The 122,016-nt window shown below is 43.9% G+C and overlaps 1 protein-coding gene across 2 annotated transcripts; it reads left to right on the forward strand.

Moving 5' to 3' along the window:
- Positions 1-49,387: 49,387 nt before the first annotated feature.
- On the forward strand, positions 49,388-121,061 carry LOC309401182 (vasoactive intestinal polypeptide receptor-like). Of its 2 annotated transcripts, none has more exons than XM_081970238.1 (4): positions 49,388-49,709; positions 94,348-94,444; positions 113,032-113,139; positions 120,918-121,061. In XM_081970238.1, the coding sequence occupies exons 1-4, from the start codon at positions 49,647-49,649 to the stop codon at positions 121,052-121,054; spliced, it is 405 nt and encodes a 134-aa protein (XP_081826364.1). In that variant the 5' UTR covers positions 49,388-49,646; the 3' UTR covers positions 121,055-121,061. The 2 variants fall into 2 exon arrangements, with proteins under 2 accessions (XP_081826364.1, XP_081826365.1); XM_081970239.1 differs by lacking the exon at positions 49,388-49,709 and adding an exon at positions 83,884-83,980.
- The last annotated feature ends 955 nt before the right edge of the window (positions 121,062-122,016 follow it).

Here is a 122,016-nt window from a genome sequence, read left to right on the forward strand (position 1 = left end):
CTGGGATTTGAACCTGGGCTGTATTATATATTAGGCAGGAGTCTTAGCCACTAAGCCACAGGCTCTCCTCCTTATCAGTTGAGCCAGGGAAATAGGTATGTATTTGTGTTACAACCCCTCGTATGCCTAAATATGGGAGGAAGCTCACTACTCCCTCTTTCTGTCCTTCGGCTCATCACAGAAGACCATGCATTTGTACTGATAAATAAATAAAGGGGGAGTAGTATAGATCTATTTCGAGCTAATTAGTTTTCAGGTGGCAACATTATTTTTATATTTATAAGTTTTATATATATATATATCAGTGATGCACAGTCAGGTGAGGCAAGTGAGGCATAGCCTCACCACTCTCATCATAAAAAAAAAAGTAAAAGGAAAAAGCTGAGCTAGTTGCTGCCTCACCGTGGATGACTCTGCTTAACCTCACTGGTGCTCTCCCTCCCCAAGTGTAGTGACTTCCTCCCCAGGCCCCCATTCATTTCTCTCTCTCTCACACACACAGCTGGATAAAACTATATAAAAATCTAGCCCAGCTTCACTGATTGCAAGTTTGAAAAGGCAACGTGGCTCCACCTGCAATCAAACTACACTTGGGGAGGGAGAGCACAAGCGAGCACTGAGGAGACCACAGGAGGGGGCAGGAAGCCAGGCAAAGAGCCATGCTGTAGTACACACACTTCCCCCCAGCCTCTTTCTTTTGGAAGGCTCGGCTCGGCTCCCCTCCGGCTTCTTTGCCTCTCCTCTCACCCCAGCCTGCCAGCAGGAGGTGGTGGGTGGGCTTTATTGTGTTCCAGGCATTTCCCACCCAGACAGCAGGCTGCATTTGCAATGGTGGAGGTGTTTGGGAAAGGCAGCAGGGGAATGGGGGGGGATGGCAGAGGAGCTGCTTTCAAGCCACTGGAAAAGATATCCAATCCAACTTTTGTTTGTGTGGGGGTTTGTTTGAGAGTGAGTGAGAGAGGGCAGGGGTAGGAGAGATAGTCCAATCCAACTTCTGTGTGTGTGTGTGTGTGTGTGTTTGAGAGAGGGGGAGGAAGGGAGAGAGGGAGGAAGGAGGGGAAGGAGAAGAAAAAGAAAAAGAAAGAAGGAGCAAAGGAGAAAAACAAATGCTGTTGCTTTAAATTGGAACTGAGATTGCCTGGCTGTGGAATTCTGGGAGTTGAAGTCCACAAGTCTAAAAATATTTGAAACCCAGCACTGTGTCAGTGCCTCACCAGTCATAAACCTCACCGCACGTCACTGATATATATATATATATATATATATATATATATATATATATATATATATGTATGTATGTATGTATGTATGTATGTATGTATGTATGTATGTATGTATGTACGTGTGTGTGTGTGTGTGTGTGTGTGCCTGGGCCAGTCTTTTCTACATAACAAAGATCTACCCCATTTCATCGTCCCTCATTGTACCACCCACCAAGTTTCAACCCAACTTAGCACACATACAACCTACAAAGCTAGCTGTGACCTCTGACTGCAACCAATCAGGATACTCTTCCTGTGCCCCAGGGAGTTCAAAGCCTAGAGAGGGCATAAAACCCAGGGACTCTCAGCATCTCTCCCCTTTTCTCTTCAGGAGCTCAAGCCATGTGATCCTGTCCACCATTAAACCATCTTTCCGAGCAGCCTCCGTGTTTCCAGTGTCTTTTTTCCCCACTTGGAACTGAACCCAGAAGGACATTTCTTCCAACAGGGTCATGTAGGGGTCATAGCTGGCTCTATGGTCAAAAGAGAAAATGCAAATCTTAGTTGTTTGTCTGAGCTAATCTGGTTTAGCTCTGCTTAATTGTTTATCTGAGTTTCTGTCTTGACCCAGTCTTTCTGAATGCGTTACCAAATCTGCATTTCTAAAAGCTGGCCTCCTCAGTTTCTGCTTGGGGCATGGAAACTGGGGCTGGTTTCTGTCTTTTAAAAAAAACATGTTTCTCCATTTCTCATCTAGGGAAATATAATATGCTGCCTTTTTTAATCTTCCCCAAAATATTTCATTTTTTAGAGGGGTAGGTGCTAACTTTCTACTGGGTGAACATACGTAATAGTCCTTCCTCCTACCCCACAACAACAACTCTGCGAGGTGGGTTGGGCTGAGGGAGAGGAACTGGAACAAAAATCCTCCAGCTGTTCCATTATGCCTAAGTGGAACTAGAATTCACAGTCACCTGGTAATTGGCCAAGGAATACCCAACTGGCTTTTGAGCTTAAGTTAGGACTAGAACTCACAGTCTCCTGGTGATCGATCCAAAGGCATCATGCCTAAGGTGGGACTAGAACTCACCGTCCTTATGAGTGGCCCAAAATCACGCACCTGGCTTTCAGGTTTAAGACAGAACTAAAATTCCTCATCTGCTGGTGATTCTACCAAAGTCATCCAGCTAACTTTTGTGCCTAAGGCAGGACTAGAATTCTCCGTCTCCGGGTGATTGGCATGTCTAAGGCAGGACTAGACCTCACTGACACTGAATGGTCCTAAGTGTAAAAAAAAAAACGGTCACAAGTTCCTTTTTTCAGTGCTGTTGTAACTTTGAACTCTCTAAATCGATCACTAAACCAACGGCCGTAAATGTAAGTCAAGTCATACTTGACTTATCATGGCTAATCTGATTGCCTGCTATATATTCTTCTACCTCTTTCCTTGCTTTAAAGAATCAAAGGTGACATTTCTTTCATTCAGGTGTACACCAGCGCACACAAACACGTACAAACACACACAGACAAAGGTAGACACTTTTACCCACAGCGGCTGGGTGAGAAAACGTTGTTTTTGTAATTTGGATCCCGTTTCCAAGGTAGCACTTGAAGAGTTTCGGTGGCTAAATGCTGTTGTGGGGGAATTTGCTTCTTGCTATTCTCTTTTCTTTTTTAGGTTCACCAGCATTGATGAGAGCCAAGGGATACATTAAAGACGGTGTCCTTGCAAACAATGATTGATGGGTGATAATTGACCCCCTGGAGCTGAAAGGTTGCATGTAGAAGAGAAAGCACTTTTTTTGTATTTTAGCATGGATACCTGCAGAGAATCAAACAGTGTTTCTCACCCAGCCAGCATGCTTTAAGATGGGTGGATTTCAACTCCCAGAATTCCCCAGCCAATAAAGCTTTAAGTGGACTTCAACTCCCAGAATTCCCTAGCCAATAAGCTTTAGGTGGACTTCAACTCCCAGAATTCCCCAGCCAATAAAGCTTTAAGTGGACTTCAACTCCCAGAATTCCCCAGCCAATAAAGCTTTAAGTGGACTTCAACTCCCAGAATTCCCCAGCCAATAAAGCTTTAAGTGGACTTCAACTCCCAGAATTCCCTAGCCAATAAGCTTTAGGTGGACTTCAACTCCCAGAATTCCCCAGCCAATAAAGCTTTAAGTGGACTTCAACTCCCAGAATTCTCCAGCCAATAAGCTTTAAGTGGACTTCAACTCCCAGAATTCCCCAGCCAATAAAGCTTTAAGTGGACTTCAACTCCCAGAATTCCCTAGCCAATAAAGCTTTAAGTGGACTTCAACTCCCAGAATTCCCTAGCCAATAAGCTTTAGGTGGACTTCAACTCCCAGAATTCCCCAGCCAATAAAGCTTTAAGTGGACTTCAACTCCCAGAATTCTCCAGCCAATAAGCTTTAAGTGGACTTCAACTCCCAGAATTCCCCAGCCATCATGCTTGAAGAGGGAAGGACTTCCACTCCCAATATCGAATACCTAGAAATTAAATAAATATAATGAATCAGAGGGTCCTGTAATTTCCAGGGTATCTACTTCACCCAGCCAGCTTTTGTGCCTTTAATCACATGGCCACGGGGATTCTGCAACAATCTTAAGTGCAAAAAATGGCCACAGGTCCCCTTCCCCCCCCCCAGTGACATTATAACTTTGAATGGTTACTAAATGGATTGTTGTAAGTCGAGGACTGCCTGTGCATTGAGTGAACCAGCATTGTTTTGTGCTTATGTTTGTTCAGTTCTTTGCATGAAACCCAAAGACAAGTTCCCTGAGAAAGCGACAGAAGGGGGCTGCGAAAACGCAACCACAACTTGTTATTCCTCAGACAATGACTAAGCCGACTCGTTAAAAATTACACCATGACAACAAACTACACAATCGCTCGGGGAAATGTGACAACGGTGGGCCTTAAGAGTTGACGCAAAACAACAAAATTACACTTACAGGAATCATCTATCCAAAGAGGTGTGTGTGTGTTTGTGTTTGTGTGTGTGTGTGTTATATTTTGTTACTCAGGCACAGCTAAAATGTTCTTTAGAAACTTTCCCCCCACAATTTATGCAGGTAGTTCTCGACTTAAAACCATTTGTTTAGTCACTGTTCAAAGTTATGATGGCACTGAAAAAAGTGACATAGGAGAATTTTGTTGTGGTCATTGAAGGTGGCAGCAGATTCGGACAGTGAGGAGGTTGGGGAGGGACATGGGCCAGTCCTGGAGTCTGGGGAAGGGTCTGAGGAGGGCTCTGTGTTGGAGGCAGATAAGGGGCCAGGGCCGTATGCCAGTTATCAGCTGCCTTCGGAGTCAGACGTCAGTGGGCCAGAAGAACAGCTGGAGCCTGTTCCCAGTGTGCGCATGCTCAGAGCGAAGGGAACAGCTAAAGAACAGGGGTGGACTTGGGAGTAAAGCCACAGGTGGGTGATGAATGGCCCCTCCCAGAGGAAATAAAAGAGGAGCAAAAGGGGAGTGGAGTTTGCAGGAGACAATCAGTTCGCTTCATTGGTTGGTGACTCTTTGAGGCTCCTTGCCAAGTTTTGCAGAGATTGGCCTGGCACCTCTCCAAGCCAGAGAAGGTCTGTGACTGTAAATCCTCCCTTGAAAGACTTTGCTGGAGGTAAAGGAGCAGAATTCAGTCAATTAATAAAAGGGGTTTTGTCAGGACAAGGAGTTTGCTTCAGGCTTTCGGGAAGCCTCAGTCAGAACACGTTTTTCCTACTTATGAATGTCACATCCTCCTCCAGGTTATGTGATCAAAATTCAGCCACTTGGCAACCAGGGTGCACAGGTAAATCTTGATTCACAACAGTTCATTTAGTGACCGTTCAAAGTGACTTGTGGCCATTTTTCACACGACCGATGCAGCATCCCCAAAGTCATGTGATCAAAATTCAGTCGCTTGAAAACGGGCTCATATTTTTTATGACAGTTGTAGTGTCCCCATGGTCGTGTGATCCCCTTTTACGACCTTCTGAAATGCAAAGTCGATAGGGAAGCCAGACTCATGTGTTACTAATTTAACCGTGTTACTAATTTAACAACCGTAGTGATTCACTTAACAACTGTGACAAGAAAGGTCGTAAGCTGGAGCAAAACTCAGTTGACTCCTGACTGGCTTAGCAATGGAAATTTTGGGCGTAAGTCAAGGACCACCCATCCTTCAGTCTGCGAAGAAAATTATAGAAGGGCTGAACGTGCCCATCCAAGAAGGGTTTATTTCAGAAACCTCGTTTCTCCTTTTCCATTAAAAAAAAAAAAGATATTTTATCATGCCAACAGTCCAATTAAGGATCCAATTGGGAGAAACTTTCACGTACTGTATTCTGATGCACAATCTTGTTTGATTCATAAACATCCTCATTACCTATGCGGGTCTAATTGGAAACCTTCATTAACATCTGCAATAAAATAATTGAACAGGTTTTGTCTCCTTTTTTATTACATTATACCAGGTTGCTCTTATATGGGGTGGCTTTTTTCTTTCTTTTGGCAAATCTCCTGTTATTATTCTGAGGAATGAAATATACATATGTATATATATATGAGTCATCTCGTGTGAAGTCTTGGAATAAATTACTTTTATGTTCAGAAATAATAGCAAACTAGGCATTTATTGCTGATCTTTGGGTCCCGCAAGGGATTCATATCAAAGACCATAATCTACGAATAGAGAAATGGGGGATCTTTGCCTAAACTTTTCGTGGTGGAAGTGCCTTCATACCACTTAGTCTAAACCAGGGTTTTTCAATGTAGTGTACTGGCTTGGGAATTATGGGAGTTGAAGTCCACACTTCTTAAAATAATTGGCTAGAGGATGCTGGGAGTTGAAGTATTTACAGTATACTCACTAAGGAATTCTGGGAGTTGAAGTCCATACTTCTTAAGGTTGAAAAAGATGTGGTTCGTTTAAATTAGCAAGTATTAATTAGATTTTATCCAAAGAAATTCCCTTCTACAAATTCCCAGAAATCTCCTGAGAAGTAAAGAAGAGGGAGTCAAGCTATTCTCCAAGGCACCTGAGGGTAGAACAAGAAGCAATGGGTGGAAACTAATCAAGGAGAGAAGCAACTTAGAACTGAGGAGAAATTTCCTGACAGTGAGAATAATTAATCAGTGGAACAGAAGTTGCCTCCAGAAGTTGTGAATGCCCCAACACTGGAAGTCTTTAAGAAGATGTTGGATAGCCATTTGTCTGGAATGGTATAGGGTTTCCTGCCTAGGCAGGGGGTTGGACTAGAAGACCTCCAAGGTCCCTTCCAACTCTGCTATTGTATTGTATTGTATTATTGGTAGCAAAAGTGGTAGTCAGCAGGTTCTGGCCAGTTCTGGAGAACTGGTAGCGGAAATGTTGAGTAGTTTGGAGAACCAGTAAATACTACCTCTGGCTGGCCATGCCCCCATCTATTCTCTGCCTCCCGAGTCCCAGCTGATTGGGAGGGAATGGAGATTTTGCAGAAAACCTTCCCCTGCCACGCCCACCAAGCCACACCCACAGAACCGGTAGCAAAAAAATTTGAATCCTATCACTGATAGCCAAATAACACACACACACACACACACACACACACACACACACACACACACACACACAAATAGGTCTTTCTGCTATGTGCTTTATTGTCCTAAATCCATAAGATTTGGCAGCATTTTCCCTGCATCGAATAAAAGAGGACACTGGGACTTTTCAAATGGACAGTTTTTATGGTCATATTAGCAGGTAATCCTCAACTTACAATCACAACTGAGCCCAAAATTTATGTTGCTAAGAAATTTATTAAATGAGTGTTGCCCCATTTTATGACCCTTTCTTGCCGCAGTTGTTGAGTTCAGTTGCAAAGCAGATCTGGGCTTCCCCGTGGACTTTGCTAGTCAGAAGGTCGCAAAAGTTGATCAGGTGTCCCCAGGACCCTGCAACCGTCATAAATCCGAGTCGGTTGCCAAGCGTCTGAATTTTGATCACGTGACCTTGGGGATGTTGCGATGGTCGTAAGTGTGAAAAATGGTCATAAGTCACTTTCTGAACGCCATGTTTAACTTTGAATGATCACTAAATGAACTAAGTTGAGAACTACTTGTAACAGAGTTGGAAGGGACCTTGGAGGTCTTCTAGTCCAACCCGCTGCTCAAGCAGGAAACTCTGTATTATTTCAGGCAAATGAATGTCCAATCTTTTCTTTAAAACCTCAAGTGTTGGAGAACCCACAATTATTCACTTCTTTAATCAAAGCAATCATTTTAGCCATCTCTGCTAACTCTACCAACTCTTGCAGCCATGTATCCGTTGTAGGGATCAAAAATGAATGGGTGACAAAATTTTCAGGCTGGAGAAATAGTTCACTTCGTTGACTTCTTTCTATGGAACAGTTTTGTTAGCTAGCTAAAGTTTTCTAAAACACTCCGTGTTTAATGCATTCTCCATTCTCTGGAGACCCTGCCAGCAGGTTTCCATTTATTAAAATCCCTGGCAGCAGATAATTAACAACAAATAAAAATATTGCACAAATAAGCACTGTTTCGTCAACTTGACTCATAAGATGGCAGCAATTAGAGGCAGAAAGTCACATTATCCCCCCATAAAAAAGATTTTCGTTACAGATGAAAATTTATACAGGTAGTCCTCGACTTACAATAATGTCACTTAGTGTCCGTTTAAAGTTACAAAGGCATTGAAAAAAATGACTTACAAATTTAGGACATGATAATGAAGAAAAGGGAATAGGAAAGGATAAACATAAAATTATAACGTGGTTTGCGGGAACACCATCCTGAAAATACACCCGTTCAGAGTTGAAAAGAGATTATCACAATAATAGAAAAGGAAAAGAGGAGAGGAGAAGAGAGGAAAAGGGAGAGAAGGAAGAAAGAGGAAAGGAGAAGAAGGAGGGAAGGGATAGAAAGAGAAGGAGAGAGGGTAGGAAGGGGAAGAGGAAGAGAGGAGTAGGGGAGAGGCAAGGGAAGAAGGAAAGGGAAAGGAGAGGAGGAAGGAAGTAGAGAAGGGCGAAAAGAAAGGAAAAATAGGGTGGTGAATACATAAATAGGTATATGGAATGGTAAGGAAAGTAACCCAGAATGTCTATTTTAACCTTTTATATGAAAAAACAAATATGTAAAAGTGATAGTTAAATAAGAATAATCTATGTGAATGTATACCTGAAACTATATATAAGAGAATAAAAAATAAAATAAAAACTTTTAAGAAGAAAAAAAAAACCAACTGTTTTTCACAACCATTGTAACATTTTGATCATGGTCACATGATCAAAATTCAGACACATGGCAACTGACTCGGACTTAATAACGGTTGCAATGTCTTGGAGTCACGTGATCCTCTTTTGCGACCCTTTTAACAGGCAAGGTTAATGATTCACTTAACAACCTTGTGACTAACTGAACAATTGCAGTGACTCCCTTAACATCTGTTGCAAGAAAGGTCGTAAAATGGAGCAAAACTCATTTAAGATATGTCTCCCTTAGCAACAGAAATTTGGAGCTCAGTTGTGGTCATAAGTCAAAGACCTACCTGTAAGGGAGATGTATGTGATATCCTGGCTGGGACAAATCAGGGGGAATTTTTTGTTGTTGTTGTTTATGTTTGCAACTTAGATATACGTCTGCAATCTTCCTGTTAAGATTTCAGATTTTATAGTCTATGTTTTGTATTCTACCCTTGGGTTTCCTTTTACTGAAATATGATGTGAATGGGCTGTACGATAAATAAAATAAAGACATTTCATTATAAAACTCAGTTAGAAGATTTCCAAACCACCAAGGAATTTGGTTTCTATTTTCTTCTTCTTTCCAGAAAACAATCGTCTTGTTTCATTTTCCAAATCTTACTTTATCCCGTTCCGATTTTTATGGTTCTCTCATCATCACTGACAATTTTATGGTCTATACAGGTAGTCCTCGACTTATAACGGTTCGTTTATTCCCCTTTCACAGTTACAACAGCACTGGAAGAAATCACATGATCCCCTTTTGCGACCTTCTAACAAGCAAAGTTATAAAAGAATCCAGATTCACTTAACAGCAATGTGACTTAACAACTGCAGGGATTCGCTTAACAACGGTGGCAAGAAAGGTTGTAAAATGGAGCAAAACTCACTGAACAAATATCTCACATAACAATGAAAATTTTGGGCTCGATCATGTTCGTATGTTGAGAACCAGGTATAGATTTAAATTCATGGATTTCTTTTCTTTACTTTTCTGATGGCCTCTGGTACTTTTTGACTCACAGTTGGCTAAAACAACTGTGGACAACTATTTAAATAGGAGCCAGCCGTGTGCAGCAGCTGCCCAAAAAGCCAACACTGTTCTAGGCTGCGTCAACAGAGGGATAGAATCAAGATCACGTGAAGTGTTGATACCACTTTATAATATAACTTGGAATACGGCATCCAATTTTGGTCATCATGATATAAAAGAGATATTGATATTTCAGAAAGAGTGCAGGGAAGAGCAATAAAGAGGATTAGGGGACTGGAGACTAAAACATATGAGGAACGGTTGCAGGAACTGGGCATGTCTAAGTTTAATAGAAAGAAGGACCAGGAGAGACATGATAGCAGCCTTCCAATATCTCAGGGGTTGCCACAAAGAAGAGGAAATCAAAGTATTCTCCAGGGCACCTGAGGGTAGAACAAGAAGCAATGGGTGGAAACTAATCAAGGAGAGAAGCAACCTAGAACTGAGGAGAAACTTCCTGACAGTGAGAACAAGAATTTAAATCCGATACAGTATATGGAACAGTTTTGTTAGCTGGCTAAAATTCTCTAAAACAGAGTGTGTTTATAATACATTCTCTGGAGACTCTTTGCCAGGCGGAATTGTTTGCATTTATTAAAATCCCTGGCAGCAGACAATTAACAACTAATAAAAAGGTGCACAAATATATTTCATCGGCTCGACCTGCGAGATGGCACCAATTAGCATCAGAGAATCACCTAATTCCCCGTGTAAAGAGGATTTTCATTATAGATGAAAATATGTACAGGTAGTCCTCGACTTACAACAGTTCCATTCAGTGACCGCTCAGAGTTTCAACGGCACTGAAAAAAAGTTACTTCTTACTGTTTCTCACACTTACAGCCCCATTGCAGAATGCTGATGGCCATGTGATCAAAATCCTGGCGCTTATCAATTTTTGACTTTAGGGCCCAAAAACAATCCATTGCTTAATAACAGAGGATTCAAACAGACCCTAGACAGGTAGTCCTCGACTTACAACAGTTTGTTTAGTTGCAACAAACTGAAAAAAAGTTACAACGGCACTGAAAAAGTGACCTGTCCACTTTTCACAGATACGACTTGCCAGGATCCCGGCGGTCATTTGATCAAAACACGGACGCTTGACAAATTTTGCCAGCCATATAGGCTGCCCTCAACTTACGGAATAAGAGAGTTGGAAGGGACCTTGGAGGTCTTCTAATCCAACCCTCTGTTCAGGCAGGGGACCATTTCAGACAAGTGACTGTCCTGTCTCTTCTTGAAAACCTCCAGTGGTGAAGCACCCAAAACTTCTGAATGCAAGCTGTTACCCTGGTTAATTTTCCTCACTCAGTTTCTCCTTCATTCTAGTTTGCTTCCCTCCTTGATTAGTTTCCACCAATTGCTTCTTGTCCTGCCTTCAGGTGCCTTAGAGGATAGTTTGACTCCCTCTTCTTTGTGGCAACCCCTGAGATATTGGGAGACTGCTATCATGTCTCCCCTAGTCCTTCTTTTCATTAAACTAGACATATCCAGTTCCTGAAACCATCCCCTAATCATCTTTGTTGTTCTTCTCTGCATTCTTTCTAGAGACTCCACATCTTTTTTACATCATGGAGACTAAAACTGGATGCAAATATTCCAAGTGTGGCCTTACCAAGGCCTTATAAAGTGGTATTAACCCTTCACGTGATCTTGATTCTATCCCTCTGTTTATGCAGCCTAGAACTGTGTTGGGTTTTTTGATAGCTGCAGCATGATTGAACCCAAAATTATGACCACAATTGAGTCAAAATTTCCATTGCTAAATGAGACAATTGTTGAAGTGGGTTTTGTCCCATTTTAAGACTAGACTAGACTAGACTAGACTGGAGTAGAGTAGAGTAGAGTAGAGCAGAGCAGAGCAGAGCAGAGCAGAGCAGAGCAGAGCAGAGCAGAGCAGAGCAGAACAGAACAGAACAGAACAGAACAGAATAGAATAGAATAGAATAGAATAGAATAGAATAAACCTAGTGTGATTGGAAACACAAGGAATTTGTCTTTGGTGCAGATGCTCTCAGTGTACATTTAAAAGGCAAGATATATTTGTCAAGAATCATAAGATACAACACTTAATAAAAGGGTACAAATAAGCAATAAGGAATAATCAATATAGATAAAAATCGTAAGGATGCAAGCAATAAAGTTACAGTCCTGCAGTCATAAGTGGGAGGAGATGGGTGATAGGAACAATGAGAAGATTAATAGTAATAATGCAGCCTTAGTGAATAGTTTGACAGTGGGGAGGGAATTATTTGTTTAGCAGAGTGAGGGCATTCGGGGAAAAATTGTCCTTGTGTCTAGTTGTCTTGGTGTGCAGAGCCCTATAGCGTCGTTTTGAGGGTAGGAGTTGAAACAATTTGTGTCCAGGATGCGAGGGGTCTGTAGATATTTTCACAGCCCTATTTTTGACTCATGCAGTGTATAAATCCTCAATGGAAGTCAGGTTGGCAGCCATTGTTTTTTCTGCAGTTCTGATTATCCTCTGAAGTCCGTATCTGACTTGTTGGGATGCAGAGCCAAACCAGACAGTTATGGAGGTGCAGAGGACAGACTCAATCCTTCCTCTGTAGAACAGAATCAGCAGCTCCTTGGGCAGTTTGAGCTTCCTGAGTTGGCACAGAAAGAACAATCTTTGTGGTGCTTTTTAGATGACGTTTTTGATGTTAGGTGTCCATTTTAGGTCTTGGGATATGATGGAACCCAAAAAGTTCAACAGTCTCTACTGCTGATGCTGTGTTGCCTAGTATTGCAAGAGGTGGTAGTATGGGAGGGTTTCTCCTAAAATCCACCACCATTTCTACGGTTTTGAGTGTGTTCAGTTCCAGATTGTCCCGGTCGCACCACGAGGCTGGTTGTTCAACCTCCCATCTGTATGCAGATTCATCGTTGCCTCGAATGAGACCAATCACTGTTTCTTCATCTGCAGACTTCAGTAGTTTTAACAGATGGATCGTTTGAGATGCAGTCATTGGTATAGAGAGAGAAGAGAAGTGGAGAGAGCACACAGCCCTGGGGGGGCTCCTGTGCCAATTGAACAGGTACATGCACCTCATGTGATTTTGACTAGCTCCACCTGCTGCTTCCTGTCTGCTAGGACCTTTCTGGCCGCAGTTGTTAAGTGAATCACTGCAATTGTTAAGTGAATCAGGCTTCCTCGTTGACTTTGCTTGTCAGAAGTTTGCAAAAGGGGCTCACAAAACTCTGGGACAGTGCAACGGTCATAAATATGAGTCAACTGCCAAGCATCTCAATTCTGATCTCATGACCGCTGCTGTGATGGTCATAAGTGTGAAAAACAATCATAGGTCACTTTTTTCAATGTTGTTCCAACCTCACTCATTAAACGAATGGTTCGTAAGGTGAGGACTACCTGTATATGGGCTTTAAGCAGCTCACCAAAATGTGTTTTTCAGACAAATGATACTATCCAATGGGCTCGGAGAACATCAATTTGGAAAACAGATTTTTTTTTCCTCCGAACAATTTTGCTGACTCCCTGCTTTCCCAAAACCCCATTTTGCAAGTCTTGTCTTATTGAGTCAGTTGTTTTTCCCAGCTTATGGTGGAAAGAACAATTTCGTTCCAAAGCGCACGCTTTGATAGATTTTTGCAAAGATATAAAATTCGATTTGCTAGGCTGAGAGACAGAAGCCCAATAACTGCACTTAATAGCATAACTCATGTCTAAGACACTGGGGTGGGTGTGTATTATTCTTCGTTTAGAAAGAAGCCCAGTGATGCCTGGGAGGGAGCCAGGAGGAGTGGGGGGGGAGGCATCTTCAGACAGACACAGAAACAACTTAAAATTCTTCTCCTATAGAAGAGACTACTTGAACTCCTTGGTTCTCTCTGATCTTGATGGTTTTCAGCTTCCAGACATTTCATAGCCCTACTAGGTAACATCATCGGGGTTAATGAGAGGGGGGTTGTGAAGAAGAGTGGGATGAGGAGGAGGAAGGAAAAGATGTGGAGCTCTTCGTTCTCTCTGAACTTGGTTGTTTCACAACCCAGCTGGGGAACATCATCAGTGCTAGAAGGGAGTGGAGATTGGGGAGAGGAGGAGAATTGTGGGCTCCTGGCTGCTCTGTGAGCTTGGTGGCTTTTCTTGCAGACGTCTCATGGCCCAACTAGGTAACGTCATCAGTGCTGGAAGGCAATGGGGTTCTAGTTTCTAATTACATCCCATTTTTGCCACAATTCTTAAGCAAACCACTGCAGTCTCTAAGCGAATTGTACTGTTGTTCAGCGAATCCGGCTTCTCCTATTGAATCTGGCTTCTCCGCTTGTAAGAGGCCATCCTGGAAGGTCACGAATAAGGATCACATGCGGGACATTGCAACCATCATAAATATGAGTCAGTTGCCAAACACCTGGATTTCAACCATGTGACCTTAAGGGATGCTGCAATGATTGTAAGTATGAAAGCTGATCATGTCACTTTTTTCAGTGCTGTTCTAACTTCAAATGGTCATTAAATGAATGGTTATAAGCCAAGGTCTTACCTCTGTTTTTATCACTGGTGGTATTCCATTTTTTTTACTACCGGTTCTGTGGGCGTGGCTTGGTGGGCGTGGCAGGGGAAGGATATGCCGAAATCCCCATTCCCTCCCCACTCTGGTGCTAGCCAAAGGTGGCATTTGCCAGCTCTCTGAACTACTCCTGAACTGAAATTTCCACTACCAGTTCTCCAGAACCGGCTGAATTTCACCCCTGATTTTTATGCTTGCATGTTTTTGGGGTATCCAGGAATGTAATAGTTATCCAAGCTGTCCTAAACTGCTAAGATCGTATTTACTTTAAAAGCAGACCTCAAAATCCCGGACAAGATCAGCCACAGGAATTAGATAGCATGGTGAAATCCACATTTATTCTGAAAGCATTGATTGTATTTGCAACTCCTGAATTCATTTCCAAACTTCAATTTACACATTTTTCTCATTTTCACACAGGGGAAAACGTTCCGGAGCAGCTCTGCAAAACAAAAGATTGGCTCCGAAAAGCCCGTGAAATCACCAGATTGAGGGAAAACGGTTTGCAATATTTATGATGACTGCATTAGGAAAACGTACACACACAAAACGGCATCGTATTTTCGCAGACGGCCAAGAAAACAAACCAATGTATCATTCAACAAAACACAACTTTTGAATTGTGAGGATCCCAGAGTCATTTGCTGAGATGGGTGACAGAAAGGAAGGAAGGGAGAAAGGGAGGGAGGGAGGGAGGAAAGAAGGGAATGAATAAGGGATTGAGAGAATGAGGGAGGAGGAAGGGAGGGAGGGGGGAATTAGTGAGGAATGAAGGAAGGAAAGAAGGAAGGAAGGAAGGAAGGAAGGAAGGAAGGAAGGAAGGAAAGCAAGAAGGAAGGAGAGGAATGAAGGAGGGAGAGATGGGGAAGGGAGGGAGGGATGAGGGAGGGAAGGAGGAAGCTAGAAAGGAAGAAAAGGAAGGAAGGAATGTGGGGAAGGGAGGAAAGGAGGAAGGAAGGAGGTGGGAGGGAGAGAGGGAAGAAAGGAAAGAAATGAGGGAGGGAGGGAGGGAGGGAGGGAGGGAAGAAGGAAGGAAGGAAGCAGGGGAATGAGGGAGGGAGTGAGCAAGGGAGTGAGGAAGGAGGGAGGGGAGGGAGGGGTGGGGAAGGAGGGGTGGGAGGGAGGGATGAGGGAGGGAAGGAGGAAGCTAGAAAGGAAGGGAAGGAAGGAAGGAACGTGAGGAAGGGCGGAAAGGAGGAAGGAGGTGGGAGGGAGGGAAGGAAAGAAATGAGAGTGGCAGGGAGGAAGGGAGGAAGGGAGGAAGGAAGGAGGGGAATGAGTGAGTGTGTGAGTGAGTGAGGGAGGGAGGAAGGAAGGAAGGAAGGAAGGAAGGAGGAGAATGAGTGAGTGTGTGAGTGAGTGAGGGAGGGAGGAAGGGAGGGAGGAAGGAAGGAGGGAAGGGAGGGAAGGAAAGAAATGAGAGTGGGAGGAAGGAGGGGAGGGAGGGAGGGAGGGAGGAAGGGAGGGAGGTAATTGAGTCCAAAATTACTAAGTGAGACAGCCCTTAAGCGTGTTTTGCCTCAATTTACAACCTTTCTTGCTACAGTTGTTAATTGAATCTCTGCAGTTTTTAAGTTAAGTGAATCTTAACTTAAGTGAATCTGACATCCCCATTGACTTTGCTTGTCAGAAGGTCATAAAAAGTGATCACCTGACTTTGGGACACTGCAAACTGCCATAAATGTGAGTCGGCTGCCACACATCTGAATTTCGACCGTGTAACCATGGGGACCCTGCAATGGTCGTAATGTGAAAAAGGGTCGTAAGTGACTTTTTCAAGTGGTGTGTTGTAACTTCAAATGGTCACTAAATGAATGCTTGTCAGTCGAGGACTAGGTGCCTTGGGGTGGGAATCAGAGGGTGGGGTCGGCACCCCGGGGGGGTCAACTGAGGACAGGCGTATTTCTATGAATCTCCTCCATCTCTTTCTCCTTCTCCTCCTTAGAAACGTCTTTAAAAACTGGTTCAGAAACCTCTTCCTTTCTCCCACCCTCCCTCCCTCTTTCTCTCTCTCTCTCTCTTCTCTCTCCCTCCTTTTCTCCTTCCACCTTTCACCTTCCTCGTACCTCTTTCTTCCCTCTCTCTTTTTCCTCTCCCTCCTTCCCCCTCCTGTCTTCTTCTTCCTCCATCCCTGCTTTTCCTTCCTTCCTCCCTCCCATCCACCCACCTCCTACTTCCTCCCTCCCTCTTTCTCTCTCTCTTTCTTCTCTCTCCCTCCTTTTTTCCTTCTTTCCTCCCTCTCTCCTTCTTCCTCTATCCTTGCTTTCCCTTTCTTCTTCCTTCCCTTCCACCTTCTTCCTTCCTCGTACCTCCTCCCTCCTTCTTTCCTCTCCCTCTTTCCTCTCCCTTATTCCTCCCTGTCTTCCTGTCTTCCTCTTCCCCATCCCTGCTTTTCCTTCCTTCCTTCCTCCCTCCCTCACTTCTTCTTCCTCCACTCTTGCTTTCCCTTCCTTCTTCCCTTCTTTCCTTTCCTTCTACCTTCTTCCTTCCTTATACCTCTTTTCTTCCTACCTCTCTCCTTCTCCCTCACTCCTTCCTCCCTCTCTGTCTTCTTCTTCCATCCCTGCTTTTTCTTCCTTCCTTCCTCCCTTCCTCCCTCCCTCCCTTCTTCTTCCTCACCCCTTGATTTCCTTCACTCCCTTCCCTTGCCCCTTCTGCCTTCCTGGTACCTCTTTCCTCCCTCGCTCTTCTTCCTCCATCCCTGCTTTTCCTTCCTTCCTTCCTCCCTCCCTCCCTCCTTCTTCCTCCATCCCTGCTTTTCCTTCCTTCCTTCCTCCCTCCCTCCTTCTTCCTCCATCCCTGCTTTTCCTTCCTTCCTTCCTTCCTTCCTTCCTTCCTTCCTTCCTTCCTTCCTTCCTCCCTCCCTCCCTCCCTCCCTCCTTCTTCCTCCATCCCTGCTTTTCCTTCCTCCCTCCCTCCCTCCCTTCCCTTCTCCCTTCTGTCTTCCTTGAACCTTTTTCCTCCCTCCCTCCCTCCCTCCTCCTCCCTCCTTCCCTCCTCCCTCCCTGTTTTCTTCTTCCTCCGTCTCTGCTTTTCCTTCCTTCCTCCCTCCCTCCCTCCCTCCTTCCCCTCCCTCCCTCACAGTTCTATCCCATCAGACGTCTACACGCAAATCCGATTTCAAATAAACAGAGAAGGCCTCATTTACATTTTGTTTTTCTTTCCCGAATAATAGCTACATAAGCAGGAGATAATCAAGTTGTCTGGAGCGCACGGAGATCCATTTCGCCTTCCATCACAACTTGGAAACAGAGGGGGCCCCCTTAATTGAGAATTGATTGAGTTGCAACCGCTGCCTCTTTATATGCTTCTGTCTCCAGTTACACAACGTTTCTCAGCACCTGGTGGGTGGTAGGTTTTCATACTCGGGAGGACTTGAGGGCCACAAACTCGGCTAAATTCTTGATCGACGAAAGTAAAATCAGCTACCCAGATAGGCCCATGGTGAGGCTCTAGGCAACCATCAAATTCAGATAGATCTCCTTGTGGCCTACTTTTCTCCAGGTTACTGGCCTTCTCTAAGGATTACACCAGTCTGGGTGGCAGATAGGGGTGGAGATCCCTGTACGATTTAAATGTTCAATCACCTGAGCAGCTAAATAGAGGTAGTCCTTCAATTACGACCACAGCTGAGCCCAACATTTCTGTCGTTAAGCGAGACAGTGGTTTTTGCCCCATTTGGCGACCTATCTCCACAGTTGTTAAATGTGTCCCTGCAGTTGTTGAGCGAATCTGGGCTTCCCCATTGATTTTGCTTCACAGAAGGCCACCAAAGGGGATCGTGTGACTCAGGGACACGGCAACGGTCATAAGTGTGAGCCAGTAACCAAGAGTCTGAATTTTGATCGTGTGACTATGAGGCTGCTGCAACGGGTTGTTAAGTGTGAAAAACGGACATAAGCCACTTTTTTTCAGTGCCGTTGTAACATTGAACGCTCACTAAACAAACTGTTGTAAGTAGAGGACTAACCTGTAAGCAAATAAATGACTTTCACTTAAAAAAGTAGGTGGCAGGGAGAAGGCCTATTTTCTTTTCTTTTATTTTTATCCTGGTCTTTTCTCTATTTCTCTTGATCTCCTTGTTCCATTTTTATTTTATAAATTAGATTTGTACCCCATCTTATTGTACAAGTAACTCCAGGTGGCAAACATACCCAACTCTCCTTCCTCTTCCAGTTTCCCCCCCCAAAAAAGAACCCCGTGAAGTGGGATGGGCTAAGAGAACGAGAGTGACACAAATTCACACAGCTGGCTTTTGTACCCAAAGTGGGACTAGAACTCCTGGTGATTGGCCCAAATTCACACAGCTGGCTTTCATGCCTAAGGTAGGACTAGAACTCACCGTCTCCTGGTGATTGGCCCAAAGCCATCCAGCTAGCTTTCATGTGTAAAGCGGGACTAGAACTCACCATCTCCTGGTGATTGGCCCAAAGTCACACAGCTGGCTTTCATGCCTGAGGTAGGACTAGAACTCACCGTCTCCTGGTGATTGGCCCAAAGCCATCCAGCTAGCTTTCATGTGTAAAGCGGGACTAGAACTCACCATCTCCTGGTGATTGGCCCAAAGTCACACAGCTGGCTTTCATGCCTAAGGTAGGACTAGAACTCACCGTCTCCTGGTGATTGGCCCAAAGCCATCCAGCTAGCTTTCATGTGTAAAGCGGGACTAGAACTCACCATCTCCTGGTGATTGGCCCAAAGTCACACAGCTGGCTTTCATGCCTAAGGTAGGACTAGAACTCACCGTCTCCTGGTGATTGGCCCAAAGCCATCCAGCTAGCTTTCATGTGTAAAGCGGGACTAGAACTCACCATCTCCTGGTGATTGGCCCAAAGTCACACAGCTGGCTTTCATGTCTAAAGCAGGACTAGAACTCACCATCTCCTGGTGATTGGCCCAAAGCCATCCAGCTGGCTTTCATGTGTAAAGCGGGACTAGAAGTCATTGTCTCCTAGTGATTGCCCAGAGTCACCCATCTAGCTTCCATGCCTAAGCCAGAACTAGAACTCACCCTCTCCTGGCGATTGGCGCAAAATCACCCAGCTAGCTTTGATACCTAAGGCAGAACTAGAACTCACCCACTCCTGGTGATTGGCTCAAAGTGATTGCACAGAAATGTACCTTTGGTAATATCTCGGGAAAATCCATTGTAGTTCTGACTTGAACCTTTGGTAACTGGGGGGTGGAAAGAGCATTAAATTAATGGATTGTCCCTCTCCATGGTGCTGAAGGTTTTAACCCCCCCCCCAACCCCCTTGAACCTCTTTCTCAGCCTCTCCCTACAGTGTCTGATGGGTTGAATTGCAGCAAAGAGTTACTGGATTGGCTGCTTCGTCAATCTAACATCAAGATCCGTGAACATCTGAAGTGGTTTAACTCGATGATATTCTGCTTCGTAGACGATTATTCCGAGGGAGGATTTTTATGTGGTTTTGAAGAGGGTTTCAAAAGTCAGGATAGTGCCAATTGATCAAAATATTTTGTCTAATTCGGTATTAGTCAACTACGGCAAGTTTAAGATAGGTGGACTTCAACTCCCAGAATTCCCCAGCCGGCTGGGGAATTCTGGGAATTGAAGTCCATTAATCTGATTGACTAGCGCTGAACTATTAACTGAATTAAACCTGGTTTCATGCCAAGCCAAAAAGCTGGATTTGCACAATGCTTTAAGTCCCACTAAACAAACCACGATTAAAATTAGCCAAACCTAGCATGATGTACACAGTAAACATTAGGACCTAGAGCTAATAAAATGTATGTTGCAGACCCAATAGAGATAAAACAATTTATTTATCCCAGTTCATAATTGTAAAACTGTCTGTACAAATAATCCTCGACTTATAACAGTTCATTTAGTGACCGTTCAAAGTTACCACGGCACTGAAGCAAATGATTCATGACTGCTGAAGTGATCAAAATCCAGAAACTTGGCAACTGGCATGTACTTAACGACGGTTGCAGTGTCCTGGGGTCACCTGGTCCTCTTTTGCGACCTTACGACAAGCAAAATCAATGGGAAAGCAAACCGTGCTACTAGGTTAACAACTGCAGTGATCCACTTAACAACCGTGGCGAGAAAAGTCATCAAAAGGAGCGAAACTCACTAAACAAATGCCTTCTGCTGCTTAGCCACAGAAATGAAGGGCTCAATGGTGGTCGCGAGTCAAAGACTTATGCACAAATTATGACTATCAAGGAAATTATCACCGCCCCTTTCTGCGTTTAATTTCCTGGTATCATGTTTTACAACCCATGTCTCCAGTCATCCATTTGCAATGCTCCTCTCGGCTGCCACAGGTCGTAAAAAGCGAGACTATAATCAACATTTTAATTGCTGATAATGATGCCAGCCTCGCAGTATTTTTAGGGCATGTTGACGTATCCTCACGAAATGTATTCGGGTGCTTATTTCTCATTTTTTAATATATAAGCGGTATAAACTTCTTGTTCTGACACAGTTCCCCAAATATGACAAACAAGTCAACTCAAAGATTCCTTTATGATGATTGACAGGCGCTTTGGTGAAAAGTCTCTCTCTCAACGCAGGCTAATATATCTGTCCGGCAGGGAGATGAACAGTTGTCTGTCACATCTATTCATATCCGCCTCCGCTTTTTATCCCCAGAGGTAGGGTGGAGCTTTACCAGCAGTGTTGGCTCTTCTGTCCCGAAGACCAGCCCATAGATTTCCACTGTTCTCCTCTCCCCTCTGTCTTCTGCACACCTATTCATCTCCGCCCCCTGCCTTTTATCTCCAAAGCTAGGGTGGGGCTTCGCTAGAAGAGGTGGCTCTTCCATCCCGAGGACCGGCCCATAGATTTCCACTGCTCTCCTCTCCTCTGCCTTCTGTGCATCCGTGCCTCAGGCATTGGACCCAGCTGTTCAGTGGTGGGTTCCCGATCCTGTTGCAACTGGTACAGTGCAACAGGGATGGGCGTCCAGCACATGAATTTGTGCAGTGGGGGCTGACAGACAGCCCGGGCTCCGTCTCCGACTCTCTCCCTCTCTGCCAGCTCCATTCCCTCTTCCCCCTCGGAGCTCTGAGTTTCCCTTAATGTTGAACCTGATTCCCACCCCTCCTCCTCATCTGATTCGGCTGCTGGAGGGGCCAGTGACTGACAGGCCACAACCCTTCTATTACCTGAAACTCACACAAGCCAATCAAAAGAATAGGAAGAAATACTTCTTTTTTTCATTTCTTCTGCAACAAATAATGGCACTCCTGGACTTAGGAAAAGCAACTGAGCCCACAATTTCTGTGGCTAAGTGAAACCTTTGTTAAGTGAGTTTTGCCTCGTTTTATGACCTTCCCTGCCACAATTGTTAAGTGAGTCGCTGCAGTTTTTAACCTGGTCAAACGGTTGTTAAGTGAATCTGACTTCCCCCACCCCCACCCCTTGACTTTGCTTGTCAGAAGGTCGCAAAAAGGGGATCACGTGACCCCGTCATAAATACGAGTCAGTTGCCAAGCTATGTGAACTTTGATCACGTGACACACACCCCCCTGGGATGTATGCAGTGGTCGTAAGCGTGAAAAACTCCTCAGGCACTTTTTTTACAGTGCTGTTGTAACTGTGAATGAACTGTTGTAAGCCGAGGACTACCTGTATTACAATTACAGTTCTTATTCCAGGATTAAAAAAGGTTTGTTTTTTATCATCCAGTCTGATTCCAATAATCAGAACTTTAAATTATAAGTGCAATTTTTTTTTTCATTTCATGAATAGGTGGCCCTCGAATTACAACTTTGCATTGAATGACCGTTCGGTTACACCACCACTGAAAAAAAAATGACTTATGACATTTTTCACACTTATGACCTACGTAGTATCCCGTGGTCATGTGATCAAACCTTGGCCGCTTGGAAACGAAGTCATATTTATGACGGTCGCAGTCCCGGGGTCACGTGAGTCCATGGGGGGAGCCAGATTCACTTAGCGATGGTGTTATTAATGCAACAACTGCAGCGTTTCACTTAACGACTATGGTGAGAAAGGTATTAAAATGGGACAAAACTCACTTGACAACAAAACTCTCGCTTAGCAATGGAAATTCCGGTGGTCTATTGTGGTCGTAAATTGAGGACTACTTGTAAGAGGTTTCCGATCAGCCGTAAATGAAACATTAGGGGAACGAAAGAAGTTTTTGTTTTATTAATATATCACTGTCAGAGGGCAAACGGAGCCACGAAACAGCGTCTCTTTCAATCTCCTCCTTAGTCAGCTCAGCAAAGGTGACCAAGAGACCGTGGGGTGTGATGGTGTCATTGTCACAGGATGTGCGCGTGTGCATTTGTTTGTTTGTACAGTGCGTTTGTGTGTCTGCAGCAGCTTAAAGCAGACGTAAAGAGCTATTGTTCACCAGCAGAGCAGAATAACAATGGGAAGGGACCTTGGAGGCCTTCTAGTCTGCCCCCTATCCCAGTGATGGCTAAACCTTTTCTCCTTGTGTGCCAAAATCACCCACACCCATAATGCAATTTGCACCACCGCCACCGTGCATGCGCATGACCACCCTATATTCCCCCTGTGCATGCGCATGAGGCCCTCCCCCGTGCCTTGTTTTGGGCTAAGCAGGTCTCCCGGAAGGCTCCTGGGACCAAAAATGAGGACCCCCATCCCCTGCTAATGCGTGCATGATCCCCGCGCATGCGCGCACATCTCCCACATGCACAGCAGGGAGCCAACAATCAGCTGGCTGGTGGGAGGTGCATGCACATGCGCAGTGGAGCTGAGCTGGATGATGGCTCTTATGCGCGCAGAGAGGGCTCTGTGTGCCACCTGTGGGCACAGGTGCCATGTGTTCACCATCACAGCCCTATCCTATTTTGGACCGGTGATTGTCTAATATCTTCTTCAAAAACCTCCAGTGATGATGTAGCTGGAGTAAAACAAAGAGGAGGTGTAAGAGAAGAGGAAAGAGTAAAAATAGTGAGCAGTGAGTAGTAGCATTGGAATACTTTGGTGTGGGTTAAATAGAGGCCAGTGTGATTGTGTTAGGACCAGAGCTCACTTTCTCCTGCTGATTTGACCCAAAGTCCCTCACCCAAAGTCATCTGTGCCTAAAATGAAACTAGAACTCACTGTCTCCCTGTGATTGGTCCGTAATCATCCACCTTGGCTTTCTCACTTAAGGGAGAACTAGAGCTCACAGTCCCCTAGCGGTTGGCCTAAAGTCACTCGATTGGCTTTCGTGCCTAAGGCAGAACTAGAACTCGCTGTCTCCTGGTGATTGGCTGAATGCCACCAGGTGGCTTTCGTGACCAAAATGAAACTAGAACTCACCCTCTCCCGGTGAGGTGTGGATATTATTAACATTTCCCACTTTTGAGCATAGAGCAGCATCACTGCAATTGCCATATAAAAAAATAAAATATCACGACTTTTTCCTGGTTGCTAATGTCTTATTCCCAGAATAAACATACTGTATCTGGTCAGCATCTTAATCATATTTTTGATGAAAGTGGGACCTTTTAAAAATCCATATTTCTAACCCTCCTGTAGCTTAAATGCAAAAGGGCTGTGCGTGTCTCTCTCTCTCTCTCTCTCTCTCTCTCCGCAATAATTAAAAATGCAAAATTCCATTTCCAAGATCTAAACAGATTTATTCAAAGAGCACCAGATTGCATCCAAGCTCTATCCGAAGCTATTCTGTAACAGGGTGGGTGGGAATATTCCTAATTATTTTTTGGCTACCAGTAATATGATGCATGCTTTTCACCGATAATACCGAGAAGTTTGTCACTATTTATACAATGATTTCCTTGAATTTTATCAGCCTGGGAACCAAAACTCATATTCCCCCAGAAACTGATAGCGTTTTAAAGATGTTGCCTTCATTTCAGACCTCTCTGAAAAGATCCACTTAAACAAAACAGTTATGTATAATATAAAACTTAATTTTCTTTCCTAATTAAGGTTCCAATTTCCACGATTCCTCCTTATTTTAAATTATTCAATAGCCGCAACGATCAGAAGAAATGCAGATAACCCGCTTACAATCATTCATTTAGCAACCGTTCAAAGTTAGAACAACCCAGAAAAAAGTGACATTCAACTGGTCCTCACACTTACGACCATTATAGCTTCCCCACAATCGCATGAATAAAATGCTTGGCAACTGGTGTGTATTTATGATGGTTGTGTGGCCATGGGGACACGTGATCTTCACGTGCAAACTTCCCAACTAGCTTCTGTCAATGGAGGAAGCTGGATTCACTTAATGGTGTGATTCACTTAACGGCTGCAGCGATCCACTTAAGAACCTTGGCCAAAATGACCATAAAATTGGGTGTGACTCACTTTATCACCTTGCTTAGCAACAGAAATTCCGCTCGCAATTGTGTAGTAAGTGAGAAGCACCTGTAAAACCTGGTGAGAAATGGATATTTTTTTATAAATCCTGAAAACCGGTGGGGTTTTTCTGATTTGCTGTCAGTTGTTTTCATTAAACAACATAAGAGAATACAGAAGAACAGATGTGAAAGGGACCTTGGAGGTCTTCTAGTCCAACCCCTACTCAGACAGGAGACCTTATCTCCATGATGATGAACCTATGGCATGTGTTCCAGAGGTGTGTTGAAAGAAATGTCCTTCTGGGTTCAGCTCCAAGTGGGGGAAAAGTCACTGGAAACATGGAGGCTGCTTGGAAAGATGGTTTAATGCTGGACAGGATCACATGGTTTGAGCTCCTGAACAGAAAAAGGGGATCAGATGCTTCCAGATGTTGGGTGAAGAAGAGGGAAAAGAAAGGGCTTGCTGAGTTTTTTATACTCTTTGTTCGGCCCCACCTCTCTGTTTCCTGTTCCTGTGTAAGAAATGTATTCTGATTGGTTGTCAGACTCCCATGGGGCCACGCAGAGGCACCTCTCTAGGCTGTGTTTTGAGTTCAAGTTTGGTTGAGTTCTCAGATGCCATGTGGTGAGTTTCTGTAGAGGGCTAACCCTAACTTTGTTATGTAGCGTAAACTAGTCCAGGGCCCCTAATGGCCCATTGAGAAAGGTGGGGGTAGCTATTAAGAGTGAGTCTGTTTCCTACCTAAAAACACATTTCTCCATTTCTGATCCAGGGAAATATAATATTCTGCCTTTTCAATATTGCCCAGGATATTTCATTTTTCTAGCAGAGGGGTGGGTGCTAATTTCCTACTGGTTCGAACCGGTTCGGCCAAATAGTAACTCGGCCGGACAAGCGACTGTAAGAGTTCTACCCTGGGCACCGCCATCTTTATTTTCTGTTCTGCACATGCGCAGAACAAACTTCATGGAAAAAATGTAATTTCTCCCCCTTTTTTAATGGTGTGTGTATGCCAGTCCCAGGGAGTTCCCAGAGATGGGCCGTTTTTTACAAAAAAAGCGGGGGCGTTTTCCCCTTCCTCCAGCCCTGCTGAAGCCTGCAGAGTGTTCCTGGGGGCTGGGGAGGACAAAAACTTCTATTTTCTTACTGGGTAGTTTGCAGGCACTCCCTTAGCTCCAGTTAGGCTGGAGGCCCCCCCTCTCCTGCAGTCAAAACTTTTCGCCACCGTTTCGGTGGGCATGGCTTGCTGAGGGGGTCATGTGACTGAGTGAGCATGAGTGACATCAAGTTGGCCACGCCCACTCAGTCACATGCCCCCCATCTAGCCACGCCCCCTGAACTGGTAGTAAAAACTTTGAAATCCATCCCTGGCATGCATGCCCAATGGCCAGCTAGGATTTACGGTGCTCTGGCATGCATGCAATGTGCGTTATGGTTTGGTCACTCAGTGCTGAAAAGGTTAGCCATCCCTGCCCTATCCCATTCAAGACCAGAGGCAGTCCAGTCCCTTCTTAAAAACTTCTAATGTTGGAGCACCCACAACTTTAATTAAAATTTAATTTTTTAAAAAAATGACTGATTTATATGTCCAATCCTACAAGGTAAGCGGAAACTAAAGGAGATTGCCCCTCACAAAACCAGGCCTTATGACGTAAACAACTTTATTAGGTGTGATAAAATGTCCAGATTTCCAGGAAGGAGGAGCTCCAGAATTGTGTTGTCACAATTCATGTGTGAGAAAGAGGGTGAAGACAGCTGCTTCTTAATAGATCCCAGGTCATCCTTGACCAGTGGTGGGTTTCAATTTTTTTTAGAACTTCTTCTGTAGGTGTGGCCTGCTTTGTGGGAGTGGCTTGCTAGCCATGTAACCGGGTGGGAGTGGCTTGCCGGCCATGTGACCGAGTGGGAGAGGCTTAGCAGCCATGTGACTGGGTGGGCGTGGCCAACTTGTAAAATGTGGTGAAACTCACGTAACAACGCTCTTGCTTAGCAACCAAAATGTTGGCTCAGGAGCTCTGGCATTGAAGTGTGCAAGTTTTAAAGCTGTCAAGTTACAAGACTCTTGCACCCCTAACCCTTTAGGGGAAAAAACCCCAGGGGTGTTCAAAGTTGACAGCTTTAAGACTTGTGGTCTTCAACTCCCATAATTCCTCCTCCAGTCATGTTGGCTCAGGAACTCTGGCATTTGACTGTGCAAGTCTTAAAGCTGTCAAGTTACAAGACCCTCCCACCCCTAATCCTCTAGAGAGAAAAAACCCCAGGGGTGTTCTGTTTGATACTTGCTCTAACTTCAGTGGTTTCCACCAAGGTTTAATCCTATGGGTTGAAGGGTCTGACAGCTCCCTATAAAAGGGCTGCTGTCAGACTCAACCTTCGCTGGATTGTTCTCACTTGTACTATAATAAAGAGCTGTTGTTACCGTTAAGCCTGTGCGTGCCTATCCATTACCCAATCTAATATGTTCAAACTTGACAGCTTTAAGACTTTAAGGTTTAGATAGGACTCTTAGAGGTGGGCGGGGCGATTGGTGAGCCAGCCAGTCAGTGAGCGGTGGGCGGGGCAAGCGTGGTGCGCATGGGGGGGGAGCTGGAACTGGTTCTAAACGGCACGGTAGATTTCTACCGTGCCGTTTAGAACCAGTTCCAGCTCCCCCCCGTAAGCACCATGTGAGAACTGGCAGGAACCCACCCCTGCTTTCAACCATCCATTTAGTGACTGTTCACAGCACTGGAAAAAGTGATCTATGACCGTTTTTCCCGCACTTATGACCATTGCAGCATCTCCGTGGTCATATGATCAACCTTCCTGGCAACTGGCTCATACTTATGACCACTGCTGTGTTTCAAGGTCATTTTGCGATCCGACAAGCAAAGTCAATGGGGAAGCCAGATTTACTTAACAACCGTGTTACTAAATTAACATCTGAAATTATTCACTTAACAACTGTGGCAAGAAAGATCATAAAATGGGGCAAAACTCAATAAACATCTCACTTAGCCACCAAACTTTTGGGCTCAATTGTGGTTATAAATCAAGAACTACTAAATGATATGCTGGAACACTATAACTTCCCTGTTTTTTTTTTCCCTCTCTTTTTTTTTTTTTGACACCTGCTTTTTTTCCTTTTGTGCTTTATTCTCTATTTTCTTGGTTTCTATTTTTTTTTTCCTTTTTAAATTTGGGCCTGATTATATGCTTTCTCTAGAAGTTTAAGACAAAAAGAGAAATAATAGATTTCATAAGACCCGATTTTGACAGTGGAAAAAGGAGGTGGAATGAAAAAAAAAGAATATTCATCAGGATTTTAAGAAAGCTTGGCAGCTTCTCAAAATAAGAGAATATTAACAGAAGAAAAAAAGGGGGGCATTTTGCAAAACAATGTGAAAGATTAGCTTTTGGGATGTGTGTTTTTAATGATGCACGCCGCCCTGAGTCCTTTTGGAGAAGGGCGGCATATAAATCCAAATAAACCAAACCAAACCAAACCAATTAAGACAGAGGTCTTCAAACTTGGCAACTTTAAGACTAGCGGACTTCAACTCATAGATGGCTGGAAAATTCTGGGAGTTGAAAGTCCACAAGTCTTAAGGTTGCCAAGTTTGGAGACCCCTGTCTTAAGATTTTAAAGCAGCCCACCAAAGAAATGGAAGAGTATCAGCCTGTATCGAATGCAGAAGTTAGCAATGTCAACACACAGAAGGAATCTTTGACTTGCAAAGAAGCTGAAAACAACACAAGGGCTCTTTATTTTCCTTATTTCAGTAGCAAAGAAAACATTATTTCTATATTTAAATATAAGGGAAATCTCCTAATATCTGTGGAACAATACAGATTGTTCTTGATTTACGAAGCTTAGCTAAAGGAGGCTAAAACGTATGAAGAACGGTTGCAAGAATTGGTTATGTCCAGTTGAACAGATTGCTAATTAGCAGAGTTGGAAGGGACCTTGTAGGTCATCTAGTCCAGCCCTCCCCCTCAAGCAGGAGAGAGAAGGACTAGGAGTGACCTGATGGCCCTATTTCAATATTTCGAGGGGCTGCCCCAAAGAAGAGGGGGTCAACCTATTCCAAAAACACCAGAAGGCAGGACAAGAAGCAATGAATGGAAACTAACCAAAGAGAGAAGCAACCTAGAACTAAGGAAGAATTTCCTGACAGTTAGACCAATTAATCAGGGGAACTACTTGCCTCCAGAAGTTGTGAATGCTCCAACACTGGAAGTTTGAAGTAGAGATTGGATAATTGGACAGTTGCCTGAAATGGTAGAGGTTCTCCTGCCTGAGCAAGGGGGTTGGACTAGAAGACCTCCATGGTCCCTTTCAGCTGTTATTCTATTATTCTAGACTTGGAGTCTCTCTAGATCTAGAATATTCTAGATACCAACAATTATGGATACACAACCTGGAGATCCCGTCAAGAGCCCAGCCAGGAGAAGAGGAGGCAACAGGGTGTGGAACATGGGAAGAAGTTGGAATTTAAACTGTGGATAGTGTTTGCGGACACACACACCCATATCCACCTAGCCTTTGTTTGTTTAAATGTAAAGGCTACTCAACCCCTCTGGGCGGTTTACCGTCTGGAAGTAGAGAACCATAAAAATGAAGGAGGTAGATGGTAAACAAATGTATTGCTCCAGGAAAGGAAAACTGATGGACTCGGACCAAATATAGGCCTGAGAGTAAAGTTTTCACTTGCTATTCCAGAGATCCTTGTTCCTTCCTTCCTTCCTCCTTCTCGGCCTCTCTCTTTCTTCCTGTCTGCTCTCACTTTCTTACTTCCTACCTCCCACTCCCTTCTACTCTCCCTCCTTCCTTGCTTCTTTTCTCTATTTCTTGCTTCCTTCCATCTTTCCTCCTTCCTTTCCTCCCTCTGTCTCTTTCTTTCTTTCTCCTTTGTCTCCTCTTTTCCTCTCTCCTTCCTTCCTTCCTTCCTATTCTCCCTCCCTCTTTCCTTCCTTCCTATTTTCCTTCCTTCCATCCTTCCCTCCCTTCCTCCTTCCTTCTTTCCTCTTCCTTCCCTCCCTGCCTCCATCCTTTCTTCTTTCCCTCCTATTTCCTTCCTTCCCTCCCTCTCTCCTTCCTTTGTTTTTCCTCCTCCCTTCCACCTCCCTTCCTTCATTCCGTCTCTCCCTCCATCTTTCTTTCCTTGCTTCCTTTATTCCCTTCTGCCCTCCCACCCTCCATCCTTTTCTCTTTCCCTCCTGTTTCCTTCCTTCCCTCCCTTTCCTCCTTCCCTCCTTTTTTTCCCTTTGTTCCCTCCCTCCCTCCTTTTCTCCTAGGCTACTTAATAACTGTTGTTAATTTTTATTTACTTGCTTTTCTTGAATGCAGATTCCAGGAAAAGAGAAACTGTTGGCGTGGCCCAGGGCTAACCACGGACAGCAGGGTCTGTCCAAAACACGATAACCTGGAAGGATTACTTGCTGTGATTTGCAAATTCTATTTCTTTATTGATGCAGCTGAAAATTGCACTTGGCTTTGGGGAAGCTACATAAAAAATGCAAGCTTAATTTACCTCAACTAAGAAAACTCACTTCATTGGGATATCTTAGAGTCGGATATTATCTATTGCTAGATCCCAAATCAAAATGAATATTTTTTTACCCCATCAAAGGGCTATCGACAATCTGCAGTCTAAAGCATCGGCTTCCATAAACAGTGGATGATAACCTTTACAAAACCTTTGCTTAGCAAATTTAAAATTCATTCCCACAATGGCTACTGATTTCCTTAAACAACCACTGAAAAATGTGTTACTGACATAAGAGAATGTTTGCAGACGAGGACTGGACTTCGAGCTCTCTGACCCTGTTTTATTGCTGACATTTTATTACCCAACTAGGTAACATCATCAGTTCTAGGAGGGAGTGGGGTTTGAGGGATGGAGGGAGGAGGAAGTCTGTGGAGTCTTTGATACTCTCTGAGCTTGGTGGTTTTCTTGCAGATGATTCATGACACAACTAGGTAACAGCATCAGTGCTAGAAGGAAGGAAGGAAGGAAGGAAGGAAGGAAGGAAGGAAGGAAGGAAGGAAGGAAGGAAGGAAGGAAGGGGAGGAGGAGGAGGAGGAGGAGGAGGAGGAGGAGGAGGAGGAGGAGGAGGAGGAGGAGGAGGAAGAGGGATAGAAAGGAGGAGGAGGAGGAGGAGATAGAAAGGAGGAGGAAGAGGAGGAGAAGGAAGAGAAGGAGAAGAAAGAAAGAAGGAAGAGGAGGAGGAAGAGGAGCAGAAGAGAAAGAAGAAGGAGGAAGAGGAGGAGGAGATAAAAAGAAGGAGAGGAGGAAAAGGAGAAGGAGAAGGAGAAGAAGATAGAAGGAAGAGGAGGAAGAGGAGATAGAAAGGAGGAGGAGGAAGTGGAGGAGGAAGAGGAGGAGAAGATAAAAGAAGGAAGAGGAGGAGAAGATAGAAAGAAGAAGGAGGAGATAGAAAGAAGGAGGAGGAAGAGGAGGAGGAAAAGGAGAAGAAGATAGAAACGAGGAAGAAGAGGAGGAGGAAGAGAAGGGAAGAAATAGAAAGGAGGAAGAGAAGGAGGAGCAGAAAATAGAAAGGAGGAGGAGGAGGAGATAGAAAGGAGGAGGGGGGAGGAAGAGAAGGAGAAGAAGATAGAAAGAAGGAAGAGGAGGAAGAGGAGGAGGAGATAGAAGGAAGAGGAGGAGAAAGAGGAGATAGAAAGGAGGAAGAGGAGGAGGAGGAGCTAGAAAGAAGGAGGAGGGAGGAGGAGGAGAAGATAGAAAGGAGGAAGAGGAGAAGGAAGAAGAAGAGAAGGCGAAGAGGATAGAAAGGAGGAGGAGGAGGAGGAAGAGAAGGAGAAGAAGATAGAAAGAGGAGGAGAAAGAGGAGGAGGAACAGAAGATAGAAAGAAGGAGGAGGAGGAGGAAGAGGAGGAGGAGGAGAAGATAGAAAGGAGGAGGAGGAGGGGGCAGAGGAGGAGAAGAAGATAGAAAGAAGAGGAGGAAGAAGAGGAGATAGAAAGAAGGAGGAGGAGGAGCTAGAAAGAAGGAGGAGAAAGAGGTGGTGGAGGAGAAGAAGATAGAAAGGAGGAGGAGGAGGAGGAGGAGGAGGAAGAGGAGGAGGAGGAGGAGGAGGAGGAGGAGGAGGAGGAGGAGGAGGAGGAGGAGGAGGAGGAGGAAGAGAAGGAGAAGAAGATAGAAAGAAGGAAGAGGAGGAAGAGGAGATAGAAAGAAGGAGGAAAAAGAGGAGGAGAAAGAGGAAGAGAAGAAGATAAAAGAAGGAGGAGGAGGAGACAAAGTGGAAGAGGAGGAGGAGGAGGAGGAAGAGAAGGAAGAGGAGGATTGTCCGGTCATTGTGCTCTCTGAGCTTGGTAGTTTTCTAGTAGACATTTCATGACCCAACTACATAACATCATCAGTGCTAGAAGAGTGGAGTGAGCTCTTATGCTAGTAGTTAAAATGTGTTTCTAATTTCATGTCCTGTGCATTATAAAAACACAATCTTGTATATCTTTAGGAGGATGTGGATTACAGCAGACTGATCAAGCAACAGTAAGGAAGGAAGATGTATTGAATATATTTGTAAGAATTACGTTACATTTTTTTAAAATTGTAAAATCAGGTCGGTCACATGGCCAATCCGCTTAACAACCATTACAGGGCAGGCTCCATTACAGTCATAACTCAAGGACTACCTGTATAAGGATGCTGTAAGAAATGAAATGGAAAGACCCATTTAGTTGTGTTCTATAAGTATAACCTTTATTGTCATTGTACTTAAATACAACGAAATTGGTTCTGCTGCTATTGATTCACACTGCATGGACTTTTTTTTTCTCCAAAGCAGCATAAAAGTGATTTGCTAATTTCCTAAATATTCTTTTTACTCTCTCCTGTGTTGGAAATCCTTTTTTTTTTTTTTTTGACAGATCCAACTTTCACTGTTAAGGGGAGAGGCTACAGGACTGGAGTTCTTAAAGAGAAGGGAGATTTATTTCTGAATTTTACTGGCCACAGCTGTGGCAACTCAGTGGTGATTTATATCTTTAATCCCATTCCTTCTAACACCAAGGAGGCAGCAGCCGGTAAGATCAAAGCTAAGGCCCAAAACCTGGACATTCTCCCTGGCAGGAACTAGCCAGGTCTCTGTCTATAGGTAGTCCTCAACTTATGACTCTTTGGTTTAGTTCGAAGTTACAACAGCATTGGAAAAAAAATTACTTATGACCGTTTTTCACACAACTATTGCGGCATCCCTATAGTCACAGGATTGAAATTCGAACGCTTGGCAACAGACTCATACTTATGACAGTTGCAGGGTCCCAGAATCATGCGATCCCCTTTTGCGACCTACTGATAAGCAAGTCAATAGGGAAGCCAGATCCACTTAACAGCCGTGTTGCTTACTTGACAACTGTAGCGATTCGCTTAACAACTGCCGCAAAAAAAGGTCAGGAAACTCACTTAGCAACTGTCTTGCTTAGGCACAGGAATTTGGGGCTGAGTTGTGGTTGTAAGTTGAGGTTTGTCTGTACTTACCAGTCATTTCTATAACAACCAAATTAACTAATCAGTAAATTCCAAAGTCAGAATTTCATTTTTTTCCCCTCCTTCTCGAGCATAAAAGTTCAGAAGTGGTTCGAAGTAGAAATAAAATTTGGTATATTCTTTGATTAAAACAGTTAATTTTGCCTTCTCTACAAGCTCCATCCGTTTTTCCGTCCATTCTTCCATCGTGGAGATTAATATATCTTTCCATTTTTTGCACATTTTTTTTTTTGCTGCAGTCAGCATCTAGAAGTTCCTTGTCTGGTACTCAGTGGTGGGTTTCCAAGTGTTTTACTACTGGCTCACTTGCGCGCGACACTTCTGCGCATGCGCAGAAGCATCCGGGCAGGTGGGCGGAGCCACCCTCCACCGCTACTACCGCTTCTCCCGATCTGGGCCGAACCGGGAGCAACCAACCTCTGCCGATAGTCCTGAAAGAAAAGTCTCTGGTTTTAGTTTTGTATTTATATTTATAAATATATTAAATAGTTTATAACCCGGAGTTGCTTCGGGTATTTATTTATAGGGGGGAAATATCCAGACCAAACGTAATTTCTATTGTTGGATTTTGCCCCTTACCAGAGGGAGCCCCCCTTGTGGAGTACTGTGAAGCCGTTACCACGGCAACTCCACAACGCTGTACAGTAGAAGCCATTTTACAGCAGTACGGTAGAATCCATTTTAAGGCACAACAGGCTGTATCTTAACAGAAGAAAACACCCCGGGGGATGTTAGAGGTGTCTTACCCCCACAGTATTTTTTTTTCCAGAGAGTAAGTCATCTGTGTACCAAGTTTGGTTGATATTGCTCGAGGCGTTCCAGAGTTATGCTGGGACATAATACACCCACAGCCATTTTTGTATACTGCATAACAATGATGGCAAACCTTTATTCCCCCTTGGGTGCCAAAAGCACATGTGTGCATGCAATAGCGCAGACCCGCGTGCCAACACCCACAATCAGTGGTGGATTCCTACCGGTTTGGATGAACCAGTAGTAGCTTGGCAGCCTGGGTCGCTGGCACTGGTAGCAACCCAGGCCTGTCACACGACTGAACAGGTTATCCTTGTTTTGTTTTTGTTTTTTCTTTGCTTCTGCGCATGCGCAGAGCAATTTTAGTTATACTGTGAATGCACGCATGGCGCACGCCCCTGAACATACCAGCAGTAGTCTCTGCCGGAATCTACCTCTGCCCATAATCTAATCCCCCCTGCAGGCCCCACCAGCCCCCTGCGCTCCCCCACCCCCCACCTCCAGTGCAGGCACGCACGGCCCCCGTTTTGGTGCTAGTAGGCCTCCCTGAAGCTTCCTGGGACCGAAAATGGGGTAGGGGGCACTGCATCTTCCCCACGCCCCCATGCATGCGCATGCAACCCCCATGTGACAGGTACTCCCATGTGACACCGTTCCTGCGCGAGCTGCACTGGCTTCCTGTGGTCTATCGGGTGCGTTTCAAGGTTTTGATAATAATCTTTAAAGCGCTCCATGGCTCAGGACCTAGTTACTTGCGGGATCGTATTCTGCCCCATACATCCCTGCGACCAATCCGCTCGCACAGAGAGGGCCTCCTCCAGGTGCCGTCCACAAGACAGTGTCGGGGGGCGGCGCCTAGGAGTAGAGCCTTCTCTGTGGCGGGCCCAGCCCTGTGGAATGACCTCCCTCCGGATATTAGGAATACCTCTGACCTCTGCTCCTTTCGTATTAAGCTTAAGACCCACCTATTCCAAGCAGCTGGCCTGGCTCAACTTTGATCTAACCATATCGCTCCGGACGGGCTTTTACTGGGTATTTTAATTATATTTAATTTAATTATCTAGGGGTTTTTAAAGACTGTATTTTAATTGTTTTATTTATCAGCCGACCTCCTCCTTGTGTATGTCTCGGTATATGTCTCTGTTATATGTTTGTTTTGTCCATATTTATTTCATATGTTTCATTGTACGCCGCCCCGAGTCCTTCGGGAGAGGGTGCGGCTAAGAAATAAATATTTATTATTATTATTATTATTATTATTAGGTGTGCTTCTCCCAGCAGATGCCCGAAAATCAGCTGGCTGTCGGGAGGCATGCACAGATGCACAGTAGAGCGGAACCTGACCTAGGCTCTCCATCATGGCTGAATAAGATATAATCTTTAATGTAACTATATTTTATATTTAAGAATCTTCTGCATTAAAATATGAAATCTGGCCCCCGATTCCTGGAAACCTGGGATTGGGTAGTAAACTGAGCATTATGACTGTTGCACACCATTAGTAAGTTTAAACCAGGTGAAGTTAAAAAATAGTTTTTCGGCTTTATTGTTGCCTTCTTTTGGCTGACGTTGCCTGTGCTCCCATTATCAGAATGTTTTTCTGGCATATTTGCCTCCGTATGGGAAGATCCAAATCGTTTCCTGTTTTCTAAAATGCTTTCAGCTCATCTGCTTTATCAGAGATTCTCACCGCTTCAATCTGCAATCTTCTCCTTCTTCTTTAAAAAAAGAAAAGAAAAGATTCAGGAAATTTCATATTTAGATACTTTACATAAAGATAAGAAGCTGATTTGCATCCACAATTGAGTCCCAACGTTTCTGTGGCTAAGCGGAAGTGAGGTTTGCCCCATTTTGCAACCTTTCTTGCCACCGTTGTGTTGCAGAAAATGACAAGCTTAGACTTCTCAGGATACAGGAAAAGTTTATTTGGCAGCCAGGTTCAGAAAGTTAGCGCATGGCTAACGTTGCGAATTTCTGAACGACCTTCATTATCGAAGCACTCATTCTTATACATTCTCAAAAACAGCGTAACACGGAAACACTTTACTCATTTCTTATTGGTTACCTTGAGGAAAAAACCTTATAAGGAGATGGGGGGTCTTACTTCTCCTTTTGTTACAGGTATGGACTACGTGTCATTAACGAACTTTAATTGAACCTTGTGGTTTTGGACTTTTGACATAGGGACATTTACTGGAACATGTTGTGGTTGAAGGCTGATGACATTTCCCTGTCCCTTTAAGCAAGCTTCTAACAGTCCCTTTTATGCCACGTCTTCATTCTTATATTTTAATCCATATTTTATTCTACTTTAGTTGTTAAGTGAATCATTGCAGCTGTTAAGTTGCAAACATGATCGTTAAGTGGATCTGACTTCCTCCATTGACTTTGCTTGCCAGAAGGTCGCAGAAGAAGTTCACATGACCCCGAGACACTGCATCCGTCATAAGTGTGAATCAGTTGCCAAGAGCCCAGATTTTGATCACATGACTACGGGGATGCTGCAGTAGTCGTATGAGAACCAGTCATAAGTCGCTCTGGTCAGTGCCATGGTAACTTCCAACAGTCACTAAACGAATTGTTGTAAGTCAAAAACAACCAATATGCCTTTCCAAATATAATTTTTTTTAACCCAAACTGCATGTTTTAGTATGCATTCTTATGTTGCCCCCTTTAAGAACAGCATTTATAAGGCAGAAATTGAGAAGAAAATATGTTTATGAGCCATCAATTGGATAGAAAATATGAATTAAGGTTGGCTAGATAGCAGATTCAGATCAAATGTGATCTTCAAACATTATTTAGATGGCACTCTGAAGATACTGATTGAATTCCCTTTACATACTGATTAGGCTTAAAACAGGAACAAAAATCAGAGTTTAGCACAGGTGGGAAAATATAGATAATAGAATGGAATAGAATAGAATAGAATAGAATAGAATAGAATAGAATAGAATAGAATAGAATAGAATAGAATAGAATGGAATGGAATACAATACAATACAATACAATACAATACAATACAATAAATACAATACAATACAATACAATACAATACAATAATAGAGTAGAGTGGAATGGAATGGAATGGAATGGAATAAAATGGAATGGAATGGAATGGGATGGAATACAATACAATACAATACAATAATACAGTAGAGTAGAATGGAATGGAATGGAATGGAATAGAATGGAATGGAATACAATACAATACAATACAATACAATACAATACAATACAATACAATACAATACAATACAATACAATACAATACAATACAATACAATACAATAATAGAGTAGAATAGAGTAGAGTAGAATGGAATGGAATAGAATAGAGTAGAATGGAATGGAATGGAATGGAATGGAATACAATACAATACAATACAATACAGTAGTAGAGTAGAGTAGAGTAGAGTAGAGTAGAGTAGAATAGAATAGAATAGAATAGAATAGAATAGAATAGAATAGAATAGAATAGAATAGAATAGAATAGAATAGAATAGAAAATATGGAATGGAATAAAATAGAATATATGGAATGGAATCGAATTGAATAGAATGCAATACAATACAATACAATACAATACAATACAATACAATACAATACAATACAATACAATAATAGAGTAGAGTAGAGTAGAGTAGAGTAGAGTAGAGTAGAGTAGAGTAGAAGAGAAGAGAATAGAAAATATGGAATAAAATAGAATAGAATAGAATAGAATAGAATAGAATGGAATACAATACAATACAATACAATACAATAATAGAGTAGAGTAGAGTAGAATAAAGTAGAGTAGAGTAGAATAGAATAGAATAGAATAGAATAGAATAGAATAGAATAGAATAGAATAGAATGCTCTCAGTGTACATAAAAAAGACGAGATACATTCATCAAGAAGCATATAGCACAGCACTTAATGATAGTCAGAGGGTACAAATAAGCAATCAAATCATACGAGGGAAACAATATCAATATGAATCATAAGGATACAAGCAACAAAGTTACAGTCCTGCAGTCATAAGTGGGAGGAGATGGGTGTTGGGAACGAAGAGAAGACTAATAGTAATTGTAATGAAGCCTTCATGAATAGTTTGACAATGGTGAGGGTATTATTTGTTTAGCAGAGTGATGGCGTTTGGGAAAAAACTGTCCTTGTGCCTAGTTGTCTTGGTGTGCAGTGCCCTGTAGCGTTGTTTTGAGGGTAGGAGTTGAAACAATTTATGTCCAGGATCCGAGGGGTCTGTAAATATTTTCACGGCCCTCTTTTTGACTCGTGCAGTGTGCAGGTCCTCAATGGAATCCAAACACATGGAAAATAGTCCTTGACATACGACCGCAATTGAGGCCAAATTTTTCATCATTAAGCGAAACATTTGTTCAATGAACTTTGCCCCATTTTACAACCTTTCTTGTCACCGTTGTTAAGTGAATCCCTGCAGTTGTTATGTTAGTCATATGGTTGCTAAGTGAATCCCCATTGACTGTATTTGTCAGAAGGTCATAAAAGGAGTACAAGTGACCCTGGGACACTGCAACCGTCGTAAATATGAGCCAGTTGCTAAGCGCCTTAATTTTGATCATGTGACCCCCGAGGATGCGGCAATGGACATAAGTGTGAAAAATGGTCACACGTTACTTTTTTTCAGCGCCATTGCAACTTTGAAGGAACTCTTGTAAATAGAGGACTACATGTGACTTTAATTCCCCTTTGTTTCTTTATGCGTATTTCTTTATAAGTTTTACAAAAAGCATAAAAACTAAGCAGAAGCAAAAACAGGAAAGAAAAGAAGAAAGAAAACAGAAGGGCAGAAAGAAAAAAAACTTTATTTCCTTTTGTGGCAAAATTATCTTTTTCTATCATTACAGAAAAATGCAGACATGGTTTGTGTTATCGATTTTTTTTCTCTTATCATCAAAAATGCTGATCAGTGCATTTTTTTCAATTTGATGTAAAAATCTATAAAATATTAACAGTCAGCCATAAATACAGATGTTGTTTTTGTTTCTCAAATAAACAAGTTCATCTCTGCAAGTTATCTTCAATAATCCTTGTTGAAGGTAACGCTGAGGATTTTTCAAAATGACCATCAGATCATTAGTGTTTTTTATACAGTAATTAAGACGCTCTGATGCTAAGGAGTTCTACTCCCCCTCCCCACCTGAAAAGAATTCTGTTCCAACTGCCAGATGCCTCACATTCCGTTACCTCAGTTCAAACTGGCAGACGTTCCACTTCTTCACTCAAGAGCAGTCTGGGGCTCCTTACAGTACTAAATCTTGCTACCTCACCAAAATATCTATGCCTTCCACCTCTGGAACTGCTTCCGGACTCAAGGTGATAGGAGCGATATTCCTTTATGTGTTTCAATCACCGACCACCACTGAGCCAATTTCTCCTGCATAGATAATCACATAGTTTCGTCGCGAAGCACGGGTATCCAGCTAGTTATTGTATATAAAAACAAAATTCCTTCACTTTTTATTTGTTTGTCCATAAACCAAAAAAGTATCTGATCTGAATTGCAATTAACTTTTAAAACTGTCTGAATTAATGCATGTAAAGTCACCAAGTCAGCTTTCTAAATGTCTAAAGTGAGACTAGAACTCACAGTCTCTTAGTGATTGGCCCAAAGTCACCCCACTGGCTTTCATGCTTAAGATGGGACTAGAACTCACCATCTCCTGGTCATCGGCCTAAAGTCACCCAGCTGACTTTCATGCTTAAGGTGGGACTTGAACTCTCCGTCTCCTGATAAGATTGTCCCAAAGTCACCCAGCCAGCTTTCATGCCAAAGGTGGAACTAGAACTCCCTATCTCCTGGTGATTGGCCCAAAGTCACCCAGCCATCTTTTGTGTCTAAAGTGAGACTAGAACTCACTGTCTCCTGGTGATTGGCCCAAAGTCACCCAGCTGGCTTTCCTTTCCCCTCTTCTTCCTTGGGAGACATGGTCAAAATGATGGGGGGGGGGGAAACAACCTCAGAAAGGCTTGGTAAACTCATAAAACCCAAAGCGAAGTTGTGATAACCCTCCTTGTGTCGTTATGCTGTGGGTTTCCTGTGTTTGTCAAGCTGCGGGTTTCTTCGCTGCTCAAACTCCGATGGAGTCTTTTGTTCCCCGCTTTCTTTATCGGCTTGTGCAAATCTTTCTCTTTTGCCTTAATCTTCAAGGAAACCATAATAGCCTTCCACAGAGCAAATATTATGGGCTTATCGAGGTTACCAGAGAGATGCTGGTTGGTTAAGAAATACACACACACACGCACACACACACACACCAACAAATATAGCTGTATGTTCATTTTCAGAGTTCTCGCTTGGAACACAAAGAACAAGGCTCAAATTGTCCAACTTTGGACACACAAGGTGGAGGGGAAGAGAAGAGTGGAACAACCATGAGGAGGTGGATGGATTGAGTCACAAGGGCAATGGGCGCACCATTTGAAAACCTCAAGGACCAAGCTGGGCCCAGATAATCCTCAAGAAGATCTGTCAATCTATGTCAAGGGTTTCCAAACATAGTAACTTTTAAGACTTGTGGATCTTGTTCTGTAGGGAGAACGAGGCAAGCAGGAACTGAGGCAAAGCAGGTTGAAGCTAACACAACCTTTATTAACAGTTTAACAGGGCAAAATGCAAGGCAAACTTCGATCCGGCAAACAGCAACATTTGACAGCTGACAGCCCTTTTTATACCAGAGCTGTCAGACGCTGAGCCAATAGAATGGCTGCATTCTCCCACCAGCTGGCTGCTCGCATCTCAACCAATCAGGGGCCGGCAATGATAGTCAATGGCGTTGTAGCCTCGAGGACTTAACACCCCTCTCCTCCCAGTTAGCACATGCATAGTCAGCCAAATATGCCGGCCGGCGTTGGCTCCACCCAGATCGCCTTAGTTCAGGGGTGGTGGCCAAAGGAGGAGCCGCTGGTGGAGAGTCCTGTGGAACATCAGGAGACTGCGCATCTGAGTCAGCGGGAAACTTGACCGCCATGGGACTGACCGGATTCTCAGGTAAGCCTGGTGACACCCGGTGGGGGGTGTTGCGTGCAGCTCTGTCTGTGCTGGAGCAGCCTCTGTCGATATTAATTCCCTGGAGCAGGATTGGGCCTGCACCGGGTCCTGGTCTGCTGTGCTGATGGCTCACCGTCTGAGCTGGTTGATGTGTTGGCGCCACAATAGCCCGTCACTGAGTTGGACCTTATAAGAGTAGGGTCCAGTTAGTTGCGTGATTTGTCCGGGAAGTCACCTTGGTTTGGCCCCATAGTTTTGGGCGTAGACTGGGTCTCCCACATTAAAGGCCCGTGTGGAGTCGCCTGTGAGGGGGCTTTTCTCTGCTGCATAACCAGAGTGTAGCCGGTCCAGGGTTGTCTGGAGCCAATGACCCATAAGCCGTTCTGCGGGACTTTGCTTGGTGATTGGGCATGGGGTTGTATGCTGTGCCAGGAGGTATTGGGACAGTTTGTCGTGCCAATTCCCTGGCCCCAGGCAGCTCAATGTCTCCTTAGCTGACTGGATGGTTTGTTCTGCCAGGCCATTTCCGCCCGGGTAGAACGGGGCCTTTGGGGCGTGTCGTATGCCATGCTGGCCTAAAAACATCTGGAAGGTGCCGACATGAATTGGGGCCCATTGTCAGTCACCACCACGTCAGGCAACCCATGGGTTGTGAATAGCCTCCTCAGCACCCTAATTACGGCCTCTGAAGTGGTGGATGGCATGAGTGCCAGCTCCACCCTCTTCGAGTAGGCATCTACGAGGACCAAGAAGTTCTGTCCTAAGAACAGGCCAGCAAAATCCAAATGGACTCGTGCCCATGGAGCCTAGGGCATGTCCCATTCCCTGATGGGCACAGAAGGGGTAGCCAGTCTAGATTTCTGGCACTGCTGGCAGGTGGCTACCCAGCTTTCTATTTCCTGGTCAATCTTGGGCCACCACACGTAGCTTCTGCCCAAAGCCTTCATGCGCACAATGCCGAGTGAGCAGTGTGCAGGCAACTTAAAATTGGCAACCTAAGCTTTGGGAGAGCTACCACCCTATTGCCCCATAACAGGCACACGTTAAGGATGGACAGCTCATACTGCCATATGTAATAGGGGTGAAACTCAGGATCTACTGGCCCCTGTGGCCACCCCCTGCGCACCCAGTCCAAAACTTGGGCCAGTATGGGGTCTGTGTCAGAGAGCCTGGCAATATCCCGGGTGGATACTGGAATGGCCAACTCTTCAATTAAGAGGACCAACACTGTAGGAGCAGGGTCCAAAACAGGCGCTGGCAGAGGGCAGTGACTTAGGCATCAGCATGCCCCAAGTTTTTTCCTGGCCTATATTGTAGCTGATAATTATACGCCGCTAGAAAGACTGTCCATCTGGACATTCTTGGAGACAAAATCTGAGGAGTCTGGCGATCCCCCACCAGAAGACGCAAGAGGGTTTTTCACTAAGTGAAAAAAAATGCCATAAACGTAATCGTGAAACCGCTTTACCCCTGCTATAGCAGCTAGGGCCTCCTTATCCAGCTGACTGTAATTTCTTTCAGCTGCTGAGAGCGTGCGCGAATAATAGGCAATTGGGGCTTCTGAGCCATTAGGCAGAATGTGACTCAGAACGGCCCCAATGCCATAAGGCAATGCATTGCACACCAAAGTTAATGGGAGTTGATCACCATATTGCACTGATAAAGATTTGGATGTAAGGACATCTTTAACTGCCCTAAAGGCTTGGGCTTCCTTAGACCCCCAATGCCAGGGCATCTTAGAGTCCAGGAGCCTATGAAGAGGCTCTGCCAAAGACACCTTATGGGGTAAAAAAATGGAGTAAAAATTAAGCAGTCCCAGAAAGGCTTGCAGTTCAGCCTTAGAGGAGGGTGTAGGGGCTTTCTTAATTGCCTCTACCTTGGACGTAATAGGGTGGATGCCTTTGGAATCAACTAGATACCCCAAAAATTCTACACTGGTAACCCCTATCCTACACTTTTCTTGTTTGAATTTCAGCCCCGCTTGGTGGAAACGGGTTAGGACTGCTCTTAATTTATCAACGAGCTCAGCTTGATCCAAAGCGGTTATAAGCATGTCGTTGAAATAGGGTACCACCCCTGGCAGCCCCTGGAGCATCCGCTCCATTAGGCTCTGGAAAATACCTGGGGCTACACTGACCTCAAATTGCAAGCGTTTACATTTGAAATCTCCCCGGTGCGTTACGATGGTTTGAGCCATGGTAGTGGCTTCATCCACCGGAAGCTGCTGGCATGCTTGTGCCAAGTCTAACTTGACAAAAATATTTCCCTGGCCCAAGGAATGGAGCAGATATTGAACCACTGGCACTGGGTAAGGCTTGCAACCCTTTATTAATGGTGCATTTAAAATCCCCGCAAATTCTAATACTACCATCCTGCTTAATAGGTATTACTATGGGCGTCTCCCAGGGAGAGTGGTCTACTGCTTCGAGCACGCCTTGCGCTATTAATTTATCTAGCTCTAAATCTACTTTGGGCCGAAGAGCAAAAGGCACTCTCCTGGGCTTTAGACGTATTGGCGCCACGTGGGGGTCCAAGTTAAAGGAAATGGGGGTTTTATTATATTTACCAAGCTTGTTGTCAAATACATCTGCGAACTTGCTGGCCAGCTTTGCAAAGGTATCTGGAACAAGGGAGTGGATGCCGGAGACATTGAGCCCCAATGCGGAGAACCAGTCAAGTGCCAGGAGGCTGGGCAGATGGCCATCTACAATAATTCTTCTTATTATTATTATTTATTAGACTTCTAGACCGCCCCCTCTCCCCAAGGGAGAGGGAAAGAGATCCCAGGAAGTTATTGCTGGCTATGGTGAATGTGCCGCAACCCACAATGGCTGCCCTTGATAGTCTCTGAGGCGAAGTGGGCACTGCCTGAGACAGCCTTTGGTCAGGCTGGGCACTATCCATTTGATAGTAGCCCATAAACCAGAGATTTGGAAGAGCCAGTGTCCACTTCCATCTTGCAGAGCTCTCCCTCTAGATAGCACAATCAGGGTGCTGCTGGTCACCTGCGATGGCAAAGCAGTCTTTGCAGTGTTTGGGAAGTGTTTTTACGAATTGTCTAGACAAGGCGCACTCTGGAGGTGGGTCAGCGATTGGCATGGTCGCTCTGCAGACCTTGGCTAAATGTCCTTTCCTGTCACATCGATGGCATATTTCAGCTTTTAACCTGCATGGTTCCCTTGCATGGTTCCCGCCATGACCTTGCATGGTTCCCGCCACAACTCAGGCACCCCGCCTGAGGTAAAAAATCAGCCTGAGTCCGTTTTTTCCTGGTGGCCAGTTTGAGGCGGCTAATCTCTTCTTCCTCATCCGAGAAGTCTTCTTTGTCATCTTCTTTGTGGTGGACAGCATGACCCCTGCTGGCATGGGTGGCCGGTGTCAGAAATCACTGAATTTCTGCAGTGGATTTGTCCGACATTTCATATGCCGTGGCTTCATCCACGGCTGCCTGAAGGCTCAGCTCTTTTCATGCCAGCAAGCATCGCTGAAGTCTGAGGTCTTTGATACCACAGACCAGCTGTTCTAACAGGGCAACATCCAGCACAGGAAAGTCACAGTGCAGGGTCGCTGTTCTGAGGGAAGCCATGTAGTCGCTCACAGATTCCCCTTCTCTCTGGGTCCTCTGCCTAAATGCATAATGTCTGGCTATGCGCGAGGGAGTTGGAGAGTAATGATTTTTAAGTTTCTCCAAAAGAGTCTCCCAAGGCATCGAAGGGACGGATTGAGGGGCTGCTAAAGCCCTGGCTGTTCCAAACATCTCATGGCCACATGCACTGAGAAAATATCCTCTTTTACGGCCACTGGACAAACCGGTAAAGTTGTTTGACTCAAGGAAGCACTCAAACTGCTCGAGGTAGGCGTCCCATGTTTCAGTGGCCGGGCTAAATGCCAGGAATGCCAGTAGATTAGCCATCCTTAGAAGGACGGAACTTGAGGAATTAGCCTTGGAGTGACTTCTCGTCGCTTGTTTGTTTGTTTTGTTTTATTTGATTTTTATGCCGCCCTTCTCCCAAAGGACTCAGGGCGGCATACAGCATTAAAAAACACATATTACAAAAGTTAAAAAAAAATTAGAAACAATCCAAAAAACAAACCCAATTAATATAACATTAACATTAAAAAAATTGGATAAAATTAACAGGCCAGGCCAGCTTGCTGGAAAAGCCAACTTTTTAGGGCGCATCGGAATGACCGGAGGTCAAGGGTTATGTGAAGCTCCAGGGGCAGCTCATTCCAGAGGGAAGGGGCTCCCACAGAGAAGGCTCTTCCCCTGGGGGTCACCAGCCGACACTGTCTGGCTGACAGCACAGAGGAGGCCAACTCTGTGGCATCGTACTGGACGGTGGGAGGCTACTGGTGGCAGTAGGTGATTTCGCAGGTACCCTGGGCCTAAGCCATGGAGCGCTTTAAAGGTCATAATTAGTACCTTGAATCGCACCCAGAAAACAACCGGCAACCAGTGCAGGCCGCCTAAAAGGGGTGTAACATGGGAGCACCTAGGTACCCCCATGATAACCCACGCGGCCGCATTCTGGACCAGCTGAAGCCTCCGGGAGCTCTTCAAGGGCAGCCCCATGTAGACAGCATTGCAGTAGTGGGAGAAAAGACGAGGGTATGAGTGACTGTGCATAGAGCATCCTGATCCAGGAAGGGGTGCAACTGACATACTAGGCGAACCTGGTAAAAGGCCCCCCTGGTCATGGCAGGCAGGTGATCTTCGAAACTAAGCCCTCTCTGAGGGGGCTAAACTTTCTCCCCCTATCATCAAAGATGGAACAAGATGCACAAATCGGGATGACGGAAACCACAGCCACTCAGTCTTGGAGGGATTGAGCTTGAGCCTGTTCCTTCCCATCCAGATCCGCACAGCCTCCAGGCATCGGGACATCACGTCGAGGACATCGTTTGGGTGGTTTGGGGTAGAGATGAAAAGTTGGGTATCATCAGCATATTGATGATACCGTACCCCAAAAATATGGATGATCTCGCCTAGCGGTTTCATATATATGTTGAACAGGAGGGGTGAGAGAACTGACCCCTGGTGACACGCCTCGGGGTCGATCCTGCCCTCCAGTCAACATGAACTGTGACCGATCCGACAGGTATGAGGAGAACCACCATAAAACGGTGCCCCCCACTCCCAGAATCGTAGCAGTAGGATACCATGGTCGATGGTATCGAAAGCCGCCGAGAGGTCTAATAGGACCAGGACAGAGGAGCAGCCCCTGCCCCGGGCCTGCCAGAGATCATTGACCAATGTGACCAATGCCTTCTCCGTGCTGTACCCGGGCCTAAAACCCGACTGAAACGGATCCAGGTAGACAGCTTCATCCAGGTACTGGGGAAGCTGACGTGCTACCACACTCTCGACAACCTTTGCTACAAAGCGAAGGTTGGAGACCAGACGATAGTTGGCTAAAGAAGCTGGGTCCAGGGAAGGCTTCTTGAGGAGGGGCCTCACCACCGCCTCCTTCAAGGCAGAGGGAAAGAACCCCTCTCTCAATGAAGCGTTGGTAATCACCTGGAGCCAGCCTCGTGTCCCCTCCCGGGAAGCCAAAACTAACCAAGAGGGACAGGGGTCCAGCACACAAGTGGCAGCACTGAGTCTCCCCATAATCCTGTCCATGCCCTCGGGGGTCACAGGGTCAATCTCATCCCAGATTGTCTCCACAAGATTCATCCCCGTCAACTCGCCTGAATCTACCCAGTGAGAGTTCAAGCCTGTCCGGATCTGAGCGATTTTATCCTGCAGATACTGAACAAATTCTTCAGCCCTACCCTGCAAGGGGTCTTCCCCAGTTCCTTGGTTAAGTAAGGAGCAGGTCACCCTAAACAGGGCGGCTGGGCAGTTATCTGCGGACGCGATAGGAGTGGAAAAATGTTGCTGTTTTGCCGCTTTTATTGCCACTAAGTAGGATTTAATATGAATTCTGATTAGTGTTCGATCAGATTCGGACCGGCTGGCCCTCCAACCACTCTCTAGGCGTCTTTTCCGGCGTTTCATCTCCCAGAGCTCCTCGGTAAACCAAGGAGCCACCCGGGATCGACACCGGGTCAGAGGCCGCAAAGGCACAACGCGATCCAAGGCCCCAGCAGCCGCCCTATCCCAGGCTTCCACTAGGGCTTCGGTCGAGTTGTGAGCAAGGGATTCAGGAAAAGTCCCAAGTTCCATCAGGAACCTTTCGGGGTCCATCAGGTGCCTGGGGCAGAACCATCTAGTCGGCCCCGCCGACCTGCAGCAAGGGGTAGCGGTATGGAAGTCAAGCCTGATGAGGAAATGATCAGACCATGACAAGGGTTGAATAGAAATATCCCCTAAATCTAGATCATTCATCCACTGCCCAAAGACGAAAATCAGGTCGAGCGTGTGTCCCCCATTATGGGTGGGGTCTTGAATTAACTGAGTTAGGTCCATAGCCGTCATGGAAGCCATGAACTCCCGAGCTGACTCGGATGTCTCGCCAATGGAAGCCTGTGACTTGAGGCAGCTCTTATTAGTGACTTCGCTTTTCCTTTACCTCAGTCCTGATCCCACCTTCGTCACCAGTGTTCTGTAGGGAGAACGAGGCAGAAGGAACTGAGGCAAGGCAGGTCGAAGCTAACACAACCTTTATTAACAGTATATAACACGGCAAAACCTCGACCTGACAGCTGACAGACCTTTTTATACCAGAGCTGTCAGACACTGAACCAATAGAATGACCGCATTCTCCCGCCAGCTGGCTGCTCGCTAATCAACCAATCAGGGGCCGTCAATGATAGTCAATGGCGCCGTAGTCTCGAGGACTTAACAGGTCTCAACTCCCAGAATCCCTCAGCCAGTATAGATGGAGACCCCTGGTCTATGGTCTTGTCTTGTAGGCACATAAAGGAACAGTCAATTAATGTAGAGATGTCTCTATCTTGAGAAACGTACAATTCTGGGAAGACTGGGGAGAAACAGAAGAAGAGTTTGACCAGAAGCAAAATGGAGGGGCTCAACTACAGTGGCGAGGGGGTGTACCACTAAAGGACCTGAAAGACAAGGTTGAGGAGAGGACAGAAAAGAAAAGGAAGAAAAAAGACTGGAAGGAAAAAGAAAGAAAGAAAACAGGGAGGGTAGGTAGGGAGGAAAGAGAGAGGGAGTGAGAGAAGAAAAGAAGTGAGAAAGGAATGAGGGAAGGAGTGAGGGGAAGGGAATGAAGGAAAGAAGGGGGAAAGAAAGAAGTAAGGAAGGAGAAAGGGAAAGGGAAGGATAGAAGGAAGGAAGAAAGGAAAGAAAGAAAGATGGAGGGAGGGAAGGAGGGAGGGAAAGGGGAAAAGATGGATGGAAGGAAAGAAAGAAGGAAGGAAGAAAGAGGGAGTGGGCAAAGGAAAAAAGAAAAAAAGAGAGTGAGTGAGAGAAGAAGCGAGAGTAAGGATAGAAGGAAGGATGGAAGGAAGAAAAGAAAGAGGGAAAAAGCAAGGGAAAGGGATAGATAGAAGGAAGGAAAGAAAGAGGGAGGGAGGGAAAAAGCAAGGGAAAGGGATAGATAGATAGAAGGAAGGAAGGAAGGAAGGAAGGAAGGAAGGAAGGAAGGAAGGAAAGAAAGAAAGAAAGAAAGAAAGAAAGAAAGAAAGAAAGAAAGAAAGAAAGAAAGAAAGGGGAGTGAGGGAAAGGGGAAGGGAAGGATAGAAGGGAGGGAGGGAGGGAGGGCAGGAAGGATAGTCAATTAAATCCTTTCTGCCAATGGCTACAGAGTTGGTGATTTATTTTTTTCCAAGCCAAACCTCCAGTTAATGCCAGACCAGATCCATCCAAAGGCAGCTATCTCCATGTTTCATTTCCACTTTTCTGGAGCTTTGAGACCCAATTTCTTGCCCACCCAGGAAAGCCCTTGAGGTTAATGAGGGCCTCGATTCCACCCGCTTTGTCAACTCTCCGGAGACTAAAGCGATGCCACTGAAACAGAAGCCCATCATTCAGGGCAAATATAAAAATTAGGCTTATCGCAGCTTGGATTCTCCTAGGCTCCTAGTCCTTCCTTCCTTCTTTCCTTCCTTCCTTCTCTCTTTTCTTCCTCCCTCTCTTTCCTCTTCCTTCCTTCCTTCTTCTTTCTCTCTTTTCTTCCTCCCTCTCTTGTCTTTTCTCTTCCCTCTTTCTTCTCTCTCCTTTCCTCTCTTTCTTTCCTCCTTCTTTCCTCTTCCTTCCTTCCTTCTTTCTCTTTTCTTCCTCCCTCCCTTGTCTTTTCCATTCCCTCTTTCTTCGCTCTCCTTTCCTCTCGGTCTTTCCTCCCTCTCTTTCCCCTTCCTTCTTTCCTTCTTCTTTCTCTCTTTTCTTCCTCTCTCCCTTTCCTTTCCCTCTTTCTTCACTCTCCTTTCCTCTCTTTCTTTCTTCCCTCTCTTTCCCCTTCCTTCCTTCTTTTTTCTCTTTTCTTCCTCCCTCCCTTGTCTTTTCCATTCCCTCTTTCTTCGCTCTCCTTTCCTCTCTGTCTTTCCTCCCTTTCTTTCCCCTTCCTTCCTTCCTCTCGTCCTTTTCCTTCCTTCTCACTCTTTTCTTTCCCTTCTCCCTTTCCCTCCTCTCTCCCTTTCACCCTTTCTTCCTCCTTCCTTCCCATTCTCTCCTTCCTTTTTTCCTCTCTCTCTCTCTCTTCTTCCATCCTGTCTTCTTTTCCTCCTTCCTTCTCTCTCTCCTTTTCCTCTCCCTTGTCCCTCCGCCCGATCCCTTCCCTCGGACCTCACCTGCCTCCCGGAGCCCGCCCTCGGCTCTGCCAGCCTCCCATTGGTCTCCGCCCCCGCCCCCACGCCTCCCCCCACCCCCACCCCGGGCCTGGGAAAAGGGACTCCCCGCCTCCTCCCTCCCCTACCCGCCCGTGGGAGACCCGCGGCTGGGCTCGCTCTCTTCCCGCCGCGCTGCTTCTCCTTCACTGCGGCGCCTCTTGCCAGCTGCTGGCTAAAGAAGCCCCGAAGGAAGAAGCAGCAGAGGCAACTGGAAGAGCCCCTCGCAAGTTGCGATCCCCGACGCTGTCCCGGGACGCGCGATGCAAGCCCGCCGTCCTTTCGCATCCTAACCGCAACCATTCCGGTTCTTTTGCCCCAAAGACCCTGCAAAAGACTTTCGCCTTCCTTCGCCCGCGATGGACTCCAGGCTGCTGTGCCTCTGCCTTTGGGCTGCTTTCTCCGGCTTCTTCCTGCCCGGGGTGAGTGAGAGTTTTTTTGGGGTGGGGACGAGTCTCTGCAAAGATGATGTGGGGGGAGGGGGTGGCTAGGAACTGAACTTGCCCTCTTCCCCCCACCCTCATCTTCCGTAGTATATATTTCATTTATTTCGTTCGGTAAATGTCTATGCTGCCCCTTCTCGCTCTCCGGAGTCTGCACAAGGCAGGTTGTTCGCTTATGTTCTTATTTTTAAGAAATTATTTTATATATTTATGTATCACTTGCTGTTTATATGTACAACGGGAGCTTATGAATTCCTTGTATATCCAGTCAGGTTTGGCCAATAAAAAATTCTATTCCATTCTCTTCCTTCTGTCTCTTCTCTTCCTTCTGTCTCTTCCCTTCTCTTCCTTTTCTTCTTCCCCTCCCTTCCTTTCCCTCTTCTTTTCTTTTCTCTTCCCTTCCTTCTTCTCTTCCCTTCCCTTTTTCTCTTCTCCTCTCTTCTCCTCTTTCCCTTCCCTCTTCTCTGTTCCATTCCATTTATTCTGATTCTATTTCTATTCTATTCCATTTCATTCTTTAAATTGGCTTGCCTGCCACCGCCCCCCCCCCAAAAAAAAACCACGACTGCAAGGCAACTTCCAACCTCAAAAGAAAACCTGTAAATAGGCAGATGTGGAGAAATCACCCCCCCCAAAAAAATCACAATTAAAACTACGGGTTGTAACTAACCCCAAAAGTGAGGCATTTCAGATGGAATGAATGCATACAGTACCTGGCACTTCTTACCTGTAACATGTCACCTTGCTTATAAAGACTGTCCATCTAGGTTAGCTTTTTGCATCATTAGGCACCCCTGATCTCCCCTCCCTCTTCATCCACGTTAAGACCCTCATCCTTTGCCAACTTTGCTGAATAAGAAAAAAAAGCACTCTGTACATGCTCAAGTGCTCGGGCAGTTGGCCATTTTTCAGCACAGTTGGTTGAAGAGCTTAAAACCCACAGCCGGTTCTGAGTTGAAAGTCAGCTAAAAAAATTTATTATGGATAAATTTGGGGTCCACCCCCCCTTTTTTTTATTCCCCCCAAGTCTGGGGAATTGGGGGGGAAAGTTTCAGAGAGGAAAAACCTCCCTGCAGCGTTGTTGTAGGCGCCAAAAATATTTTAGTTTGGGCCTCAAAACATTTATAAACGGGGGGGGGGAGCAAGGAAATGTTTCATTGACATAATCCCCCCTTCCTCTAAACGGGGTCCTGTTTGTTGATTATCCCCCTGAGGTGGTGGGAGGTATATGAGTTTTTTATTATATGGTGGATTTTCAAATTAAAGAAAAAAGCCTGGAGTCACTTACATGTGAGTTGGATGGCTACTTAAATTGGTTTAACAAACCAAATAAAGAAATATACACTGCCCGGAGTCCAGTTGGGTTGAGCAGCCAATAAACTTAAATTAATCATGATATTGGAATCAATTTATCCCACATTTATGAGATTATGCCCTTCCAGAGCCCTTAAACCCACATTTGTGGGTTAAGCTTGGTAAAACCTAGCTAGTTCTAAACTCCATATTCCTGATCTTCCATTTCAAGAATGTTTCATTTGTTCTTTCTCCTTCCTGAATTGCTTATATATTTATATATATATATATATATATATATATATATATATATATATATATATATATATATATATATATATATATATATATATATATATATATATATATATATATATATATATATATATATATATATATGTATATATATATATATATATATATATATATATATATTGAGGAGCTAATTTTCAGATGGATGAGATCAGAGCTGCCAAAACCAGCAGTCCCCCCCCCAAAGCAATGGACTACAGTACCCATCATCTCCCAGCCAGATGGGAAATATGGGGCTTGGTTTGGGGTTATAAAATTGAGAAATGCAGTACTCTCCCATCTCTTCCGCCACACGTATAATCCTTTGATTACACTACAAATGTGCCTTTCTAGGATGTTATTTTCTTCCCAGAGAGAAAAATTTTAAATTGTTATATTGCCCTAGGCTGAAAAATTGCAAGAAATCTCTTTTTTTGTGTGTGCTGGCTTTTCTGCTTTTGCAGGCAAACTGATAGTTTAACAACTGAGAATAGTGTAAGATTTTAGCCTGAGCGTACATCATTTTTAAAAAGTGGTATTAAAATCAGAAGCAGCCTGGAGAAATCTGGATTTAAACGTGCCATTAAGACACAAAATTCCTTTTGTGAGTCACAATCTCTCTCTTTTTTAATAATGTTTTTTAAACATAAAAGACAACATAAAAAAAAAAATTCTCATCCATTACATACAGCATGTCATTTGGTTACAAGATTTTGTGCATCCATATTTTCAGTTACATATACAATCACAAATTTTCCATCTAATATGACTAGGTACCTCACTTTCATTGTACATCATATATTCAATTACAGTTAATATTTCTTTCCTTTCAGCGAATCTAATTCCCTTGCATTCTTGATTGTCTGTTTAATAACAATATACCTTTATGTAATCACTTATCTCATTCTGATTGTTTTTACAGTGTAAAAGAATTTATCAACTATTTATGTTTATACATCCCTACTTTCAATTATGCATAGTCTCATTGATCATCCATCAAATATGTTTATGTTCATTGTTATCCTTGTACATCATACATTCAAACAAAAATGTTATTCCTTCATTTTTAAACAAAGTATTCTAAATACAGTTCATAGATATACCAATCTTTCATTACTTCCTTATTAAACTATTTATCAACAACAAGATATCTTTATAATATACATCACTACTTAGAGTTATTCATAATATCACCAATCATCTATTAAATGTACATAGATTCATTATTATCCTTATCCTTCATTTTAAAACAAAATATTCTAAATTATTTAATTCATATGTATGTCAGTCTTTCATTGTATCATTATTAATCTATTTAACAACATAATTGTATTATCACTATCTCCTTCAATTAAAACATAAATAAAACGTTTTTCATTTCCAGTTTTTTTTGTCCAACCACTGATAAAACAAGTCCCATATCTTATGAAATTGCTCATCTTGTTCTTTAATTTCAAATGTCAATTTACTCATTTCAGCACACTCCATTATCTTTCAAATAACTTCCTCCTGTTTTGGTATTGTTTCATTTTTCCTATTTTTTGCAAATATGATTCTAGCTGCTGTTAAAACGTTTACAATCAAATATTTCAAGTCTTTATTGTAAATTTCTGGTATGATTCCCAATAAAAAAATCTCTGGTTTAAAGTCTATGTGTTTATGTATCATTTTCTCCAACCACATGTGAATCTTAGTCCAGTATCTTTTAGCTTCAATGCAAGTCCACCACATGTGGTAATATGAACCTGGTGTCTGATGATATTTCCAACACTTTTCCGATTTATTCTTGGCCATTCTTGGGGGTGGATGCCACCTGTAAAACATCTTATCTTAATTGGGGGTGGATGCCACCTGTAAAACATCTTATACAAATTTTCTCTATATGCCGTTGACATTGTCATTTTATAATTTTGGGACCACAATTTCTGCCATTTCTCTAAATCAATCCCATGTCCAAAATTTTCCCCCCAAGCTATCATAGTTTCTTTAACTTGTTCCTCTTGTAGTTTGACCTCTAATAAATAGCCATATAGTTTTTTAATTACTTTTTCATCAGTAGTTGTTAAAATTTTGTCTAACAGTCATTTTGTTATAAAGACCTTTTGATTTTCTATCTTCATTATATCTAGAGTGTATCTGCACATATGAATACCAATCCTGACCCTCTACATTCAATAATCTAGAGTTTTTTTAGTGTTATCCACTCCTTAATCCACATCAGGTTTGTTGCTTGATAATATAACTCCCAGTCAGGTAAACCAAATCCTCCTCTTGTTCTAGCATCTTGTAGCAATTTGAGTTTTATTCTTGCTTTTTTCCCTTGCCAAATAAACTTCAAAAATATTTTGTTTAGATCTTCAAAAAAGTCCATGCCCAATCTGATTGGAACAGGTATAAGATTCTGGGTAAAATGTTCATTTTAACTGTAGAGATTCTTCCTATTGATTCCTTCCTATTGATAGTTGTAAATTTTCCCATTTCATCAAGTCAAGCACAATTTGTTGCTTTAGTCTGGTATAATTGTCCTCCTTAAGAGTACTGCATCTAGCTGATAAGTATGTCCCCAAGTATTTAACCTTGTTTGTGACTTGAATCTGCAAAACCTCCGCCAACTCTTCCTTCTGTCTTAATGGTATGTTCTTTGTCAAAATCTTTGTTTTGTCTTTGTTTATTTTCAAGCCTGCTGCTTTTCTGTACTCTATTCTTTCTAAGAATTTGGGTGTTGTCTCTTGTGGATCTTCAAGGATAAAAACCAAATCATCTGCAAACGCTTGCAGCTTGTATTCTTCTTTTTTAATTTTCATTCCTTTTATTTCTTCTTCTTTTCTAATCTTTCTGTTCAAGACTTCTAATGTTAAGACAAATAGTAACAGTGATAGTGAGCAACCTTGTCTCGTACCTCTCTTTATTTCAATAGAGTCTGTCAATTCTCCATTTACCATTATCTTTGCTGTTTGTTTATGATATACCACTTGTATAGTTTGAATACATTTCTTACCAAAATTCATCTGTTCCAGTTGTAAGAACATAAATTGCCAATTCACATTATCAAAAGCCTTCTGTGCATCATTTTAAAAAAGTGGTATTAAAATCAGAAGCAGCCTGAGAAATCTGGAATTAAACGTGCCATTAAGACACAAAATTCCTTTTTGTGAGTCACAATTTCTTCACGGGTCTTGCTAGATTGGGTAATGGATAGGCACACACAGGCTTAACGGTAACAACAGCTCTTTATTAAGTACAACAAGTGAGAATAATCCAGCGAAGATTGAGTCTGACAGCAGCCCTTTTATAGGGAGCTGTCAGACCCTTCAACCAGTAGGATTAAATCTCTGTTCCCGCCGTAACAGAGGACCTTGGTGGAAACCACTGTAGTTAGAACAAGTATCTAACACCCCTCCCCTCTTGGATGGAACAACCCTACTTGTTACGTAGTCACACAGGTAGGCGGGCTTTTGGGTAGCTCTGCCTGACCTGCACAGTTCAGTAGGAGGGAGTTCCTTGGACAGGTCGGACGGACCTGTTTGCTCTGCAGCTCCGCTTGGTGGAAGCTCCTGGAACCTTTCACAGGCCGCGGCTGGAGCTTCCAGAGCCGGTTCGCTCAGAGCTCTCTGCGGCCTGCAACATAACCAGATAAGTTTCCCTGTACCCTCGGGCTTGAGCTGGCCGTGGAAGGAGTGAGTGTTTGCCACGTTTGGGTAGGGTTTTGTCTAACTCGTGCAGGAGTTACCTCTGGTGGTCTAAGAGTGAAGATGGAGAGGTGGCCACAGAGTTGGTCAATATGCCTTCTCCAATTCTTACCGTCCTCGAGCTCTAGGAGGTAAGAGCGAGGGCCGGTGATACCTATCATTGTGGCAGGAATCCATAGAGTTCCCCCCGTGTAGTTATGGGCATATACCGAATCCCCTACGCTAAATGTCCAAATCTTGCTTGTGGAGTCTGGGAGTGATGAGGCAGAATAATTGGGGTGTAGCTAGTCTAAGTGGGGCCTTAGCCGGCGACCCATGAGGAGCTTGGAGGGGCTTCTCCCTGTAGTGGCACTGGGTGTGAAGTGCTGAATTAGCAAATAGTGATCAACCCGTGTTTGCCAATCTCTCGGGCCCATCCTAGAGAGGGCCTCTTTTGCAGATCTCACTATTCTCTCCGCCTGACCATTGGAGGCCAGATAGAATGGCGCAAACAGGACATGCCTAATTCTCTGAGCTGCTAGGAAGGTCTCAAATTGCATGACCGTGAATTGGGGCCCATTGTCAGAGACCAAGACGTCAGGCAGGCCGTGCATGGAGAAAAGTCTCCGTAGCACCTTGATGACCGCTTCTGCCATAGTGGAGGTCATCAGGACTTCCTCTAACCATTTCAAGTAGGCGTCCACAACTACGAGAAATGTCTGGCCATGAACTGGGCCAGCAAAGTCAATGTGCACCCTAGACCATGGTGCTTGAGGTCGCTCCCACTCCTTAGCAGGTGCCTCTGGGGGAGATGGTCTGGACTCCTGGCACAGTGTGCAGGTAGCCACCCATTCTTCTATCTCCCTGTCTATGTTAGGCCACCACATGTAACTCCTAGCCAAAGACTTCATCCTGACAATTCCAGGATGCCCTACGTGGAAAGCCTCTAATACTGCAATGCGCTGTTTGGGTGAAACAACGACCTGGTCCCCACCACATTAAACAGCCATTTACAACTGATAACTCATTGAATTTGGCAAAATACATTTTGAAATCAGCCCCAACAGGTCCCTTGGGTCACCCCCTCCACACCCAGTTCATAATTTGTTTGATGGTGGAGTCCTTTGTAGAATGATGGGCAATGTCACTGCCCAGTCTCAAGGCAGTCAATGGTGGCTCGGCGGTAAGGTCAGCGAGAAGTTCAGGCAGTGGGCAGCGGCTTAGTGCATCAGCGTGCCCCAAAATGGATCCTGGTCGGTGGATGATACAGTAGGAGTAGGCAGCTAGGAAGATGGTCCATCTGGTCATGTGAAGTGATAATGACACTGGGATAGGTCGGTCCCCAGCCAATAAGCCCAACAACAGCTTGTGGTCCGTAACCAGTTCAAAGTCCAGGCCATATAGATACTCATGGAACCTCTTTACTCCGGCCACTGCAGCCAAAGCCTCATAGTCCAGATGGCTGTAGTTCTGCTCTGCGGCAGACAAGGTCCTGGAATAAAATGCAATAGGGACTTTGGTTCCGTTGGGCATGCGGGGGCTGAGGACGGTGCCAACTCCAAACGGGGAAGCGTCGCAGGTCAGCACTAATGACAGGGTCTGGCTGTACTGTACCAGGAAGGAGTCCGCCGACAGGAGTTGTTTTACCACGGCAAATGCGGCAGCCTCGGCTCTGCCCCAGGACCACTTCGCATTCTTAGCCAGGAGATGGTATAAGGGCACAGCAACGATGGCTATCTGTTTAAGAAAGATGCTGTAGAAATTAAGGAGCCCGAAGAATGCCTGCAGCTTGGTTTGATTGCGAGGTGTGGGGGCGTCCTGGATTGCTTTAATTTTTTGTGCGTTCGGGTGAATCCCAGAGCCATTGATTTGGTACCCTAAGAATTCAACCCTTGGCACGTTAATTTGGCATTTCTCTTTTTTGAGATGGAGGCCTTTGTCTCTAATTCGAGCCAAAACTGTTCGTACATGTTTGAAAAGTTGCACCTCATTTGCATCCGATACCAAGATGTCGTCAAAATAGGGGACGACTCCTGGAATTCCCTGCAAAAGCTGTTCCATGACGCTTTGGAACAGTCCAGGGCGATACTAATGCCGAATTGCAGGCAGTGACATTTGAATGCACCCTTGTGCGTCACAATGGTTTGGGCCTCCGCCATAGTGCTATCTACAGGCAATTGTTGGTATGCCTTCGCCATGTCCAATTTTGTGAAATTTTTCCGGGGCCTAATGAATGAATGAGATGCTGTACAATGGGTACAGGGTAGGCCCGTGATGGCGAACCTATGGCACGCATGCCACAAGTGGCACGCAGAGCCATTTGTCAGGGCACTTGAGGCGCTGCCCTGTCAGCTGGCCAGAGCGCATGCGCGCACTGGCCAGCTGAGTTCACCTTTTTAAAAGCTATTTTTCGCCTTCCCCAGGCTCCAGAGGCTTTATAGGAGCCTGGGGAGGGCGAAAAGAGCCTTCCCCCCCCGGAGGCTTCAGGGACCATCCCTGAAGCCTTCGGAGCGCTTAAAACCACCCTCCGAGCAAAGCGGAAGTGACTTCCGGGTTGCTCGGAGGGTCATTTTAAGCGCTCCGGAGGCTTAAGGGACCATCCGAGGCTTCCCTGATGCCTTCGGAGCGCTTAAAACCACCCTCCGAGCAACCCAGAAGTGACTTCCGGTTTGCTCGGAGGGTGGTTTTAAGCGCTCCGAAGGCTTCAGGGACGGTCCCTGAAGCCTCCGGGGGGGGGCGGGGAGGCTCTTTTCGCCCTCCCCAGGCTCCTATAAAGCCTTTGAGCCTGGGGAGGGCAAAAAAACATGTAAAAATGGGGGGGGGTGTCGCGCGTTTTGCGCGCATGTGCACTGGGGGGTCACGCGTTGGATTATGGGTGCGGCACGCCCGCACTCGACCCCCCTGCGCTCCCCCCACTTGTGGCACGCGAGCCAAAAAAGGTTCGCCATCACTGGGGTAGGCGCTTTGTTGTAGCGCTTTATTTATTGTGTACTTGTAGTTCGTGCAGATGCTGACAGACCCGTCAGATTTGACAGGTGTCACTCTAGGGGTCTCCCAGCATGCGTGATCGACTGGCTCTTGGATTCCCTGGCTTGTCAATTTCCCTGTCAATTTTGGGGTGGAGAGCAAAAGGTAATCTCCGAGGTTTAGCCTTATTGGGGCTATGTTGAGGTCCAAACTAAAGGAAATTGGAGTTCCCACATACTTACCCAGACCGGTGCTGAAGACGTCCTCGAACTCCTTAAAGATGGCTTTAGCACCATTGTCTTTCAAGGCGTTGATGCCGGTCACTTCTAGGCCCAGGGCTTGGAACCAATCTAGCCCTAGGAGGCTCTACAGGTTGCCGCTGACCACTGTCACTGGGAGTTTCCCGCTGAACTGCTTGAACTTCACCTGGAAGGTGCCTTGGCCCATGATGGGGACCCGGTTTCCCTGGTAATCGTGTAGGCGGATGTCAGGGGGGTGAAGATGCTGCTTCTTTAGACTAGGGATAGCCTGCTGTAGGATAGACCATGGCATAATGGTCAGTGATGACCCAGTGTCGATCTCCATCTCACATGGAGAGTCCTCGATGAGGACTGTGACCTTCAGCTTTTTTGGCCGCCTGGTGTGGACTTGGACGATTGACATGTCAGGGGAAAAACACCCTGTAGAAAATGAGGTCTATGGACCGAGGCTGATTCCCTTCCGCATATCTTTTGAGATATTAAGAAAATAAAAGTCTTTAAGAAGTATTCTAATTAATAAACAAACTTTAATAAAAGTAAATAAAAGTAAAATAAACTAATTGTTACATTTTGATAATGAAAGCTCCGTTTTCCAGCTCTGCTTGGCAGCCGGACAAAGAAGAAAGGAATTTTGGAATGTGTAACGCATGCGCAATAAATCACTTTCAGATAAGAACTTTTATGACCTGCGCAATAACTCTTTCTTAGTTTAACTCTTGAGTGTCAATTCATTCAGTTCAGGCCTAGCAAACTTTTTAACATCGTGACATGACATATGGTAGGTGACTCTATTGTTGCCCTCTGAGCACTGTGGTGGCTTTTGCCAGGCCCCTTGGTTGGGTCTCTGTTGGTGGTTTGGTGTGCTTCTAGGCTGCCAAGTAGTGGCAGGGAATTCGCTCCGGCACACTTTGGCGATGTGCCCCTTTCGCTCGCAGCACTGGCAGGTTGCGTCATGGAAATGGCAAACCGATCTGGCATGGTCTCCTCCGCAGCTAGCACAAGGCAGGAGACGCAGTTTGAATTCGCGTGCTGGCTAGGCGTGGCTACTGTGCATGCAGCAGCTGTCATCTTCCTTGCCCTCTGAGCTCTTGGGCTCTGCGGCCTTGCGATGTACGCGTGTACTCTTTCATGCGTCTTGTGGAGCACTTTGGCGCTGCAGAGTCTCAGTAGATTTGACGGCTGATTCGGACACCCTGGCCTCATCCTAGGCGATCTGCAGAGTGAGGTTAGATTTAGCGAGTAACCTCCTCTGTAAATTAATATCCCGCACGCCGCAAATTATGCAGTCCAGAATCAGCTTGTCCAGGTCTCAGAATTCGCAGTACGCTGCGGCCATGCGAAGCGCCACAACATACTCATTTATCGACTCACCCTCTTTCTGGTTCCTGATGTTAAACTCATGCCAGCGGACGTGCTTGGATGGCTTGGGGACATAGTAGGTCCTCAGCGTCTGCTGAACACGGACCAAGCGACTGATTGTAGCGGTGTCAGCTCAGAAAGGTCTTTCGCCGTCTCGAACACTTCCCGGCCACAGTATCCAAGGAACATGTTCTTCTTGCGGCCTTCAGAAAGGCCCATGAGGTCGTTTGCCTCAAGGAAGCAGTCAAATCGTAGCATGTACGAGTCCCAGTGCTCGGTGACTGGGTCATACGAAGTTGGTGGGGCGTGCATTTTGTGTTCTGAGGGCATTTTGAGTTTGCCATTCAAAAATGGCTGCTCGAAGCCGCGCTGAGCTCCGGGCTGGATGTCCTTGCTGGATTGCTATGCTCTTTTTGGTTCGCTTAGTTTCCTTCCAATCCCACCTTCGTTGCCAGTGTTAGATTGGGTAATGGATAGGCACACACAGGCTTAACAGTAACAACAGCTCTTTATTAAGTACAACAAGTGAGAACAATCCAGTGAAGGTTGAGTCTGACAGCAGCCCTTTTATAGGGAGCTGTCAGACCCTTCGACCAGTAGGATTAAACCTCTGTTCCCGCCGTAACAGAGGACCTTGGTGGAAACCACTGAAGTTAGAACAAGTATCTAACAGGTCTCACAAGGTTGTTTGTGAGATTGGAAAAGCTATGTGCAGATTGAGATCTGTAGAGAGGTGCCTTTTCTGATTAGTGTAAGAAATGGTTAAATAAATAGAATTATATCTATTGATTACACGTATATATATATTTACTACAGCAAAGGACATTTAGTTTTATAAATATAAAGTGGTGAAACAACTAAAGGGATTAAATTGCAAGAAGTTGCTTTTGGATATATTGTAAGAAGCACTTCAATAAATAAAGTTGCATCTTTTTAATAAATCTGTGTATATTTATAAAAGCATAAAGTCTTTGGTTTTATTAATATAGTGTGTACAACAGCTTGACTGGAGGAAAAATGATAAGATGCCTTTTATATTCATATGGGAAATGCTTCGGCAAATAAAAATGGCATCTATGTAATATATTTATGCTTATTTATAAAAACAAAAGTTATTTGGTTATATAAATACAGTATTAAAAATACTTAATTAAAGATAAAAATTGCAAGATGATGTCCTTCCTACTCATGTATAAGAAATGCTTGAATAAATAAAATTGCATCTTTTTAATAAATCCATGTGTATTTATAAAAGCAAAAAGTCTTTGGTTTTATAAATATAGGGTGAAGAAGCAACGAAAGAGAAAGAATACAAAATGCTACTTTTGTATAGTAAGAAAGGCTTAAATAAATAAAATTGCATCCATCTATGTGTATTTATAAAAGCAAAGAGCCTTTGTTTATAAATACAGGGTGAAAAAATACTTAACTAATGGGGAAAAATGGCAAAATGACACCTTTTTATTCACATAAGAAATTCCTAAGTCAATGAAATTGCCTCTATTTAATAAATCCATGTATATTTATAAAAGCAAAGGTTCTTTGGCTTTATATTTATGCAGGGCATAAATGTTTCATAAATGCAGAGTATAAATGTTTTATAAAAGTAGGATGGAAGAAATGCTTAACTAAAGAAGAAAGAACGCAATTAAGTTCTCAGTAAGTAATTTACAATGTGGATCAAAGATTTGGGAGATTTTTTTTTTAATTCAGGTAGTCCTCAACTTACGAGCACAATATGAGCCCAGCATTTCTGTTGCTAAGGGAGACATTTGTTAAGTGAGTTTTGCCCCCTTCTACGACCTTTCTTGCCACCGTTGTTAAGTGAATCGCTGCAGTTGTTAAATTAGGAACACAGGTTTTTAAGTGAATCTGGCTTCCCCATCAACGTTGTCAGATGGTCACAAAAAGGGATCATGTAACCCCAGGACACTGCAACCGTCATAAATGTGAGTCAGTTTTCCAAGCATTCTGAATTTGGCTCATGCGACCATGAAAATATTGCAATGTGGGGGGAAAAAATCACTTTTTTCAGTCCGTTGTAACTTTGAAGGGTCCCTAAATGAACTGTTGTAAGTCAAGGACTGCCACGGCTATAGCCCAGCTTGATTGTAACCAACCTGCAAGCATCTTCTTGGACTGAGCCAGATAATCAGGCTAGCAGGCCGGCTCTGAATGATGGTGGTTGTAGTCCTAGGTACTTGAAAGATGCTAGGTTGATTGGAGAATTAAAATGAAAGGGGGAGGGGTTTCTGGTCATGGTTTATTCCATCATACCTGGGATTCTGTCTCACCTGTTCACCGGTCAGTTGGTTTTGGAAGCTGCCCAATTGTCAACTGGAGGATTGGTGGCCTCGAACTGTTTTTATTCCTGCTGGTTGTTGCTATTGATTATTTTCTGCTTGCGGTTTTCCCAGCCACGCAAAGTAGCAAGAAATTCAGAAATTTGGTGTGAATTTCTCCAGTTCCCCTTTAACTCTTTCTACCAGTAAATCAGTAAACGAGAGGGGGGGGTACTGGATGATGATGATGATGATGATGATGATGATGATGATGATGATGATGAACGGATGGACAGACAGACAGAATTGTGACTATAAGAGAGAAAGATTAGCTAAATGATAGAGAGAATACACAAAAGATTAGATGAACGGATAGATAGAGAGATAGATACAGAATATGAGAGAGAGAGAGAGAGAGAGAGAGAGAGAGAGAGAGAGAGAGAGAGAGAGGACAGAAATATGGATGGATGGATGGATGTATGGATGTATAGAGAGAGAGATGGATCAATGGATAGATAGATAGATGATAGATAGATAGATAGATAGATAGATAGATAGATAGATAGATAGATGATAGATAGATAGATAGATAGATAGATAGATAGATAATATGAGAGAGAGAGAGAGAGAGAGAGAGAGAGAGAGAGAGAGAGAGAGAGAGAGAGAGAGATGATAATGATGGATGGACGGATGGATAGACAGAATATTAACAATAAGAGAGAAAGATTAGCTAAATGATAGAATACACAAAAGATGGACAGACGGACGGCTGGCCAGCTGGCTGGCTGGCTGGCTGGCTGGCTGGCTGGCTGGCTGGCTGGATGGATGGTTGGATGGATAGGATAGATAGATAGATAGATAGATAGATAGATAGATAGATAGATAGATAGATAGACAGACAGACAGACAGACAGACGATGATAGATAGATAGATAGATAGATAGATAGATAGATAGATAGATAGATAGATAGATAGATAGATAGAGATAGATAAATAGATAGATACAGAATAAGAGAGAGAGATAAATAGATAGATACAGAATAAGAGAGAGAGAGAAAGAGGACAGAAGTTGAATGGATGGATGGATTGTTGGACAGACAGAATAATGACAATAAGAGAGAAAGATTAGCTAAATGATATTGGATGGATGGATGGATGAATGGATGGATGGAGAGATAGAGATAGATAGGATAGATAGATAGATAGATAGATAGATAGATAGATAGATAGATAGATAGATAGATAGATAGATAATATGAGAGAGAGAGATGATAATGATGGATGGACAGACAGAATAGTGACAATAAGAGAGAAAGATTAGCTAAATGATAGAGAGAATACACAAAAGATTGGATGGGTGGATGGATAGAGACAGGCAGACACAGAATATGGGGGGGGGGGACAGAGATTGGATGGACGGATGGACAAATGAAGGCATTACTATCGAGACATTTCAATTTTCACTTCTTAGAGATTCCTGGAATTTGCCTCCCCTCCCCCCCTTCTACTTATAACTGCTGGCCTTTTAATTGACCTTTTAATTTGGACAGCCTCCTTATCAAGGATCTGCCACTGTTGACCTTCAAGCAGTTTTGCCCTTTTCTCTAATCACTAACTTCCCACCCCAAAAGCATCTATAAAGAGAGCCAAGCATATTCTTTCTTTCCTATGAGCTTTGGCCCTTCAAGCTGCCTTGCCAGATTTAGTCATTTCTACGAAATCATAATTTCCTCCAGGTGCCACAATCGGCAATGTATTTCTCATGTCCGCCTCTCAAAACAACCTTTAAATATCCAAATAAAAAGTATTTTAGAGGTCTATGTGGAACACAGGTCATGCCCATTCACTTAGTGACTGTCCGAAGTGACAATGGCACTGAAAAAGTGACATCACCAATTTTCATATTTCTGACCATTGCAGCACATGATCAAAATCCGACCTCAGTTGTTAAGTGAGTTTTAGCCCCATCTTACAACCTCTCTTGCCACAGTTGTTAAGTGAATCACTGCAACTGTTAAGTTAGTAGCACGGTTGTTAAGTGAATCAGGCATTCGCTTGTCAGACGGTTGTAAAAGGGGATCACTTGTCTTGCCCCATGCTGTTTCTCCCTTTATTTGAATTTATTAATAACTTTCTTTTCCACACCTGAACACCATGATATCAAGTTTTTATTTTAATCTTTAGGTTTAGAGAAAAGGTGCATTTGCATCTTTCTTTCTTTCTTTCTTTCTTTCTTTCTTTCTTTCTTTCTTTCTTTCTTTCTTTCTTTCTTTCTTTCATTCTTTCTTTCTTTCTTTCTTTCTTTCTTTCTTTCTTTCTCACTCTTTCCTCCTCCCTCCCTCTGTTTTCTTCTTTTCTTTCTTTCTCGCTCTTTCCTCCTCCCTCTTTTTTGATCTATCTATCTATCATTCTCTCTCTTTCCTTTCTTTCTCCCTCCCCCTCCCTTTCTTCTCTTATTTCCTCCCTTCCTCCTTCCCTGTCTTCTTTCTTTCTATTTCTCTCTCTTTCTTTTTCCTCCTCCCTCCCTTTCTTTCCTTATTTCCTTCCTTTCTTCCTCCCTCCCTCCCTGTCTTTTTTCTTTCTGTTTGTCTATCTATCTTTCTCTCTCTTGTTCCTTTCTTCCTTCCTCCCTTCTCCCTCCCTTCCCCCTCCCTTCTTTCTTTCTTTCTTTCTCTTTCTCTTTTCTTTCTTCCTCCCTCTTCCCTCCCTCCTCCATTCCTTCCTTCCTTTTTTCTTTCTTTAAAAATAATCACCAAGCTCAGAGACCCTATAGTCCTCCTCCCTGCAACTCCCTTCCTTCCAGCACTGATGAAGTTCCCTAGTTGGGTCATGAAATGTCTGCAAGAAAACTACAAAGCTCAGAGAACACCAAGGACCTTACATTATTATTTCAACTATTTTTATTTTAAAAGACACACACCCACACCCACACACATACACATTAAATGCAAAGGTGCGCTTTACATCACTTTTTCACCAGAGAGTCAGAAAGTCTGTGCGTGCTTAGAGGCACTCTTTCTATCTGGCCTATTTCTTGTATTTTTGTTCAATTACATTTATTCTTTTGCTGGCAATTAAAGTAGGAAAGGGGAAGGGGGGGGTTGTTCCAGGGGGAATTGGGGACACTCAGTTTATGCTCTAGCAAAATTGTGCTGCTATTTTGATTGGCCACCTTCCCATGTTTGATTGCTGGCATTGAATTTTTTCTTGTAGGTCTGTTGCCAAGTTCACATCTCTTTTCCCTTCTCTTTCTCTTCTCTTCTCTTCCGCTTCTCTTGTCTTCTCTTGTCTTCTCTTCCCTTCCTTCTTCTCTTCCCTTCTCTTTTCTTATCTTCTCTTCCCTTTCTTCTTCTCTTCCCTTCCTTTCTCTTCTCTTCCCTTCCCTTCTTTCTTCTCTTCCCTTCTCTTCCTTCTCTTCCATTTTCTCTTTCCCTTCTCTTTTCTTCCCTTCTCTTCTCTTCCCTTCCTTTCCCTTCCTTCTTCTCTTCCCTTCCCTTCTTTTCCCTTCTCTTCTCTTTCCCTCCTTTCCCTTCTTTTCTCTTCCCTTCCCTTTCTTTCTTTCTTTCTTCTCTTCCCTTCCTTTCCCTTCCCTTCCCTTCCTTCTTCTCTTCCCTTCTTTTCCTTCTCTTTTCTTCCCTTCCTTCTTCTCTTCTCTTCCCTTCCCTTCCTTCTTCTCTTCCCTTCCTTTCCCTTCTCTTCCCTTCCTTCTTCTCTTCCATTTTCTCTTTCTCTTCTCTTTCTCATTCTCTTTCTTTTCTCTTTCCATTTTCTTTCTCTTCTCTTTCTCTTCCCTTCCCTTCCATATTCTCTTCTTTCTCTTCTCTCCTGCCCTCCTTTCCTCTCTCTTCTGAAAGCTGTGTGGAGCTAATTAGGCAAAATGTCTATAAAAGCCCGAAGCAATTTATCTGCCATTCCTGCAATGATTTATTCCTATTTATCAACCAATAAAAGAGAATATCTGTAGCTCAGGGTTGAACGGTGAGCCTCTTGGTGGTCTCTGAGCTTAATGGTATTCTTGCAGATGTTTTGTGACCCAACTAAATAACATCATCAGTACTAGAAGGAATGGAATTTCCGGAGTGGGGAGGAGGAGGAGGAGGGGGAGGAGGAGGAGGAGGAGGAGGAGGAGGACTGTGGGGTCCTTGGTGCACTCTGAGCTTGGTTTTTTGCTTGTAGACGTTTCATGACCCAACTAGGGAATGTCATCAGTGCTAGAAAGAAGGGGGGCTTGTGGAGAAGAGGAGGAAGAGGAGGAAGAGGAAGGGGAAGATTGTGGGGTCCTTGGTCCTCTCTGATTATGGTTGTTTTCTTGTAGACATTTCATGACCCAACTAGGTAACATCATCAGTGGTAGAAGCTAGAACCCCACTTCTTCCCAGCATGGACAACATTACCTTCTAAACAAACGGTTCTAAATCGAGGACTACCTGTAGCCTTGCATCGCACAGGCTTAATTCAGGCTTTTAACGAAGCCCTAATCCTAAAAACAACATTTATTTAGCTTCTCCTGTTGGTCTTCTTTCCAAGTCAGCATCTCCAGCCAGTTTAGCAAGCTGATATTCAATAGAGGGAAGAGCATTTCCTGCTCTTGCTTTACTGGCACTCCACCTGTTGGATTCCCCACCGGGGAGAAGTTATCCCTGCCCTGCCTGTCACCACAGTAGCGAATACAACCTTAGGAACCCTGGCTCTTGGGCAACGTAGTCTTTGCAACCAGGTGCCCAAATCGGAGCTCTCTTATTCCTCTGGATGGTTTTAATATAAAGTGGTATTAACCCTTCACGTGATCCTGATTCTATAAACAGAGGGAGAGAATCAAGATCACGTGAAGGGTTAATACCACTTTATAATGGCCTTGGGAAGGCCACACTTGGAATACGGCATTCAGTTCTGGTCACCACGATGTAAAAAAGATGTGGAGACGCTAGAAAGAGTGCAGAGAAGAGCAACAAAGAGGATTAGGGGACTGGAGACTAAAACATATGGAGAACGGCTGCAGGAACTGGGGATGTTTAGCTTAAGAGAAAGAAGGACCAGGGGAGACATGATAGCAGTGTTCCAATATCTCAGGGGTTGCCACAAAGAAGAGGGAGTCAAACTATTCTCCAAGGCACCTGAGGGTAGAACAAGAAGCAATGGGTGGAAACTAATCAAGGACAGAAGCAACTTAGAACTGAGGAGAAACTTCCTGACAGAACAATTAATCAGTGGAACAATCTGCTTCCAGAAGTTGTGAATGCCCAACACTGGAAGTCTTTAAGAAGATGTTGGATAGCTATTTGTCTGAAACGGTATAGGGTTTCCTGCCTAGGCAGGGGGTTGGACTAGAAGACCTCCAAGGTCCCTTCCAACTCTGCTATTGTATTGTATTGTATTTTTAGCAGATTTCTCCCCTTGCCCTGCTGCTGCAGCAGTTCTGCATTTCGGCATCTGTCAAAGCTTGGCTGATGTTTGGCCCTCTCCGGCCAGCTGTTTTTGGTCCGAGCTCTGGAACATAAAAACCTTCCCCGACATGCTGTGACAAACAAACTGGGGGAATCCAGCCAAACAACTTTGGAATTGCTTGTGAGAGAGAAGAGGAAGTTGAGGAGGTGGGTCATGCATTATGGGGGGGGGGAGTGCCCTCCCATGCGGCTGGAGCTTTACGATGCTGAGGGAGGCAACTGTTAAAAATTGGACATTTTCCTAAATTTCCTAAATTGGCTTTTGACTATGGAGGGAAGATGGTCCGAGGATGATTTCCTACTTGCACTCCCCTTAAAGATGAGCTAGCTGGGGTTGAGGGATGGGTGGATTTTAACACTGCAGATTTTAAAGAATAGAATAGAATTAGAATTAGAATTAGAATTAGAATTAGAATTAGAATTAGAATTAGAATAGAACAGAATTAGAATAGGATAGGATAGGATAGGATAGGATAGGATAGAATAGAATAGAATAGAATAGAATAGAATAGAATAGAATAGAATAGAATAGAATAGAATAGAATAGAATAGAATAGAATAGAATAGAATAGAATAGAATAGAATAGAATAATAAATATAGAGAATAGAATAGAATAATAACTATAGAAAATAGAATAGAATGGAATAGAATAGAATAATAAATACAGAGAATTAGAATAGAATAGAATAGAATAATAAATATAGAGAATAGAATAGAATAATAAATATAGAAAATAGAATAGAATTAAATTAGAATTAAATTGAATTGAATTGAAAAGAATGGAATAAGAATAGAATGAAAATTAGAATAGAATGGAATAATAAATATAGGAAAGAATAGAATGAAATGGAATAGAATAATAAATATAGAGAATTAGAATAGAATAGAATAATAAATATAGAGAATAGAATAGAATAGAATAGAATAATAAATATAGAAAATAGAATAGAATTAAATTAGAATTTAATTGAATAGAATAAGAATAGAATAACAATAGAATGAGAATTAGAATAGAATAATAAATATAGAGAATAGAATAGAATAATAAATATAGAAAATAGGAATAGAATAGAATAAGATTAGAATAGATTGGAATGGAATGAAATAGAATAGGAATGGAATAATAAATATAGAGAATTAGAATAGAATAGAATAGAATAGAATAGAATAGAATAGAATAATAAATACAGAAAATAGAATAGAATAATAAATATAGGAAATAAAATAGAATAGAATAGAATAGAATAGAATAGAATAAGATTAAAATAGATTGGAATGGAATATAATAGAATAGAATAATAAATAGAATAGAATAGAATAGAATAGAATAGAATAGAATAGAATAGAATAGAATAGAATAGAATAGAATAGAATAGAATAGAATAGAATAGAATAGAATAACAGAGTTGGAAGGGACCTTGAAGGTCTTCTAGTCCAACCCCCTGTTTAGGCAGGAAACCCTACACTACTTCAGACAAATGGATATCCAGCATCTTCTGAAAAACTTCCAGTGTTGGGGCATCTACACTTCTGGTGGCAGGTTGTTCCACTGATTAATTGTTCTAACTGTCAGGAAATTTCTCCTCAGTTCTAAGTTGCTTCTCTCCTTGATTAGTTTCCACCCATTGCTTCTTGTTCTACCCTCAAGTGCTTTGGACAATAGTTTGACTCCCTCTTCTTTGTGGCGACCCCTGAGATATTGGAAGACTGCTATCATGTTTCCCCTAGTCTTTCTCTTAAGCTAGACATACCTAGTTCCTGCAACTGTTCTTCATATGTTTCAGCCTCCAGTCCCCTAATCCTCTTTGTTGACTAGAGAGATTAGACAGACAACTTGTGTGGAATGGCACAGGGTCTCCTGCTTGAGCAGGGGGTTGGACTAGAAGACCTCCATGGTCCCTTCCAACTCTTCTGTTATACTGTAGTTCTGTTTGTTATTCTGTTACTCTGTTGTTATTCTGATATTCTATTGTGGGTGGAGGATTTCAGTGATTGGAATTTGTCTGAAGTGGTGTAGGGTTTCCTGCTTGAACAGAGGGTTGGACTAGAAGACCTCCAACGTCCCTTCCAACTCTGTTATTCTGTTGTTGCTCCGTTATTCTGTTACAGGTAGTCCTCAATTTACAATCCTACATTTATTGACCATTCAAAGTTATAACGGCATTGAAAAAAGTGTCTTATGACCATTTTTCACATTTAATGACCGTTGCAGCATCCCCACGGTCACATGATCAGAATTATTGACAATTGACTCCTGTTTATGATGGTAGCGATGTCCCTGGGGGGGGTTTATGGAAGGTACTACTGCCGGTTTGCTCGTGGGCGCACTACATGCGCATATGCACAGTGCAATAAAAATTGTTCTGCGCATGCACAGAAGTGAAGAAAAACAAGATGGCAGCACCAATGGTTCTGCCCGGAGAACTGGTTCGGGTCCATGGTAGTAACCCACGCCTGGGTCATGTGATATGTTTTTATGACCTTCTGAGAAGTAAATGGGGATTCCAGATTCACTTAACAACGGTTTACTAACCACTGCCGTTATTCACTTAACCACTGTGTCAAGAAAGGTTGTAATATCTCAGGGGTTGCCCCAAAGAAGAGGGAGTCAAGCTATTCTCCAAGGCACCTGAGGGCAGGACAAGAAGCAATGGGTGGAAACTAATCAAGGAGAGAAGCAACCTAGAACTGAGGAGAAACTTCCTGACAATTAGAACAATTAATCAGTGGAACAGAAGTTGCCTCCAGAAGTTGTGAATGCCCCAACACTGGAAGTCTTTAAGAAGATGTTGGATAGCCATCTGTCTGAAACGGTATAGGGTTTCCTGCCTAGGCAGGGGGTTGGACTAGAAGACCTCCCAGGTCCCTTCCAACTCTGCTATTGTATTGTATTGTAAGATGGTCCAAAGTTCACTGAGCAACTGTTGCTTAGCAACAGAACAGTTGGGCAGAATTGTGTTCATAAGTTGAGGACCTCCTGTGTAGCTCCATTGGTTTTTTGGTTGTTGTTTTTTGAAAGCAATTGCTACACACACACACACACACACACACACACACACACACACAAATATATATATATATATATATATATATATATATATTCAATTTACGTACCGTAAATCCAGTAATTATCATGTGTGTTCTTACCGGTTGCAGCTAATCAAAGCTAGATAATTTACTGCTTTTTATAAAGTGATGAAATTAATTAAGTTCAGGCTATTCTCTTGGCCTTCTGCAACAGTCCAGTTTCTCATGGGGCCCATTGGGAAAGTTAATTGTCCACCCCTGTCCTAGGGAGTCAGACTAGAAGACCCAGAGGGAGAGAGTCTCTCTCTCTCAGGAGATGCCTTGGCCTCCAAATTCTTGCTTATAGGACTGGGGTCAAAACTTTCCCCTTTAGCCAGCTGCTGGGAGGAGGGTGTGAGTCTCAACTGGTTTATAATGATTTTGGTGATGGTATTTGGAGGCAAAGGGTTGATAGCATCTGGTTGTTAGCCATCTTGGATCTCCAAGGAGTGGGGAGGTGGGAAGGAAGAGGAAAAGAGAAAAGAAGAGGAGGAGGAGGAGAAAGTGGGAGAAAAGAGCAGGAGGAGGTGGGGAGGATAGGAAGAGGGAAAGAATGGGGAGAGGAGGAGGAGGAGGAGGAGGGGATAAAGATGAGAAGAAGATGGAGAAGGAGGACAAAAGGGAAAAATTGGAAGCGAAAAGAGAGGGCAAGGAAGAGAAGGAGAAGAAGGGATGAAGAGTCAGAGAAGGAGGAGCAGAAGGGAAGGAGGAAAAGGGGAGAAGAAGAGAAAAGGAGAAGAAGGGAAGAAGAGAAAGAAGGAGGAGAAGGGAAGAGGAGGGCAGGGAAAGAAGAGGAAGAGAATGAGGAAAAGAGAAAAAAGAGGAAAAGAAGAGGAAGGAGGTAGGAAGAAAAGAGGAGGATGAAAGAAGGAAGGGGCAACAAGAGGTTGAAGAAAGAAGAGAAAAGTGAAGGGAGGAGAAAATAGGGAGGGAGGAAGAAGAGGAAGAGAAAAGAGAGGAGATGGAAGAGAAGGGGGCGAGGGAAGGAGAAGGAGGGGGAAAAGGGGAAATGAGGGGAAAAGGTAGAAGGAGGAAGAAAAGGGAGAGGAGAGAATAGTGGAGGAGAAGAGGGGAAGAAGCAAGAAGAAAAGAGGAGGAGGAGGAAGAATGGAAGAGAAAACAGAAAGAGGAGGAAGAGGAGGAAAAGGAGGAGAGGGGGAGAAAAGGGAAGGATAGAGGAAGAGGAGGAGAAGGAAGGAAAAAGAGGAAAAGAAAAGATAGAAAAGGAGACGAAAGGGTGGAGTCCCAGGTGTCTGTGGATCAATTTTGGGTGGGTGGGGGATGGGATGAGTGTTTGTGAGCTTAAGGGGGAGGGGGAAATGGTTCAAATTTACTTTCGCCGCAAGTGAAATAAATGTGAGCTTTTCCTTCAATGATGAATGTAGGCAACACAATGATTTATGGCTTCCAGATTCCAAAAAGATTTGATAACATCAATAAATTCCTTTTAATGGACCAATAAAGAAGCACATAGATCATAAGAGAGGAAGCTACTTGCTCTTTCTTTGTTAGTAGTCCAGTAAAGGCATTTGAACAGAATCGCTTGCTTTCTAATTCAAATGACTGATGATGTTGCCTAGCTGGGTCATGAAACGTCTGCAACAAAAGCACCAGGTCAAAGAACACCAAGGAGCCCACAGTCGTTCTCCTCCCCCTGCCCCTCTTCCCCACTCCCCCTCCTCCTCCTCCTCCTCCTCTCCCTATCCCCCCTGTAGCACTGATGATATTCCCTAGTTGGATCATGAAACGTCTGCAAGAAAACCCCCAAACTCAAAGCGCCATGCACCCTACAGTCCTCCTCTTCCTCCTCCTCCTCCTTCTCCTCCTTGCAAACCCCAATCCTTTGCAACACTGATTGTGTTCCCTAGTTGGGTCATGAAATGTCTGCAAGAAAACCAAGCTCAGAGAGCGTAAAGGATCCCACAGTCCTCCTCTTCCTCCTCCTCTCTGCAAGCCAAACTCCCTTCTAGTACTGATGGTGTTCCCTAGTTGGATCATAAAACGTCTGCAAGAAAACCACCAGAGATCACCAAGGACTCCTCCTCCTCCTCCTCCCACTTCATAGGAGTGAAACCCAATTAATCTTGTATTAACCCCAGACAAACAAACAAGCATTAAACAACAATCAAGAAACCACTAAGAACATTCACACCAATACAGCTTGCCACTTGCATATAAATTGAGAGTAAACCCCTCTCCCTTCGAATACTGATAGTGTTACTTCGCTGGGTCATGAAATGTCTGCAAGGAAACCTCCCAGGATGGGAAAGAACCAAAGGCTTCCCATGAAGATAATAATAATAATTTTAAAAACACAATGTTTATCCAACTTACTGACATACAGCTAAGGGCAAAGATTGCACAAACTTATCTCATCTCAAATCTCTAGAAAATAAATGTTGAAATTATCTCCACTTTGCTTCCCAAAGGAAATCATTATGAAATTATCCCCATTTCCCGAAGGAGTCCAAAAACATCATATCCACAAATCCCAAACGGAAGAAAACAGCTTGATTTTTTTAAAAAAGAAAAAGAGATATTCACTAAACCCAATCTTTTTGGATGTGACAGGGAAAGGGAGCACCACACCCACATAAATCAGAATCGTAGGAAAATTCAATACGCACAAATGTGTGCAGATTATAGGTAAAGACAAAGGTTCCCCTCGCACATATGTGCCAGTCGTTCCTGACTCTAGGGGGCGGTGCTCATCTGTTTCAAAGCCGAAGAGCCAGCGCTGTCCGAAGACGTCTCCATGGTCATGTGGCCGACATGACTAAACGCCAAAGGCGCACAGAACGCTGTTCCCTTCCCACCAAAGGTGGTTCCTATTTTTCTACTTGCATTTTCTTTTTACCTGCTTTCGAACTGCTAGGTTGGCAGAAGCTGGGACAAGTAATGGGAGCTCACTCCGTTACGCGGCGCTAGGGATTCGAACCACTGAACTGCCGACCTTTCTGATTGATAAGCTCAGCATCTTAGCCACCTTGTCCCTTTTATTCTGCTTATAAGCTCCTTTAAAAAGAAAAAGAAAGCAGAGAAGGAAAAATAATATTCAAGGTGAACTTGAAAGTCCAAAAAGCAAACTCAACGTCGGAAATTATAACAAGCAATTTGCACTTTTAAGGATGGACAGTACAGAGAAATCAATACAATACAATAGTAGAGTTGGAAAGGACCTTGGAGGTCTTCTAGTCCAACCCCCTGCCTAGGCAGGAAACCCCATACCGTTTCAGACAAATGGCTATCCAACATCTTCTTAAAGACTTCCAGTGTTGGGGCATTCACAACTTCTGGAGGCAACTTCTGTTCCACTAATTAATTGTTCTAACTGTCAGGAAGTTTCTCCTCAGTTCTAAGTTGCTTCTCTCCTGGATTAGTTTCCACCCATTGCTTCTTGTTCTACCCTCAGGTGCCTTGGAGAATAGTTTGACACCCTCCTCTTTGTGGCAACCCCTGAGATATTGGAAGACTGCTATCATGTCTCCCCTAGTCCTTCTTTTCATTAAACTAGACATACCGAGTTCCTGCAACCGTTCTTCTTCATATGTTTTAGTCTCCAGTCCCCTAATCATCTTTGTTCCTCTTCTCTGAACTCTTTCTAGAATCTCCACATCTTTTCTACATTGTGGCAACCAAAACTGAATGCAGGATTCCAAGTGTGGCCTTACCAAGGCGTTGTAAAGTGGTATTAACCCTTCACGTGATCTTGATTCTATCCCTCTGTTGATGCAGCCTAGAACTGTGTTGGCTTTTTTGGCAGCTGCTGCACACGGCTGGCTCCTCTTTAAATGGTTCTCCACTAGGACTCCAAGATCCGTTTGTCTTTATTTCATTTATTGAATTAAGGCAAAGGCTACCTCCATAATGCAGCTGGACCGGTGACCATTTTTAGCGGGGGTGGGGAGGGCAGCCTTTGAATATTTTTTTCCAAAGGGCGTTTCAATTTATTCCATTGAATTGCAAAATCAGCATGCGATTTCTGATGAACGTGGCTCAGTTCAAGGGGGGGAAATCCCTTGATAATTTAAATTTTTTAAAAAAACTTACCTTCCAAGTAGACCAAATGACCAGCACTGCCATGAACAAAAGCAATGCCGTAAACATTTAAAAATAGCACGGCAGCATTAAAACTTTAATCAAAGGTCAGGGAGAGTTAATAATACAGGTAGTCCTCAATTTATGATCACAACTGAGCTCAAAAGTTCGGTCGCTAAGAGAGACGGTTAAGCGAGTTTTGCCCATTGTATGCCCACGGTTGTGAAGTGAACCACTGCAGCTGTTAAATTAATAACCCAGTTGTTAAGTGAATGTAGCTTCCCCATGGATTTTGCTTCTTCAGGAGGTGGCAAAATGGAATTACATGACGCCGTGACATCGCAACCGTCATAAATATGGGTCAGTTGCTGAGCGTCACTTTTTTCAATGATATTTGTAACTTCGGATAATCATTCAACAAACTGTTGTAATTGGAGGAGTAACTGCACACAATCGCCTGCAGCTGAAAATATTATTCAGGTGATGCAATAAAAGGGATATGTGGAAATCAAGTGGCAAGGAGTCCCATAATCTTGGACCAAACTTTGGCTGAGGAAAAGTGGTTGGTTTACAGCAGGGGTCCCCAACCTTTCAGACCTCAGGGACCACTAAATTCATAATTTTAAATCCTGCGGACCACTAATATGATCTGCCTAATGATCGACTGGGTGGGCGTGGCTAGGTGGTCATGTGACTGGGTGGGCGTGGCCAAATTGATGTCACTCACATCGATGGACGCCTTGCTGGCCTCTACTCACCCTTCCCCTCCCAACGACTCCTCTCCACCCCACCTGGGCTCCTTAGGGCCCCAAGAGGAATCAGTTGCTGGAGCTAAGCAGCCACCAGGAGAAAGAGTTGGCAGAATAGCTCAGTTCAAATTGGATCTGGCTGAGAAGGAGGCTCAGCAGAAGCACCTCACTGAGGACTAGGAGCATAGGCTTTCCAAGCAGAGGGAAGACCTGCAGGAGTGCAAGGCCAGGTACCAGCACCTGGAGGCTCAGTGGGCTGAGCTGGTCAGCCAGTTCCAGGCCATGGTGCAGTCCCACTGGAACGAGGCCCCAATGGTTTCTAAAACTTGACAAAAATATAGGAAAAGCTTGAAAAAGGGGCTGCAGGAAGATGGATGATTTTCAGGTTTGGGATAAGAAAATTAAGACCTTTAGTCCTCGACTTACAACAGTTCATTTAGTGACCATTCAAAGTTACAACAGCAATGAAAAAAGTGACTTATGACTACGTTTCACAATTGTGACTGTTGCAGACTGTTGGTCCCGTAATCCAAATTCAGACTCTTGGCAACGAGTTTGTATTTATGACTGTCACAATGTCAGCCACTGACAAGCAAAGTCAATGGGGGAAGCCAGATTCAGTCAACAACGGTGTTATTAACTTAATAACTGCAGTGATTCACTTAACAACCGTGGCAAGAAAATTTGTAAAATGTGGTGAAGCTCACTCAACAAATGTCTCACTTAAGCAACAGGCAGGGGGTTGGACTAGAAGGCAGGGGGTTGGACTAGAAGACCTCCAAGGTCCCTTCCAACTCTACTATTGTATTGTATTGTATTGTAACAGGGAAAGAAATTTTAAAAAGATTATGAGACCAGCAAGATTCCTTCAATGTAGTCTTACGAACATGGTGGCTCAGTGGCTAAGACATTGAGCTTGTTGATCAGAAAGGTTGGCAGTTCAGCGGTTCGAATCTCTAGCGCCGCATAACGGAGTGAGCTCCGGTTACTTGTCCCAGCTTCTGCCAACGTAGCAGTTCAAAAGCACGTAAAAAATGCAAGTAGAAAAATAGGAACCACCTTTGGTGGGAAGGTAACAGTGTTCTGTGCACCTTCGGTGTTTAGTCCTGCCAGCCACATGACCAGAGATATGTCTTTGGACAGCACTGGTTCTTCAGCTTTGAAACGGAGATGAGCACTGCCCCCCAGAGTCAGGAACGACTAGTACATATGTGCAAGGGGAACCTTTACCTTTTAGTTTTACCTTTTCTTTTGGGAGGGGCAGACACCAATCCTAGGGAACTCAAAAGTTTTATTGGGCCTGCCCAAACCATCCAGAAACCATCTGTTTCTTGCGATGAAAGAGGTTTTATTTGTGTGTTTGTGTCACATTTGAATAGCCGCTCTTATGCAGCTACAAATATCACTCTGGGATAGTATACAATAAAAAGCAAAACAATGTTAAATAGTTTTAAAGTCTTTAACTAATTAAAAACATAAATATAAGTGAAGCCATGGGAGCTGGCCTTTAATGTCTTCCGTAGAATATAGCCACTCTGTAGGACAAGCTGTTTGGGCTAGTGGTTAAGGCGCTAGGCTAGAAGCCAGGAGATGGTGAGTTCTAGTCCTGCTTTAGGCATGAAAGCCAGCTGGGTGATTTTAGGCTAATCAGTTTCTCTCAGCCCAACCTGCCTCACAGAGGAAAATAGGAGGAAGAATGAATATTATGTAGTCTCCCCCCCCCCGTATGTATGTATGTATGTATGTATGTATGTATGTATGTATGTATGTAAATGGCTCTGTGTGTGTGTGTGTGTGTGTTCCAGCATAAATCTGGAACGCCTCGAACAATTTCAACCAAACTTGGTACCCAGATGACTTACTCTCTGGAGAAAAACACTGCGGCATAAGACACCATAACACCCCTCTCTGTGTGTGTGTGTGTGTGTGTGTGTGTGTGTGTGTGTGTTCTGTTAAAATGCAGCCTGTTGTGCCTTAAAATGGATTCTACCATACTGCCGTAAAATGGCTTCTACAATGCAGCGCAGTGGAGTTGCCATGGTAACGGCCTCACAGTACCTCCACCAGGGGGCTCCCTCTGGTAAGGGGGAAAATCCAACATTAGAAATTATGTTTAGTCCAGACATTTCCCCCCTATAAATAAATACCCAATGCGTTATCGGCTAGTTACTTATAAAAATAATAAAGTTAGGATTAAAAAGATCCAATCTTTTTTTTAAAAAAAAAGACCTATTCCCATGGGATCTCCAGGTCAGCGAGTTTTAAGGAAGTGATGGAAAATCAGTAGGGTTGGTTCCAGTTGAGTTTTGGAGGCGAAGGATGTGTCCGCAAGACGCATTCGTAGTAGTATAGCCTTTATTGTCATTGTACAACAAAATAAACAAAACAAAATTGGTTCCATAGCAGAAAAGACCCCTCCCCCACCAAATTGCTTTAGTTTAGGATTTTTAAATTCATACATTTTTACCCCACAATTGAGAAACTCTAAAATGCTCTGAGACGACTTCCGGCGGCCGAAAGCGACGGATGTGTGCGTCCGCCTTCTCACTGCTTCGGTGGGCTCCCCTGAATCCTAGGGGGAGCGCAGGGTGCCTTGGAGGGGCGCCCTGCTGTAGGGGCAGCTTGCTGGGACCCCCTTGGAAAAGCGGCACTTGGAAAATCTCTCCCTTGCAAGGGAGAGAGAGAAAGTTTAAAATTCTTTCACTTCCCTTAATGAATGCGGGGGGGGGGAATCTCTTTTTTTCTCTTTTTTGTCTACAACTGCTAGAGAAAGGATGGCTGAACTGATTCTTCTCTAAACTATGCATGGGAATCCTGATTTTGTTGTTTCCTGACCACCGGTACTGGCTGAGCCAAGATGGCCCACTTCCTCTTTCTTCTTTGTCTTTGTGCATGAGACTCCTCCCTTGAAAAACTTTGCTGCCTTGAACTAATTTCCACCCCAGAGACCTCCAGGAGCCTCTTCAAATAAGTTTTTGCCTGGATTTCGAATATCTTGCTCCACCTATCTGCTCTGGTCTTGTATTAAACGACTTATTCTCCTTTGGATCTGCCTGTTTGGTGGTCTCTACCAGCTGTGCTTTACCACAGACACCATTTCTCTGTATAGAACAATAACTATCTCCGAGCTTCATGATGGGTCCTAAGAAATTACCGCCTGGAAAGGCCTCATCGGCCCCGACATCTTCTACGTCCATTGCTCACCAGTCACAACTGGGATCTTTTTTACAACCTAAAGCCCCTGAAGAGAGTTCAAAGGATTTGTCTACTCAGCAGATGCTTCAAGCCCTCTTAAAGGGACAGGACGAAATGAAAAAACAACTGCAGGACTTAAATGATCAGCTCAGAGAGACACAACAACAAACCACACAGAATGAGCAGAAGATAGGTGTACTGGAGGAGGGTGCGGTTGGGATGAGAGACGACCTGGAGACAATCCAAAGGGGGAATGTAGAATTTGAGAATCATGTGATAAAAACGGAATTTGAAAGGATGTCTTTTTTCCTTAGGTTCCAAAACTTGCCAGAAGTTGAAAACAAAGATGTTAAGGAGATTATGACCACAATGTTTAGCAGAATATATTAACAGAGATAAACAACAGCTTGGGTGGGATATTGACCTGATTTATAGGTTAATTCAGCCTATGCAAGAACACACAATGTTCCAAGGGAAGTTCATGTTAAATTTCTTAGAAAAAGCACAAGAGATGAAGTTCTAGGAGTTCAAAGGGGAGGATCATTAAAAGAAATAACCATTCTTAAGCAGATCCCAAAGAAAGTAAGAGATAAGAGAAGGAAATATTCCTTCTTAGCAAAAAAATTATACAATTATTTATTATTATTATTTATTATTTCTTTGGATTTCTAAACCGCCCCCTCTCCCAAAAAGGGACTCGGGGCGGTGTACAGTCAGATAAAATGCAGATAAAATACAATAATATAAAACAATTAAATACTAAACATTTAGATGGAGGAGATAAGACTGTACAAGAAATAAATATACTATGGAAACCCTAAAAAACATCCCCAATTAAAATACCCAAACCCGATTAAAATATATCCCCGGGAGGCAAAACTAAGAGAGTGCCAGGCCAGCTGATTGAAACAGGTGAGTCTTTAATTTTTGACGGAAGGAGCGGAGGTCGGTGGTGATTCTGATGTCGGGGGGGAGGTCATTCCAGAGGGTTGGGCCCATCACAGAGAAGGACCTACTCCTAGGTGTCGCCCGCTGGCATTGCCTAGCGGACGGCACCAGGAGGAGTCCCTCCCTGTGTGAGCGGATTGGTCGTGTATAACGGGGTTTGGTTTAGGTGGTTGTTACCAGAAGGTATGTTGATTTTTTTGGGAGAGCAGTAGAATTAGAATTAACACAGTTGGGGAAGCAGAGGCTTTCACGAAAAAACACAGTGCTCTCTTAGGTGACATGGGGGATGTTACACAAGAAACAAAGCAGGGAGGGGCTGAGGCTCTGTCAGTGGACGGGGTGGGGAGGATGCGACAACAAGAAGACTCAGATCACAAAAGTGAATTGAAACACTGTTGCAAATGTTGTTACAATGTACTTCCAAGGAAGTGATAAAAAGTAAAATGATTGAAACATACTGATGATTTTGTGTTAAACCTAAAACTGCTAATATCTATGTAAATGTTCATAGCTTTCTATTTTTCTTTTTTGTAAAAGTTGCGAGACCCGGGGGGGCTTCTCCCCCCCCGCACGATGTAGCTGTCAAAATGTTCTATAACCTCTTAACCCCTTTTTCCTTGTAAAACTTTTAAAATAAAAAAAATTTAATATATATATATATAAATAAATAAATAAAAGAGAAACTCTAAAATGCTCTAAGATCATCAGTTGACTAGCCGACTGGACTGGAGGTAGTCATCTTTTTTGAAAAAAAAATATTTTCATATAAATATCCACAAATATACCATTACATCTTAACAAACACTGTTATTATTTTATCCAATATTATATCAGTTCCTCTCATCATCTACCAACAACAACTCTCATTTGCTCTTCTGCTTTCCATACACCATGTAATACCTAGTTCTACAACAACCCTCCCTCCTCTCCTTCTCTCCCCCTCTCTACCTCCTCCTTTCCTTTGCTACTTTCTTCTACCATGCCTCCTCTCCTTTCTCTCCTCTCCTTCCCTCTTCCTTCTCCTTTCTCCTCTTTCCTCTCCTTCTCTCTCTTCTACTCTTTTCCTTACCTTTGCTTCCCTCTCTCCTGTCCCCTTTCTTCTTTCTCTCGTCCCCTCCTTTCCTCTCCCTTCCTCCCTTCTACTCTTCTCTACTCCTCTCTCCACTTCATCTCCCTGTTGTTGTACAAATGTGGCTCTATCTCTCATATGGTGTATTTTAGCATCTGAGTGGACTCACTTTAATATTGATGGTATTAATAGTCACATTCCAGGAGCCCTGTTTCATATTAATAATTTTACACATATCCTCCTTTTAAATGTATACGTGCATAACAATTGCATTATTATTCCTAGTCCTAGTGGACAACCATTTAAATAGGAGCCAGCCATGTGCAGCAGCTGCCAAAAAAGCCAACACAGTTCTAGGCTGCATAAACAGAGGGATAGAATCAAGATCACGTGAAGTGTTAATACCACTTTATAATGCCTTGGTAAGGCCACACTTGGAATCCTGCATTCAGTTTTGGTCGTAGAAAAGATGTGGAGACTCTAGAAAGAGTGCAGAGAAGAGCAACAAAGATGATTAGGGGACTGGAGACTAAAACATATGAGGAACGGTTGCAGGAACTGGGTATGTCTAGTTTAATAGAAAGAAGGAATAGGGGAGACATGATAGCAGTCTTTCAATATCTCAGGGATTGCCACAAAGAAGAGGGAGTCAAGCTATTCTCCAAAGCACCTGAGGGCAGGACAAGAAGCAATGGGTGGAAACTAATCAAGGAGAGAAGCAACCTAGAACTGAGGAGAAACTTCCTGACAGTGAGAACAATTAATCAGTAGAACCACTTGCCTAGGCGGGGTTGGACTAGAAGACCTCCAAGGTCCCTTCCAACTCTTCTGTTATACTGTTATACTTAATATCTGTGGCAAGAAAGGTCGTAAAATGGGATGGAATTCACTTAACAACCGTCACACTTAGCAATTGAATTTTTATTCTGGTTGTAAGTTGAGGGCTACCTGTATTTCTGACTCCAACGTTGCTGGAAAATTAGGGGATTTTTCCCCTGCACTAGATAAGTCTCTGATCCCAGAACTGGGGGGTGTTAGGCCAAGAACCTCCTTTGCCATCATTGCTTTGCCACAAAAGTCTGACAGTTTCGTCAAAGACTCAGAGGGAAAAAAAAGTGCATGAAAAATAAATAAGGAGGAAGAGCAACAGAATCTGCCTTAATCTGGCGATTTCGCTGCAAGAAAATGAAATGCGGGCACCAAAGAGAAACAGGTTTGTTAAATCAAACTCCATTGGATACTGATTGGCTTCTGCCAAAGCGAGATGAGCTGTAAGGCTAACCCACCCACCAGCAGACAATTCTGATTTAAGATTTAACTTGTAATCTTTGAGCACAGCAAAGTCCAGATTTTCCTCTAGGTAGGAGAGTGTATCTGAACTCCAGCATGCTTTAAGATGAATGGATTTCAACTCCCAGAATTCCCCAGCAAATGGATTTTAAGATGTCTAGATTCAGAATTCCCCAGCTATTACACTTTAAGAGGGGTAAACTTCATCTCCCAGAACCCTTCACTCAGAATGCTTTAAGAGGGGTGGATTTCATCTCCCAGAATCCTTCACTCAGAATGCTTTAAGAGGGGTGAACGTCATCTCCCAGAATCCTTCACTCAGAATGCTTTAAGAGGGATGGACTTCAACTCCCAGAATCCCCCAGCCAGGGTGGACTTCAGGACCCAAAATTCAATATCTTGGAAGAAGAAGAAAAAAAAGCACTCCTGTTTTTCAATTATTTACATTTTTAAATACTGTTTTTTTCTTCTTCCCAAATCTTCAGATTTGACATTTGGGAGGTTCAAAAGAGTCAAGATGTGGGTTTTGACTGCATTTCCTTTTTGGACCCAATCTGCAAGCTCCTTTGCTTGATTTAAAATGCAGGAAGAAAAGGGAGACTTCAGAAAAGTGCCTTTCGCAGAGAATAATTTCACTTAAATCTTTTTTTAAAATAGCGAAACAAAACGGATGCCAACGATGTGGCTGAGAAATTTACATTATTCTCTTGCTGGAAAATTAGCTGAGCCGGCCTCACCTCTGTTTGTGCCTAAGAACAGGATAAAGAATTATGAAAATCTATTTTGTAATCTGCTTGGGGATCTCTTAGGAACAGTACATAGATTTTAGCAGCGCAAACTTAAACCTGTTTACGAAACTCGGGTTGCGAAACAAATCAGCCATAAATTTTCTTGTCAATATATTTATTTTTTCTCAAATCAAAACTCCCTCCCTCAAAGACATTGATTGATGCATCTAAATGCTTTCCTGTTTCTGAAAACTCGGCTTGATTGCAAATTCTCGGAGAAGAATCTTTTGAGAAACTTTTTTGGATTTCTGACTAATTGCTGTGTTTATTTGGAGGAGCTGTGTTTAAAAAATCATTTTCATCTAGTGAAAGTCCAGAAGAAAAATGGATGTGTTTTTTTTTAAATGGAATTATGAAACAATAACAGAGAAAAAGTCCAAATATTTTTAGAGGGACTGGAACAATACGCTTCCAGTCTAGGATTGAAACCTCCAATCTTTTAAGTTTCAAAATACAGTCCTCAACTTACAATTCTTCGTTTAGTGACCGTTTGAAGTTTCAATGACACTGAAAAACAAATGACTTATGACTGTTTTTCACACTTGCAGTGTCCTTAGATCAACATTCTAAGGGTCAGATAGTGATTCATGTTTAAGATGGCCGCAGTGTCCCCATTTGCGACCTTCTGACAAACGAAGGCCATGGGGTAGCTAGATTCACTTAACAACCATGTGGCTAAACGTAACAACTGCAGCGATTTGCTTAAAAACAGGGACAAGAAAGCTGGAAAAATAGGGCAAAGCTCCCCCAACAACTGTCTCATTTTGCAATGGAAATTTGGGGAGGGAGGGTGTCAGTTTGGGTCGTAAGTCAAGGACTCCATGTGTTTTTTTTCCCCCTTCCTCTACGCATCCCATCAGGTGGAGCAGGGGTGATGTGCATGTGTCTACTTGTGTGCTTATTTGGGTGTGCCAAGGAAGCAAAATCTTTTTTTATTGTTACATTAGTGCTGCGTGTGTACAATGCCTCCCCTGAGAATCGCATTTCAACATTTGGGATCTGTCACTTTTTAAACCACTGTGTTTATAATGTTGATTTTAGTGTTGTGTTTATGGATGTCCTAACGAAAGGGGGGTTTTTTTGTGTGTGTTTTTGGTTTGTTTCTTCTTCTTTTTTTGAAATGTGGTTTCCGCAAACCTTAATTGCTTGTTCAGATGTTGGCTGTCATAGGAGGTTTGACCTTTTTAATGTACTCTTTGTGGCTTGTATGGATGCCCAGCTGTCCAAGTATTGGGTGGTTTTAAAAGCTTTTCCAGGAGTAAAACTGGAGTCAGAAATAACTATGACTTTTTTATTTATTAATGCCTTGTGCAATATTTTCTAAAGACGGAGTGAAGAGTGACACATCGCAGCTGGGATGCCTGTTTTTCATTGTTGAGTTTGCTAGAAGGTCAAGTAAGCTCACCAGGAGACTGTGAGTTTTAGTCCTGCATTAGGCACGGAAGGTAGCTGGGTGACCTTAGGACAGTCCCCAAGAGGCAGGGAGTTCTAATCCTGCCTGAAAGATGGCTGGATGGCTTTGGGACAATCAGCAGGAGACGGTGAGTTCTAATCCTGCCTTAGGCTGAAAGCCAGCTGGGGGACTTTACATACATTAATTCTGGAGGTTTTAAAAGTTAAAGTGCAGCCGAAACCAGAGACTTTTAACTTTTGGGATTTAGGCAAGACACTGGGGGGAAAAACAGTCATGGATCTTTGCTTTTATATAACATAACTGCATTGGGATTATAATTTGAAACTCTGAACAGTTGTTAAATGACCAATTGAATGGATTTTCTTCGGTTGAATCAGACAGGGAACCCACCTCATATCAATGGGCAAAAGGATCGTTAATCCAAAGCAATTTTCCCCAAGAGGATGTGCACTAGATATTTTGGACTACAAGTCCAATCATGCTAGGCTTCCTTCAGCAAAGTCTCCAGGGAAAGAATGTTCAAGGATGTTAGCAGGGTTTTTTCCCCAATCTTCTCTGCAAATACACATAATCCTTGATTTGCAACACTTCATTGGCCACAACGGTCGTAAGTGTGAAAGATAATCATACATTATTTTTTTCCAGTGCCGTTCTAACTTTGAGCAGTCACTAAGTAGGTTGTTGTAAGTCAGGGAATAGCCTTTCAACTGATCCTTTTAAGAGCCTTTTAAGATGCTCAGATCTTTAAAATGCATAAAAATATGACCAGCAGTGAAATGATAAAATTAAACAATGGGTGATTAGATGATGAAAGAATATATTTTAATGTAAACATGTGCATTAGTAGTAGAATCACACAGATTGGGTGACTGGAAGGAACATGAATAGATATACTTTAAATGTTTAAATTATTGTGATTGATACTACAAGTGTACATTGGATAATGAAAGAATGAAGGATGACATTTGAACATAAACAGATGCGAAGAGCTAAATAAGGAATAATAAAACAGGTGAAAGATGGAAAATAGAAAAGAAACGTCTTTCAATATTATAGTGATTTGGGGGCAAAAAGTTAAAATAGAGAGAACTAAGAGGGGAATAATAGTATATATATATCAGTGGTGAAATTCAAAAGTTTTCTTTGGGCGTGGCTTGGTGGTCATGAATGGTGTGGCTTGGTGCTCATGTGACCAGGTGGGTGTGGCTTGGTGGTCATGGGTGGGCGTGGCTTGGTCATGTGACTGGGGGTGGAATGGCTGCACAACTACTCATACACAACGTAAAAGCAGCTGGACTTCATACAAAATGGCCTTTGCAACAAGCAGGAACCTCACAGACAATCAGGCACAGCTGATTGTTGCACAGCTGATCGCTGGAACCTTTTAAAAAACTTTTTAAAGCATTTTTTACTACCGGTTCAGGTGAAATGGCCCGAACCAGTAACATTTCACCCCTGGTGTGTGTGTGCCCTCGACGTGATGTCCCGATGCCTGGAGGCTGTGCGGATCTGGATGGGGAGGAACAGGCTCAAGCTCAATCCCTCCAAGACTGAGTGGCTGTGGTTTCCGTCATCCCGATTTGTGCATCTTGTTCCATCTTTGATGATAGGGGGAGAAATTTTAGCCCCCTCAGAGAGGGCCCGCAATCTGGGAGTCCTCCTGGACACGTGGCTTAGTTTCGAAGATCACCTGACGGCCGTGACCAGGGGAGCCTTTTACCAGGTTCGCCTGGTACGTCAGTTGCGCCCCTTCCTGGATCGGGATGCTCTGTGCACAGTCACTCATGCCCTCGTCCTTTCTCGCCTGGACTACTGCAATGCTCTCTACATGGGGCTGCCCTTGAAGAGCACCCGGAGGCTTCAGCTGGTCCAGAATGCGGCCGCGCGGGTTGTCATGGGGGTACCTAGGTGCTCCCATGTTACACCCCTTTTAGGCGGCCTGCACTGGTTGCCGGTTGTTTTCCGGGTGCGATTCAAGGTATTAATTATGACCTTTAAAGCGCTCCATGGCTTAGGCCCAGGGTACCTGCGAGACCACCTACTACCACCAGTAGCCTCCCACCGTCCAGTGCGATCCCACAGAGTTGGCCTCCTCAGGATGCCGTCGGCCAAACAGTGTCGGCTGGTGACCCCCAGGGGGAGAGCCTTCTCTGTGGGAGCGCCTTCCCTCTGGAATGAGCTGCCCCCGGAGCTTCGCATAATCCCTGACCTCCGGTCCTTCCGACGCGCCCTAAAAAGTTGGCTTTTCCAACAAGCTGGCCTGGCCTGTTAATTTTATCTCATTTTTAAAATGTTATTGTCCTATTAATTGGGTTTGTTTTTTTGGATACTTATCTAATGTCCTTTTAACTTTTGTAATATGTGTTTTTTAATGCTGTACTCCGCCCTGAGTCCTTTGGGAGAAGGTCGGCATATAAATCCAATAAATCAAACAAACAAACAAACGAAAGGTGGTAGTAAAAGGTATGTGTAAACGATATGAAATAATGAAAATGAAATGTAATAACTATGAATAACAATACATCTACTTGTTATCAAAATGTATGATACCCAGGTATCACACCATTCACACATTGGTATGCGTACATAATATAAAATAAAAGACTTGATGGGGGGGCAGGGAAGATGCTCAAATCCGTTCCCATCACTCCAGCAGTACCGGTTCGGTGGAACTGCTAGTAGAAATGGCGACTGGGTCTCTAAATCGGTAGTGACAGCATGCTTCCTACGCCCCCCCCAACCCATTTCCCCGGTCGCCGCGACATCTTTTTCCCCCCTTTTTAAATGTTCCGCCCATGCGCAGATCTATTTATAGGCAACTGTGCATGCACACATGCAAAATCGTGCGCCCCCCAACCGGCGGTAATGCTGGAAGAAACCCACCCCTGGTGCAGTGGATGATGGGCACCCAAGTCCAGCATTTCTTGATGAGAAACCCAGCGGTTAAAAATGAGAAGGAATTCAGGGTGGAAAGATCAAAGAAATAGAGACCGAAAACGCAAATGCAGTATTTAAAAACATACGAGTTATTTCAGTTCAGTCGAAAAAAGTATAAATAGCTCAGAGGAATAAAACTAAAATAGACACTAAAAACATGCAAGGAAAGGACGGGTTTAATCTGACTTCTATGCAAATAGTCCTCGACTAACAAGAGTTCATTTAGTGACCGTTTGAAGTTAGAACAGCACTGAAAAAACTGACTGAGGACCATTTTTCACACTTATGACCATTGAAGCACACCTTCCCCCCCCCCCCCCCATGGGTCACGTGGATCAAAATTCAGATGCTTGGCAACTGACTCGTATTTATGACGGTCGCAGTGTCCCAGGGTCATAGGATGAACTTTTCAGACCTTCTCACCAGCAAAGTCAGTGGGGGAAGCCGGATTCACTTAACAACTGTGTTATTAACTTAACCACTGCAGTGATTCGCTTAAGAGCTGTGGCAAGGAAGTTCATGATAGGGGGCAAAGTTCACTTAGCAAGTGGTTCACTTAGCCACAAAAACTTTGGGCTCAATTGTGGTCGTAAATCAAGGACTACCTGTAGAAATTCCCCTAGAGCAAGATGATTGGATGGGCTACAAAGAAAAGAGTTCAGCACGCTTCCAAAATTCAGAGGCCCTAATGAAATACTCTTTGTATTATAAACAAAAGAGTACGGTGATGTAATGAGAGAGAGAGAGAAAGAGAGAGAGAGAGGGAGGGAGGGAGATTTACTTATAAGTACTGTGAAGAATATCAGAATAAGAGATTTAAACATAAATAAAAGACTAAAACATATGAAAACAATTGCTGGAATTGGGTAGGTTTAGTCTTAATATCTCAGGGGCTGCCCCAAAGAAGAGGGAGTCAAGCTATTCTCCAAAGCACCTGAGGGTAGGACATTAGAAGCAACGGATGGAAACATATTAAGGAGAGAACCAACCTAAATTGCAGAGAAAGTTCCTAACACTGAGCATAATTAATCAGTGAAACAATTTGCCTTCAGAGGTTGTGGGTGCTTCATCACTGGAGGTTTTCAAGAAGAGACTGGACTGCCATTTGTCTGAAGTGGTATAGTGTCTCCTGCCTAAGCAGGGGGTCGGACTAGAAGACCTCCAAGGTCCCTTCCAACTCTGTTCTTTTTTTCAACTCGGGTTATTCTGTTATATAAATTTAAAAATAGAGAACAAACTTTTACAGACATCCCCTTTTGAATATTTTTGCAATCCTATCAGTATTCAGATGTTCTAATATCAGGGAGGGAGGCAGGCAGGCAGGACAAGGGGAGGGAAGGGAGAGGAGGAAGGAAGGAAGGAAGGAAGGAAGGAAGGAAGGAAGGAAGGAAGGAAGGAAGGAAGGAAGGAAGGAAGGAAGGAAGGAAGGAAGGAAGGAGAGAGACATGGTGAGAAGAAGGGTGTGAGGGAGGGTGTGAGGGAGGAAGAAAGGAAGAAAAGGGAGTGAAGGAAGGAAGGAGAGAGACATGGTGAGAAGAAGGAGGGAGCAAGGAAGGAAGGAAAATGGGAGGGAAGGAAGGAAGGAGAGACATGGTGAGAAGAAGGAGGGAGTGAGGGAGGAAGAAAGGAAGAAGGAAGGAAGGAAGGAAGGAAGGAAGGAAGGAAGGAAGGAAGGAAGGAAGGAAGGAAGGAAAGAGGGAGGGAAGGAAGGGGACAGACATGGTGAGAAAAAGGAGGGAGGGAGGGGGAGAGAGGAAGGAATGAAAAGGGGAAGGAAGGAAGGACAGAGACATGGTGAGAAGGAGGGAGTGTGGAAGGAAGGAAAGGAAGAAAGAGAGGACAGAGACATGGTGAGAAGAAGGAGGGTGTGAGGGAGGGAGGAAGGGAGGAAGGAAAAGGGAAGTGAAGGAAAGGAAGGAAGGAAGGTGAGAGGCATGGTGAGAAGAAGGAGGGAGTGAGGGAGGGAGGAAGGAAAGAAAGGAAGAAAGGAGAGAGACATGGTGAGAAGTAGGGAGGGAGGAAGAAGGAAGGAAGGAAAATGGGAGGGAATGAAGGAAGGAGAGAGACATGGTGAGAAGAAGGAGGGAGCGAGGAAGGAAGGAAGGAAGGAAGGAAGGAAGGAAGGAAGGAAGGAAGGAAGGAAGGAAGGAAAGGGGGTGGGAAGGAAGGGGACAGACATGGTGAGAAGAAGGAGAGAGCGAGGAAGGAGGGAAGAAAAATGGGAGGGAAGGAAGGAGACAGACATGTTGAGAAGGGGAGTGAGGAAGGAAGGAAGGAAAAAAGGAAGGAAGGAAGGAAGGAAGAAAGGAAGGAGAGAGACATGGTGAGAAGAAAGAGGATGTGAGGGAGGGAGGGAGGGAGGAAGGAAAGGAAGGAGAGAGATATGGTGAGAAGAAGGTGGGAGGGAGGGTGGAAGGAAGGAAGGAAATGAAGAAAGGAGAAAGACATGATGAGAAGGAGGGAGGGAGGGAGGAAGAAGGAAGGAAGGAAAATGGGAGGGAATGAAGGAAGGAGAGAGACATGGTGAGAAGAAGGAGGGAGCGAGGAAGGAAGGAAGGAAGGAAGGAAGGAAGGAAGGAAGGAAGGAAGGAAGGAAGGAAGGAAAGGGGGTGGGAAGGAAGGGGACAGACATGGTGAGAAGAAGGAGAGAGCGAGGAAGGAGGGAAGAAAAATGGGAGGGAAGGAAGGAGACAGACATGTTGAGAAGGGGAGTGAGGAAGGAAGGAAGGAAAAAAGGAAGGAAGGAAGGAAGGAAGAAAGGAAGGAGAGAGACATGGTGAGAAGAAAGAGGATGTGAGGGAGGGAGGGAGGAAGGAAAGGAAGGAGAGAGATATGGTGAGAAGAAGGTGGGAGGGAGGGTGGAAGGAAGGAAGGAAATGAAGAAAGGAGAGAGACATGATGAGAGGGAGGGAGGGAGGGAGGAAGAAGCAAGGAAGGAAAGGGGGAGGGAAGGAAGGAAGGGGAAGAAGAAAAAGGAATTTTAGTCAGGGCCTGTGGTTCTCAAGGCAGCTAACCATCCTCAAAGCATCTGGCAGCAGTGTTGTTGCACCCCATCTATGCAAGTGGATGCACAGAGGACCATTTTGCAGGGTGCTTTGATGCAGCCCAGCACAATAGCTGGGACAGATGTTGCCTCAACCTGTGGCTGAACTGCAGACGGTGCTCCGGGTTTCCACGGGAGCTTCCCAGAAAGGTTCAGGTGGGAGCAGGGTCAGCTACAGACCATTCAGTGGGAAAGGTTTGTGGACAGGCAAACTGGAGGCATTTCCCACTAATCACTCCGAGTCAGTGTGTGTGTGTGTGTGTGTGTGTGTGTGTGTGTGTGTGTGTGTGTGTGTGTGTGTGTGTGTGTGTTTAGTGCTCTCTACAGGTGATTCTTGACTTACAACAGTTCAATTAGTGACTGAAGTTACAACAGAACCTGGAAAAAGTGACAGATGATCGTTTTCACACTTACGACCGTTAAAGTATCCCTATAGTCCCGTGATCAAAATTCATATGCTTAGCATCTGCTTCATACTTACGACCGTTCCTGGGTCCTGGGGTCATGCGATCAACGTTTGCGACCTTGTGACAAAGTCCAGATTCTCTTAACAGCCATGTCACTAATTTTACAACTGCATTGATTCACTTAACAAGTGTGCTCCCCCCCCCAAAAGAAGGTCACGAAATGGGGCAAAACTCACTTAACAAATGTTTCGCTCAGCAACATTAATTTAGGGCTCTGTTGTGGTCGTAAGTCGAGGACAACCTGTATGGAGAGTCCTTGACTTACAACTGTTCTTTGAGTGACTTCATCAACTTTCTTGATGAAGATGTGGGTATCACTACTACAGACCCAAGTGGTTAACAACATGCCTTGTGTGGTCTTGTGAAGCTACTAGCAGAAGAGGAGAGTAACACAACTACAATAATACAATAGTAGAGTTGGAAGGGACCTTGGAGGTCTTCTAGTCCAACCCCCTGCCTAGGCAGGAAACCCTATACAGTTTCAGACAAATGGCTATCCAACATCTTCTTAAAGACTTCCAGTGTTGGGGCATTCACAACTTCTGGAGGCAAGCTGTTCCACTGATTGATTGTTCTCAGTGTCAGGAAATTTCTCCTCAGTTCTAAGTTGCTTCTCTCCTTGATTAGTTTCCACCCATTGCTTCTTGTTCTACCCTCAGGTGCCTTGGAGAATAGCTTGGCTCCCTCTTCTTTGTGGAAACCCCTGAGATATTGGAACACTGCTATCATGTCTTCCCTGGTCCTTCTACACTTTGTTCCATAGTTCCCCCAAGAACTTGGGGGTGGGGACAGGAAAGTTGATGTCATAGTATGTAGGAATGACCTTGGAGGCAAGAGGGAAAGATGCTGCCTAGGGCTGTGATGGCGAATCTATGGTATGCATGCCACAGGTGACACGCGGAGCCATCACACGAGCCATTGCCCTATGTCAGCTCCAGCATGCATGCACGTGCCAGCCAGCTGATTTTTCTGCCTCTCTGGAAGGCCAGGGATGCCATTTCCCCCCTCCCCTGGCCCTCTGGAGGTCCGTTTCCGAACTTCTGGTAGGCCCATAGATCCATTTTGCACCCTCCCCAGGCTCCCGAGGCTTTCCTGGCGCATGGGGAGGGCGGAAATAGCCTTCCCCATCTCCCCGGAAAAAATACCAAGCTCAGCTTGGCAGTGAGCAGCACATCGGCAGGATGGCACACATGGGGGAGGAGTGGAGGGGTTGTGCGCATATGTGCATGTGTGGGGGGGGCGCTTTGCATTATGGATGCCGGCATGCACACGCAGTATTGCATGTGGACAGTAGCATTTTTGGCACCCGACAATAAAAAGTTTAGCCATGACTGGCCCAGGGACTGGCTAGATAAGAGGAGGCAAAGTCCACAAATAACAGCCAGAGAAAGAAAGTCAGGAAGAATCCGTTATAACTGCTCAGGCTGCAAAAGAGACAGTGACAGATTTATATTTTCAGACTTGCAAGCGTATCTTAGTGTAGCCTTACAAGAAAGTAGAATTACAAGGTCCTGATGATGTTACATAGTTTGGTAATTAAATGTGTACAAGGAAACTACTGTGGTCAAGGACCCCACTCTCGGTTCTCCTTAACAGAGAGATACAATCCAGAGCATGAGAAGTACTAATACCACTCTATAAAGCCTTAGTAAGACCACACCTAGAATATTGCATTCAGCTTTGGTACCACACTATTAAAAAAACAGATGTGGAGACTCTAGAAAGAGTGCAGAGAAGAGCAACAAAGAGGATTAGGGGACTGGAGATAAAACATACGATGAATGGTTGCAGGAACTGGGTATATCTAGTTTAATGAAAAGAAGGACTAGGGGAGACAGGATAACGGTCTTCCAATGATTGAAGGGCTGCCCCAGAGAGGAGGTAGTCAAGCTATTCTCCAAGGCAACCAAAGGCCAGACAAGGAACAATGGATGGAAACAGGCCAAGAAGAGATTCAATCTGGAAATAAAGTGGATTTTTTTCTGACAGTGAGAGCAATCAACCCATGGAACAGAAGTTGCCTTCAGAAGTTGTGGGAGCTTCATCCCTGGAGGCTTTCAAGAAGAGACTGGACTGGCATCTGTCAGAAACGGTTTAGGGTCTCCTCCTTGGGTGGGGGTTGGCATAGATGACTCACAAGGTCCCTTCCAACTCTGGTAATCTATAACCTGTAATCTCCTCCTCCTCCTTTCTCCAAATCTCACTTTCTCCTAGTACTGATGATATTAGCTAGCTGGGTAATAAAACATCTCCCCCAAAAAATGAACCAAGCTCAGGAACCACCAAAGTACTCCTTCTCCTCCTCTTCCTTCACCTCCTGCTCCTCTTCATCTTCCTCCTCTTGGTCCTCCTCCTTCACTGCCACCTCTTCACACACACCCCTCCCTTTTAGTCCTGATGAAGTTGGGTCATAATGCCTGCAGGAAAACAACCAAACTCAGAGACTACCAAGGATTGTACGCTTGTCCTCTTCCTCCATCTCTCCTTCCCCTTCTTCCTCCTCCATCTCCTCTTTCCCTTCTTCCTCCTTCTCCTCCTCCACCTACCACTGATGATGTTCCCTAGCTGGGTCATGAAATGTCTGCAAGGAAACCCCCAAGCTCAGAGACCACCAAGGACCCCACAGTTTTCCTCCTCCTCCTCCTCCATCTCCCTTTCTCCTTCCTCCTCCTCCCCCCTCCTCTTTCCCTTCCTCCTTCTCCTCCTCCACCTACCACTGATGATGTTCCCTAGCTGGGTCCTGAAATGTCTGCAAGGAAACCCCCAAGCTCAGAGACCACCAAGGACCCCACAGTTTTCCTCCTCCTCCTCCTCCTCCTCCATCTCCCTTTCTCCTTCCTCCTCCTCCCCCCTCCTCTTTCCCTTCCTCCTTCTCCTCCTCCACCTACCACTGATGATGTTCCCTAGCTGGGTCATGAAATGTCTGCAAGGAAACCCCCAAGCTCAGAGACCACCAAGGACCCCACAGTTTTCCTCCTCCTCCTCCTCCTCCATCTCCCTTTCTCCTTCCTCCTCCTCCCCCCTCCTCTTTCCCTTCCTCCTTCTCCTCCTCCACCTACCACTGATGATGTTCCCTAGCTGGGTCATGAAATGTCTGCAAGGAAACCCCCAAGCTCAGAGACCACCAAGGACCCCACAGTTTTCCTCCTCCTCCTCCTCCTCCATCTCCCTTTCTCCTTCCTCCTCCTCCCCCCTCCTCTTTCCCTTCCTCCTTCTCCTCCTCCACCTACCACTGATGATGTTCCCTAGCTGGGTCATGAAATGTCTGCAAGGAAACCCCCAAGCTCAGAGACCACCAAGGACCCCACAGTTCAGCCCTGACCTGCAAATATTCTCAGGTAGAATCAGCATAACTGCACCGGTTTCCCGTCTCATGTGCCTGGGAAAGCTGAGATTAGTTCAAATTCAGCCACCCCAAATATTTATCGGCCTAATGGTGTGCCGAGTGCGGTGATGTGGAAATATTTGTTCAGGGAATATGACTTTATTGGCAAACAGATCATATCATAATGGAGTTATTACAGTTTCAGTGCCCGGAAATGTTGCCAATAGATTTTTTTTTTCTGGATTTGTCAAGGATTTTAATAGTTGGTGGGAGTGTCCGAAATGCCACTTTCCTGCCGGAATTTTGGGAGCAAATTTGGACGTAAAAGGCAGTTGCTGTGGAAGTAGTCCTCGACTTACAACCATCTCATTTAGTCACCATTCACAGTTACAACAGCACAGGGGGGAAAAAACGAGCATTTGCAGCCTCTCCATCAGGTTACCTGATCAAAATTTAGTTTCTTGACCACTGATTCAAATCTATGACAGTTGCGGTGACCCTGGGTCACGCAATCCCCTTTTGCGACTTTCTGGCAAGCGATGCCAGATGGAGGAAGCCAGATTCATTTAACAACCGTGTGAGTAACTTAATCAACTGCAATGATTTATTTTACAACGGTGGCAAGAGAGGTCGTAAAAGTAGGCAAAACTCACTTAAGAACGGTCTCCTAAGAATGGAATAACAAACAAACGGTTTCTAACTTTTTGGAAATTTTTTTGTAGGTATCCGGAATATCTCCAGAGTGTGCACTCATGATATCCATTCAGACGGAACGAGACAAATGTGTGAGATACTCCATTTCGGATAATCTGACTTTAGGTAAGAGATTGGTCTACTTTTTCATTGCCTTAAACAGGGATGTTTTCGCTGAAAACATCAGTACTGCAGGCTGCTTCTGCTGACCGCCGGCTGCCTGCAATTTGGCAGTTCGAATCTCACCAGGCTCAAGGTCGACTCAGCCTCCCGTCCTTCCCAGGTGGGTCAAATGGGGACCCAGATTGTTGGGGGGGGGGCAAGAGGCTGACTCTGTAAACTGCTTAGGGAGGGTTGGAAAGCATGGTGAAGTGGCATATAAGTCTTAAGTGCTATTGCTATTTTCCTTCCTTCCTCCCTTCCTCCCTTCCTTCTGTGGTGGCGCAGTGGTTAGAATGCAGTATTGCAGGCTGACTCTGCCCACAGCCAGGAGTTCAATCCTGACTGGCTCAGCATCCGAGGTGGGTAAAATGAGGACCCAGATGGTTGGGGGCAAGAGGCGGATTCTGTAAACCGCTTAGAGAGGGCTGTAAAATAAACTGTGAAGAAGTATATAAGTCTAAGTGATATTGTGGTTTCTGGCGACAGAAGCCATTTCTTATTATGGAATTGTGTTGTCGTACGAGCAAAGACATTTCTGAACAAACATCCATTTCTGATAGCCATCATCCATGGTTTGCACTGCGGTCAGCTCTTCAGTTATTACTTTAGAAGTTCAAACATTAGTCCGTCTGAAAAACAGGAAAAATACATCACAGGTAGTCCTCGACTTATGAACCATTCCTTTAGCGACCATTTGAAGTTGCAACGGCACTAAAAAAAAAGGCAACTTATAGCCATTTTTCACATTTAATGACCATTGCAACCTCCCCATGGTCACGTGATCAAAATTCGGATGTTTGGCAACTGACTCATATTTATGCGACCTTCTGACAAGCAGAGTCAATGGGAAAGTCAGATTCACTTAACAACCATGCGACTAAGTTAATCACTGCAGGGATTCACTTAACAGATGTCGCAGGAAAGGTTGTAAGATGAGGCCAAATTCACTTAACAAATGTTTTGCTTAGCAACTGGAATTTTAGGCTCAGTTGTGGTCATAAGTCGAGGATCTACCTGTATTTTTGTTCATTGAATTTCCCATGATCGATCTATCTATCTATCTATCTATCTATCTATCTATCTATCTATCTATCTATCTATCTATCTATCTATCTATCTATCTCTTTCTCTCTCTCTCTTTCTCTTTCTCTCTCTCTCTCTACCTATCTCTCTCTATCTCTATCTATCATCTATCTATCTATCTATCTATCTATCTATCTATCTATCTATCTATCTATCTATCTCTTTCTCTCTCTCTCTCTCTTTCTCTTTCTCTCTCTCTCTCTACCTATCTCTCTCTATCTCTATCTATCTATCATCTATCTCTCTCTCTCTCTCTTTCTCTTTCTCTTTCTCTCTCTCTCTCTACCTATCTCTCTCTATCTCTCTCTATCTATCATCTATCTATCTATCTATCTATCTATCTATCTATCTATCTATCTATCTATCTATCTATCTATCTATCTCTTTCTCTCTCTCTCTTTCTCTCTCTCTACCTATCTCTCTCTATCTCTATCTATCATCTATCTATCTCTCTCTCTCTCTCTCTTTCTCTCTCTCTCTCTCTCCCTATCTCTCTCTATATCTATCTATCTATCTATCTATCTATCATCTATCTATCTATCTATCTATCTATCTATCTATCTATCTATCTATCTCTTTCTCTCTCTCTCTTTCTCTCTCTACCTATCTCTATCTATCTATCTATATCTATCTATCTATCATCTATCTATCTATCTATTTATCTATATCTATCTATATCTATATCTATCTATATCTTTCTATCTATCTATCTATATCTATCTATCTATCTATCTATCTATCTATCTATCTATCTATCTATCTATCATCTATATCTATGTCTATGTCTATATCTATATCTATATCTATCTATCTATACATACATACATACATACATACATACATACATACATACATACATACATACATACATACATAGAAACACACACACACAAACATTCTGTATATATATGTTTTTGTAGATTTTCACGGGTACAGGTATGCAGGTCTTGGCGTATTCGGGTCTTTTCCCATGTAAGGTTGAGAGTATCTTGGCGACGTTTCGACGAAATCCCACTCGCCATCTTCAGGCTGGTGCCTTCGGCTTCATGCTTGTGTGAGCAAAGCGTGATCGGAGCTGCTGTCTTTCTATAAATATTGGGGTATATATATATATATGGCTTTGTGTGTGTGTGTGTATGTTCCAGCATAACTCTGGAATGCCTCAAGCAATTTCAAGCAAACTTGATTACACAAATTACTTACTCTCTGGAAACAAATACTGTGGGGGTAAGGCACCCCTAACACCCCTCGGTGTGTGTGTGTTAAGATACAGCCTGTTGTGCCTTAAAATGACTTCTACTGTACAGTGCTGTGGAGTTGCCATAGTAACGGCTTCACAGTATTCCACAAGGGGGCTCCCACTGGTAAGAGGGAAAATCCAACATTAGAAATTGCAGCGACGTTCATGGAAGGAGAGTTGGGATCAGGGGTGAAATCCAGCAGGTTCTGAGAGGTTCTGGAGAACCAGTAGTGGACATTTTGAGTAGTTCAGACAACTACTCAAGTGGGGTGGGAATGGGGATTTTGCAGTATCCTTCCCCCTGCCACACCCATCAAGCATGCCCACCAACCCACACCCACAGAACCGGTGGTAAAAAAACCATTGAATTTCACCACTGGTTGGGATAAATAAATATTCGGGCATCGAGAGGTTATCAGCTAGTATTATATAAACCTGGAGAAACGATCGCTCAATTCTGCCTCATCAAATTCTTCCTGATTTTGCAACTTGACTGTATGAAAAATAAGGAAGTTGGAGAACAGCAGAATTATTGTGTTATTGTTTAATTCAGGAACTGAATTAACGTCTATTAAATCACTTAAAGTGGGCTGTCATTAGTTACCTTTAATATTGTCATACATCAATAAACTTCCAGTTGTGTTTTTCCTGGCATTTATTTGCAGGTAGTCCTCGACTTACAACCACAACTGAGCCCAAAATTACAGTTGCTAAACCAGACCATTGTTAAGGGAATTCTGTCCCATTTTACAACTTTTCTTGCAACGTTTGTTAAATGAATCACTGCAGTTGTTAAGTTAGTTAACACAGTTGTGGAGCGAATCTGACTTTCCCGATGATGATGCTTTGTCAGAGAGTCACCACACTGCGACGGTCATAAACATGAGTCAGTTGCCAAGTGTCTGAATTTTGATTGCGTGATCATGGGGATGCTGCCACAGATGTAAGTGTAAAAAATAGCCATAAATCACTTTTTCCAAATGCCATTTGTTCTGACCAAAAAACCTTTTATTAATTGACTGTGAATTCTGCTCATTCACGATCCAACAAAGTCTTTCGAGGGAGGATTTACAGTCACAGACCTTCTCTGGCTTGGAGAGCTGCCAGGCCGATCTCTGCAAAACTTGGCCAGGAGTCTCGGAGAGTCAGGAACCAATGAAGCAAACTAAATGTTTTCCTGCAAACTCCACTCCCCTTTCGCTCCTCTTTTATTTCCTCTGGGAGGGACATTATCATCCACCTGTGGCCTTACTCCCAAGTTGACCCCAGTTCTTTAACTGTTCCCTTCGTCTGGCAACTCTGTACCTGCGCACACTGGGAACAGGCTCCAGCTGTTCTTCTGCCCCACTGATGTCTGACTCTGAAGGCAGCTGATAACTGTCAGACGGCTCTGGCCCCCTCTCTGCCTCTGACACAGAGCCCTCATCAGAGCCTTCCCCAGACTCCAGGACTGTCCCATGTTCCTCCCCAACCTCCTCACTGTCTGAATCTATAGCCTGCTCTGCTGGCCAATGGCGGGCTACAACATCATTGTAACTTCTTGTAGTCACTAAACAAATTGTTGTAAGTCGAGGATTATCTGTATTTATATTTCTCAGCCTCTTTCACTGGCTGATGGAGGTTTTTCTAGGCAAGAACCTCTATTTGCAAATTTTGCATATCCCTTTCTCCTGTCTCTGCCTCTTTCCTTTCCTTTCTCCAGAATGTTATTGGGTCCCCCATGCTTTGAGTGGCATTTCTATCACCCAATTCTCACACGGTTAGAGAAAGTTCCCAGGATTACAAATGAGAGTTTGGGGCACATTGAGGTCTGTTGTTCATCTTCAGCTGGGAGAATTAGAGGATTGGTGTACTTGCTCTGGTTGTTAGCTTTTTAGTCTGGGAAATAAGCAATTCCAATGGGACAGAAATAATTGATAGGGAAGTCACTGGAGACTGAATTGCATTTTGTAATGTTAGTTTGTAGGTTTGTTCAGAAATTTAAGTGAACTTACAAAGGCTCTTTACTTACTTACTCCTTCCTTCCTTCTTTCATTCATTCATTCATTCATTCTCTCTTATTCCTTCCATCCTCTTTTTCTATCCTCCCTTCTCCTTTTCCTTCCTTCCATTTTTCCTTCCTTCCTTTCTTATCTCATTTATTCATTCACTCTATTCCTTCCATCCTTTTACTAACCTCCCTTCTCCCTTTTCTTCCTTCCTTTCTTTCTTCCCTCTCTCTGTTCCTGCCTTCACTCTTTTTCCTCCCTCCCTCCCCCCTTCCCTTTCTATCCTCCCTTCCTTCTTTTTCCTTTCTTTTTCCTTCCTTTCTGTGCTCTTTCCTTCTGTCATTCCTTACTTCCTTTATCTCATTAATTCATTCATTCTCTCTTATTCCTTCTGTTCTTCTCTTCTATTCTCTCTTCCTTCTCCTTCCTTTCTTCCTTCCCTCTCTCTGTTCCTGCCTTCTCTCTCTCCTTCCTTCCTTCCTTCTTTCCTTCCTCTTTCCTTTCTTCTCTCTCTTCCCTTGCTCCCACTTCCTTCCTTCCCTCCTCCCTTCCTTCCTCTTTCCCCTCCCCTCGTTCAACCGTCATAAATGAGTCAGTTGCCAGGCAACCAAATTTAAACCATGTGACCATGGGGATGCTGCAATGGTTGTAATTGTGAAAAATGGTCATAAGTCACTTTTTTCAATGTCGTCATAACTTTATACGGTCTTAAGTATGAAAAATCGACCATCTATTTTGCTAACTTCCTCTGTGCAATTTAGAAATGCATAGATTTGCAAGATACCTTAAGCCAGTGATTGCATGCGGGGGCTTGTAACCCGGAAGAGGAGTTGCTGGGAAATGAACTTCCAGTTTCTGGTTTGTGCATGTACACCAGCCAGCTGTCTTCCGGTTTCTGGTGCGCATGAGCACACGACGATCAGCTGGCCGGCACACATGCACATTCGCAGGGCAGAAACCAGAAAAACCCGCTCTTCTGGTTTCTGGCACTGACGCATGCACAAAGGCCAGCTGATCATCACATGTGCATGCACCAGAAACCCAGAAGAGGAATGGGCAACCTCATGTGCCAGGCAAGATGGTTCCATGTGCCACTTTAGGCATGGGTGCCGTAGGTTTGCTATCATGGCCTTAAACTTCAGCAAATGTCCCTAGCCAGCTGAATCTAAGAGAGTCTTTCTGATTGAGGGCCAGTATGGTGAAATCTGTATGGTGAAATCAATTATGACTGCCAGGCCCCAGAAGATGGAAGAGACCCACAAATGACTCCCAAGGACGTTTACATAATTCTCTTTGGCTCAGTGAAAGCTGGCTCAACAGTAGTAACTGTGAGAGGGATCTTGGAGTCCTAGTGGACAACCATTTAAATAGGAGCCAGCCGTGTGCAGCAGCTGCCAAAAAAGCCAACACAGTCCTAGGCTGCATCAACAGAGGGATAGAATCAAGAGCACGTGAAGTGTTAATATCACTTTATAAGGCCTTGGTAAGGCCACACTTGGAATACTGCATTCAGTTTTGGTCGCCACGATGTAGAAAAGATGTGGAGACTCTAGAAAGAGTGCAGAGAAGAGCAACAAAGATGATTAGGGGACTGGAGACTAAAACATATGAAGAACGGTTGCAGGAACTGGGTATGTCTAGTTTAATAGAAAGAAGGACCAGGGGAGACAGGATAGCGGTGTTCCAATATCTCAGGGGTTGCCACAAAGAAGAGGGAGGCAAACTGTTCTCCAACGCACCTGAGGGTAGAACAAGAAGCAATGGGTGGAAACTAATCAAGGAGAGAAGCAACTTAGAACAGTTGAGTGAGAACAGTTAACGAAGTTGTGAATGCTCCAACACTGGAGGTTTTAAGAAGAGATTGGACAGTCATTTTACCGGAATGGTACTATAGGGTCTCCTGCCTGAGCAGAGGGTTGGACTAGAAGTCCTCCACGGTCCCTTCCAATTCTGTTCTTCTGTTACACTTGCCTCCTTTCTGAGTCTCCTCCGAGTCACCAAACTTGTTTGAGGGGTCAAAAGGCAGTTTAAGAACTTGGATAAGTTTGTATGCAGAATAAACATTGCACGCCATGGGTTGAAAAGAAGCTTTCCCTGTTTCAACGAGATGTTTGTTTTTCTCTTTACGCAAGGTAACAAATCGCACATCAAGAGTCCAGTTGGTGCCAACTGTTGTTTAATGATGGACAGGTCCCCATAATCCAACAGATCCTGTTTTAAGCCTCCACTGAGCCAGCTGAGGCAAAGTTAAAGACACAGCAGTCTCAGATAATAACAGAATAGCAGAGTCAGAAGGGACAGTGGAGGTCTTCTAGTCCAGTAGTCACCAATGGGTGGTCCGTGCACCACTGGTGGTCACGAGAAAATTCTGGTGGTCCGCAGAAAAATTATCTGCATTTTTTATATTGCACTAAATCAGGGGTCCTCAAACTACGCCCCCTGGGACGGATACGGGCAATGAACGCTTGTGTTGCTGCAGAGAGTCTCCCCCTTCGGGGGCTTTTTGTGGGGGTCAGAAATTCTGACTTGGGGTCTGCTTCAGCCTCCTGGTGTGAGGCTTTGGGCGAAGGCTGGAGGGAAGAAGCGCCACTGGTGGTGAAGAGCCAGAGGGCCTCGTTCCAGTGGGACTGCATCATGGCCTGGAACTGGCTGACCATCTCAGCCCACTGAGCCTCTAAGCGCTGGAACCTGGCCTTGCACTCCCGCAGGTCTTTTCTCTGCTTGGAAAGCTTATGCTGCTAGTCCTCAGTGAGGTGCTTCTGCTGAGCCTCCTTCTCGGCCAGATCCAATGTGAACTGAGCTGTTTTGCCAACTCTTTCTCATGGTGGCTGCTTAGCTCCAGCAATGGCTTCCTGTTGGGGCCCTAAGGAACCCGGGCGGGAAGGCGAGGAATGAGGAGTAGAAGCTGGCGAGGCGCCCCTCAAAGTGAATGATATCGAGTTGGCCACGCCTACCCAGTCACATGACCACTTAGCCACACCCACCCACCCGGTCATTAGGCAGATCATATTAGTGGTTCGTGGGATTTAAAATTATGAATTTAGTGGTCCCTGAGGTCCAAAAGATTGGGGACCCCTGTTCTAGTATTGTACCAGCAACTCAGTAATACATGGAACGTTGGATTATTCTAACTTCTGTATCTAATTTATTGGAAATTTCTAATTTATGTATCTGCCCATGCAAATCCCTTGGGTTTTCTTTTATTGCAACCATATTAGGTAGTCCTCAACCTATGACCACAAATGAGCCCAAAATTTATGCTGCTCAGCGAAACATTTGTTAAGTGAGGTTTGCCCCATTTTACAAACTTTCTTGTTGTTAAGTGAATTACAGCCGTCGTTAAATTAGTAGCACTGTTGTTAAGCTAATGTGGCCTCCCCCATTGACACAAGTTGTAAAATGGGGCAAAACTCACTTAACAAATTTCTCACTTAGCCACAGAAATTTGGGGCTCGATCATGGTCGTAAATCGAGGGACTACCTGTAAAAAACATTTCCTAGTCAGGTTTTCATAGAAACTGCCGGCTGTTTTGCATCCCATTGCCGGGTGGAATTACGGGGTTGCCGTCTCAGTTACCCATCTATTTTGTGGTGCTAATTAAATGAGCATCTTTTCCCTTAGGAAAGCAGTCGTCTATAATCAGGATAAAGTGAAAAATGCATCGCCTCGAGTCACCCTGTGATCCATTGCCTTGATTTAAGTTAATTCCTCCCTTCAGACACGTTAAGTTTGCCCTGGAACGAGTCATGCATCAGACTGGTCCAGCTTAACACTTCATCCATCATCTCTCTCCCTCTTCCACCCCGAAATGCTGGTTATAAAAAGCAATTTCCTGCTTATGAATCATTCAGGAAAGGAGGTAATTATTAACTGTCCCTGGTAGTCAACACAGCATTGGTTTGACACCATTGCAGGCAGTTGTTCTGACCGAGGCTTCCCAAGAGCCTGGAGCAAACTCCTTGTCCCGACCAAAACCCCTTTTATTAATTGGCTGTGAATTCTGCTCATTCACGATCCAACAAAGTCTTTCGAGGGAGGATTTACAGTCACAGACCTTCTCTGGCTTGGAGAGCTGCCAGGCTGATATCTGCAAACCTTGGCAAGGAGTCTCGGAGAGTCACGAACCAATGAAGCGAACTAATTGTCTCCTGCAGACTCCACTCCCCTTTTGCTCCTCTTTTATTCCCTCTGGGAGGGGCCATTCATCGTCCACCTGTGGCCTTACTCCCAAGTCGACCCCTGTTCTTTAGCTGTTCCCTTCGTCTGGCAACTCTGTGCATGCACACACTGGGAACAGGCTCCAGCTGTTCTTCTGCCCCACTGATGCCTGACTCCGAAGGCAGCTGATAACTGGCATACGGCCCTGTCCCCATCTCTGCCTCTGACACAGAGCCCTCATCCGAGCCTTCCCCAGACTCCAGGACTGGCCCATCTTCCTCCCCAACCTCCTCACTGTCCGAATCTATGGCCTGCTCTGCTGGCGGGCCATAACAGCAGTCTTCAATTTATGACCAAAATCAGGAGCAGGGTTTCTGTCGTTTAGTGAGTCACACCCAATTTTAGCACCTTCTTTTGCCGCAGTTGTTAAGGGAATCTCGGCTGTTGTTAAGTGAATTTATGCAACCATTAAGGGAAACCTAGTTTTTCTCCATAACGGACCTACAGCCGTTTTTCACATGATCACCGTTGATCAAAATTCGGAGGCTTGGAAACTGGAATTATTACTTATGATGGTTGCAGTGTACCGGGAGGGGGAGGGGTGTCATCTGATCCCCTTTTGTGTCCTTCTGATGAGCAAAGTCGATGGGGAAACCAGATGCAATTAATAACCAGGTGAATAACTCCACAACTGCAATGATTCACTCAACAACCGTCGCAAGAAGGATTGTAAAATATAGCAAAACCTGCTTAACAATAGTCCTGTTTGGCCATGGAAATTTGCGGCTCATTGTGGTTGTAAGTCAAGCTCTACCCGTATACCCTCCCACACAATATGGCTTGTTTAATTTTAGCCTGGCAGGCATTGTTGTTTCTTACTTAACTTACCCAGCTGGATGGAGTTTATTCAACAAACCATGTTTAACCCAACCATGGCTTAACATGATGCATCAACCCAGCCCATGGTTTCATGCGATCCAAGTTTAGAAGCAGGATTTGGCTGAGAACAAGAAGCCCAAATCATTCCTTTAAAGAAATAAGGAGCACTGGCAGTCCTCGACTTGCAACCCCAAAGTTTTTGTCGTTAAGCGAGACCGTGCTCCAATTTGTTTGCTAATTAAACCGCTGCAGTCCTTAAGTCAGGGGTGTCCAAACTTGGGAACTTTAAGACTTGTGGACTTCAACTCCCAGAATTCCCCAGCCAGCATGGTATGACAGCTGTTCGGCCACCTGTGGGTCATTTGGTGATCCAGTCAGCGCTAACCGGTGTTCCTGGGCATTGTTTCTTCCTTTTAACAAATATGTGCACAATTTTCGGACATGCACCACTGCCGGACGTGAGTTGGATACTCAGTGTTCAGACACACTGCAGCTTTTCTGTGCATGCACGCACACACACACACACACACACACAGAGAGAGAGAGAGAGAGAGAGAGAGAGAGAGAGAGAGAGAGAGAGAGAGAGAGAGAGAGAGAGAGAGAGAGAGAGAGAGAGGCACGCCCCCCCAAAAAAACAGGGCAATGCCCCCCTCCCTCGTGCCGAAAGGAAGTAACTGGGATAACCAAGATAACCAAGATGCCGGCCAGCAATTTTTGCAAGCCTTATTAAATGCTCGGCAAATGCGTTAATAATTTGGAGCTGGAAGAAGTGAATCAAAGCCCAGACAAGTGCTGGAGACCCAGGTTGGGGGAAAGGATCAGGAAACAAAAAATAATAATAAATTTTCTGCATGGGTGGATGCATTGCCACCTGCTTTTTTAAAATTAAAAAGTGAGCAAGATGTGAAAATGACTTTTTTGGCCCTGTGGCTGATCTAAGGCCTTCAGCAGCTGGGACGTTGCTTGATTCTGCAGGCAGAAGGAAGAATGGAAGGAGGGAGCGGTCTTCTCCATGATTGGAGCGGGGAGGGTTGGACTAGATGATGTCTCGGGTCCCTTCCAATGCTTTGAGTCCCTGATTCACTAATCAGCAGACTCTGCTAAGATTCGAAATTCCCGGGATCATAGTAGAACATAAGGTTTCGAACCCGGGGTATTCTGTTAGCTGAAGATGAGAGTCAGTTTGGTCTAATGGGAAAGGCACCAGGCTAGAAACCAGGTGAGGGGAGTTCTAGTCCTGTCTCAAACATGATCACCAGCAGACAGTGAATTCTAGTCCCATCTTAGGTGTGAAAGTTGGCTGGGTGACTTTGGGCCAATCACCAAGAGATGGTGAGTTCTAGTCTCATCTTAGGCACGAAAGCCAGCTAGGGCCATTCACCAGGAGACGGTGAGTTCTAGTCCTGCCTGAGGCACGAAAGCCAGCTGGGTGACTTTCAACCAGTCTGTCTCTCAATTCAAATTAAGCCATTGGTCTCACAGTCTTCTGTCCCTTCCCCAGCAGCAAACTCTACAGGTCTTGTACTACAATTCCCAGCATTCCTCACCATCAGTGCCTAGGAATGCTGGGAGTTGAAGTCTATCATCATTTGGGAAATCAGGCAATACCTCTACAGGTAGTTCTTGAATTACAACAATAGTTCATTTAATGTCTGTTCAAATTTGAAACAGCAATTGAAAAAAATGACATGACCGTTTTCACATTTATGACCGCTCTATCATCCCCATGGTCACGTCATCAAAATTCAGACGCTTGGCAATGGACTCATATTTATGACGGTTGCAGTGCCCCTGAGTCACCTGATCCCCTTTTCCGACCTTCAAGACATGCAAAGTCACTGGGAAAACTGGATTTGCTTAACAACGGTGCTACTAACTTAACAAGTGCAGTGATCCACTTAACGACTGAGCTAAAAAAGGCCATAAGATGGGGCATAAAACTCACTTAACAATGGTCTCGCTTAGCAACTTAGAAATTTCGGGCTCAATTGTGGTCATAAGTGGAGGACTGCCTATAGGTTGATCTGCAAGATTTCAAAAAAAAAACAACTCTTACCCTGAACTATTGGAGATACTCCATGAAGTTGCAACCATCTAGATCCCTCAGGGTTGTGGCCTGCCAGTAGCCAGCAGAACTGGCGGAAGATTCGGACAGTGAGGAGGTTGGGGGGAGCATGGGCCAGTCCTGGAGGCCAGGGAAAGTTTGGGCAAGGGCTCTGCATCGGAGGCAGAGACGGGGCTGAGGCCGTCTGGCAGTGATTAGCTGCCTTCGGAGTCAGACATCAGTGAGGCAGAGGAACAGCTGGAGCCTGTTCCCAGTGTGCGCGTGTGCAGAGCTGCCAGAAGAAAAGAACAACCCAGAAATCAGGGTAGACTTGGGAGTAAAGCCACAGGTGGAAGGTGATTAGCCCCCCCCCTCCCAGAGGAAATAAAAGAGGAGCGAAAGGGGAGGGGGCTTTTGCAGGAAACAAATTGTTCATTCGTTTCAGGAGTGTGAAGATCTATCCCTGAATCTCAGAGACTCTGTGCCCAGAGTCTTTCCTTGCACAGCACTGTGTTTGGACAATATCGACGTGGCAGCTTTCCAAGATAGATAAGGTCTGTGGCCATAAATACTTCTTTGAAAGACTGTTTGCCAGGCCTTGCTGAATGTGAATGAGAGGAATTCACATTCATTTAATAAAAGGGGTTTTGTCGGGACTCTGCTTCATGCTTTTTGGGGAAGCTTAGCTCAAAACACACAATGGACCTTGTGATCTCCTTCTGCATTGCAGTCATCATAAACAGATCGCGATCGTCATAAATACGGGTCAGTTGCCAGGCGTCGGAATGTTGATCTCGTGACCACAGGGGGTTGCCGCGACATTTATAAGTGTGGAAAACTGTCATAAGTCACTTTTGTAACTTTGAACGGTTACTAAATAAACTGTTATAAGTTGAGGACCGCTTGTATTAATTTAGTTGTCATGCTGTAGAGAAGGGGTAGCAGAGAAAACATAGCAGAGGCTTTTCCATTAGAACGGCAGCAAGAATAAAATGGATTGTTTTTTTCTGGCTTGCAATAAATATGTCAAAGCATTATAGTGTGCAAGAGATTCTTTCAGACAAGTGGATAACATTTGCTTAATGTCTGGTACGTGAAAATAACCCGTGAAAGACAATATGGGAGATCTGTCAGCCTCGGAGGCGGCTGGACAAGGAATCAATGCCAGGAGTATTAATGCTGCTTTTCTTGCAAGGAGACAGTAAAAAGAAAGAAAAAAACTTACAAGTCTGAAAGGACAATTCTTCCCCTCCCCCCCCCAACCTTTAAAGGTGGTCTCGAACTAGGAACTACGGTTGGATTACGGTTATGGATTTTTTCCTCTGTATTGAATCTTGCCTGAAAGCCTCCCACGTTTCCTTCCTTCCTTCTTTTCCTTCCTTCCTCATTCCTTCTTTTCTTTTCCTTCCATTCCTCTCTTTCCTTCCTTTCTTCCTCTTTCCTCCCTTTTCCATTTCTTTCTATCTTCCTTCCTTTCGTTTCCTCCTCCCTTGTTTCCTTCCCTCTTTCTGTCCTTCACTCTGCTCTTTTCTTCCTTCTATCCTTTTTCCTCTCTTTTCTTTATGTCCCTTTCCTCCTATCCTCTTTCCTTTCTTACTTTTTCTTCCTTCCTTCCTTCTTTCCTTCCTTCCTTCTCTTTTCCTCTCTTTCCTTCATTTTTTCCTTTCCTTTCCTCCCCTTCCCATTATTTTCTATCTTCCTTCCTTTCGTTTCTTCCTCCCTTGTTTCCTTCCCTCCTTCTGTCCTTCTTTTCGCTTTTCTTGCTTCCATCCTTTCTTTTCCTCTTTCTTTTCTTCTTGTCCTTCTTTCCCCTTTCCTTTCTTACTTTCCTCCTTCTTACCTATTTCTTTTCATTCGCCTTCCCTCTATTCCTCTCTCTTCTCTTTTTCCTGCCTTTCCTTCTCTCCCTCCCTCCTTTCTTCCTGTAGCATCATGTCTATCCTAAAGGAGTCTTATTTATTAAGCTTGTTCCAAAGACATTTTACAGATTCAGAATCTTATCGATCGCTTGGATAATTGAGATACTGTACAAGTTCATTGCCTCTCCTCACAGCTGCCCTGCAAAAAATCCAATATTTTCTACGGGGAAGATTGGTGGTATGGGAAGCCCCCGCCCTTCCACCCCCACCCACCCCCAGAAGAATGAAATATTTTGGGAACTATTTTTAAAAACGCATTGTATTTCCCTGAAGGAGAAATGGAGAAACATGTTTTCAGAGGTAGAAAGCAGCTACCCCCCTCAAGTCTTTCTTAATAGCTCACAGCAGATGCCAGCACTTAAGGAGACAAAGAGCTTATTGAAAGAGGAAGACAACGATCTAGATGGCTCTATTCATAGGCAAAGTAAATACTGCCAGCAGAAGGCCATTCAAGAGAGGATATTCTGAAACTCCTTGCAGCAAAGTTTGACAGCTAATGGTAGGCTTAGAATGCAGCCCCTCACCCAATAGCCACACTAGGAATTGACCAGAATACAAACCCCCTTCATTGCACCATTCCTAGAGCAGTGGTCATCAACTGGTGGTCTGTGGACTACTGATGGGCCACAAGAAAATTTTGGCATTCAGCAGAAAAATTATCTGCATTTTTTATATTGCACTAAATCAGGGGTCCTCAAACTACGAAGCCCTGGGATGGATATGTGCAACGGACATTTGTGTTGCTGCAGAGAGTCTCCCCCTTCGGGGTCTTTTTGTGGGGGTCAGAAATTCCGACTTGGAGTCTGCTTCAGCCTCCTGGTGGGGGGCTTTGGGCGAAGACTGGAGGGAAGAGCCGGAGGGCCTCGTTCCAGTGGGACTGCACCATGGCCTGGAACTGTGGCTGACCATCTCTGCCCACTGAGCCTCCAAGCGCTGGTACCTGGCCTTGCACTCCCGCAGGTCTCCCCTCTGCTTGGAAAGCCTATGCTCCTAGTCCTCAGTGAGGTGCTTCTGCTGAGCCTCCTTCTCGGCCAGATCCAATGTGAACTGAGCTGTTTTGCCAACTCTTTCTCATGGTTGGCTGCTTAGCTCCAGCAACGGCTTCCTCTTGGGGCCCTAAGGAGCCCGGGCTGGAAGGGAAAGGGCGAGGCGAGGCTGGCCAGGTGACTCTCGATGTGAGTGACATCGAGTTGGCCACACCCACCCAGTCACATGACCACCTCGCCGATCAATATCTAAGCAGAGAAAAGTCAGGCAAGAATGCTATTCATTCACACACAGGGAGTCCTCGACGTATGACCACACCGGGGTCCAGAAATTATCTAGCCAAGCAAAGCAGTGGTTAAGCGAGACGCACCTGATTTTACGATCGTTTTTGCCGTGGTTGTTAAGTGAATTGCTGCAGTTGTTAAGTGAACCATGCAGTCGTTAAGCAGATCCGACTTCCCCCATGTTTGTCAGGAGCTGATTAGGAAGGTCATAAATGGAGATCACAAGAGCCCAGGACACTGAAACCGTCATAAGTACGTGATGGTTGCCAAAATTTGTCTGAATTTTGATCAGGTGACTGCGAGGGATGTAACTGCGAGGACTGGTTGTAAGTCACTTTTTTCTGTGCCGTTGTAACTTTGAACGGTCACTAATCGAACGGTTGTAAGGTGAGGAATACCTGTACTGCAGATCACATCCGTTAATGTGGTTGAAATTTACTGCAACGGCTTTTTCTCTGGCAGGCAAAGTCCATGGGGAAGACAGATTGTCTTGCTTAGTAACGTAAAATTTTGACTTGATTGTGGTCATAAATTGAGGACTCCCTGTAACTTTAGAAATCTGTGTTCATCAGAAGATCAAAGATAATTCAGGAGTTCTTCTCAGATTTTTTAAAAAAATCTGGGTCTCCAAATGAGGTAAGTTTAAGACTTGTGGACTTCAACTCCCAGAGTTCCCCAGGCTGGCTGAGGAATTCTGGGAGTTGAAGTCCACAAATCTCAAGATGGTCTCTGGTCTAAGACCTCCAAAAGCTTCGATGTAACTAAGCAGATGCATTTTGCAGAAGGATCTAGAAGAGTGGGCCAACTCAACTGCAAATAGAGCCTGACTTTGGGTAGGGGAGAATCTGCTGCAACAGGGTGCTGATTGGAAGGTTCCTTGTTTGATTGATTGATTCGATAAACCAATGGAAGAGCCGGGTGAGAATCTCCCAATGTGGAAGCTGTGGAGATTCAGCCATGGAGATCTGGGGATGGGGAACTTATGGTTAGGATCTCATACTCAGAGTGGGGCTCTCATACTGATGATGGCAATCTCATGGTGGGAATCTCCTAGGGGTGAAATGCTACCGGTTCGGGATGGTTTGTGCGAACCGGTAGTTTAAAAATGCTACTGTTTCTCAGAATTGGCAGTAAAAAAAATACTTTTAAAAGTATTTTTTTAAAGTTCCCACGATCGCACAACTGATCTTTGGAACTCTTTTTTTTAAATTAAGCTTTTTTTTTTACTACAGATTCTCTAGAACTGCGGCAGTGGGTTGAGGGAATCTGTTTTTGCTCACAGCAGGCATCCATGAAGCTTACTAGGCCAAAAATGGGGGGTGGGGGATGCTGAGAAAGAAAGAGAGAGAGAGAGAGAGAGAGAGAGAGAGAGAGAGAGAGAGAGAGAGAGAGAGAGAGAGAGAGAGAGAGAGAGAGAGAGAGAGAGAGAGAGAGAGAGAGAGAGAAAGAAAGAAAGAAAGAAAGAAAGAAAGAAAGAAAGAGAGAAAGAGAGAGAGAGAGAAAAAAAGAAAAAGAAAGAGAGAGCGAGAAAGAAAAAGAAAGAAAGAAAACAAAGAGAAAGAAAGAAAGAAAGAAAGAAAGAAAGAAAGAAAGAAAGAAAGAAAGGGAGGAGAGAGAGGAAGGACTACAAATCTGGCACTAGACGCAGCTTCAGAGGATAATCCAGGGGTGGAAAGGACCTGGAGGTCATCTAGTCCAACCCTGCTCCAGCAGGACATTAGTTAGTTTCTGTCTTTTGATCCCCCGGTTACATGACTACATAGCCACGCCCACCCAGTCATATGACCCCACCAAGCCACACCCACAAAAAACGGTAGTTTAAAAAAAATAGATTTCACCACTGGAATCTCCTGGTGGTAATGGGGATCCCATAGTGGGGATCTCATACTGACCCCAGGGTGGGGAGTCTTACACTGATTATGGACATCTCATCCTGGGGAATCTCGTTGCTGGTAGGGGTAGGGGAGGGGGTCTTGTAATAATTATATGGATCTTGTGTGGTTTCACCAAGGGGGACCTCATACTGGTGCTGGGGATTTTGTGATCTCGTGGTGAGGAATCATTGGTGGGGGATCTCACCATTCAACCCTGACATGTAAAGATTCTCCTCCATCAATTTTGGAGAGAACAACACAATGAAAATAGCAACGGAGTCTTGCCTGACTTGGCCAAAGGTTAAAATGTTGGCAGAGTTGCGCATCGAAAAACAAGAACGATCAATCATTCTTCTGACAACCACCCATCGATCCAACCACATTCTTACAAGGACTTTGCAAAGAGCTCTGTTTTTACATGCAGTCCTCGACTTACAACAGGTCATTGAGTGACCGTTCCAGTTACGACATCACAGGAAAAAAGTGACTGACTGCCATTTTTCGCACTTACAACTTTTGCAGCATCCCCACACAGGGACACACTCAGCAACTGACTCCCATTTATGACAGTCACAGGGCCACGTGATTTCCCCCTTTTGCGACCTTCTGACAAGCTAAGTCAATGAGGAAAACCAGATCCACTTAACAATGGTGCAACTAACTCAACAACTGCAGGGATTCACATAACAACCGTGGCAAGAAAGGTTGTAAAAGGGGGAATAATTTTCTGAACGATCAATGCATTTAGTAACAAAAATTTTGGGCTGAATTCTGGTCGTAAGCCGAGCACTACCTGCGTGTAAGTCCAACCTCTTGCAACATGTATTGCATGTTTTGAGTTTCTGCTCCTAAGGCTTGCAGATCCGTCCCAAGGGATGGGAGGGGAAATAATTGCGGTGTACCGTAAAGGGAGAGGTGACCCTGTTTGTGACACACGACATTCTTCCTCGGGTCAAATGAGGACCAAGCAGCTTCATTGGCTAAATTTGTGTGTGTGTGTGTGCTTTAGCCTATTTTTGTCAGTTTGTGATCCAGTCGGTTGAGCTAATCTTGAAAAACGAGCTGCTTCTGTCACCAAGTGTGTTGTGTAAACACATCTGGAGGTTTTTCATTTTTGTCCAGTGATAAAACTAGACCAGAATAACTGACTGGGTGGCCAAGTCTAGAAATGAGAAATATCTCCAAATATTGTGGCGACTCCGTCACTGGAGCTTTTTAAGGAGAGGCTGGATGTCCATTTGTCTCAAGTGGTATATGGAGTCTCCTGCCTGAACCATGGGGTTGGACTAGAAGACCTCCGAGGTCCCTTCCTACTCTTGCTATTTTATTCTAAGTGATTTTTACCCCATTTTCCAACCTTTCTCGCCACCGTTGTTAAGTGAATCCTTGCAGTATTACATTAGTGGCTCGGTTGTTAAGCGAATCTGGCTTCCCCTTAGACTTTGCTCTATTATTCTGTATTTTCTTCTCTTATTATCTAAGGGTGTTTTCTGAGTGCTTGAAATAAGTTAATTATCAGTTCCCAGAGAGAGGCAGAAATGCTACCATCTATATTAAATGCCCACCATGAAATTCCTGCCAGCAGTATCAGATCCCCATGATGAGATCCCCTTCACCAGTATGAAATCCCCCATCACAAGATCCCACAAGATCCCTATAATCACTATGAGATCCCTCACCAGTACAAGATTCACACCACAAGATCCCCATAATCAGTAGATCTCTACCATCAGTATGAGATCCTCGCTATGGGATCCATATTGGATCCTACTACGATATCCCCACAGTCAGTAGATCCCTACAATAAGAGATTCCTCCACTTGAGGTTTCCACCATGAGATCCCCAACACAAAATCACTGGTATGAGATCCTCACCATGAGAACCTCACCACAATCAACAGGAGAAAGTGAGTTCTAGCACCGCCTTAGGCATGAAAGCCAGCTGGGTGACTTTGAGCCAATCACCAGGAGACGGTGAATTCTAGTCCCACCTTAGCCATGAAAGCCAGCTGGGTGACTTAGCATTGTTTATAAAAAAAAAAAACTAAAAGCAGAACATAAAATAAATAAATATGTGTTATTCTTTTCCGACAGGTTGCGGAAGTCTCTGGGATAACATTAGTTGCTGGCCCTCTGTAAATTTTGGGGAAACAAAGGTGTTGTCCTGCCCATTCGTTTTCACCTACTTTACAAAATTTCAAGGTAAGTTAAGCTAAACATTTTTCCCCCAACAACTGATCAGTGAAATTTTGTGCTTTTGTGCTAAGGTTACTGTCTCTGGGATGCAATCTACAAGTTGACCATAAGATGGCATGGAAGAGCAAGGAATCGCCTCTGAACTCTGCTGCCATCTAATGATTGTCACAATTTTTGCAGTTTAGGTGAAATAGTCTTCATTCTCTAGTTCACTCAACCTGGTGCCTTTTAGTAGCATAGAAGTGACTATGCTCCTAAAATCAGAGTGGTATCTGATTTTGATGACCTTTTGTGCCACGGTTGTTACGGTAAATGAGTCGCTGGAGTTGCTAAGTGAATCATGAGGTCAGTAAGAGAATCTGGCCTTCCCCTTTGACTTGGCTTGTCAGAAGCCAGCTGAGAAGGTCGCAAATGGTGATCATGTGGTCCTGGGATGCTGCAACTATCATAAATACTTGGTCCTAAGTGTGAGGACTGGTCATATGATGTCTTTCCAGTCTTGTTGTAACTTCAAACTGTCGCAGAGCGAATGGTTGGTTGTAAGTCAAGGGCTATCTGTATAAGCTGCTCAGACTTACCACAGGTTAAAATGGGCACAATAAATTTTACAAATAAATACAGGTAGTTCTTGAATTATGACCACAATTGAGCTCATAGTTTCTGTTGCTAAGTGAGACAGTCGCTCAGTGAGTTTTTGCCTCATTTTACAACCTTTCTTGCCATAGTTGTTCAGTGGATCACTACAGTTGTTAAGTGAATCTGGCTTTATGCTGGCTAATGCCTTTTCATTTCTTCTCCAGTCCCCATCATCCAGGACTGCTGGATTAGTAACTATCATCCACAACTCCTCCCTTTGCATTACACTCCAGGTGAGGTCATTTGTCTCACTTAGCCGAGACACCAAGAAACCTCCTCCCATTACACCAACAGAGGCCATGTTGTCTGCTTTCTTTACAATCATCAACCACTAACAAACCACGATGTACAATTTCTTTGGCTCTGCAGTAAGCTCTCACTATAGCCTTCTCTCTGGACTGGGCCCATAATCTGTTAGAGTGTGCACAGTGTGACTATTTTGAGACAACCCAGGAGCAAAATGCAGTAAACAGGTTTGTCTTTCAAATAGTGGTTTATCTACAAGGAATATATACATACATGTACTAGGCAAAGTCAGACAATCAATCATCAACTACAGCATGGAAGCACACACAGAGACAGAGATACGCCCTCACATGGCCTCTCTTATATTACAGCCTCTTAAAGCGATAGCAGTCAAATAAACCAGCTGACTCATTGCTACCATTGCATGAGCGTTACAGTGGTACAGTATTACAACATTAAGCTGGACAGCTATTAAATCATTACCCTGACATTCCCATTGACATTCCTTGTCAGAAGGTCACAAGAGGGGATCACGTGACTCTGGGACAGTGCAACTATCATAAGTATATGCCAGTTGCCAAGCGTAATATTTATAACAATTGAGCTATCCCGGGGTCCTATGATCCCCCTTTTGCGACCATCTGACAAGCCAAATTAGCAACGGTGGCAAGAACGACAATTAAATGTGGCAAAATTCATTTAACGACTGTCTTGCTTAGCAGTGGAAATTTTGGGGTCAATTGTGGTCGTAAGTCAAGGACTGCCGGTATAGCTTTACAAGAAAGTGGAATTAGCCTACCTAATCTGATTCCTATCGGACCGAAATCGGAAATATATATATATATATATATATATGTGTGTGTGTGTGTGTGTGTTGTATTTGTACTGATAAATAAATGAAGGGAGACTAGTATAGATCTATTTCGAGCTAATTAGCTCTCATCAGGTAGCCATACCCTTACTGGGATTTGAACCCGGGCTGTATATATCTTAGGCAGGAGCCTTAGCCACTAAGCCATGGGTTCTCTTCCTTATCAGTTGAGCCAGGGAAATAGGTATGTATTTGTGTTACAACCCCTGGTATGACTAAATATGGGAGGAAGGACCTTCCTCCCATATTTAGTCATACCAGGGGTTGTAACACAAATACATACATACATACATACATACATACATACATACATACATACATACATACATTAAGGTGACCAACTTTTTTACAATGAAAAGGAGGACAAAACACGTTCTATTGTCCAAAATGCTAAGGTGACCAACTTTTTTACAATGAAAAGGAGGACAAATAAATTGGAAAAAATATATCGTAAATAAAAGAAATATTTTATTCATTGCAACAATAATACACTAAAATATGATATATGCATAATAAAAACATTTGCAACATTTTATATTGTAATTATGCTTACATGCCTGTTTATTATTTAAATGAGTACTTTTCCATTGAATTAATATTTTTTGTCAATGTATCATCTTCTAACAATATATTGGAAATATCTGAACAAGAAATATCCTTCATATTGAATTTTACGGCAAGTGCTGCAGCTAGAGTATCAACATTCAATCTTGATTTCTCACTTGTCGAAAAATCATTGGCAATTGAAAAAAACTCTGCATTAGTTCCAGGGCAGCACAACGTAAATTGAACAAGTATAAATAAATGTTCACATGGAATATGTTCATTTTTGAAATGGCTGAAAATATCCACCCATCTTTTATCAATTTCAACATGTTGATTTTCCCGATTTATTAATTTTTCAGAATTTAAATATACATTCAGTCTTCTAATTTCTTTAAAGAGACAATTGTCGTCTATTTTAATGTCTAGCATTTCTTTAGATAAAAATTCAACACAAGATTCAATATCTGTTCAATATACTTGCGATGAAGTAAAAAAAACACCATTAAAAACTGTTTAATAAAACGTGAATTTTACTTACCTCTGTATAATTGAATATTCACTGAGAAAGAAATAATTACCGTGAGTCATTCAATTGCCGACGTGCCGTGAGTCTACTGCGTGCATATGTGCCGTGTTGTGTTTCGGTAAGAAGTAAACAAAGCCACTTGCACGCGGCGCTCTCTCAAGGTCTCCCGTGCGGAGCGCATGCGTCTCATAATCGCGTCTTATACCGCACTATACCGAGTCTTGACGAATTGTCATGTCAAATACAAATACGTCACATAACGCGCAACAGATTAGTCTTCAAATATCGAAAAGGAGGACATGTAGGAGGACACTTTTCGAGGGAGGACAGAACTTACAAAAGAAGGACTGTCCTCCCTAAAGGAGGACAGTTGGTCACCTTAATACATACATACATACATACATACATACATACATACATACATACATACATACATACATATATATATATATATATATATATATATATATATATATATATATACCGTATTTTTCAGAGTCTAAAATGCACCAAGATTTTGAAGAAATAAATTTTAAAAAAAGCTTTTGCACTCTGCAGGCCTCCCAAATCCTCTGCACACCTCGTTTTTTTGTGAAAAACGGGGCATGCAGAGAGTTCGAGAGGCCTGCAAAGAGCTCCTGAGGACTGGGGGGGCAAAAATGAGCAAAAAATGGCCCTTTTTAATGAACAATGGACCATTTTTTTGCTAATAAAAGGGCATGCATAGCCTTTAGGAGGAAAACGGGCCATTTTTTGCTATTAAAACAGCACGCATAGCCTTTAGGAGGCTTGTAGAGTGCTTCTGGGGGCTGGAGGGGCCAAAATGAGCAAATAAATGGCCTGTTCTTTGCTCGTTTTTTCCCTCCCCAGCCCCCAGACCTGCAAGTTTGATAAATAAATAAATGAATCCACATTTATAAACATACAGGTAATCCTCAAAAATGCAACCATGTCCTTAGCAATCGTTTGAAGTTTTAGTACTGTGGGGAAATAAATGGATTTATGACCGTTTTTCACCCTTACGACTGTTGTAACATTCCTCATGGTGGCACAATGAAAAGGTGGATCTTTGGGAACTGACTCGTATTTATGACGGTCGTAGTGTCCTGAAGTCATGCGATCCCCTTTTGTATCCCGAGAAGCAAAATCAGTGGGGGAAGCCAGAGTCACATAATAACCATCTTATTAACTTAACAACAGCAGGGATTCACTTAACAACTGTGGCAACAAGGTCATAAAATGGGACAAAGCTCACCGAACAATTGCCTTGCTTAGCCATGGACATTTGTGGCTCTGTTGAGGTTGTACGTCGAGGACTATCACACAGATATATGGAGGTCACAGCAAAACAAAATTGATTCATTTAAGAAACGTCATATTCGCTTTACAATGGCTACGTTCTTTTTATGGCCACCATGCTCATTAACGACCAGTGCAAAAACAGTTGTAAAATCAGCTTTAGGCACACGGTCACCTGCTTAACAACCGTCCTGACTGATGCCCAATATGGTGGGCTCAGTTGCAGTCGTAAGTCGAGGACTGCCTGGAGCAGACGGGCTAGGCCTATAAAACATTATAGATAAAATAAGCAGTGCCACAAAATGCATTTTTTGTGTAACGTGCCCACATGCTTTGCCGCTGCCACCTCCAGCCGTGTGTCTTATCTTCATAGGTATTCTTGGGTTTTATTCCACTCCAAACCTATCATTTCTCTCCCCCCCCCCCCCCCCCGGCCTTGGAAGTTTAATCTCAACACTTATTTCACTTTCCGTGTCTCTATTTCTGTGTTGAATGACAAACCAGGAAATGCCTCAATCCCTAACACAAACACACATAGATCACTGTGTTCTCCGAATGCGTCACCCCGCCCCAGAATTAATCATTGCGGTCCCCACAAGATGGTGACGAATCTAAATATTTCTTCTGCGCATCCCAGTTTTGAGTTTTTTGCATTCCGATTCCGAGCTCTTGGGGAGTTTTGCTCACATTTTCTCGCGAAAGGGGAGGGTGGTTTGAATCAAGCTGAATAAAGAATTTAATGCAGAGGATATCCAAATAAAATATTCATTTTCCAAGAATATCCAATTTGGGCCCGTCCCGGAGATCAGAGTTTTAGTCTTCAGAGCTTTCACGTTCTACTAGAAGCCAGATATTCTCACCAGAATATCTGCTTATGGACTATTCTGTCCTTTGTATCTATCTGTGCGTGGTTGTGTGTGGCATTTTAGTTGTTGATCGGGGTGCTGACGGCTGGGTATCAAGACATCGACCGTTGTTTCCTTGTTCTGCCAAGCCCTCGGCTCATGCTTACCTCATAAGCCGGTAAGTCAGCACTCCTGTTGACTGACAAGTGGCCCGTTTCCCAGGCTTCCATTATTTCCCTGGCTGTTTTTGTACCTGCTCTGCCAATAATCTTAGTAGCTGTGAAGCTGAATGTGTGTCCTTGTTCATTTGATTCACCAACTGCTTATCGGGTACTTGGGAGCCAATGACTTGGCAGCACAAGGAAACGGCAGCCAATGACTTAACAGCTGGCCATCAACATCCCAATTAACAACTAAAAGGCCAGACCCAACCAGGCACTACATGAATATTTTGTCAATTCTCCCGTGTTGTCATGGGGACAGAATGAGTGGGAGTGCATTCCACGCATACTGCCGGCGGAGTCGGATCTCAGACTACAGTAGCTGGTTTGAGATGGGTGTATCTAATGGGTAACGTGATTTATGACACATTGAGGGGAGAAAAGGAACGGGTAAAGTTCAGAAGCAAATAAACAGAGCAAAAATTTGGCTGAGGACAAACTTCCCTAAATGAAACCATAAATAAATCACTGGTTTTTGTATTAAAACATTGGCTCGATTATTATGAATCAGTTATGGCATCGTTAGGAAACTTGACGTATTGCACATTGAATAACCCAAAGCATACATTCTGATAGTTCCCTGAGGAAAGACTCAGAAGTCAAAAGTTATGGTCCTGGTGGCTGACCCAGATTGGATCCTGCAAAACAAATTCCAGTTTCTGGGAGAGAAAACCGCACAGCGATCCTTTTTTTTTAAATTTATTTATCAACTAGCTGATAACCCGACGTAGCCCAGGTATGAATTTATCCCAATCCTGAATCCTTGTGGAGTACTTCGAAGCCGTTACCATGGCAACTCCACTGTGCTGTACAGTAAATGCCATTTTAAGGCACAATAGGCTGTATCTTAACAGAACTTGAATCCAAAATGCACACTATCACTGTCAAAAGTACCATGACTTGACACTATAAATATAATTCAGTCCTTTTCATTTCAGCAGCCCAGGCATTCCGAAGTTATGTTGGAACACACACACACACACACACACACAACCTGAGGGGTGTTACGGGTGTCTTACCCCCACAATATTTGTTTCCAGATAGTAAGTCATCTGGGTACCACATTTGGTTGAAATTGCTCGAGGCGTTCCAGAGTTATGCTGGAACATACACACCTTCACAGAGCCATTTTTAGATAAATGATAGATGATAGATAGATAGATAGATAGATAGATAGATGATAGATAGATAGATAGATAGATAGATAGATAGATAGATAGATAGATAGATAGATAGATAGATGATATGAATGAAGAAAGAGAGAGAGAGAGAGAGAGAGAGAGAGAGAGAGAGAGAGAGAGAGAGAGAGAGAGAGAGAATGATACATAATAGGTAGAAATATAGAAAATGATAGATAATAGGTAGAAAAATAGATAGATGGATGGATAGATAGATAGATAGATAGATAGATAGAAAGAAAGAGATAGAAAATGATAGATAATAGGTAGAAAGATAGATAGATGATAGATAGATAGATAGATGATAGATAGATAGATAGATAGATGATAGATAGATAGATGATAGATAGATGATAGATAGATAGATAGATAGATAGATAGATGATAGATAGATAGATAGATAGATAGATAGATAGATAGATAGATAGATGATAGATAGATAGATAGATAGATAGATAGATAGATAGATAGATAGATAGATAGATAGATGATAGATAGATAGATAGATAATATAAAAAAAGAAAGAGAAATGATAGATAATAGGTAGACAGACAGGCAGACAGACAGATAGATATAGATTAATTGAATTTACATACCACCCACCTGCTTTACAAGTTCTTTTTTTAAAAAAAAAAAAAGCAAAATACTTGCAAAATTGGACTTTAAAATCTGGAGAGACAGTCCTCCAGCTCTTTTCAGTAGGACAGGTAGTCCTTGACTTACAGCCATTTGTTTAGTGACCGTTCAAAGTTACAATGGCACCAGAGGTGGGTTGCTCCCAGTTCTACTCCCGGTTCGCTTCATGCGCACTTTTCACGCACAGAACAATTTACAGTGAGTTCGAATGTGCACATACTACTAAACAACATGCCGCAACCGGGGAACTGGTTCTGGGGCGTGGCCAGCCTGGGTCGCTGCCGGTTCTGCAGCCCCGGCCAAAATACCACTACTGGTTCTGCTGAACCGGGCCATACCAGGAGCAACTCACCTCTGATCCAACTGACCCACCAGAATGGAGAGAAGGAGATGTTCTAAAAAAATGACTTATGGGGGTTTCTCACAGCTATGACCATTGTAGCATCTGCATGGACACATGGTCAAAATTCGGACTGTTGGCAACTGGTTCATATTTATGATGGTCGAAATATCATGATCCCCTTTTGCCTTCCGATGAGTTAATGGGGGAAGCCAGACTCACTTAACGACCATGTTACTGAATTAACAACTGCAGTGTTTCACTTATCAACTTTGGCAAGTACGATTGTAAAATTGGACAAAATCCACTTAAGTGTCTTGCTTAACAATGCAAACTTGGGGCTCAATTGTGGTCATAGGTCAAGGACTACCTGTGGTGGCAGACACTATAAATCTAGGTGGAGGAGCACATTTTATGATCTTCCTTTGTTGCCCATCTAGGTAACGTCAGCAGGAACTGCACGAGGGACGGCTGGTCAGATATTTATCCTGCCCCGTATCCGGTGGCTTGTGGGTATGACCCCAACATGACAATCAGTGAGGAACAGGTCAGTAGAAGGGGAATCAAGTGTTGGTAGGAGGACAGATGGGTGGAAAGGAGAGAGAGAGGGAGGGAGGGAAGAAAAAGAGAGAGGAAAAGAAGAAAAGAGAGAGAGAGAGAAAAAAAGAAAAATAGGGAGGAGAGGGAGGGAGGAAAGAAAGAAAAGGAGGGATGGAAGGAAAGAAGGAAGGAAGGAAGGAAGGAAAAGAGGCAATGGGAGAAAAAGGAATCAAAGCAAGGAAGAGAGAGGAAGAAGGGAAGAAGATGAGGAAAGAAAGAAAAAGAGGAGAGGGGGCAGGAAGAGGAGAGGAGGAAGGAATGAAGGAAGGAATGAAGATTAGAGGAAGAATAGAGGGAGGGGGAAGAGCAGGGAAGGAAGGAAGAAAAGAATGAGAGAGAGAGAAGAAAAATAGGGAGGAGAGAGGAAGGAAAAAAGAAAGGGTGGGAAGGAAGGAAAGAAAGAGAGAGAGAGAAGAAAAATAGGGAGGAGAGAGAGGAAGGGAAAAAAGAAAGGGAGGGAAGGACGGAAGGAAGGAAAAGAGAGGCAATGGGAGGGGAAAAGAAATCAAACAGAGGAAGGAGGGAGGAAGATGAGGTAAGAAAGAGAAAGAGTAGAGGGGGCAGGAAGAGGAGAGGAGGAAGTAATAAAGGAAGAACAAAGATGAGAGGAAGAATAGAAGGAGGGTGAAGAGCAGGGAAGGAAGGAAGGAAGGAAGGAAGGAAGGAAGGAAGGAAGGAAGGAAGGAAGGGGAAGGAGGGGAGAAAAGAAGAGTACGTTGATGAAAGGGCTTCATTTATTTAGTTGTATCCTACCTTTAATTAAAATAATTAAAAACAACGAATATATCCAACAAACCTTCCTCCTCCTATTTCCCCCAAAACAAGAATCCTGTGAGGCTGAGAAAATTTGACTGGTCCAATGTCACCCAGCTGGCTTTCATGCCTACGGTGGGACTAGAACTCACCAACTCCTGATATTTGAAGGGTGGCAGCAGCATT

Source organism: Natrix helvetica (assembly GCF_964273705.1).
Source record: "Natrix helvetica genome assembly, chromosome: Z".
NCBI lineage: Eukaryota > Metazoa > Chordata > Lepidosauria > Squamata > Natricidae > Natrix > Natrix helvetica.

Excerpts from the sequence above, each read along its gene's own strand:
- LOC309401182 (XM_081970238.1), top strand. The coding sequence starts at position 49,647 with ATGGACTCCAGGCTGCTGTGCCTCTGCCTTTGGGCTGCTTTCTCCGGC. Across the intron at positions 49,710-94,347 it reads CCGGCTTCTTCCTGCCCGGG|GTATCCGGAATATCTCCAGA; the intron begins GTGAGTGAGAGT and ends ATTTTTTTGTAG. Across the intron at positions 94,445-113,031 it reads TTCGGATAATCTGACTTTAG|GTTGCGGAAGTCTCTGGGAT; the intron begins GTAAGAGATTGG and ends CTTTTCCGACAG.